This window comes from Martes martes (genome assembly GCF_963455335.1).
Source record: "Martes martes genome assembly, chromosome: 11".
NCBI lineage: Eukaryota > Metazoa > Chordata > Mammalia > Carnivora > Mustelidae > Martes > Martes martes.
This window is the reverse complement of record NC_137899.1, coordinates 71996954-72141132: the sequence shown is the minus strand read 5'-3', so window position 1 is coordinate 72141132 and position 144179 is coordinate 71996954. Positions and strand designations below refer to the sequence as shown.

General features: G+C 36.3%; 1 protein-coding gene across 1 annotated transcript; it reads left to right on the top strand.

Moving 5' to 3' along the window:
• The first annotated feature begins 30848 nt into the window (after positions 1-30848).
• Positions 30849-131301, top strand: SAMTOR (S-adenosylmethionine sensor upstream of mTORC1). The gene is made up of 5 exons (XM_080818152.1): positions 30849-31124; positions 46245-46386; positions 69680-69850; positions 111224-111338; positions 128083-131301. Exons 1-5 carry the CDS (start codon positions 30965-30967, stop codon positions 128710-128712), a joined length of 1218 nt encoding a protein of 405 aa, XP_080674278.1. The 5' UTR covers positions 30849-30964; the 3' UTR covers positions 128713-131301.
• Positions 131302-144179: the final 12878 nt, after the last annotated feature.

Genomic DNA, 144179 nt, shown 5'->3' with positions numbered 1-144179 from the left:
TAACATCTTTTATGGTAGTTTATTTCACATACGTCCACAGCTCCTTCTAGAGTGTGAGATCCTTCAAGGCAAGGTAGCTGGTACAAAATAAATGCCACAGAGGCATTTAATGAAAAAAATATATCAAACCAGTAGTACTGAGATTTGGAACACAGGCAGAGCTATAGGACCTGAAAGGAAGCAAAATACTTCTTCCTCTGAGATAGGAGGAGTGAAGTTGCACGTACATAGTATTGCTCCTTCATGAAGGTGCTTCTCCATCTCAAAGGTAAGGTAAAAAGTCTTGGGAAGAAACAGGTTCTGCCGATTATGAATCTGTGTCCAAGGCACTACACAGTTTGGCTAACCTTCAAATAGTAGAGGATAGATTTCACAAGATATTCTCCAAGAAAGCAAGAATAATCAAAAAATATGATTCAAAAAATTTGAGAATATATTAACTAATGAATTAAAATAGAAACTTTAAAAAATTAGAGAATAACTCACTGGGGTGATTAACATCCCATCCATCATCCGACTAGGCTGTCCTGAGGAAAAACATACTCTGCTTAATCCTATTTTAGGAGCAGGGTTGAGAAACAAGTCTATGAAAACGAATGTCTGCACTTCCCAAACATACAGGTATTTTTTTCTTCTTCGAGGGCACTGAGTACAGCCTTTATTTTGGCTGAAACTTGTGAGTGGGCTGGAAAGGTGTGATATGGTGATTTGTAATCAGAAACATACTTTGGTGCTCATCCCCATTTCTGGCAAGAGCTCCTGAAACCCTGGGAATTTCCTAAATGCTGAGAAACTTACAGATGTCTTTTCTTATGTTAATGAGGTGGAAAGCCCTGGGGTAACATAAGAATGTGGCTGGTTGCCCCTGGAGCCAACCCTGTGTTGGGAGGTTGGCACTTCCAGTCCACCTCCATCCTCTACCCCTGGGAAGGAAGAGGAGCTGGAGATTGAATTCAGTCACTAATGGCCAACGATTTAATCAGGCATGCCTATGTAATGAAGTCTCCATAAAAACCCAAAAGGATGGGGTTTGGAAGGCTTCCAGGTTGGTGAGCTCTGTGGAGATTCGAGGAGAGGAGCGAGCCTGGAGAGGGCAAGGAAGCTTTGTGCCTTTTCCCCACACCTTGTCCTATGCTTCGCTTCCATCCAGCCATTCCTGAGTTATATCCTTTCATAACAAATCTGTGATCTAGTAAGTAAAATGTTTTGCGAGCTGAGTTTTGCGAGCTGCTCTAGCAAATTAATAGAAACCAGGGAGGGGGTTGTGGGAACCTCTCATCTATAGCCGGTGAGTCAGAAGTACAAGTGATAAATAACCCGGGCCTGTGACCGGCATCTTCACTGAAACTGTTAGGTCCGTAATCAAAGGAGCGAGACTGATACAAAGCGAAGGTCAAGCAAAGCTTTATTTCGCGCCAAGCATCGAGAATCAAACCGACCATTCGGGGCTGCCTCTTACAGAGAGGGCAACCCCTCCCTGCCTTGCCAACTAACTTTTATAGAGCAAAGGCCATGTGGTTGAGCCTGGCCACACACAGGTGGCCAATTGAGTTACAATTCACCCCATAGAAGCTATTTGAACTAGCCTATCACCTTGGTCAGCATTGGTGCCCAAAAGGCAGGGGCCACACTCCTTGGTAGCTAGGGAGACAGTTTGCACACTTTACTGACTGGATGTCTCCACCTGGCCCCACTCATCCCTGCATCCAGGCTCTGTTACCTCCAACTGACCTGACCCGCCTTTGTATTTGGGCTCTGTTATCAGGGACTGATAGACAATATTCTATGGTTTCCCCGACTTGCTTTTAAGTAAGTTCCCCTTGGCGGGGGTGGGGGCCAGGGTCAGTTTAAGTTTTACTGCATAAACAACAAAATGGCTGTTCAATCAAGGTGGAGCCTCTCTGGCTAAATAGGCCCTTAGAGAAACCTCCAACCTGGAGCCAGTTAATCAGAACGGCAAGTAACAACCTAGCATTTGACTGGCCTCCGAAGTAAGGGGCTGGGTGGGGAGCAGTCTTGCAGGACTGAGCCCTTAAACTGCGGGATCTGTGCTGTCTCTAGGTAGCTGGTGTCAGAAATGAGTTGAACAGTAGGACACCCAGCTATGTCCTGAGCATTGCTTGCTGGTGTGGGGGAAACCACTTGCCCCCCCCAACACATATTGGTATTGGGTTAAGAAACCCAAAAGGAGAAGATTCTAGTTCTAAACTGGGTTCTAAATTACTTCTTATTCCTCAAGCTAGTGAGAAGTCCATTCTCCAATACAAGCAATTGTAAAACTGTGCAGATACTCAGATCAGAGTACACAGAGTGTGAGTAAACACACACAGACCCTTGCCCTCATTCTCCAGGTCCCTTCAGATGGATACTTCCTCTTCTGTAAATCAAACTGTCTTCAGGTATGTGTTTGTTATCATTAATTAATCTCTAGCTCCTTTCACATTTAATCACTTAATTATAGTTCTAGACCCAGGTCTAACTTGGACCAATAAAATACCCATAGATTTGCTAATTTAATCAATTGTGTGAAGGTTTTAGTAATTCTGTTCTTAGAATTCCACGCTCTTCGTCCCAGTTCTGAGATCATCTCATTCTAGCCTTTGGTACACTGCCTCTCCTTCTCAGTGAATTAAGCTCATTGTGTCTGCACACACCAAATGTTACAAAGTCTTTGCCAACACTGCAATTGTCAAAAATAAGTTCTTTAGGCCTCTATCATGACCATTACCCAAAATCAATTCCATTTTTGCTGAAAGGGAAGATTTTTGCAAAACCTGACAATGCCCAAGTTAGGCAGTTTGTTCAGCAACCCTGAAGTATAGGACACCCAGTCATCATTAACTGAGGACTCTTCCAAGATTTATTTGTTCAAATTGGATATTCTTTTTTTTTTTTTAAGATTTTATTTATTTATGTGACAGAGAGAGATCACAAGTAGGCAGAGAGGCAGGCAGAGAGAGAAAGAGAGAGGAAGAAGCAGACTCCCTGCTGAGCATGGAGCCCGATGTGGGGCTCGATTCCAGCACCCTGGGATCATAATCCAAGCCAAAGGCAGAGGTTTTAATCACTGAGCCACCCAGGCGCCCCTTATTTGTTCAACCTGGATATTCTAACCCTTGGAATTTTCTGATGCATCACAGAGACACTGTTTTCTGGGGCTCCAGAAAATAATACCTTAGCTGTAAGAGCTACCAAATATATCTTAGAAGCCTCTGTATCATTTCCCTTGGAATTATCCTTGAGCCTCTCATTCTCCCATAGCTACATTGTATCTTCAGAAAATCTTGATGGGTCTGCCCTGAAAATATATCAGAATCTGACTGCCTCTCACTCCTCCCCTGCTCCCCTGGTCGTGCTGGCACTGATCTAGGCCACCGTGGATTTTTAAACCCTGAATTACAATTTCCTCCAAAGGGCTCTGTTTCTATCCTTTCTATGTTACAGCCTCTTCTCAACACAGAAACCACGGAGATCATTTTAAAACATTTGTCTGCTCTGCTCTCCTCAAAACCCTGCAAGGGTACTCCATTTCACTCAGAGTAAAAGCCAAAGTCCTCACAGTGGCAGTAAGTACTTACATGGTCTCCTTCCCACTTTACCTCCCACCTCACCTCCCTGACCTCGTGCTCCAGCTCATTCCACCTAAACTGCATCCGGCTCCTTGCTGTTCCCCAAACATACCAGCCATTTGGTCACTTCAGGCCTCCAGGTAACCTGTGCCACCCACCTGCCATGATCCTGTACTTCCTTCAAATCTGTGTTCAGTATCACTTATTCAATCAGGCTACACCATGACACTGTTTAAAACGGCAACTTTGCCTTCTCCCCGGCACTAATGTTGCTCATCCTTCTCATAGCATGTATCATTTTGTAATGAACTAAATAATGACTGTGTTTGTTATATTTATTACTTGTGGTTTGTCCACCACATCTGTAGTGTAAGTTTTTTGGGAACAGATCTCTTCGTTTTATGTAAACATATTTGCCAACCACCTAAAACTGCATCTGGTACACAATAAATCTACAACAAATATTTGTTGAATTAAAGAATTAATGAATTGGTAACAGTGAGCACCTGGGTGGCTCAGTTGGTTGGGCGACTGCCTTCGGTTCCGGTCGTAATCCCGGAGTCCCGGGATCGAGTCCTGCATCGGGCTCCCAGCTCCATGGGGAGTCTGCTTCTCCCTCTGACCTTCTCCCCTCTCATGCTCTTTCTCTTTCTCTCAAATAAATGAATAATTATTTTTAAAAAAATGAATTGGTAACAGGAAAATATTTCTTTTACCACCTGAATCAGTTAAAGATTCAGAGTTCAGATGTATGTAATAGAAACATGACTACTGCAATTTATAAAGGAGTTAATTTTTCTCATGTAAAGTAGCCAATCCCAGTTAGTGCCTTCTTTCTTTTTCTTTTCTTTCCTTTTTTTTTTTTTTGTTGTTGTTGTCCAATACCTATGATTTTTTTTTAAATTTAAATTCAATTAGTCAGCATAGTACATTATTAGTTTCAGATGTAGGGTTCAATAATTTATCAGTTGTATATAACACCCAGGGCTCATCACATCATGCTAGTGCCTTATTTCTTATGCCTTTTTGCCTCATGACCCTGAGCACGGGGCTCCTTCCTTACAACCTTAAAACGACTGCTTTACTTTCAGTCACTGTCCACTGAGTCTGTGCCTTTTTGGATTCCTCATCCAATGACTTCTGATTATGTCTCACAAGCCAGAACTAGAGCACATGGCCATTCATAGCTGCAAAGAAAATTGAGAAGTGTCCATAGTTTCAAATGGTCACAATGTGGCCCATAACAGAAGACTGGAACCAACACGTGTAAATGCTTAGAACCATGTATGGCATCGAGTAAATGGCATGAACATATTAGCTATTACTGTCACCTTTGTCTTTTATTTTTTAAATTCCTAAAGTATTCTGTGAATACTTAGTCAATAAGGAAATCAATATATTATAATATGACTACATTGATCTAATGCAGTTAATTTATTAAAGCTTTTCATTTTTAAATAAAAGAATAGTTAAAGTAGCTAGAATGAATTTGCTTTAAAGAGCACAATTTATGATAGGATCTTAGAGTTTAATTATGCAAAATATCTACAAATTAAATGCTGTTTTGTTCTGAATCAGGCTCAAGTTCATACAGATAAAATCATACTTATGTACATTTTCCAAACACGGTCGATTCATTTATGTCTAAATGTCTATTATGGGCCAAACACCATTCTATGCACTGTTTTACACTCTTGGACAAAACAATAAATGGGCAAAAAGGTGTTTCCAGAGTTCAGATTTTAATGATCATCATCATCATCATAATAATGAGTTTATAGTATTAAAAACTCTGTCTATACTTCCATTTTCCAAATGACTTCCTAAATTAATTTATCTAATACCCGACTAACAGAAAACTAAAGTAAGCAATTATTTAAAAGTAAGTTTGTGGCTCCTGGGTGGCTCAGTCAGTTAAGCGTCTGCCTCCAGCTTAGGTCATGATCTCGAGGTCCTGGGATAGAGCCCCACATCAGGCTCCCCCTCAGCTGGCAGTCTGCTTCTCCCTCTGCCTGCCACTCCCCCTTCTTGTGCTCTCTCTCTCTCTGCCAATAAATAAAAAATCTTAAAAATAATAAGTTTTTCTATCATAAAACAAAGAAAACTATCATGCAAAGTGCATTTTCCTTCTTCACTTTTACAATAGAGCCAGGCTATATTTTTTTCCCATATTTGAATAGTGTACTTGCACATTTATACTAATTCTTAAGGAAGTTGTTTTCTTTTTTTGCTTCAGTGTACTATTCATAACATAAGTTTCTCTTATTTCATTCACATCTGTAAATGTTTTAAACATAAAGAACTTCTTGGTCTAGGCTGGGGGAAATTATTTCTGAAATTATTTCACAGTCAAAAATATTAAGTACTGTTCCTCTAAATTACCCACAGATACATAGGATGAGTTTGGCAAAATGGGGAGAAAATTGAAAAAGCTCACCACATGAAAAAAGTCATCATTTTGAACTGGTCTGAAACCATTTTCTTTCTTAGGTTAGGTCAAGTCTGAAGAATGGGAAGCAAACATTTGAGAAGGAAATATGTGATACATCTCAGAAATCCTGTGAGAAAACATTCAAGAAAATGTTTATTTCAAAATATTATCTTCCTATATTCCAGTGGGGAATGGGCCTTACAAAGGTCTACTTCCTGGTTCTGTGGGGCCTCAGAATCACCTTCTAGTCTCTACTTCTATCCTAAGCTTTCTAGGAGCCACTCCTAACTAACTAACACAACTGTCTCTACTTGGGCTAAGTCACTTCAGGCCTGAATATTTTTGCTCCCCATTATAGGTCTATTTGGTAGAGATGGTCAGAGTTGTCTCTGTCCTGTTTTCAGTTATGAGCCGGGTGCATAGTTTCTTCTCAATGTTTTTCCCTTTGCCCATGATAGAAGCAAAAAGGTTTTTTATAAAAGGCTCAATCAAATACCTAGAATGACCCAATTAAGTTATGTTATCAGACTTTAACCTTAAAGTAATATGTCAGAAAGTCTGAAAAACTGATTAACCTGTTACCTTTTCCCCAAACTGTTCACAAAATTGCAGTGTTTCAATCATAGTTATAAATCCTAAGCCTTTCAGACAGAGTTCAACCACAGTAACAATGCTGGAAATAGCCACAATTCTTTTTCTTTTTTGTCCAATACAGTCATTGCCTAAATAATGTATACATGTCTGGTCTGTCCATTCTGCTTTGTATAGAAATAAACTTTTGCAAGATACTTTACTCTTTTGGCACTGAATTTTGTAGAGAGTCAATAAATAATATATATGTCCATATCTTCACTGCCTATTTCAAATTAGGATGCGTGTGTGTGTGTGTGTGTGTGTGTGTGTGGTGGTGTGTTTAAGGGCAAGGGAAAATTATTAGAAATAATGAGAAACTCATAAGACTACAGATTATACACTTAATATTAAAAATACATCACATTTTAATATTCAAATAATAACCAGATAGAAACTATATGGGAAAGAATGATCCCATTTATAAAAACAATAAAAAGAAAGTACCTAACTATAAATTACCAGGAAATAGGCAGAACCTATATGCCTAAAGCTTTAAAACAATACTGGGGAACATATAAAAAGATTTAAAGAAATTATAAAACACACACACACCCTTGTCTACAAAGGACATAATGTTATAAAGATGTCATTTCTCCTGTAAATTACTCAATAAGTTAAATGCAATGACAAAACACCAAAATAATTTATTTTTCAACTGGACAAAATTATGCTAAAGATCATCTGAAAAACTAAATATGCAAAGACAAGTCAAACAAATTCTAAAAGGAAAGAATGAGAGAGTTTAGTCCTACTAACTCTTAAGACACAGTGTAGCTTCCATAATTAGACAGTTTGGAACCTGAGAAGAAATAGATCAATGGAAGAGAAGAAAACAAATAGAGCACAATTATGTAACAGGGTAGAAGTGTTAGCTAATGCTAAGGTGGTAATCATATCGCAATATATAAATGTATCAAATCAACACCTTATATACCCTAAATTTGCACAATGTTATGTATCAGTTACATCTCAAAAAAAAAAAAAAAAGAAAGAAAGAAAGAAAGAAAGTATGAGAGGGACATAGGTAAAGAGTTTTCCTTTATGTTAAAGTTGTGTTTCGAATCAATGTGGAAAAACTTCTGTATGGTGAAACCTAAATTATAACTATAAGCAAAGTCAAACAGTACGTAAGGAAAAAGTATTTGTAACACGTAAAAAGGGGTTCATCTCCTTAATTTATAAAGAACTCCTATAAATCAATAAGAACAAGACAGTCATTTCATGAGAAAGAGAGAAGAATATTTTCTTCCAAAACAGAGCAGGAAAATGGTGCCTACTCTGAAGTATGACCAAAAAAGCCACACCAAACCAAAACCAAACAAAACAACCCCCCTCCAAAGAAAACCCAAAAATTAAAACAAAGAAAGCCTGAGGTTGTAAGTAAAGATGTTTGGAAGGGAAATGGGAAAGTGAGGCTTTCATCTTCCAGTTTGATCTTTCTCTACAGCATGGATTTTTCTATCATCCAAGTATTTATTTACTTGACATGTCAACAGACTACCTGGGCAATGGAATTATAGATCAGTATTTATTTTCATTATTTTTTATCTATATTAAAAATAAAACCCATATTGCTATTTTAACATTTTAAAGAAATTGTTCAAAATTGTCTATAATTTATTCTAGGATTCTCCTGTGTAGATAGTCACATATATGAGTTTCAGTTTAATTCTACCCTACAAGCAGGTAATTATCATTTGAAGTGTCCTAATCAGAAACATACACTTCCTAGGTTGTGGGGTCCTTTGAGTAGCTCTATCCATAGCATACAATCCAGAGGCTATTATACAAGCCTTTCAAGTATCTTTATTTCCAATCAACACCAGAGCCTTTGTTAGATGTTAGAAGTGACTTCCCACTGGTGAAATGGTGTTCAAGATGTACACACTGGCTAGAAATATTGTACAGATGTTCCCACTTTTGAATGAATAGCTTAGTACTTAGGAAACTCAATATTCTACACCTTTTAGAATAAAGCCTTGGTTTAAGATTATGAATAAATTATTTGGCTGCCTAATGAAAGATTTTGTCACCTGGCTGTAACTAAAAGGTTAGTTACACTTGACATTAAAATATACTTACATTCATCCATATTGAAGCTTGTATGCAAGGTGTAGCAGAGTGCCAAAAATGATGCAATTTATAGAACAGTTGTATGACATTTTCTCAATAAATATTGCTGTGTACTGTTCTTATGTGTGGCAAATTTAGTCTTGCTTTCATTGTAACATATCCCCTCATGATGAAATTGTGGAGGAGAAGACCTATAAAGCTCACTTGACTTTTACTGGAGGTCACTCTACATATCTACACCAAAAATGAATTACTATAAATGATTAAATTACTTATATTAATTCACAAAAATTTATAATGGAGTGAGAAGGGTAGGAGCTTTGAGAAGGCTAAAATTTGGAAACAAACTAAGCATCATATTCTCCCTCCTAATTATCATACCTGGATCCCAGAAGTACAAATGTAGAATTTGAGATATACAACTTAATCATGGCATTGATGTGGGTCTTTATATTTCTTTAGCCAGCTTACAGAGTTTTCTACCCCACCCTTCCTGTGTCATCTGAGGTCACTATTATATTCCCAATTCTCCACCCATTAAGCCTCTTTGTCAGGTGTATTATCATATGTACATATCCTAAAAGCTGTGACACAATCTGCTGACTGCAAAATATTCTGAATTCAGTCAAAATAGAATTCTTTATAAGGTAAGTTTCTCTATTTTCATTCCACTTGTCCAAATGTAACAATATCAGCCAAACTGTATTATCTGAAATAATAGTTGCACATTTGGACAAGATTACTTTATTGCCAGTTTTACTTTTGGGGAGTCACTTTTTAATTTCCTGTACAAAAATTTAAGACATCTAATCCTTTGTATCATTTGTTAGTCGACTCTTGGAACTTCATCCCCTTTCGATTTACTTAAAAAGATTTTTTACTTAACATTCAAGGTAATGTCAAGAGTAATTCACATAAGGGCCAGTTCAGAGGTTGAGCATCTGACTCTTGGTTTTGGCTCAGGTCAGGATTTCAAGGTCATGGGATCAAACCTTGACCGCTCAGCCAGGAGTCTGCCTGAGATTCTCCTTTTTCCTCTGGCCCTCCCCCCAGCTTGCATGCATAATTTCTCTCTACAATAAATAAATAAATCTAAAAAAAAAAAAAAAAGTTCACATAAATTTGAATACCCAGTCTCTGTAAATCTAAATCTTCTGTGTATTTGATGGATGATTTTAGCCTTGGTATCATTCTAGCATTATACATTTTAAAAATATTCAGCATTTCTCAGGCTTGTATATAGTGTCCTTTAACAAAACTCTTAACTCAAAACATTAATATCATATTCTTTGATCCGCAGAAAGACACCATGCTCTCTGTTGTGAATTAACTCTTTGGCTTAGAAAAATTACCAACCATATTTAATTCTTTTCATCTGAATATAGTTCACTCTACATCTTGCCATGAATTGCACATGTGCTCCGAGATCACAGGATATCTGTAAAAACAGAAGCCTAACAATGATTAGAAATACAAAATCTGCTAAAGACCTCAGAGACATCTGATTCAACATCCTATTTTTAGAGGATTTCAGAAAAATTTAGTAAGTTGCTCAGATACCCAAAAATTAGTGTCAAAGTTGAATCCAAAACCCAGACTTCCTGACTTGAACCATTTCTCCCCAAAGACACTACACAACTTCCTCATTCAATTGTCTGATTCATTAAAGTTTTTTCTGAAACAGTCTGGAAAAACTAACATTTCAGCAGCAAAGAATGGTACATTTGAAATAAAATCTAGATGGAAATTTCAAGCTCCATTGTTCAGATCTAGCTAACTGCCCTAAGGAAGAGAAAAATTAACTCTTTGACATTTTTTAACAACAACAAAATCAACAACAAAAATCCTATCTCTTTTATACATTCTCTTTTATAGTCCTGGATTACAGTTTCTTACTTGTCTTTGATCTCTGTGAGATGACCATATAAAATTAGGAACTCTTAAGGTCTTGTGCTGATTGAGCCATTTCTGAATCATCTTTTATTTTCTTTCTTTTATTTCAAATTATAGAAATATAGTTGACGTACAATGTTCTGTTAGTTTCAGGTGTAAAACATAGTGATTCAACAATTCTATACATTACTCAATGCTTACCACAGTAAGTATAGTCATTACTTGTCACCAATGTTATTACAATACTATTGAGTAAATTTCTCATGTGGTACTTCTCATCTCCATGACTTATTTTATAACTAGAAGTTTGTATCTTTTAATGCCTTTCATCTATTTTGCACACATCCCTGTACCCACCTCTCCTCTGGCAATTTCTTCTCTGAGGTTAAAAGTCTGGTTTGTAGTTGGTTGTTCTCTTTTTAGATTCCACATATAAGTGAAATCTATGATATTTGTCTTTCTATGTGACCTATTTCATTTACTATTATGGAGCTAACATAATCCCAGAGTCCAAAATATACTGCAAAGCTATAATAATCAAAACAGTATGGTATTGGCACAAAAATAGACACATAGATGAATGGAATAGAATAAAAAAGCCCAGAAATAAGCCCACACTTATATGGTGAATCAATCTTTAACAAAGGACACAAGCATATGCAATGAGGAAAAAGAGTCTCTTCAACAAATGATGTTGGGAAAACTGGTCAACTACATGCAAAAGAATGAAACTGGACCACTTTGGCACACCATACACAGAAAGAAACTAAAATGGATTAAAGACCAATATGTGAAATCTGAAGTCATGAAACTCCCAAAGGAAACAGACAGTAAACTCAGACATCAGCTTTAGCAGCACATTTACAGATATATCTCCTTAGGCAAGGGAACAAAAGAAAAATGAACTATTGGGACTATACGAGAAACATCCTTTTCACAGGTCATTCTTTGATTAATAATTTTGCTTCTAACGCTAAAACTGTTGACTTCCTTCCCTATCCTTTTTTTCAACTTTACATGAATTGTCAATGAACACATAGGTCCATAAATAAATGAGACTGTAAAGTGGATTCTTCCATCTCAAAACCCAGATAATTTTTCAGTTTGGTACACTTAATACTTTCTGGTAATCGCCAAGAACCCGAATAGTACTGCATCCAAATGACTAGTTGACTCGATAGCATCAGAAAGTATGGTGATAGTATGATGCATGCTACCCAGCAAAAGCAAAGGTTTTATACCTGCCGAATTATGTATGAAATCTAACATCCGTTAGAGCCATGCAAGGTGCAAAGTAACTTAGTTAAGGTATACAACAACTTAGAATAGTCTAAACATTGTTGAATGTTGCTGATTAAATTTTAAAAGATTTAGCTTGGCATTTTCTTGTTTTCTTTGACATATGTTTTGTATTGAGCTTTTTAGTATCTCTCTCTAAAACTCAAGGTATTTCTGCTATCCAGTCTGCACTGTCATTGAAATCCCACTTCTCACTCTTACTTCTCATTTCTTACTCTCATAGTATAGTGTGTGTGTGTGTGTGTGTGTGTGTGTGTGTGTGTGTGTTTAGTTCAAGTACCACAAACATTAACCATTTGCAAACAGAGGGCTCCTTCTGAGTTTCTACGTACATGGGATATGATATGCTTAGAGAAATGATTTATCAAAGAGGCATGTTTACCACTGAATTGAGATATGGGGAAATAAAAGATGATTTAAAATGTTTTTTCACTTCTTTGGGGAATCTCTTTAATCAGTTTCTATGAACTTTTCTTCATCTATAAAATAGGGATGCTAGGGGCATTGGGTGGCTCAGGAAGTTAAGCATCTGCCTTCGGCTCAGGTCATGATCCCAGGGTATTGGAATCGAGTCCCATGTCAGGATCCTTGCTCAGCCGGGAGTCGTCTTCTCCCTCTATTTTCTCCCTTTCTCTCTATCTCTCTCAAATAAATAAATAAATAAATTTTAAAAAATAATAAAATAGGGATGCTAATGTATATAATCTAAAATCTAATTAGAGAAGATTTAAGTACCCATTTTGGTATTCCATGGTAATACCATGAGTTAATAATGTGGCTTAGCAAATTGTTAGCCACCAAATGCATCTCCCCTTTCACCCTGCACATCTAAACTCAGGTTTTCAATGAACATCACTTCCTATTGGCCTATAAATGTCTAGATATGAGGTTTTTCCACTATGGTGGCAGGGCTACTGAAGAAATGAACCCATGGTATCTTTAATTACAAAATCACAATGCATGTTTTACGATGGACACTGTGGTTAGCCCAATCAACTTACTAGAAAATATTTAGGATTTTTAAGATGAAATAAGGTAACCATTCCCTGAAGTTGCAGTTTCCTAATACATTCAAGTCCCTCTTTCCCCCTCTTAGATTTAAAACTATTTCCTTTGTGTTGCTAAAACTGAGTTAAAGACTGACAATAAGTCAGCATTATGCTACACCATATAATAAAGCACTGAGTAAGTACAATATCATACATTGCTATTATAGAATTCTATAAAATCAATTATAGTGTTGGGTTATAGATTCTAGTGATAAAACAGGTTTTTTGTTTTATTTTGTTTTGTTTTTTTGGCTTGTTTGGTTGCTTAGCAACATTAGTAATATACGCACAGGAACTAAACTGGAAAAACTAAAAACTTCCCCTCTTGTCAAAAGTAAACACAGGAAAAATGTGAAAGATTCCTTACTCTGTCTAGTATCTGGAGTTCAGTGATGCCTACTTTGAAGAGAAACTTGAGTGGCACATTTGACATTACATGAACCCAAAGTAAGTTTGAGGACACATTTTATTTTGTTCTGGTTTTTTTTTTTTAAAGATTTTACTTATTTATTTGACAGGGAGCAAGAAGGAAAGAGAGAGAAGCAGAGGGAGAAGGAGATGCAGACTCCCCACTGATCAGGGAGCACAATATGGGACTCGATCCCAGGACCCTGAGATCACAACCTGAAGGCAGACACTTAACTGACTGAGCCACCCAGGCGTCCTGCTGACACATTCCAAAATACAATGACTGAGATACTGCTTTTCATTCTCAGATTTTCCAAGTCTCTTGAGAATTTCTGAATCATTCAAGAAATCTTAAAAATTAGGTCCTATCTTGTTGTAAATATGAATGATCTCAAAATAGAAACAAAAGGGAAAGGAAGAGAAAATTTAAGGAAAAATAGTATTTTCTGGTCAAAGAGTTCTAAATAGCTACTAGTTATAAATCTTAGTAATTAACATCAAAGGTTGAATAATGAATAGTCAAGAAAATTTCAATTTTGATGTATTAGACTGCTCAAGCTGCCATAACAGAGCCCCACAGAAGGGATGGCTTGAACAACAGAAATTAATTTTCTCACAGAAGTCCATGATCAAGGTGTTGGCAAATTGAGTTTCTGGTAAGAGCTCTATTCCTGGCTTGCAAAGAACCACATTTTCTCTGTGTCCTTCCAAAGTCTTTCCTCTGTGTGGGTGTGCAGAGATTAAAAGAGAGAGTGATACAGTGACAGAGAGCTCTGGTGTCTCTTCCTCTTCTTATAAGGACACCAGTCCTACTAGATTACTCCACCCCTACAATCCCATTTACTTAATTACCTTCTTAAAGGCCCTATCTTCAACTACAATTGGGGGCTAGGGATTTAACACAATAATTTTGTGGGGACACAGTTCAGTCCATAATACTTGATATCCACTGTAAATCCCTCAAAATATTGGTTTCTCTACTTCAAATAATGTTAGAAATAATTGGCATAAGATGTTCATTAATTATGACAATCACAAGTTTATTTTTAATCAGCAGGAACATCTCCACAGTCTTATATCATTTTATCCTTTATCTCCAGGAAAGACAATATAGGAACATTATAATGTAACCTTTTTGGCAAATTTATACTGAAACGAGAATTTGGCCACTCCCTTTTTGAAATAATCTCAGTTCCCTCTACTATGACCATGCCTTCTATAATTCTTGTTATTTCATTTATAATCCTATAAAAAGATAGTATTGATAGGAAAATTTGTCCTTATAATAATGGTAACAGTACTATAATTTCAGAGAAGCTAGTATCAGACTAAATCTCTTATAGACATTTATCAAAAATCCTGAAAAAATACACACACACACATACACACACCATTTGAAGGCAACATATAGTGATCATGCAAGCAGGAACTAAGGAAGAATTCAACACTTGAAAGAAGAAGGAACTGGCATTTGAAGAGACCCATATTTATACATTCCCCCCGTGAGGATATGAAGCAATTAGAACATAAAAAGAAAGCCATAGTCTTACTTCCATAAGTATCAGAAGAAAGAATTTGGGGCTTCCAAAGTAACTGAAAATTTAGGGGACAAATCCGGGGGGGGGAGGCCATAGAGGGCCAAGTTCCAAAATCTTTATATAAACTACCTTCAAAGCCTTGGGGAACCCCCAAACTGCATATGTTTTGGACAGCTACAAGGAGACCAGGGGAAAGCAACAGCTAGAAGGTTAAAATAAAAAAGTGAAACAAAGTGAGCAAGGAATCCAGCTGTTGGCTACCTCACGAAAAATGGACTTTAGAGTTTGAGTCAAGTCAAAGTGAAATACTATGTAAACACCTCACGCTTTCCATTGAAATCCTAGAACAATCATGATGGTTGATATGAAGACTACTTTTAGGAATAAATTGTATATCCTAAGACTAAGGGCAAAACTAATCCCTAATATTATGGGCAAAACCTTCCCTAACAAAGTGTAAAAACCAAGCCTCCACAAGTTCATGGTGATCAGTCAGTAACTAAATTGCCTGGTCACACAAAAATAAATATTTCCTTGAGAACTATAATGAAATCAAGAGTCTTTACAATGCATCATTTGCAATATCCAGTGCCCAATCTTAAAGTACTAGACATGCCAAGAAACAAAAGAGTATAATCCCTAGTCAAAAGAAAAAAGACTTAGTAGAAAGAGATCCCAAGTTGACCTAGATGTTAAAATGACAGATAAGGGCTTAAAAGAAATAATTATGAAGATGTTCATGACTTAAGATGATCAAAATGACTAAACAAGGGTCAAATCTTATCAAAGAAAGGAAACTATATAAAAGAACAAATGAAAATTCTATTTATTTATTTTTTAATTTTTTAAAGATTGATTTATTTATTACAGAGAAAGACAGAAAGCCCGGGGGCAGGGACTACAGGGATAGAGGGAGAAGGAGAGAGAGAATCCCAAGCAGACTTTCTGATGAGTGCAGAGCCTGACATGGGTCTCCATCTCATGACCCTGAGGTCATGACCTGAGCTGAAATCAGGAGTCTGTCGCTTAACTGACCACCAGGTGCCCCTTAAAATTTTAGAACTGGAAAGTTCAATAAGCATATGAAAAAGTGCTCAGCTTTATTAGTAATCATGAAAAGGTAAATTTCAAACACAATGAAATACTATCTCATATTCTTTGAAATAGTTAAAATTTAAAAAATGACAATACCAAATGTTAGCAAGGATGTAGAGCAACTGGAACTTTCAGATATTGCCAATAGGAGTATACAATGATGCAGCCACTTTGTAAAAAAAGATTTGGCAGGTTTTTTTTTTTTTTTTTTTAAGTAAAATGTATACCTATCTTATGGCCTAGCATTTCCATTCTTCAGTATTTATTCAAGAGAAATTAAAACATATGCATACAAAAACACGTGAAAACAAATGTTAGAGACACCTGGGTGGCTCAGTTGGTTAAGTGTCTGCCTTCGGCTCAGGTCATGATCCTAAGGTCCTGGAATTAAGTCTGCATAGGGCTCCTTGCTTAGTAGGGAGCCTGCTTCTCCCTCTGCCTGGTCTCTCCATGCTTGTTCTCTCTCTCTCTCTCTCTCTCTGACAAATAAATAAATTAAGTCTTAAAAACAAAACAAAAAATTTGTTACTAGCAGAAACATCTCAAATGACCATCATTAGGTGAATAAACTAATTATGATCTATTTACACAATAGAATACTACCCAACAAGATGAAAGTAATATACGATTGTATAACATGAATAAATATGAAAGACATTATGTCACTTGAAAGAAGGCAGACACAAAAGAGCACCTATTGCATGATTCCTTTTATATGAAGCTCAAGAACAGGAAAACTATCACTATAGTGATACAGTCAAAACACCAGTTACATAGGGCTAACTGGAGACTAACAGGAAGGGGCACAATGTAGCTTTCCAGGGTGATGAAAATGTTCCTTATCTTGTTTGAATTAATGCTTCTACGAATGTATTCATCTGTTGCAACTCACCAGATTGTAAGTATATTTTACCTCAAAAAAAATGGTATCAGAAAGTATCTATATAGATCCCTTCCTTATAAAATTTATCTCAACACCATCAGAGAATATGAACCTATTGCATATATATATTCTCCATGAAAATGTATCACTCTATATAGTACTCCATGCCATAAAATATAAATACTAAATATAGAAAGCAATAAGAATACAGAAAAAAGGAACAAGAAATTTTCCAATCTTACAGAACAGTATTTACTTGGGAAAAGGAAACTACCAAAGATATTTTCTGTTCCTTGTTAAAATTCTTTTTGCCTTCAAGACTCAAATTTACATTCTAAGTGGAAGAGAATTCAAATTTGTCCACTCCTTTGGAATGGATCCTGCACCTAGTGAGGCAGAATAACTTGGCATTTTGTGCATATTTTATTGTATATTCCTTTATCCTAAAATCTGTAAGTTAAAAAGCAAATACTGTAGTGACCCACTAAGAGCTAACACACCGTAATAGGAAAAGTTGTCACTAGACATGCATGGTTAAAAAAAAAAAAGATTGTGTCATTCTAAAACAATGGTCCTCAACCCAAGCTGTACATTGGCATCAGCTAGGCAGATATTTAAATACTGTATACCAAGCCTCACTAATTAAAGCAGAATATATGAGGTATTATTCTCACTGAAATATGAACTTCACATAGGCAGGGTTTTTTTGTTTTTGTTTGTTTGTTTGTTTGTTTCCACTTTGCTCAGTCTTATATTCCCAGAGCTTGGGACATAATAATAGGCTCTTAAAATTTGATGAATGAAGGAATGAGTGATAAGTTAGTTATTACAAGTCAAGGAAAAATTTTGGTCTTATACATAATGGCAGAATTCCTCTAGATGATGCACAGCACAGCAGTGCAAAGCAGTTGTTTTACCAAAAAATGTTTGACGATTTGTATTAATTTTATTTATTTTTTTTTAAAGATTTTATTTATTTATTTGACAGAGATCACAAGTAGGCAGAGAGGCAGGCAGAGAAAGAGGGGGAAGCAGGCTCCCCGCTGAGCGGAGAGCCTGATGGGGGGCTCGATCCCAGGACCCTGGGATCATGACCTGAGCCGAAGGCAGAGGCCTAACCCACTGAGCCACCCAGGCGCCCCCGACGATTTGTATTAATTTTAGCTGAAAATATTAAGAATTTATCATGCATCTCCTATGGGTCAAGAATTATGCTCAGAGTAAGGTATATAAATGTGAATAAAACACGGCCTGCATTTGAGAAGCTCCCAGTCTATTAGGGATTAGTGGTGAAGAGAAAGTCTAGCACGTAAACATTCATTAATTTATTCATTAATTCAACATCCATTCATTAAACTCTTATTATGTGCTATGCACATATGTGCCAGGATATGTAGTAGCAAATATGGCAAATGTGATACCTGTCCTCCAGGAGCTTACTGTCTAGTGAGTTAATAAACAAAGAAATAATTTGTGATAAATATTATGAAGGAAATTGTTATAATGTGATAAAGAATTTTGGTCAGACAGAGGGCACTATTTTGTATTGAATGGACATAAAATACGTCTTTAGGCAGGAAATATTTGTGTCAAGACTTTACTGATGAGAAGACGACAAGAATGCAAAGGGCATAAAAGGTTTCTAGCAGGGGAAATAACATGTTCAAAATACTCAAGGTTGGAAAAAATTTGGCCTGGTTAAGGGCCCCAAAGAATTCAGTGGCTGAAACATAAACAGAAAGTAGAACAAGTTGAATGTGGAAAAAATAGGAATAATTCAGTAAGAGGTATTAAATTCACAGCCTGGTAGCCTATGGTAGAGAGTTTGGATTTTATAAGGGCAATATGAATCTCTTAAATGATTTTCATCAACAAAATGGCATGACACAATTTATATATATATATAATATATATAAATAGATTTCTTGGCCTGTTTATTTCATTTCCATTTTACAGTATTAAAGTATAGTGCCCACATAGCTCATAGGTATAGTTTTTATAGGAGGGAGAGTGATTGGCCCCGTTCAGGTGTCTGTTCCTATCTCAATCAAATGTTCCTGGAGAGTGGGGAGTTGTTCGGAATAAACATGGCTTCTGAAGGCTCTGTAGAGAAGCCAAAGCTGGGGTATTAAAGTAAGAATATGCGGTATGATCTGCTGAATGAGGAGGCACAAGCCACCCACACGGGGTTGGCGGGTAGCTTCCTCAGCATCCAAACCCCTACTTTGGGAAAGTGCAAAACCTGGGGTTGATTTGATTGAAAGCCCAGTTTCAATACACCCACACATAAGAAGTAAAGTCACAAGACTTGTTTTTTACAAATTCCAGAAATGGGTAGGCGTTGAGGGGAGGGGGCGGGTAGTGGGGCTGCCGTGGCTGGGGGAAAGGCAGTCCTCTGTTACAGATCATGAGTGAGAAAGAGATAGAGAGCAAGGTAGCAAACACCTGTGACTTACAAGGTGTTTGGGGTGGAGGTCACTAACTTCTGGGGGGCTTTCCTCTAAATGGTACCCCAGGAAAACAAAGCAAGAACTTTTGGCAGAAATCCTAAACTCAAATCCTATTTAAATGTCCAGACTCTGGGTGTGAGGAGGGTTGTCATTCTGTAAAATCCCAAGGCAGCCATTCAGAAAACCAAAAGTTGCTTTTCAGATGTTTCAAACACTCAGAAAATTAAAAATTTTTCTTATCACAGAGATTCACTTCTGTGGATCAGCATTCAAGCTCATAAAAGATAATTTTTTTAGAAGTCAGGCAGGCAGTTCTCAAAACATGAAGACACAGGAAGATTTTTTTAAAAAACATGGAAGTAATATTATCAAACTGCTCATTTAAAAAGTAACCCCAGCAGCAACATAAAGAATAGATAAGGAACAGAGACTAATCAGATTCAGAGAGGTAAGTGCAGTTAGGAAACTGCTAAGAAAAATTAGTAGTAAAAAATAATAAGAACCTTGTTTGGGAAGCAATATCAGCAGTAATGGAAAAGCATCGACAGATACCAGACACATTTCAGAGGTTGAATGGACCAGACTTAACATATAGGCAGTGAGGAAAGGTGAAAAAGAAAAGCTTATTCCAAGATTTCTAGCTTCAACAATAGAGCAAACAGGATTGCTGATAATAGAGACATGCAAAACAGGAAAAGAAACAAACAAAAAGGTCTGAGGGGGCAACATAGAGAATGAGGAGATACTGTAAATCCAATGAAATATTGAAAGTTCAAGAAAAAGTTGAGAGAGTGGGGCGCCTGGGTTGCTCAGTGGGTTAAAGCCTCTGGCTTCGGCTCAGGTCATGATTCCAGGGTCCTGGGATTGAGCAGTGCATCGAACCTCACATCGAGCCCCGCGGGCTCCCTGCTGAGCAGGGAGCCTGCTTCCCTTCCTCTCTCTCTGCGTGCCTCTCTGCCTACTTGGATCTCTCTCTATCAAATAAATAAAGTCTTTAAAAAAGAAAGAAAGAAAGAAAGAAAGAGTTGAGAAATCAGTATTTGAGAAGAACATAGGTAATAGAACTTTAGGATTGCACGCAGTCAATCGGGAAAATCATGTAAGGTGATTCCCTTGGAAAACTCCAGTAGCAGATACGAAACAAGGAAAAAATATAAAGAGCCATCAGAGCCATACAGGAAGAATAAGCGATAAGCATGGCTTCGAAGCCAAGAAAGAAATTTACAAGGTGGAAACAACCATCAGTATCAAATTATGCTGGGAGGGAAAACAGGCAGAGAGCTGAAAAGAGGCTAATGTACTTGACAGTCACATCATTGTTGACCTTCTCAGAGCAATTTCAGCAGAGTAGAGGTGGAGGCCAGATTGTGGTAGATCGAGAAGCCACTGAGAGAAGAGGAAGTAGAAGCAGCACTTATGACCTGCTCTTCCAGAAAGTTGTGTATAAACTCATATATATATCAGTATATAATAACTTATGCTATTAAAACATTTTATCACAGTGTTGGGTTGGACTAAAACTAAATTATTGATAAAGCTCCCAAATGAAGTGTGGTTTCCCGACCACAGATATCTAGAGATCACCTTATTTTTAGGTGGGATAATTCTGTGACCTGTTAGAGAAACAGATCCAATGATATTGTGTCTCATCTTTATTTTCATGCCATTGTCTTTAATGATTTCTTCCACCATCATTCCTTTTTACTCCATCTTGGCTCTCAGATACATGACCTTTTTGCCAATCTCATTAACGCTTTGCTCATTTTCTCAAGTTTCCCATCTATTTGGATAATTGCTTCCTACACAAAACCCAGTCTCCTATTAACTGGCTCATTACCCTAAGTTAAAAGTTCAGAAACTTCCTCAAACTGAAATCACTGCAGTGTCCCGAAAAGAAAACTACTTTTGAAGATGCTGACACATCTGTAAACTGAGACTTTTTTTTTTATTAAATACACTGTTTCACAAATCCTTTGTATTCCATGTCAAGCTTCTGTTTGCACCTGTTTTCCTCTCATTGCAATGGTACGTTTACTACTCATTGAGTCACAATAGTGGCAAAGCAGTAGAGTACAAAATGAGTTAATAGATGTGTTGCTAGAGCTAATGTAGTTGAGAAGAGGAATACCATTAAAGTTCCTCTAGTCCTCTCTTCCAGTCGAAGACAATCAGGTTTATAAACATTTATATTCATTATTTCCATGCTAACTAGTTTTATCTTTGCATTTTCTAGACTTAACTCACTGATGCTGAACATTCTAAAAAGCCTTTACTTATTTGGATCAGTGAGAAAAGACCAAGACGTATGAAGTGAAAAAAAAAAAAAAGATTTAAGAAATGTAGTAAAATAAACTCTCTGAATTCACTATGCTTAATGAGTAATTTAAATTCTTCTTTGGTAGTATAGGTAAACTCTTCTCAAATACACTTTTTTTTTTTTTTTAAGATTTTATTTGATAGATCACAAATAGGCAGAGCGGCAGGCAGAGAGAGAGAGGAGGAAGCAGGCTCCCTACTGAGCAGAGAGCCCGACGTGGGGCTCGATCCCAGGACCCTGGGATCATGACCTGAGCCGAAGGCAGAGGCTTAACCCACTGAGCCGCCCAGGCACCCCTCAAATACACTTTTAAAAGCATCTTTGTAATTTCCAGACATATATCACTTCAAATGGAATAATATCTTCTGAAAAAGAAGCCAAATGCCCTAGTGTACAACTACCTTCCCTATCAACATTTAATTAGCACACACTAGATGGTGGGCACTGACACAGAGATACAAACCTTGGTTTGTGTCCTCAAGAACCATACCATGGGTTGAGGAGATGGGACAAGCTATTCATAGGAAAATAAATGATAATATAAAATAGCACATTTTCAGTGAGAAATGAATAGTATAGGTACTAAGAGCGATCAGATTTCAAAAGGGAAGGCTACCATAACAATATAGAATAATTAGAAAAATCTCATGAAGGAAGTGCTCCTTGTGCTGGATCATGGAGGAAATATAAGAGGTTAACAAAAAGGTCTGGGGAAAGGATTAGAGGTAGAGGAGACAATTTGATGACCTAAAGGAGAAGTAGAACGGCTTAGACTTGTTAGGCAAGTCTGGCCACAAAAAGGCCAGAAGTGTCGCGTGCTCTGAGCGGAGTTAGTGAACTTTCATGCTGTGAGTGAACATACCATGTTGTAAGAAGTCCAACATATGGAGCCCATGTGGAGAGGTCAGGTAGAGAGCTGAGGCCATTTGACCCAAGCTCCCAACTGAAACAGGCAGGCACCTCGGTGCCAGCAACGTGAGTGAGACCATCTTGGAAGTGGTCTTCTAGGGTTGGTTGAGTTATCCACCTAATACCATTACTGAGCCCTGCCTTAATTTCAGAAATTTGAGCAAATAAATGATTGATACTGTTTTAAATCACAAAATTTTGGTGTGAATAACTGCCTTTTTTCTTTAGATGGGTTAAAAGTGTGACATAAGCAATGTTTATCTGTGAGGACCTCTTGCTTCACTATTATTCACATTCCCAACTTTGTTTTCTCTTCCCCTTTACCATAAGTATTTATGCTAAAAATCCATGTCATATAATGACTGGTTAATTTACTTTTTACAAAAAGTTCAAAGTGTCCCTTTTAATGTTATTTATCTTTTAACAAAGTAAGATAGGAATATATTTAAGATGCAAGTGCTGAAAAGATGAGGGGTAGGAGTGGGTATGTAATAAAGAAGAAAGAAAAAATACATAAAATCACATTTTTGTTTATTTTTGTTTTTAAGATTTTATTTTTAAGTAATCTTTACATTCAGCATGGGAGTTGAATCTACAATTTTGAGAGTGACATGTTCTACTGACTGAGCCAGCCAGGCACCCCAGATATTTTTTTTCAATTGATAAAAGTTAATTACTATCTCAAATGCCAGTTTATTATAGGCTGAGATCAACTTGGCAGATAGCTATTTCTAAATAACTAACAAAAGCTTTTCTCCATCTGTTGCTTTTCCTCAAACATATAAAGTGAATCAGAGAATAAAACAAAAAAATATATTTCTCTTCAACTAGTCTACTGCTAGTTCTCTTGAACTGGTATGAAACCTCAATGGGAAATTTTCTTTAAAAAACATAAGCTCCTATAATTAAGTACCACTTATTTTAACCTAGCACAAAAATCAAAGTAATATTTTCAGTTCCTGTAACTATCAACTATTTGGAATTAAGACACATTAAGAATTTAAAATGTTGCTTATCTTTTTCTGTTTTAGAGTCACAGGCATTGGTAAGAAACTAAAATTCAATAATTATTTGTTATCTCTTTCTTTTATTTTTACATATCTTCTCAGTTAACAGATAGTCCTTGTTATTTTCATACTAAGTTGATCACTTAGCTGATTTAGGTAGCAAAAGGGGTAACCAGTCTGTATCAAATTTCCACTTACTTTATTTTATAAATAGTAAAAAATTAGAATTTCACTGGTCTGTGTCCTATTACTAGTAACTGTCAACTTTATAAAAATATAAATAATATTGGGGTGTCTGGGTGGCTTAGGCCATTAAGCGTCCAACTTTGGCTCAGGTCGCGGTTCCAGGGTCCTGGTATTGAGCCCTGCATCCCACGGAGCGGGGAGCCTGCTTCTCCCTCTGCCTGCTCCTCCCCCTGCTTGTGCTCTCTCCTCTGCCAAATAAATAAAATAAAATCATACACACACACACACACATGCACAATGTCTTTGTTTTTCCACTGAAGCCACAATACGTGGCATATAATAGATGCTAAATTTATTATTTTTAACAGCTTTACTGAGGTATAATAAATATATAATAAAATGTATACATTTGAAGTGTACCATTTGATAAATTTTGATAAATTTAAACTCATAAAACTATTACAAAAATCAAGATATTAAAAACTTACAAAATTTTCCTCATGCCCCTTTTTAATCCCTCCTACCCACTTCTCCTTACTCCACTTCCATAACCTTCTTTTTTTTTTTTTTTAAAGATTTTATTTATTTATTTGTCAGAGAGAGAGAGTGAGCACAGGCAGACAGAGCGGCAGAGGGAGAAGCAGGCTCCCTGCGGAGCAAGGAGCCCAATGTGGGACTCGATCCCAGGACGCTGGGATCATGACCTGAGCCGAAGGCAGCCGCTTAACCAACTGAGCCACCCAGGCGTCCCATAACCTTCTTATGTACATTTTGCCACTCTAGACTAATTTGCTTTCTGAAGTTTTACATAGGTAAAAACTGTATAGTATATTATTGTTTTTTGTCTGACTCTGACATCCAGCCTTAATTATTTTGAGATTAATTCATGTTGTCATGTGAATCAACAGTTTATTTTTTGTTATTGTTGACTAGTATTCTATCGTATAGTTAGGCCACAGTTTTTCATTCATCTGTTGATAGACATTTGGGTTGTTTTCAGTTTGGGGCTGTTACAGACATAGCTACTGTAAATCTTTATATACACACACACATTTATAAAGTATATATATATACACACACTTCCATTAGTCTTGTGTAAATACTTAGGAGTGGGATGGCTGAATTGTATGGTAGGTGTATGTTTAATTTTTTTAAGAGACTGCCACACTGTTTTCCAAAGTGGTTGTGCCATTTAACATTTGCACCTGAACTGTAGGAGAGTTCCCTTACCTCTAGGTTCCAGCCAGTACTTTGTATGACCAGTCTTTTTAATTTAGACATTTAAATAGGTGTGAAGTGTGTAACTCATGTGGTTTTAATTTGTTTTTTTCCTAGTGCCTAATAATATTAAGCACTTTTTCGTGTACTTTTTGCTGTCTGTACATCATCTTTAGGGAAGTTTTTCATATCTTCTTCCCCTTTAGTGAAGGAGGAAAGTTATTTGTTTTCTTATCATTCAGTTTTGAGAGTTCTTTGTGTATTTTGGATATAAGCCTCTTATGAGACATAATAATTTCAAATGTTTTCTCCCACTCAGTGGCTTGTCTTCTGATTCCCTTAGCAGTGTCTTCTGAAGAGAGGCAAGTCTAATTTTTGTGAAGTCCAAGTTATTTTTTCTGTTGTGGGCTGTACTTTATGACATCTCTAAAAGATACATGCCTAACACAAGGTCAAAAAGGTTTTCCTCCAGGGGCGCCTGGGTGGCTCAGTGGGTTAAAGCCTCTGCCTTCGGCTCGGGTCGTGATCCCAGGGTCCTGGGATCGAGCCCCACATTGGGCTCTCTGCTCAGCAGGGAGCCTGCTTCCTCCTCTCTCTCTCTGCCTGCCTCTCTGCCTACTTGTAATCTCTGTCAAATAAATAAATAAATAAATAAATCTTTAAAAAAAAAAAAAAAAAAAAAAAAAAAAAAAGGTTTTCCTCCAGAACTTTTGGTTTTGGGTTTTATATTTAGGTCTGTGCTCCATTTTGAGTTAATTTTCATATATGGCATGAGACATGGGCTGAAGTTCCTTTTTTTTTTTTTTTTGGCATATAAATGTCCACTTGTTCCAGCACCATTTATTGAAAAAAACTATACTTTCTCTACTACTTTCTCTACTAAATGTCTTTGCAACTTTGTGAAAAAATCAGTCATCTATACACGTGTGGGTCTATTTCTGAACTTCTATTCCATTGATCTACTTTTTTATCTTCACATTTTACATTGTGGGCTCAGGACACTTAAACATATACTGTACATATATAAATATAGACACTTACATGTAATTAGGACACAAGTTCCACCAGACAATACTTACCTTCATTAAGTGCAATAATAGGTGGTGGTATTTTCAGTTCTATTTTAGTTTTTAAAACTGTTGGAGCACACTACATTGATTTTATGGTCCACTATTGAATATTGGCCTAAAATTTGGAAAACACTACCAATTTAAAAGATCTCTTTCAGCCTCCAAACCACTATAACTGTGACTCACTTTAGTTTTCTGAACACTTTGTGAGCTGTACCTTGCCATATGGCAGCTACTCAGATCCTTTTGAACACCTTTTGAACACAATTTGGGACATTTCCTCTGGCATGAATGCAAGCCTAGATAAGACTTAGACTTAGACTCTGCTAACTATAATCTCTGAAGTGAACTATCTATTCAGAGAAGTGCAAAACAATGAAGCAGAAGCTGCAGGGAATCTTTTGGTTTGTTAAGGGAGAGTGTGGAGGTGTGGGTATTTTAGTATTACAGTGACTGAAGTTTCATCATTTAATGTCCAACATTTGCCCTGTAAGCCAAGAAACAGAGTCAGTGGGGTTTGGCTGGATAGAGTAGTTGCTGGGTCTGACTTAGGTGTTGCTCCAAGCTGTGTAGTCCCCAAATATGCCTCTTTAGTCCTTCTGGAGTGTGGGGGCCACCTAATATTCTTTAATAATATTACGGTTTTTATTTTCTTTTTTTTTCTGATGATTAATGATGTTGAGCACCTTTTCATGTATCTGTTGGTCATTTGCATGTCTTTCAAGACAAACAAGTAAAATGTATTACTTAAAAAATGTGTTTCTTACTGTGTGTCATGGTAAAAAAGAATATTGAAAAACCCGAGTCAAATCTAACCTCTTTGTTTAACATATAAAGAAGAAAAAATAAACCTTAGAGAAATCAAGTGATTAATGTCCTGGTGGTTAATGAAAAGCTGAAATCAGGATGCAGAAAATCTCTTAGTCCTCTGCTCCATTATAAGAACATCATCTATCACCTGGAAGAATACTTCCCATTTTCTATGTAGATATCTTCCTATATTAGTCCGGTTTGAAAATTAAATGAATTCCATTAATATATTGCAAATATGTTGTAAATTTTATCATTGCTTAAGGCACTAATTAGTGGTTTTCACTTGTTCTAGTTAATGCTGGTCTTAACACGATTCTGCATATTAACTCTGGAAAGAGAGGTAATCTGTACTGTTTTAAAGAATGAGGATGAGAAACTAAGTTATCAGGGGTTTAGTGCAGTCATTTGAAAAAATGCCTCTTCTTCCCAGACTGGTTTATCCTGCTCAGTGAATACTGTTTTATTCTGACATCCCTTTTTCCAACAGCTATTTAAAATAATAATGAGAGGGTGCCTGGGTGGCTCAGTTGCTTAAGCATCTGCCTTTGGCTCAGGTCATGATCCCAAGGTTCTGGGATCGAGCCCTGCATTGGGCTCCCTGCTCAGGGGGAGCTTGCTTCTCCTTCTCCCTCTCCCTCTGCTGCTACCCCCCACTCTCTGTCTATCTCTCCCACTCTCAAATAAGTAAATAAAATCTCAAAATAAATAAAATAATGAGAGAATTTTAAAAAAAAAGATATTTATGGTATATGAAATCCTGTCATCACATGGGAGGCAAAGGTGTCAATATTTTCCTGCACATAGAATAAGCTTGTTGACCATGGCACCAAACATACTTCCCGCAGAGAACCCCTCTTAGCAGCAACTGGAACAAATATTTTACTTAAATGGAAAATCCCATTACAATTCTTCTGCAACTCTGGCAGATAGAAAGCTTTTTCTAATACTACTAATCATACCAGAGGAAGGTTATAAACTTCCTTTTCTACTGTGGTCTATGACCGGTTGCCATAGTCCTCCTAAGAAAAGTCAATATTGGTTGTACTGGCCTTTGCCGTATTTGAATTCATGCAAATTCAGAATAGAATCCAGCTTTTCAATTTCCTTCTCGAGTTGCTTCTCAGGAAAGTATGAAACCAAAAGGCACATTTAAATTATTGCACTCTTGGAGCGCCTGGGTGGCTTAATGAGTTAAAGCCTCTGCCTTCGGCTCAGGTCATGATCTCCGGGTCCTGGGATCTGGGATCAAGCACCACATGGGGCTCTCTGCTCAGCAGGGAGCCTGCTTCCCTTCCTCTCTCTCTGCCTGCCTCTCTGCCTACTTGTGATCTCTGTCAAATTAATAAATAAAATCTTTAAATTATTGTGCTCTTTAATTTGCTTGAAAAATGACAACTAGAGAGTCTTGAATAAGTTCCTTTTATTTGTTCTGAAATTAATACTCAATGTTAATATTATACAAGCCAGAACTGCTAGTTAAAAAACAGTGAAAATTTCCACATGTCTTTTAAAAACAAAGACCTTTAAAAAAACTCATTAATGATTTTGTCAGTTGTAATACATATATTTGATGAGGGTGCAGTGAAATAGACATTCATATATACTGCTAGAGGTGACAAAAACTGCTACCACCTTTCAAACAAGACATTTGACAATATATATTAAAAACTTTAACAAATGGGTGCCTGGGTGGCTCAGTCAGTTAAGGGTCTGCCTTTGGCTTGGGTCATGATCCCAGAGTCCTGGGATTGAGCTGTGCGTTGTTGGGCTCCCTGCTCGGTGGAGAGCCTTCTTCTCCCTCTTCCTCTCCTCTGTCTGCCATTCTGCCTACTTGTGCTCTCTATCTCTCTGTCAAATACATAAATAAAATCTTTAAAATAAAATAAAAACTTTAACATGTTTTTGTGAAAAATTTGACCCTTTGATTAAAAAATTTGACTTTCAGAAATTTAGCCTAGTGAAATGTATAATTAAATAGACAAACATTTGTGTATAAGGGTGTTCATCACAGTATTATTTGGAACATCAAAAAACTGGAAACAACATACATATACTACGTTGGGAATTGGTGACTAAAGTGAAAGGCTATTCATATAATAGATTACCTTACATCCATCAAAAATATCCCATTTGAAATAAAGATATACAAGCAAAGAAAAAAAATGTTAACAGTTGCTATCTCCCAATGGTAGGTTTTCAGGTGACTTCTACCTTCCCCCGCCCAGCTTTCCTGAGATACAACTGACACCTAACATTGTGTAAGTATAAGGTGCACAACATCTTAACTTTTTGTTAAATGTAAACTTTTGTAAAATGTAAAATGATTACCACTATCAAATTAGCTAACACCTCTATCCCATCACCTAACTACCACTTCTTCTTTGTGATGAGAACACTTAAGATCTTCTCTCTTAGCAATTTTATTTTACTCCCATCTCTATTTTCCAAATTTCCTTCAGTATACAACTCTACTTTTAGGAAGGACTTTAAAATTCATTTGCACGTAGTAGCAGGGAGAATTTGTTTTTTTTAGTACAGTTCAGTACAAATGAAATGTAATGCCTCTTTACAATGGTTGTAACTTCCAAATATTTGCACATCTTTTCACCTCCCATATATATTAAAATATGGAAAGAGCCAAAACAACTCTCATTAAAACGTCTCTTTCTTCCAAATGAAAAGCCCCCAAATAAGACCACGATAGCCTCAATTTATTACACATGTGTGTGTGTAACTTCATTATAATTAGTTCTTTTGAAGTTTATCTGTATTTGATCTGTGTGTTTACTGCGCAGGTAGGAATACATCTTCCATCTTTATATTCCACCGATCATCTCCATTTCTCCCCTCCTGTTCTTCCTATGTTCTAGAGAGTGTACAATGTTTTGTTCTTCAGGGTCTTCATTACTGAGAAGGTGGCATATAAAAGTTACATAATGCAAGCTTTATTTATACTTGTAAAATCATTGGTTAGAAAGTTTTTGCAACATTTTACAAACATGTAACCAACAACTGCAATTCGGAGGTACTCTACAACCTAATACAATCCTTTAAGAGCTCTCAGCCTTTCGAGCAGGAACTTCAAGAACTAATACAGTCGACAACTCTCTGGGGAGCAGGGATGGAAATCAACAACCACGCTCCTTAGGAATTTCCAAAGAGAAGGGCAAGGAGGGGTGCTGGTGATGGCATAGGTTGCCAAACCCACTCAGGCACACTTCACGTAGACTAACCCACCAAATTAAAGGACAGGAGAACACCCAAGCCCAACTTTAAAAGCACTCAGTTCTGATCCAAATTAAATCAGGAGGGTACATTCCCTGTGACATCTGGGCCACCACAAAAGTTCTTGAGGGCAGGTGTTGAGGGTTCTCCATCTTTCCTTTTTCTCTCCACTATTACCTTCTACCGCTTTTCTTGACCCTCTCCTTTTCCCATTTCCTATGTCCTTGGCCCAGCTCTGGCACTGAAGGCATTAAGCACTGCCGGCCGGTGAATTAAGTCACTACTTGGTAGACCGCTCCTGCCAATGAAAGCATCTCTGCTTGAGTCCCTCGAAGTGTAAAATTCCTGTGCTGTCGAGTCATCTCAAAAGCGCTTCCTCGCGCTATGCAGCTAAAGAGAACCTATAAGTGACAAAGTACAGCAGGGGTTCAGGTAGAGGACCCTAACCGCTTCGCGTTAGGACATAATCCTCAGGGGATGGAAAAGCCGGAAGACGTGAGAAGGCTGGGGGTAGAACCGAGCCCCTACTAAGCACGCAAGCGCGTCGTTCACAGCGCCTGCGCACAGAATCTGGAGAGGGGTGGGGAGCAGAAAGGAGCTTTTGGGCCCAGCGCTCCCACTGCTCAGCTCCCCCCGCCTCCTCCAGCTGCTCGCGGTCCCAAACAACCGGGTGCGCGCCGGCGCTCTCCATCCATTGGCTTTTAGCCTTTTCCGTTTCCGCCCAGCCCTCCACAGTCCGCCAATCAGCTTGAGCGTTTGGGAAAGGGGCCACCTCCGAGCCCGACGCTTTGGCTCCTCTGCCTCCCCCGGCTGCTGCCTCCGCTGCTGCCACCTCCTCCGTCAGGCAGGCGTCTGCGGGGGCCCGAGGGGCGGCGGCGGCAGCGGCGGCGGCAGCGAAATGGAGCCGGAGGCCGGCGGCCGAAGCAGTGCTCGCAGGCATGGGGCTGGGCCCCCGAGCACTCCGCCGCCTCGGGAGCAGGAGCGGAAGCTGGAGCAGGAGAAGCTGTCCGGGGTGGTGAAGAGCGTCCACCGGCGGCTCCGCAAGAAGTACCGGGAAGGTAAACAGCGAGCTTGAGCGAGGGGGGAGGGGAGGCCTCATCGCCCCCAGCCCCTTGTCACCTCTCCCCTCCCCCAAGGGGCCACCATTGCAACCTGAAGGAGCTGCACGTCAGCCCCTGCCAGCGCCGCTCTCCCAGGCCCGGACGCCCCCTTCTTGGTCGAGTCCTCAGTCGGCGTCAGACGCGCTCCTCCCGCCCCTTTTTCTTCGAGGGCCCTTCAGGAGAGTTCCAGGGCTGTGGAGGAACTGAGTCCCCACCCCTTCCAGTCCCCTGTCCCCAGTCGGGGTGCTGAGATTGTTGTCACTACACACACAAACACACGCGCCCTCCCAGAAGAGGTGGAGGTCGCTCGTCGCGAGAGAGGTGAAGGTAAAACACGAAGGCAGGTAAAAGCCATTTGGGAAAGATTGCAGGAAGCGTGAGTTGCCACTCTCTCCCTGCGCTTGACCAGGCTGCTTGATTTGCTGCCCCGACAGACCCCGTGCCTGTGGGTTTAGCCAGGCAGTGCTGGAGCTTCCTCGCATTGGTTTCCAGGGCTGCGAAGTCAGCAGGCCTTCTAGCTGACTGGACCTCACCTTGTTAGAGGGGGGAGGGGCGCCATTCATAACCCCCATCCGCCATTCTCCAAAACCTTGATTTCGGTGGGGAAGGAAAAGATCTGGGGCAGGTTCTCAAAATATTGTTTAGCTTTGAATAGTCTGTGTAACCACCGAGCCTCCTAAGGACACAGATGCCGGTGAAGCTGGGAACCTGTCCTATGGAAGATCTGAAGCAAAGGAAGAAGCCTTTAGTAGCTTTTGCTTTTGCCTGAGGAGCGTGTATAGTTGGGGTCTGCAGTTATCCTTGGTGTTTTTAAATATAGGCTTCTTTTCAGATCTATTTTGTAGGTCACTTGACATTGGAAATTCCCAGTTTTTTACACACTCAGGAGAAATTTCTTGAGTATCAAAATGAGGGCTAGCCTTCTGCTTGCTCTCACTTTAGCTTAATTGCAAACTGAAACTCAGCAGTCTTCTAGTGTTAGTTTTATGGTGAGTTAAATTTAGGATTAGACGCAAAATGTGTTACAGTGACATGTAACATCATGTTACTTTTGATTTACGAACACTTTTCAATTACTCTAGAAGATTAAAAAGAAGTATCTTTTGTTCCTTTGAATGTGGTTGCTGTGTTTCACTTCTCAAACTTTTAATTCAAAGTTTTCCTCCCTTGGCAACTCAAGCCTAGTTTTTTAAATGGCTGTTTAAATAGTCATCCTCAAAGATGGCTTATAGTTACTGTTTAATAGGTGACAATAGGAAGAGACTTATCAGGCGTGGTTAAGATGTTGTCATGTGTTTTTTAAAAGAATGCTTTAACCCCCAACCCACAATTTATTCAATAAAATGAGTAGTTGTCATGGCAACCATTGCATCATTCTTGATATTCAAAGAATGCACTTACATAATGGCATTCACTGTAGATTGGAGAAATCTACTGGAGAAATGAAGAAATAAATGTACACAATTTAATTTATCATGCTATTTTGTACAGCTCTAAGCAAGTACATCTTTTTAAAGAAAAAGCTGACTAGCATATAATTGTTTCCATTCCTACCGCTTTATAATATTATTAATTTATTTGTAAATGAAGAGGTTCCACTTAAATCAACACACTACTAATGTGTCGTCGTGTATTCAAGTGCTGTTTATACTTGATTAGTTCCCACATGTTGAAACACGTCTTTAAACTTGAACATTAACCAAGGGAACTTTTGTTTATAATGAGAATTGGTCATTGGAAGTTACCAGAGCTAGAAGAGATACATGTAGTTCATAAGTGAATGATCTAGTGTGCTTCTGAGCAGGTAAAGTCCTGGCAGTCTGTAAACATTTGAGTGAGACTGTTCTTTAGGCATTTTAATGCCATGAATTCCATCAATGATCTAGATTTCTCTAGGCTTTATTCCAGTGATACACAAAGCCCCACCAGTGAACTAGCAAAGTAAGAGATCCTAATGAGCATGCACTTCCTACTTTTATTTCTGACATATAAGTCAAATCTTAGTTGTGATTGGACAGAAATCTGTGAAAAGGCCATCTGTGGAGAAGTCTAACTATGCACATAATCCCAAGAAAATATTTTTTTAGTGTTTTCCTTTGAGGTTTTAGTATTATAATATTGGTGGTCCACAGTGTGCAAACATACAAGTTCATTTGCAAGTCACCAGTGGTCATAAAATAATGATGTAAGTGGAGCTTAGGTGCTAGGTCAGGTTATACAGGCCTATTTAAACAGTAACTGTAAGACCATCAATGATATAAACTACACACCTTTTATAAGAATATTTCTATTAGAAAATGCAGTGAAAATTCCAGCTTACAGTCTTGGAATGTTAGACTAGAAGGAACCTTAGCATTTATCATTGATTCCCAAATGTGACTGATCATCTGTGTGCCATTTAGAAAATTCTTGTCTTCTACCTTTGGTATATAGTTTCAGAATCCTTGTCAGTGGGGCCTGGAAATTTGTCAGCCAATCTTTGGAATGTGTTCCTTTTGCACATGAGTGAGCCAAATCCCAAAAATATTGAAACAACTTGCTTGAAGTTTGGATAGTTCATCATTAGTACTGTACATATTTTATGGAAATAATTTTTTCTTCCCAATTGCACACCTAATGGTAACTCCACATGTTGGTGAAATAGGAGGAAAATGGGAAGCAGGAATTTGTATTAGGTAAAATGATGTAAATTGATGAGAATGGAGTAATCCATGGGATAGGTATGATGAGCTGAGTTGGGACTATATGAAGTATGGGTTTTGGGGTGAGAAATGGCAGGAGTGAGCATTAGATAACAAGTATACAGTTAGATAATGTAGTTTTCCCTTCCCTTATATCTGGTACTGAAATTGAAAATGAATCAGGAATAACAACGAAAATAAGATTTTCCTGCTGTGTTAGAAAAAATTTCTCTCCATCCTTTCTAGTCCATTTGCCCAACTGATGCTTGTTGATGGGGATGAGCAGGCTTGGGGTTGGTGGTAGTGGATAGAATGGTAAAGACTAGCTGGTGGATTTAGTGCACCCTTTTTTTTTTTTTTTTTTACCACTTTTTTCCCTCTTTACTCCATTTACTGCCTGTTCTCTGTCACCACTTAGAGATCCTTTGCCAATTTGTATAAAGTAAGAATTGGAGATAATGGTCAGTGTTCTCGGCAGTGCTGTTATCTTAAGTAGTTATCAAGAGGAAATGGTAGGGAAATATCTAGCAGTGGTGAGAAGAAGTGTTTGTAGTATACGCCATTTATAGCTAAGGTACAGTCTTTTAGATTGAGTTTATATAAATGGAAACATGTTTGCAGATATAGGTGTTTTCTGTCTTTGCTATACAGAATTTTAAAAATAACACTGCCATGTAAGCCAGAAATATTTTAAATGTATCATAAGAGTTGTACACAGCTTTTTAATGAGAAACAGCTAATTTTGCTTTCCAAACAGGGACTTCATTGTTTAATCCGATCTGCCTGATGAGTACATATCTAATTGAGAACTGAAGTAGAGCCATGTGTATTTTCAGTTGTCCTTGTATGTTTTTTCCCATAATCCTAGTCACATAATCCTGTTCTTACAGTGATTATTATTATGCTTGGCATCTCTTTTTCCAAACTTAGAGTTTTCATGTAGAAATTGAGAAAATGTAAAGGCTGCAGTTGTTAGAAATAAAAGTATGATTTCCATTCCGTTTAGATTTGATTTTTTAACCCATTTGTGAATGTCTTTAGTAAATTTCATCAATTTATTCATTCTGAATACTCTGAATTTACTTATTCTGTAGGCCAAAACAAGTTAAAACAATTCATCACACAAACCCATGTAGCTTATAAGCGAATCAGAGAAAAGTAAAAATGCATAATAAGCTGTTAACAGTGATATTCTCAAGGTCACTGAATTATGGGTGATCTTCATTGTAGTTTCCTATATTAAAATCAGTGTTAGTAATAGCAATGATGATATCATAAAAGCAGTTAAGACAGATTACTGATACTGAAGCACAAAAGGAGAATACAGGGTATGTTGGTTCTGTAGACTATGTCCGGAAAAAATTATGTTTTGAAGATAAATAGTTGTGAGCAGCATGTTAAGAAGCAACTACTAAATAGTCTAGTTGAGATGTTTAATTTTATTGATTACTCACAATCTTCATAGTTTGAGAGAAGGGGTGAGCTAGAGTAATAGTTTAGGATAGGCTGAAAAATACTATTGTGATTGTTATTCTTTAGCAAACACATGAGAGAGAATTGGCAGGGAGGGAAAAACTTGAATTAGAAATATTTTTAAACTAACACCAAAAGGTCTAAAAATGAAAGAATGAATATAATATTAGTGGTTTTCCTGAAACAAAGTTTTGAAATTGTTTTTAATATTAGGATAACAGATTTTAATTGAAATTTCTTAATTTTTTTTTCCTTCTATGGTCTTCAACACTACTTTAAAATACTAACCAACTCCATGACCCCAAAAAACTTAGAACAGGTTTTCTTTCTTTCTTTCTTTTTTTTCCTTTTTTTAAAGTGAAGTTTTACTCTGTTTTCTTTTTTTTCCTTTTTTTTTAGTCATGCTCATTCTGATATAGAATCAGAAAGTGCTGCTTTGTGATAGAATGTTTATTTAGTTAGCAAAATAAGTAAGGTGAAGACTGTCCACAGAAGGGCTTTGTTAACTTTACACAAGGAGAGTGGGAATTGCCATTCTTGCAGGGAGAAAAAAATGAAGGGTTTAATAATAAGTAACACTAAAAGCGAACATTGACTGGTAAATAGTCATTTCAGTGAGAGGCATATAGTATATTAACTATTTGATTTTGTTATTATTGGTCATCATTGTAGTAAGGTATCTTTTTAGGGTTTTGGTTTTCTTACATTTCAAAAGGTACAGTAAAAATTAAGTAGATCCTCTTGATTGGTGTAGATCCTTTTGATTGTTTTGTGGGGGGAAAAAAAACAATAACAAATGCAGTGGATCTTAGCCTTGGTTCCACATCATTATCATCTGTGGAAATTTGTGGAACATAGGCATATGTATTTGAAAGCTCCATAGGTTATATAATGAACAGAGGAGTTAAGGAACGGTGAACTCTAAAGTACTGTAGAGTAGGAAAGAACCAGAAGAAAGGAGATCACGTAGGAGACCCTTATACTGATCTGATTTAGAGTTAATTATAGCATCAATAACAACAGTGATCATGAATACAGAGAAAGACACACCAAAGAATTTTTGAAGGTCAGAGTGAGTAGTTTCAGTGAAAGTAAATGGGAAGAGTCAGAGATGATGTCAAGGTTTGTTGTCTGGGAAAATTTAAGTACCCATTTTCCTCTGTTTTGGAAATGTGTATGGGTTGGGATGGGAGCAGGGAGAACAGAGTAAACAGGTTGGTTTGTCATAGGGTTGGTGTAATTATTTAGTTTGGAATATATCCTTTGGAAGTATAGGATTGGAAGCCCTGTCTGTGGAAATTGAAGTTTGAGGCCATATGAACTGACCCACAGAGTGATAATAATGTGTACTTGAGTATAGATCCTTGGAAGACACCAGTAGTGTCCAATTTTACATTAGTGTCCCTCTTTCTATCTTGTGCTCCCATACCACGGTTGTGCTTGCCTTTATTGTATTTATCACTTAGTTCAGTTACCTGTCTTTCCCACTAACTTTAGTTCCTTGAGTAGACTCTGCCTTTTGTTTTTGTATCCCTAGTATGTAGCATTATGCCTTATAAATTTAAGGTACACATAAAAAGAAAGATGCTTATATAGATATTTCTAGATAGTTGGGTTTAATCTTTTTATATTCATTCATATTTTTAAATTGTAAATTTGGGGTACAGTTTTTTTGTTTTTTTTTTTTGGTAAAGAATTTATGGTCATGGCTTCTTATATTGAGTAGATTAATTTTACTCTTCTAAAAATGCTTGAAATTATCAATGTAAACATATTGTTTTTCTATAGTTAAACTGTAAATAGTGGAGAATATGGATACTGTAAAATGCCTTGTTCTTAACATTTGGTGAGTGTTTGTGGAATCACGTTGCCTTATTTTTCTGTATACTGTGAATTTCTCTCCTTTGTTATTTGCTACTCCTCTTTCCCTACCTATTGGTTCCTACATACTAGTGTTAGCCAAAGATTAAAAAAAAAAATAAAAAAATAGGGCGCCTGGGTGGCTCAGTGGGTTAAAGCCTCTGCCTTCGGCTCAGGTCATGATCTCAGGGTCCTGGGATCGAGTCCCGCATCGGGCTCTCTGCTCGGCAGGGAGCCTGCTTCCTCCTCTCTCTCTGCCTACTTGTGATCTTTCTCTGTCAAATAAATAGATAAAATCTTAAAAAAATAAAAAATAAAAAGTTTTATCCAAACAGAAAAAATGAGAACTATTAAGGATATTGTATTGTGTGTCTGTGTGTGTTAGTATTAGAAGATGGTAATAATTTTGTTTGAGTGGATATTTACTTATATTTATATACTGTAACTTCAAAGATAAAAATCTTTCAACCCCAATATCAACCTCCTAAATTTTGGGGGTGAAATTTGCACTAGTTGCAAAAAGCAAACATCTGAAAACCACTGATATAAACTGTACTAATTTATTATGCTCTAAGTCTAGGTATATTGATGCCCATTGCAAGGGTTATTTTAGAATAGATGGCTAATCACCATGCATCTGATCATCCCCTTTCTCATTTATAAAGCAATTTCTCTACTTAATATAGAAATTTTTAGTCCAATTTATACAGAAATTAATTCTCAGAAGAGTGTTCATAAGTCCTTTGTTTACACTAAACAAGTAATCTCTGTGGTTGTACGTATATCAGTAAATTTGTTTTATAAGGTAATAACAGATGTTGATGCCATTGATTCTGATTTTTCTTAATTTCTTTCCATCTCATGTATAGGATATATTCAGAGTTTTACATTTTGAATTAACTATTTTTATCATAAATATGTTTATAACAAGAGAATGCTTCAAACACAAGATAGACTGTAGACTAAATTACGTTTGTAGATACTGAGTTTCATCCATTCAGTGTTTTGTTTTTTAATTAAATTTGACTCTTCGGGGTGCCCTAAGCCTCACTGATCTATATATTATTTCAAGAGGTGTTTGAGTTTACGATCTTACTTACCATAGACCTGTGGTTTTGAGCCATCACTGCACAGTGGCTTTATCTGAGGAACATTAAAATAAATAACCAGTTCGCACTCCTGATCAATTAAATGAAACTTCTGGGTGATTCCAGTGTGCAGCCAGAGTTGAAATCATTGCCAGAAATCTAACAATTAATGCAGTTGCAGAGACTAAATAATTGCATTTGACTGACAAAAGACCATTTGTTTGTAGCAAGTAGTATCAGTGCTGCTTGTTCTGGTGCAAAGCTTTGTTCATATCTGTGAACGTTCATAAATTAAAAACTGGGAAAGAGAAGCAAGGTGGTGTGATGGTTAGAAGCATGGACTTTGGCAGTTGACTGCTAGGTCTGATGTGTACCCTTGAGAAGTTTACTTAATGTCTCTGTACTTCAGTTTCCTTATCTGTAAAGTAAAAGATCTGCCTCAGTGGGTTGGTATTAGAATTAAATGAGTTAATATTTGTGAAGTACTTAAAACGGTATTTGCAACATAGGAAGCATTAAATTTGTTAACATACATGGTTTAAGAACTAAAAAGGTATATCATTAACTATACTGCCCAGGTGCATTTAAGGGCTATAACATTGAAGATTGACTGGTTCCTGGAATTTCTACCAAGACTGCTCTGTAGTTTCTGTCTTCTTCAGTATTAGAATGGCTGTAACAGGTTTTTTTTACCCTACCCGCCCCCCCTCCAAACCCCAACTGCTTTGCTTCTTACATTTCTGTTTTTATAAGAAAGGTCTGACCTTAGTACATCACAATATTGGGGTTTTTCCCTCATCAGAGAAATGACTAGTCATGACATGTTGGATATAAGATGCAGGTTTTCAGGTCTTCTATGTTTGAATCTCAGAAGCCCCTTCTACATCACACACCGTGGATGTTTTGTTCCCTTTTAGGTATGCCACTGTATCAAGTGCTCAGGAATCCTCAGAAGCCTGGTTTAACTGTGTTTGTGAGACACTCTAGACCTGAACACTTGTCTTAATGCCAGAGAGTGGCTGTTGAACTTGTTTCCACTTGGTCATGAGTTTATCTGCTTACCTCATATTAGAGAAAATGATCTTTAAAGGTTCTTGAAATGTGAATTTGGTAATCTGGTCATCTATAGGTAAAGTATCTTACTGTCCATATTTGATCATATACCGAAGTAAAAATTAAATAGATTTTTAGTTCTGAATTTCCACAAGTTCAGGATTTGTTTGTGATACTCAAAGTAAATTGGTTTTTTTAAGAGAAGTTAATGACCCTCAAATTTAATGAAATATATTTTTTTTATTTTGTAACTTTTACTGTGCTCATGGCATATAATATTTTTAAATGAAACTTATTGAGGAGCAATTTATGTACAATAAACTGAACCCATTTAAAGCGTATAATTCAATGGATTTTGGCAGATGTATACACCTGTGAAGCATTGCTACATTCAAGATACAGAACATTTCTATTGTTTCCAAATTTCCTTATGCTCCTCTGTACTCACACCTCTCTCACTCTGTACTCCATGTCCACTGATCCCTTCTGACTATACATTTGTCTTCTTTTTTTTAGAGTTTTGTGAATATGGAATCACGTGATTTGTTTTGTATTCCATGTAAGAACCACAATAGTGCAGCGTTGATCTTTGATATTATGATTCACAAGGGTAAACCACTAAGAATAATTTACATGCTATTCTTATCTAAATTTGGCCTCAGATTTGCACTTAACAAAATTTCTTATCTTCTGTGCTTTATCTTTTTAAAGTGAGAAAATTAGGAGTTACTGAGAAAATAATATTATTTGTAGCATACTTATAAACATCAAATGGTCCTAGCATGTAAAAATGCATCTATCTTTTTTTTTTAAGCATAGATAACACCATCTATCTTTTTTTTCACGTAAAAATAGCTCATCTATTTAAATAGTGTCGTTACCAATAATTTCTCTTTAGGCGTATAGCTTTTCCTAAAAGATATACGTACTGTTGGGGGTTTTTTTCTATTTCAGTAGAAAATGCCTTTTGATTTTTTTTTGTTTTTTCAAATTTTTATTTAGAAATACATACAGTTATCAAAGAACTTAATGGATACAATTGCACTTCCAGTTGCAAGTTTTTCTCTTGACAATAACACAAAGTAAAAAATACATACATAAAGCAGCATAAAACAGTGAAGTTTCCAGAAAATTGACTTTGAATCTATTGTTTTTCCAAGCCTCTTGTAACTCTTATTTTGAGAACATTATTTTGAAGTATTCAGATTTTACTTTTTCATCACTATTATCCACTGACAGTTGTCAACTCTAGTTTTAATTTTACTCTGGTACTGAATTTAATTTATAGTTTTGGTGTTTTGTGTATTTTTTGAGCATGGCAAAAACGTAAAACACTTTTCCCCCATTAATGGGGCACCATCACTAACTCCTATAGCTTATGTAAGTTTTAAATAAAAAAGTCTTTGCCTTTCAATTTATACTTTCTAATGGGAAAATTACCATCTTATGGTCTTAATAGACAATATCCATAAACAAGTGGCAAAGTACTATAAGGATTGCAGATACATATAGGAAATAATTGTAAGATGACCAAGTAAGAAGCAGATGGACCCTTTTGAATATGTGAATTCAGTTATGATTTGAAGGAAAGAAATTTGCTTGTAACAAATGGCAGGAGAGAAGTTAATTCAAAAAGGAAAAATAGTATCAACTTAAATAGGGGATTCCATTGGTTCACTTGAGTTTGGACCTGTTCTTGAGGTTATTTAGAAGAGTAAAGATAAATAACTCCTTAACTCCATTATATTTGGTTCTTCAAAGACACCAGAGGCACCAGGGTGGCTCAGTTCCTTAAGCGTCTGCCTTGTCTGCCTTCGGCCCAGGTCATGGTTCCGTCCTGGGATCAAGCCCTGAATTGGGCTCCCTGCTTGGCGGGGAGCCTGGTTCTCCCTCTCCCACTCCCCCCCACCGCTTGTGTTCCCTCTCTCAGTGTGTCTCTGTCAAATAAATAAAATCTTAAACCAAACAAAACAAAAAAGACAGTTGCACTCAAAGTAATAATATCTTTTTTTTATTTTTAAGATTTTATTTATTTATTTGACAGAGAGATCGCAAGTAGGCAGAGAGGCAAGCGGGGGGCGGGGGTAGCAGAGAGCTTGATGCGGGACTCAATCCCAGGACCCTGAGATCATGACCTGAGCTGAAGGCAGAGGTTTAACCTACTGAGCCACCCAGGTGCCCCAAAGTAATAATACCTTAAACTAATCACCAAATTATTAAAAATGGAACTTTTTTCTTTCTTTCTTTTTTTTTTTTTTTACATCCTCGTCACTTATTTATCTTATAACTGGAAGTTTGTATCTTTTGGCCCCTTCACCCATTTCTCCCACACCCCACCCCATACTTCTAGCGACCACCAATCTGTTGTCTGTATCTGTGAGGTTGTTTTTTTGTTTTTGTTTTAGATTACATGGAACTCTGTCTTTTGAATTAATGAATTAATGTGCTATTAATTTTTTCCTAGTTGTTACTGTTACCGCTTTTTATAGGAAGTATTAGCTCATATTTTTTTTCCTTTTAGTTGTCACATAAAATGTTTGTAGAGGTGAATTTAGTCAGTAATTATGATACTGTCTTGATTTTTAGGATCAATATTCAAAATAACTTGGTTTATTGATTTCCATTACTGAACTTAGTTTGACAACTTAAATTGGCATCAGTTGTGTTTTAAATTATTAACTAGTTTTTTTAAATTACTGTTTTAAAAATTTGTAAGAAGAATATAATAAATAGAAGTCATGTTAACAGTTCAGAATGTTATTAGGCAAATTGACGACTATCTTTTAGATGAAGCAGAGCTTTAACATGATCTTTAAAACTATGTACTTGAACAAATAATTACTGATTTTTTTCTTTATATTCATTTGGTTTGGCCATGAAATATTCACTAATTATTAATTTTAAGTTAGGCTGGAGGACACATATATATATATATATATATATTTTTTTTTTTAAGATTTTATTTATTTATTTATTTGACAGAGAGATTGAGATCACAAGTAGGCAGAGAGGCAGGCAGAGACAGAGGGGGAAGCAGGTTCCCTGCTGAGCAGAGAGCCCCACCTGAGGCAGGGCTGGATCCCAGGACCCTGAGATCATGACCTGAGCTAAAGGCAGAGGCTTTAACCCACTGAGCCACCCAGGCATCCCAGGAGGACATATATTTTTAATTGTGCTTTCTAAAAATAATTTTTGAATTCTCTGTATTTGGGGAAAATGAAATGTATGTATTTATTGGAGATTTAGCTCTCCCTCCCTTCCTCTTCCTCCTTTCTCTCTTTTTTTTAAAAGATACATTCATACTTCTAGAGGATGTCTAAGAAGTGGGCAAGAAAATAGATATTAATCACAATGGTTTTGAGTCATCACAAATGCCAATATCATTGTAAAATCATTATATGACTAATTACTAATTCATTGAGAGCCTCTGATTGAGCTTGAATACGTAAGCATTTCTGATTCTGTTGACTTGATCTTTGATGCAGACCTCAGGAAGTTCTTAGTTCCTAATTTGCTATTTGGTAATGAAAAAGTATTATACTTTTAAATAATTCAGTTTTTTAGATGTTGGTTGACCTAATTTCTAAAAGATAACTAAAAATTCTTAGAATCAAGTATTAACACATTTTTTGTGTAAAAATTTTGACCACGTTAGCAGAAGGATTTTGATTATGTTAGCAGAGGATTTTGATTATGGATACTGGGCACTGGTCAACCTTAACTCGTGTTGGCTTTTAGAACTCAAATCATAAGTTATTTTGAAAATACTTTGCTTAAAAGATAAATACCATTATTTTGAATACTGTCAAAACAGAGAATGGACTGTTATGGAAAAAAAACTGAATTTTCCCATTCTGTTTGTTTAACAAGCTTTCAAGGGTATTCTAGAAAGAAGAATTTTTTAATAACTGGTGGCAGTGTTTTTTCTTCAACTTTGTAACCACCATTTAACATAGTGTCTTCTTGATACATTCTTCTTGTATATGATTTAAAAGTTCTGGGTCCAGGATGCCTTACATAGGACATAGGGAACATAATCTGGTTCATATAGTGTCTACCACATCTTGTGACATTTCTTCTTCCCTTTCTTTGATGCCAGTGCTAGCTCATTAACTTTGTTATCCTGGGTAACGTTTTGACATAGAGTATTTTTTTTTTCAGCAAATCCACTGAAAGAATGAAAAATATATACAATTACATTGTTTAGTCTCAATTATATATAAGGGTGCTACACTTTACTAATCACGCATCGGTTTCAGTATCATCGTAGTTGGAGAGAGTTTGGAGACTTAAATGTTAGCAAAGACATAAAATTGAAAGTTCTCTGCAAATAGTTTGAGTTAAATAGGCTTTACAGACAAAATTTGAATCCTTCCTCAGAACTTCAGTGGAGCAGATAATAAGCTTTAAAACTGTACAAGATACTGATATTATGTACACAAAATTTTGTTGAATGTGGAAAACTGTAGGTCTTAAAAGCTGAATGGCAGTAGGTTTCTGTATATATGGAGTTGTCTTTGTATATGTACAGTTGCCTTTGCAACTCTAGTTAATTCTAGGGTAAATTGAATTTCACAGTATACAGTGATATAGAGTTGTAGTAGATGCATTTGGTGCCCCCACATAACGTACCCTTGGTCTTCAGCTGTTGTGGACAAACTCTGTGAGCTCAGAGGCACCCAGCCCTAACAAAGTTGCACTTTAACTGCGTGCTGCTTTCCACTATTCAGCACTGCTAGAGCCCACTAAGGATGCTGCCTTACTCAGTGCCTAAGTGCCAACTAGAAGTAGAGGTTCTCATCAACTCTCAGTTAATTGGGGATTGTAGCTGATGCATAAAATGTCCTAGCCTCCTATCTTTTAGGTGCAAAATTCCAGAATTCATATGCTTCTCTAGCCCACAGCAGCAGAACTCAATAGTGTACCTTTGTATTAGTATTTTTTTCCTGCCTTGGTTTATTCTCCCCATTCCCTCACTCCTGTTTCCTAGGATTCTCTCCCAAATAAACTACTTAAACCCAGGTCTTTGTCTTATATTGTATCTTCTGTAGAATCTAAGCTAAAAAGTCTTACAGAAAAGAAATCTGTATAAATATGTTAAATATAGCTTTTCCCAGATATATTTGGCCATACAGCTTTTGTTTGAATGATTCTTATTACTAACAAATGTAGTAGTTTTATGTATTTATTTTTCATATTAAATAGAGCATTGAAACTTAGAAGTTCAAACAAAAGGCCTTTTAGAATTGAAGATATCCATCTTAATAAAAGATAAAGCACCTCTAAAATGATACTATTCCGTAATGAACCATTTGATATCAAGTCTGATGAATAGTCAGGAAGAGTGTCAGGAACCATCATAGGTTTATTAATGTATCATTAATCAAAATATTTTTTTCAAAGACTTTACTTCCTGTAGTTCTATTAGAGATTTGGTAAATTACTCTATCTGAAAGATGTTGCTAAAACTGAGGAGTTTTTCTTTGAGAATTTAAAAAATATGTTTGCCTGCTTGTTTTAGTGGATGGGTATTGCAGTTCATTATATAACAAATTGAGAGCTCTGTCACTACACAAATATTACTGGTTAAGAAAATATTGTTGTGTAAATACATAACCCTCCAAAAGAGAAACCTTCATCCCTTTTGGGTTTACAGTCGGTATTCAGGCCAAGATTGAGACTGTGATATTTAGTCATTTTAACACTGTGTGTATGGGCATGTATGTACCTTTATTGCTGTTTCTCAATTTAGTCAAACTAAAGGGCTAGTATTTTGATTTTCAACTCAGTCCTTCTTGGTCTCTGTGCTTACAGTAATAAGGCTTTTGAAATTTTGAGTAAGTCAGTCTTGATGTATTTGAACTGTCTTAATTCTTTTTCTGTGTTAAAAAACAGACAAACAAACACACTTCTTAAATGCTAGAATGTAATAGTCTTAAGTGGGGAGAGAATTTGACTATCATCTTCAAATTTGGCTGTTTTATTTTATGTTTTTTATTTTATCCTGTCACCGAACAATTGCCTACATCTGAACATAAGGCAATAAAAGTTAATCTTAAGACTAAGGATGTTGAGTGAAGCCACCACAATAATTTTTGTTTCTCCTTTTGTTTATACTTTTACCCTTACAATTGTGTTAATGCTCATTTATTTGGCCATAGCATTCTCATTCCATATTTTATCAGAACACACATTGCTCTTTCAGATTTCATATTAAAAGTGGTGACTGATTTAATGTTTTTAAAAAGGTGGTGGCAAATATAGTCAGCTTATAATTTTTATTCAGAACATTTTATAAAGATTTGAAACTTTGGAGGGGCTTCCAAGATAATTTCTCTAGCAGCATTTTTGCCCAAGGATAATAATTTTTTAAAGTACTGTATGCCAAGAGCATGTCCAAGTAAGTAAATAAAAATATTTAGCTTGCTTGCTAATTTATGTTACCATCTCACCTATCAACCCTTTTTTAATATAGAAAACTGTATGTGGAGATCCAAGAAAATAACAGGCAGGAAGCAAGCTTAAGTAACTTTACTCTGTGCTGCAAGGTCATATTGCCCAAGGGTAGCACGATAATTAATGCTTGAATGCCTAGCCATAATTGTTCCCGCCCTGTGTGTTTTTGGTTTATAAACTGATAACTCATGCCTACGTCTGCTTATGTTTATTAGTTTGAGCTTCATAAATCCATCTGTTTAAAATGGTAAAATTTATTTGATTAACACATCATCATAGTTAAAATGTTGCATCTTTTGCATAAAGGACCTTTTAAAATTAAAAAGTTTAAGCTTCATGAAATTTGATTTCATGATTTTGCTTTTCTCATTTTTAAGTAATTATAGGTTATGCAGAAATAAACTCTTAAAAGCCTTAGATATTTTTAAGTGAAATTAACTTAATTCATTTTTTCCCCTTGTTTTTAGTGGGAGATTTTGATAAGATCTGGCGAGAACATTGTGAGGATGAGGAAACCCTTTGTGAATATGCTGTTGCAATGAAAAATTTGGCAGATAACCATTGGGCAAAAACTTGTGAGGGCGAAGGTCGTATTGAATGGTGTTGTAGGTGAGTGTTTTTATGAACTAACGTTTTTGGTTCTAATGTACTGTTTAAACTTTTAAATCCAAGTAATGCTTTGTATAATTCACTGTACCAAAATAGAGCTGTTTTAAAACAGATTATATCTTTTAGATAACTTTTCCCCCTTGACTCTCTTTCCCTAGGTTCATATCATTCATCTCTTTTTCATCAAAATGTTTTTTTTGGATATAACTTTTAATTTTGTTTCAACTTTTTTAAAAGTATAGCTCTAATAATAATTAAAAGTATAGTTTTAAATGCATTTAATATACTTAAACACCAATACATTTAAAATAGGAGTTTTAACACTTAACTCTTCATTAATAAGTTATAGTATAGAAATTTCTTTTCATAATTATCTATATTTGGATTCAAGTAAAAGTGAATATGTTTCTATAATATAAAGTTTGAAAACATCTTAAAAGTGTTAAAATCCTGAATTTTGGTTGTATGACTTAGAGTGTTGTAGCACTTAAATTTATTTTGGATAATGTTTATCTTATCATAGTTTAAATTCATAGTATAAATTCTAACATTTAAAATATCAGAAAGTGAAATACTTCCTGTCAGTTCTCTCAAGGTGGTAAAATGAGAAGAATAGGTATGTATATTGACTGAATTTAAAAATGAACTCCCAGGGGTGGCTGGGTGGCTCAGTCCTTTAAGCAACCAACTTTTGATTTTGGCTTACAGCATGACCTCAGGGTTGTGAGATAGAGCTCTAGGGCTCTGCACTAGGGGTGGAGTCTACTTAGGATTCTTTCTCTCTTCCTCCTTATGCCCCTCCTATCTCTCATTCTCTCTCTCTAAAAAAGTAAATAAATAAAAAATTAATAAAAAATGAAGTCCCAGAAAACAAAGTATTTCCTTTTTATGTGGACAATAAATATATGATTACTTCTGGTTTATATTTCATTGTAGTTATCCTATCCAAAATTTGTTTTAATATCATTTAAAAGTTATGTAATAATGCATATTTCATTCATTCAACAAATAATCCAGAGAAAAAATTGTATATATTTAATTATTTTGTTCATCTAATAATAATTTTTAATGATTGTCTACTGTGTACTAGTCACATCATAGGCACTGAGAGTACAATAATCCACCAAAATCCTTGCTCTCTTGCTCTCTCTTTCATGCTAATAGAGGCAAGAAACAATATATAAGTTAAATATATGCTAAGTCAGATATAGTAAGTGCCATGAGAAAAATGAAGCAAGGAAAAATAGAACGATTTTAAGTAGGATAGACAGGGTCGGCCTCACTGACGTGATATGTATAAAAAACAGGAAAAAAGTGAGAGACCAAGCCTAAGAAGTCCGAAGGCTTTGAGGTACAGACTATTGCTGGGATGTTTCTGAAACAGTGAGGAAACCAGTTTGGCTAGAGCAAAATATGAGGGGAAGAAGAGTGGTAGAGAGTAAGATAATGAACAGCTAGAGTCTGTAAGGTTTTGTAAACCATTGTACAGACATTGGCTTTTATTCTGTGTGAATGAGTCATTGGATGTTTTAAGAAGAGGATTAACAGGATTTTATTAACCTTTTATAATGTGTCTGGAATTCTTAAGAATTAATTGCTGTGTTAAGATAGACTATAGGAAGGGAAGGGTGTAACTAAGGAAATCAGGAAGCTAATGTAATAATCGAGGTATAAAGTTGTAGGGAAACAGTTTTTTTAGAGAGTGAGAAAGTGAATGGACAGAACATTAGTATAATAAGATTAATGCTCAAATGAGTATAATGACTCAAGAGAGGGGGTAGGGAAATGATGGTATATATATATATATTTTTTTTTTTTTAAGATTTATTTATTTATTTATTTATTTGACAGAGAGAGATCACAAGTAGGCAGAGAGGCAGGCAAAGAGAGAGAGAGAGGGAAGCAGGCTCCCTGCTGAGCAGAGAGCCCGATGCAGGACTCAATCCCAGGACCCTGAGATCATGACCTGAGCCAAAGGCAGCGGCTTAACCCACTGAGCCACCCAGGTGCCCCTGATGGTATATATATTGTGGTGATTATAATAATATATAAATAAGAGTTGGATGTGGAGAGTGAAAGGGTGGTATCATCTACCAATGGATTGTGGATGCCAAGAATTGTGGAGTTGGAGAACTAAAGAAAGGAACCAGAATAGTAGGAAATAAGATGCTTGGAATTAAAATGTTTTGGGGTTTTTTTGTTTGGTTGGTTGGTTCTGGAGGGAAAATGGTTATAAATCTGATTTACCCACAATACACATTTTCTCCCTCAAGCTAAGAAACACAAAATGAGATATACTGCTGAACCATGTATTTCTTTTATTACACAGAGTAATAATGTAATCCAGTCAGAAAATCAGAGCCATCACTATATAAGATCACCATTCTTGGCTTTTAGCAGCAGCACTGCTTTAAAATTAGTATTCAGATACACCAAGCAAGCTCTCAGACTTTATTTTCTTAAATGGACTTTGATAGGTGGTACTCTCATAGGAGCATTTGCTTGTACCTTCCTTGAATAATGAATCTGCCTCACACTTCACTCTGTTTTTCCTTGGATTTGTGGTTTTTATCAATAGTTATTGTATCTACATGTGTTCTGAAAGAAGTCATTTATAGGTCAAACTGCTGAAAAGGAACACTCATAAGAATTGAGGTCAAACTGAAAAAGAACAGTGGCAAAATATTGTAAACTAATCTTACTGTGGGATTTAATCCATGAGGAGTTTTATAATGTCTTTAAACTTTAAACTAGCTTGAGGGAAAAGGCTTCAAAACAGTATTGAATTTTGAAACTTGATTTATCTGCAGTTTTAACTTGTGTTATATATAATTCATTTCTCTGTTGATAATTCTAAGAAAGCAGTGGTAATTTGAAAGCTAAAGTGGGTTTTAAAAAGGGTCTAACAGAAGCTTCTTTCCAGTTAATTATACTTAAAACTTCATAGGAATTTGGTATGTGAGTTAAGCCTTACCGATATTACCTTTCTAAGATTTATTGGCTGTTTAGCTTAAAGAATTCTACATATGATTTCCTGCAAAAAAATAATAAAATTTGACTTATAGTATGAAATACTAAAAACTAGAAACAAGACACAAACGTATAGTCATTACGTTTAATAAAAGAATTTGCTTTTTCTAAGTCTTTGTACATAGAGAGAAACACATTGTTTTCTGAATCATTTGCAGGTAAATTGCAGAAAACATGACTTTCATTCCCATATACCTTCTAAGAATAAGGACATTCTTCTCCATAACCACCATACCATCATCACATTAAGATAATTAACAGTAGTTTTCTCATTTCCTAAAAATTTTAATTCAAAAATTCAGATTTTTTTAAAATTGTCCCCAAAATGTCCTTATAATTTCTTTTTCTAAATCTAATCAGGGCTCATGCATGACATTTGGTGGTTACATTTCTTTAGGTTCTTGTTTTTATTTGAGTTTTTAGAGAAATGTCAGTTTATTTGTAAAATATCCCACATTCTCTCTTCTGTGGTTTTTGGTTTCGAGATGGTTGGTAGTACTGTTCAGAATATCTATATATCCTTACCGATTTTTTTTTTTTTTTGGCTTTTTGTTCTGTTACCAAGAGAGATATTTTCAAGATACCATTTTTCTCAATTTTTGTATAATAATTATTTGGCTCATCTTTTAGAGATTTCATTTTTCTTTTGAAGTTCTAATTAGTTAACCTTTTTCTGAATTAAAAGAATTATAACAATTATTTTAAAGTCTTTGCTTATTCCAGCATGTTTTATCTGGATCTTCTTTTGGCTGTTTTTTTCTTTTGGCTGTTCCTGCTTCATTATATGTCTGGTAATTTTTAAATACACACACACACACACACACACACACACAGTGTTTTGAAGAGACTGGCATAAATATTAGTTTTCCCTAGAGAGGGCATGCTTTTTTTTCCCCTCTCTTATTGAGTGGCTGGTAGGATGGGAGACTGACACTTCGATCTATCAGGGGTTAAAATGGATTACATAGTTTCATTTCACCTCTGGCTTCAAATGCTCTGAGGGTGAGTTCTGTCTTATGTATATAACAAACACATTCCTCCGGCAAGACTCTGAGACCTTGGCCTACAGAAGAGTGCAAAGAATTTTCTCTGCTTTTTAGTCACACTCCATGCCTCTAGTGCTGCCCCACTGCCTTTTTCATATTTGAAAATCAAGATCTATGTGGGGTGGGGAGGATGCAGGAATAGAACAGGGAGAACAATCTCTGCATTTGGGTTTCTTAAAGATTCCAGTTAGTCACACTATTCTAAGCAACCATTAAAAAGTTCTGCTGGTTTCCCTTTAATCAAGCAAAATCCCTCTACTATGGAAGACTTGATCCTTTGCTGCCCATGTACCTTTTCAACAAAGGTACAAAGTGTCTGTGATCTCTTCTCATCTAGGTATTTCTTTAGTTCCTTTAGACCTTTTGTATCTTTAGCTCTCTTAATTTCTTAATACATTGTTTTTTAGATTGTATAGTTCTTTTCCCCCAGTAACAGCATAACCAGGTGCCTGAAAGCAGCTAACAGGTTTGTTTATTAAATAAACTGTTTCATTTGGGTTTGCAAAATGTTTTTTCAAATTGTATCATTTTTTGCATTTATTAGCTTCTGTAAATAAAAGCTTTTCTTTGTGAACAGGGAATGATAACCTGTTCTTCAGAAAGGCTGGGTAAAAATAAACATACACATATACCTAATTCTTTTTGTTTAATTAGCAATTTTCTCAATAAGAAATTGGTGTAATAGTTACAATTGTGATGAGTAAGTTTTTTGGTTTTGAGGGTTTTTGTAATTTTTGCAATATCACTGTAGCCTCTGATATTAGTTATTTATTCAGTCTTCTATCAGTCTTTTTTTGGGGGGGCCGGGGAGGAGATGTTCAGATTATTTCATATGTAGTTGGTGGGAGCCCCTTCCAAGTTGGATTCTATGTTCTGACATCACCTGTGAACACTTTATTAACTCTCTAGGACAATATGAACCTTTACTTTTGCTGTCTGAGGCTTTGAATCAAACTATTTCTTCACAGGGCCCTACTTTCTTTTAGTGGGAAATGGCATTTAGAAAATAAAGTAAGATCTGGGCACTAGGTCTGCTGCTGAAGGACTTAGTTCTGAATAATATTAACGCATTTGCTTTTGTCCTATAGTTCACATAAAGTGGTTTGAAAATTACAGTGCCAGTTTTACATTTAACAGTAAACTGGATGAAGTTTAAAATTTCTTTGCAGTTCTTTTGTCTTTAGAACATATTCCACTAAGGGTCAGGATCCTATGTTTAAAAGTTACTTGAAATAGTTCTTTTGTATATGGTTGTGTTCACTTTTCTTTCATTTTTATGAGTTTTCCCCTATTTTAATTTGTGGGAATACGAAACATTTATATGGTTCAAAACTCAAAACTTTATAAAAAGTTGTATTCATAAAATGCTCCCATCCTTTTTCTTCATTTTTTTTATCCTGTGTTTTTTTTTTTTTTAAGAATTAACCAAATTCACATACACACATATATCCACCTGTTCTTACCTGTATTCAAGTGGAATATGTTATATACTCTGTTTTATACCTTTCTATTTTATTTAATAATATCTCATGAAGATCACTGTTTGGTATTGTACTGCTCAGAGTTCTCCAGAGAATTGACTCCTGTGTTTATGGAGGCTGACAAATCCCAAGATATGCAGGATGAGTTGACATGCTGGAGACCCAGGAGAACCAGTGGTGTAGTTACAGTCTTAAACCTGGCAGGCTTGAAGCCTAAGAAGAGCGGATGTTTTAGTCTGAGTCTGAAGGCAGGAAAAATTCAGTGTCCCCGTGCAAAGGCAGTCAGGCTGGAGGAGGCTTTCATACTCTGGGGAGGGTTAACCTTTTGTTCTATGCAGACCTTAAAGTCACTGGATGAGGCCCGCCCCGTTATGAAGGACAGTCTGCTTTACTCAGTTTACTAATTTAAATGTTAATCTCATTCAGAAACATCCTCACAGAAACTCTTAGAATGTTTAGGCAGATATCCGGGCACCCCTTGGCCCAGTCAAGTTGACAGCATAAATTAACCAATCACAAGTATATAGATAGCTTCCTCATTTCGGTCAGTTATTTATAAGCTTTTCCTGTTACAAATACTGCTATAGTGGATACCCTAGTGCGTGTTCATTTTGAATTTTTGGCATTGTATCTTTTTAGTTTCCTGGATGTGGAATTGCAGGGTAAAAGAGTAAATGTATATGTGATTTTGTTAGATATTGTCAGATTACCTTAGATAACCTTAAATAAGGCTAAATCATTTTGCAGTTCCACCAGCAAAAAACAAGAATACCTATTTCTTCGCAGTCTCACCTACCTTTTAAAGTTTTGCCAGTTTGATAGGTGGGAACTGGTATCCGTGTGGTTTTATTTTCTGTTGTGAGTGAGGTTAGTATGTTTCATATATTTAAAAATTAATTACCCTTTTTTGTGAGTTACGTGTTTATGTTTTGGATACTTCTTTTTCCCATTCTTCTTGGTTCCTTTTATCTTGATTTTTTTTTCATAGTTTTTTATATGATTTACAGACGTGTGCCCTTTTTCGTTGACTCTTTATATCTTTTGCCATGCAGGTTTTTGTTTTGCCATGTAGAAGAATTGTTTTTACATAATCAGATACGTACCTCTTTCATTGCTTCCAGATTTCAGTTGTCTTAGAAAAGCTCTTCTGATTCCCAGACTATAAGAATTCCTAATAGTAGTTTAGTAAATACTCATTTACTCACTAGTTTTCTTCTAGTAATTGAATGATATCATTTTTTATGTTTAGATCTCTGACCTGTTTGGAATTCATTCTAGTATTTTTTTGGGAAGTGTAGCCCTAACTCCCCCGACCAAGTAATTATCCATTTCCCCAACATGATTTATGAAAAAGTCCCCCTTTTCTGCAGTGATTTGGCATGACATTTATATGCCAAATTGGCCAACTGTATGCTAGAGTTGATTCTGTCTTAGGACTTTGTTGCTTTTCATTGTCTCTATTATTTAATCCATGTTACTCTATAACATCATCCCCCTACCCACCCCACCACCAGCACTTCCTTCTCAGGGTTTTCTCGATTCTTCTCTCCTTTTCGTGGTTTCTTGAGGGGGCGGGGGCATGTATTTTAGAACCAACTCTTGTAACTCAATTTGTAAAAGTTTTTATTTTTATGGATTTACATTAAATTTCTAATAACTGCAGAAAACTGACATATTTGTAATGTTGAATCATGTCCATGAAAAAGTGATGTATCTTTCCATTTGATCCACTCTGCGTTTGAGTTGTTCAATAGTATCTTACAATTTTCTGAATATGGGTTATGTGCATTTATCATTTTATTGCTGTTGTAAATATGATTTTCCCTTCTATTATATATTAAGAAAGGCTTATATATATATATTTATAATATACATGTATATACAATGCATACAATATACATATATATTATATTTACAGATGCTTTTAATTTTTATGTTTTACATCTTGTTTTACTGAATTGTCTTACTATTGATATTGGTTTCTTATAGATTCTTTTGGGTTATCTTTGTAAATTCATCTGTGACTATAAAGAATTTTCTTTCTTTTTCTCTAGTTCTTTTTGGTTTGTTTGTTTGTTTTTTCCCTTTTTCTTTTAAATTTCTTTTTCTTACTAACATGTATTATTTGCCCCAGGGGTACAGGTCTGTGAATCATCAGGTTTACACACTTCACAGTACTCACCATATCACATATCCTCCCCAATGTCCATAACCTAACTACCCTCTCCACCGCCCCCCCCAGCAACCCTGTCTGAAGATTAAGAGTCTCTTATGGTTTGTCTCCCTCCCAATCCCATCTTGTTTCATTTTTTCCTTCCCTACCCCCGAAACCCCTCACTCTGCCTCTCAAATTCCTCATATCAGAGAGATCATACGATAATTGTCTTTCTCTGATTGACTTATCTCACTCAACACAATACCCTCTAGTTCCTTCCATATCATTGCAAATGGCAAGATTTCATTTCTTTTGATGGCTGCATAGTATTCCATTGTGTATATATACCACATCTTTTTTTTTTTTAAAGATTTTATTTATTTATTTGACAGAGAGAGATGACAAGTAGGCAGAGCAGCAGACAGAGAGAGAGGGAGAAGCAGGCTCCCCGCTGAGCAAATAGCCTGATGTGGTGCTCGATCCCAGAACCCGGAGATCCTGACCTGAGCTGAAGGCAGAGGCTTAACCCACTGAGCCACTCAGGTGCCCCAGTATACCACATCTTCTTTATCCATTCATCTGTTGATGGACATCTAGGTTCTTTCCATAGTCTGGCTGTTGTGGATATTGCTGCTATAAACATTCGGGTACACGTGCCCCCTTGGATCACTATTTTTGTATCTTTAGGATAAGTACCCAGTAGTGCGAATGCTGGGTCATAGGGTAGCTCTATTTTCAGCTTTTTGAGGAACCTCCCTGCTGTTTTGCAGAGTGGCTGCACCAGCTTGCATTCCCACCAGCAGTGTAGGAGGGTTCCCCTTTCTCTGTATCCTCGCCAACATCTGTCATTTCCTGACTTGTTAATTTTAGCCATTCTGATTGGTGTGAGGTGGTATCTCACTGTGGTTTTGATTTGTATGTCCCTGATGCCGAGTGATGTGGAGCACTTTTTCATGTGTCTGTTGGCCATCTGGATGTCTGCTTTGCAGAAATGTCTGTTCGTGTCCTCTGCCCATTTCTTGATTGGGTTATTTGTTCGTTGGGTGTTGAGTTTGGTAAGTTCTTTATAGATTTTGGATACTAGCCCTTTGTCTGATAATGTCATTTGTGAATATCTTCTCCCATTCTGTCAGTTGTCTTTTGTTTTTGTTGCCTGTTTCCTTTGCTGTGGAAAAGCTTTTGATCTCGATGAAGTCCCAGTCGTTCATTTTTGCCCTTGCTTCCCTTGCCTTTGGCGATGTTCCTAGGAAGAAGTTGCTGCGGCTCAGGTCGAAGAGGTTGCAGCCTGTGTTCTCCTCAAGGATTTTGATGGATTCCTTTCTCACATTGAGGCCCTTCATCCATTTTGAGTGTGGTGTATGGAAATGACGGTCCAGTTTCATTTTTCTGCACATGGCTGTCCAGTTTTCTCAGCACCATTTGTGGAAGAGACTGTCTTTTTTCCATTGGACATTCTTTCCTGCTTTGTGGAAGATTAGTTGTCCATAGGGTTGAGGGTCTATTTCTGGGTTCTCTATTCTGTTCCATTGATCTGTGTGTCTGTTTCTGTGCCAGTACCATACTGTGTTGATGATGACAGCTTTGTAATAGAGCTTGAAGTCTGGAATTGTGATGCCACCGACTTTGGCTTTCTTTTTCAACATTCCTCTGGCTATTCGGGGTCTTTTCTGGTTCCATATAAATTTTAGGATTATTTGTTCCATGTCTTCGAAAACATTGATGGTATTTTGATAGGGATTGCATTAAACGTGTAGATGGCTTTAGGTAGCATAGACATTTTCACAATATTTGTTCTTCCAACCCATGAGCATGGAACATTTTTCCATTTCTTTGTGTCTTCCTCAGTTTCTTTCATGAGTACTTTATATAGTTTTCTGAGTACAGATTCTTTGCCTCTTTGGTTAGGTTTATTCCTAGGTATCTTATGGTTTGGGGTGCCATTGTAAATGGGATTGACTCCTTAATTTCTCTTTCTTCTGTCTTGTTGTTGGGGTATAGAAATGCAACTGATTTCTGTGCATTGATTTTATATCCTGCCACTTTACTGAATTCCTGTATGAGTTCTAGCAGTTGTGGAGTGGAGTCTTTTGGGTTTTCCACATAAAGTATCATATCATCTGCAAAGAGTGATAGTTTCACTACTTCTTTGATGATTTGGATGCCTTTAGTTTCTTTTTGTTGTCTGATTGCTGAGGACAGGACTTCTGGTAGTACATTGAATAGCAGTGGTGATAGTGGATATCCCTGTTGTATTTCTTTTTTTTTTTTTTTTTAAAGATTTTATTTATTTATTTGACAGACAGAGATCACAAGTAGGCAGAGAGGCAGGCAGAGAGGGAGAGAGGAGGAAGCAGGCTTCCCGCTGAGCAGAGAGCCCGATGTGGGCCTCGATCCCAGTACCCTGAGATTATGACCTGAGCTGAAGGCAGAGGCTTTAACCCACTGAGCCACCCAGGCGCCCCCCTGTTGTGTTTCTGACCTTAGTGGAAAAGCTCTCAGTTTTTCCCCATTGAGAATGGTATTCACTGTAGGTTTCTCATAGATGGCTTTGACGATACTGAGTTATGTACCCTCTGTTCCTACACTTAAAGAGTTTTGATCAGGAAAGGTTGCTGTACTTTGTCAAATGCTTTTTGAGCATCTATTAAGAGTATCATATGGTTCTTGTTCTTTCTTTTATTAATGTATTGTATCACATTAATTGATTTGCAGATGTTGAACAGCAGCCCAGGAACAAATCCCACTTGGTCATGGTGAATCATCCTTTTAATGTACTGTTGGATCCTTTTGACTAGTATTTTGGTGAGAATTTTCATATCGGTGTTCATCAAGAATATTGGTCTGTAATTCTCTTTTTTGATGAGATCTTTGTCTGGTTTTGGGATCAAGGTAATGCTGGCCTCATAAAATGAGTTTGGAAGTTTTCCTTCCATTTCTATTTTTTGGAACAGTGTCAGGAGAATAGGTATTAATTCTTCTTTAAATGTTTGGGAGAATTCCCCCGGGAAGCCGTTTGGCCCTGGGCTCTTGTTTGTTGGGAGATTTTTGATGACGGCTTCAATTTCCTTACTGGTTATGGGTCTGTTCAGGTTTTCTATTTCTCCCTGGTTCAGTTTTGGTAGTTTATATGTCTCTAGGAATGCATCCATTTCTTCCAGATTGTCAGATTTGCTGGCATATAGTTGCTCATCATATGTTCTTATGATTATTTGTATTTCTTTGGTGTTGGTTGTGATCTCTCTTTCATTCATGATCTTTTTTAACTTGGGTCCTTTCTCTTTTCTTTTCTTTTTTTTTTTTTTCAAAGATTTTATTTGTTTATTTGACAGAGAGAGATCACAAGTAGGCAGAGAGGCAGGCAGAGAGAGAGAGAGGGAAGCAGGCTCCCTGCTGAGCAGAGAGCCCGATGCAGGACTCGATCCCAGGACCCTGAGATCATGTCCTGAGCCAAAGGCAGAGGCTCAACCCACTGAGCCACCCAGGCGCCCTTTCTTTTCTTTTTGATAAGTCTGGATAGGGGTTTATCAATCTTATTAATTCTTTCAAGGAATCAACTCCTAGTTTCATTGATTTGTTTTACTGTTCTTTTGGTTTCTATTTCATTGATTTGTGCTCTGATCTTTATGATTTCTCTTCTGCTGCTGGTTTTAGGCTTTCTTTGCTGTTCTTTTTCCAGCTCCTTTAGGTGTAGGGTTAGGTTGTATACTTGAGACCTTTCTTGTTTCTTGAGAAAGGCTTGTATCGCTATATACTTTACTCTCAGGACCGCCTTTGCTGTGTCCCACAGATTTTGAACAGTTCTGTTCTCATTATCATTTGTTTCCATGATTTTTTTCAATTCTTCTTTAATTTCCTGGTTGACCCATTCATTCTTTAGTAGTATGCTCTTTAGCCTCCAGGTATTTGAGTTCTTTCCAACTTTCCTCTTGTGGCTGAGTTCTAGCTTCAGAGCATTGTGGTCTGAAAATATGCGGGGAATTATCCCAATCTTTTGGTACCAGTTGAAGCCTGATGTGTGACCATGGTGTGATCTATTTTGGAGAATGTTCCATGTGTACTAGAGAAGAATGTGTAATTTTTTGCCTTGGGATGGAATGTTCTGAATATATCTGTGATGTCTGTCAGGTCCAGTGTGTCATTTAAGGCCTTTATTTCTTGTTGATCTTTTCTTTGGATGATCTGTCCATTGCAGTGAGGGGAGTGTTGAACTTTCCTACTATCATTGTCTTATTGTCCATGTATTTCTTTGATTTTGTTTTTAGTTGGTTTATATAGTCGGCTGCTCCCATGTTAGGGGTATAGATATTTAACGTTGTTAGATCTTCTTGTTGAGCAGACCCTTTGAGTATGATATAGTGTCCTTCCTCATCTCTTATTATAGTCTTTGGCTTAAAATCTAATTTATCTGATATAAGGATTGCCTTTAGCATGGTAAATTGTTTTCCACCCTGTCACTTTAAATCTGGAGATGTCTTTGGGTCTAAAATGAGTTTCTTTTAGACAGCATATTGATGGGTTTGGTTTTTTATCCATTCTGATACCCTATGTCTTTTAATTGGGGCATTTAGCCCATTTACATTCAGAGTAACTATTGAGAGAGATGAATTTAGTGCCATTGTATTGCCTGTAAGGTGACTATTACTGTATATTGTCTCTGTTCCTTTCTGGTCTGCTACTTTTAGGCTCTCTCTTTGCTTAGAGGACCCCTTTCAATATCTCCTGTAGAGCTGGTTTGGTTTTTACAAATTCTTTTAGTTTTTGTTTGTCCTGGAAGCTTTTTATCTCTCCTTTTATTTTCAATGATAGCCTAGCTGGATATCGTATTCTTGGCTGCATGTTTTTCTTATTTAGTGCTCTGAATATATCATGCCAGTTCTTTCTGGCCTGCCAAATAGGTCTCTGTGGATAGGTCTGCTGCCAGTCTAATATTTTTATCATTGTGTGTTACAGACTTCTTGTCCCAATCTGCTTTCAGGATGTTCTCTTTGTCATTAAGACTTGTAAGTTTTACTATTAGATGACGGGTTGTGGATCTATTTTTATTGATTTTGAGGGGGTTCTCTGTGCCTCCTAGATTTTATTGCTTGTTCCCTTTGCCATATTAGGGAAATTCTCCACTATAATTTGCTCCCATATACCTTCTGCCCCCTTCTCTCTTTTCTTCTTCTTCTGGAATCCCAATTATTTTAATACTGTTTCATCTTATGGTATCACTTACCTCTCAAATTCTCCCCTTGTGGTCCAGTAGTTGTTTGTCTCTCTTTTGTTCAGCTTTTTTATTCTCCATCATTTGGTCTTCTATATCACTAATTCTCTCTTCTGCCTCATTTATCCTAGCACCAAGAGCCTCCGTTTTTTATTGCACCTTATTAATAGCTTTTTTTATCCCAACTTGGTTAGATTTTAGGTTTTTTATTTCTCCAGAAAGGGCTTTTATTTCTCCAGACAGGGTTTCTCTAATGTCTTCCATGCCTTTTTTGAGCCCAGTTAGCACCTTGAGAATCGTCATTCTGAACACTAGTTCTGACATATTCTTTTTTTTTTTTAAGATTTTATTTATTTATTTGACAGACAGAGATCACAAGTAGGCAGAGAGGCAGGCAGAGAGAGAGGGAGAAGCAGGCTCCCCGCAGAGCAGAGAGCCCGATGTGGGGCTCGATCCCAGGACCTTGGGATCATGACCTGAGCCGAAGGCAGAGGCTTTAACCCACTGAGCCACCCAGGTGCCCCTAGTTCTGACATATTCTTAATGTCCATATTGATTAGGTCCCTAGCCTTCAGTACTTCCTATTGTTCTTTATTTTGTGGTGAGTTTTTCCGCATTGTCATTTTATCCAGATAAGAATATATGAACGAGAGCATAAAATACTAAAAGGGTGGCAAAGACCCCAGAGAAATGTACACTAACCAAATCAGATGAGATCCCAAATCGGGGGGAGAAAAAAGGGGTTAAAAAGAAATTTTTAAAAATTTGAAAATGTATACATATATATGTATATATAAAACATACTATATGTACATATATATAGTACATATATACACATACATACATACATACATTTATATTAGACTGATGAATAGAACACAGTCACCCACTTGATTTTGGGTTTATTTTGGTCTCTTAGAAGAAACTACCTCCCAACATTTTAAAGAAAGAAAAACATATATATATAACAAAATAAGAGTAAGCATGATGAAGGGATGGAATATGACTGTAAAGATGAAGATAAAAATAAATTCTGAGAAAGGAATTGATAAGGTAAGTTGCTTGGGCTGGGGACTAGAACAAAGCTCTGTGCTAGATTTAGGGTATATTTTGATCTGTTGGAAGAAATTGTATCCCAAAGTTTTTTATAAGAAAAAGCCCTAAATGTATACAAAAAATAAAGTTAGATACAGTGAAGGATAAAATATGTCTATGATAATGAAGGTTTATAAAAAGAGTTTTTTAAGAAAGGTATTGTTAAGGTAAAGTAGTTAAAAATGTTAAAAAAGGAAAGAGGAAAATTTAAAAATTTAGAATAAGAAAAAAATAAAATTAGGGACGCCTGGGTGGCTCAGTTGGTTAAGCAGCTGCCTTCGGCTCAGGTCATGATCCCAGCATCCTGGGATCGAGTCCCACATCGGGCTCCTTGCTCGGCAGGGAGCCTGCTTCTCCCTCTGCCTCTGCCTGCCACTCTGTCTACTTGTGCTCACTCTCGCTCCTCTCTCTCTCTGACAAATAAAAAAAAAAAAAAAGAAAAAAAAGAAAAAAATAAAATTAAAGAAATTTAATTAACTTTGAAAGACTAAAGAATCATGGGGAGAAAGCCATGAATTCCATGCTTTGCTTTCTCCTCTGAAATTCCTCTGTCCTCCATGGTCAGTGAGCTTGGTCTTGGCTGGCTGTTCTTGCTCATCTTCTTGGGGAGGTGCCTGTTGCAGTGAATTTGAAATGTCTTTGCCTGAGGCGGAATTGCGCAGCCCTTGCCAGGGAGCAGGCTAATTAATTTGCTCAGGTTCGCTCTCGGGAACTTTTGTTATCTGAATGGTTTCCATAGAGCTCTGGAGGATGGGAATGAAAATGGCGGCCTCCCAATCTCTGGCCAGCAGTAGCTGAGAGCTCGGGGCCCCACTCCTCCTTGTGCCTTCGGAGAAAGGTGGTCAAATCACTCCCGTTTCCCTGGTCTCTGGCCATGCTCCGATCTCACCCGGCCTGTGACCGAGCGTTTCTGTCTCTGACACACAGCCCGTTTGGAGTCTCCAAACTCAGCAGATTCCTGCTTCCAGAGAAGGAAGGTGAGTCTCCCCAGATCGGCCACTTGTGGTGTTCCTGCTCAGCTGTGCTGTGGATCACAGTTTAAGGTAACCCCAAGCTGAGAGCTCACTCTGTAGTCGGTTTCCCTGCTCTGATACCTCTGAGCTCTGCTTCACTCAAGACACCCCCATCCTTCTGTGACCCCGCAGGACCTGAGACCACACTCTCCCCATGAGTGCTCCACCCCCACTCTGGAGCGATGTCCCTCAGTGGAGCAGACTTCTAACAGTTCGGATTTTGTGCTCCGTTGCTCCACCGTTTGCTGGGAGCCAGCCCCACCCCCGTGGTCTACCTTCCCATAGCTTCAGATTGGCTTCTCCGCAAGTCCTACCTTTCAGAAAGTGGTCGATTTTCTGTTTCTAGAATTGTTGCTCTTCTCATTAATCTCCTGTTGGGTTTGTAGGTGTTCAGAATGGTTTGATAACTATCTAGCTGAACTCCGGTGACCTGATATGACTCCTCTGCCATCTTGACTCCTCTTTCTCTCTAGTTCTTTTGACCAGTGCTTTTTTCTGTTGTCTGTTGCATACCTGTGCCTTACTCATTTAGCAATAATGTGTTTGGTGTGTCCCCATTAAAAACATTACTGGCTTTTTGGCTGATACGTATATATAATTTTACGATTAGGAAGTATTCACCAATGCCTATTTTACTGAGTGTTTTTATTAGGAATAGGTGTTGAATTTGCTGAATGTCCTTTCAGCATCTGTGGAAATGAATATGAGTCTCTGTAAATTTATGAATGCAGTGAATTAAATTAATGGATTTAAATTTATAAGTGAAGGACTTTTTGTTTTATTTTGTTCTACTTTTATTGCATTATGATTGGATGATTTCATCTGTTTTGTTTTTTTTCTGTGACTCTTACTGTGGTTTTCTTCATGACATAATACATATGTATGGTAATTTTTATGAATATTCAGTGTGTTCTCAAAAAGAAGCTATACTTTCTATTAGAGAGCAAAGTTTGTTATGTTAATAAGATAAACTTTATTCTGCTCCTTCAGGCTTTTCTGCTCTTGCCTAATATTCATTCATTTGATTGAATTGTGTCTTAAAGTTCCCTATTGTTAGTTGTGTCTATTTCTCCATGCATCTCATGGAGTTTCTGCTTTGTGAAGATGGCTGCTATGATAAATGGCACATAAATATTCATAACTATGCATTTTCTTTGGAAATTGTGGCCTTCAGCATTATAAAGTTTCCCTTTTTTATTCATTACCAGTCTCTTCATTAACATTTCTCAATCATCTCATGGATGAAATTCATCTTCCAGTAAATCCTTTAAGAACAGCTTGCAACTATGATGTTCCCTGAGTTCTTATATGCCAAAAGCTGTCTTTCTATAGTTTTGTTACAAAGTGCACAGCTTAGCTAGATAAAAATCCTTGACTCACACCTTCTTTCCTTCAGCTTCTGAAAACAATGTTTCTCTGCTTTAGTCTTATTTTCTATCTTCTTTCCATTTTTTCCCTACTCTCTCCTCTTTTCCCCTTCATTCTCTGCTGAACTGTTTGGGAGTTAATTGTAGAAATCAGAAGACTTTCATTCCTAATACTTCAGATTGTGTCATTGCACTTAGTTGAGGCAAGTTCTCTAGCTTTCTCTCTTCCTCTTTCTTTCTCTCTCTCTCTCTTTTTTTTTTTTTTGTTTCAAGTTTTTATTTAAATCCTAGTTAGTTAACATATAGTGTAATATTAGTTGCAGGAGTAGAATTTAGTGATTCTTCACTTAAATTTAACGCCCTGTGCTCCTCACAACAGATGCCCTCCTTAATACCCGTCACCCATTTTATTTATTTATTTAGATTATAGTCATTTTTTAGAGATTTTTTTTTTTAAAGATTTTTATTTATTTATTTGATGCAGAGAGAGAGAGATCTCAAGTAGGCAGAGAGGCAGGCAGAGAGAGAGGAGGAAGCAGGCTCCCGGCTGAGCAGAGAGCCCGATGTGGGGCTCGATCCCACGACCCTGGGACTATGACGTGCGCCGAAGGCAGAGGCTTTAACCCACTGAGCCACCCAGGCGCCCCAGAGATTTATTTATTTAAAAAAAATTTTTAAAGATTTTATTTATTTACTTGAGAAAGAGCAAGAGTGAGAGTGAGTACACAGAAGGAGAGGAAGAAGCCAGCTCCCCACTGAGCAGAGAGCCTGACTCAGGACTCAGTCCCAGGACCCCCAGGATCATGACCTGAGCCAAAGGCAGATGTTTAATCAACTGAGCCACCCAAGCACCCCATAAAGATTTATTTATTTATTTGAGAGAGGGAGAGAGAGAGAATGTGTGTATGTGCTGGGGGAGGAGCAGAGAGAGAATCCTGAAGCCAACTTCCAGGTGCATTGGGCTTGATCCCAGGACTGAGCAGAAATCAAGAGTCAACTGCTTAATGGAGTGAATCATCTAGGTGCCCTTTTTTTTGTTTTTTTTTTAAAGATTTTATTTATTTGAGAGAGAGAGAGCAAGCATGAGTGGGGTGAGGGGCAGCAAGAGAAAAGCAGACTCCCCATTGAGCAGGGAGCCCACCACCTTAGCCAACTGAGCCCACCCAGGTGCCCCACCCATCAGCCATTTAGCCCATCCCTCTACCCACCTTCCCTCCAGCAACTCTCAGTTTGTTCTCTTGTTAAGCAAAATAAGTCAGAGAAAAACACCACCATATGATTTTCCTCATATGTGCAATCTTTTTTTTTCTTTTTCTTTTACAAAATTTTACAAATTTTATAGACTCTCAGTTTGGATTTGTATGGTTGTTTCTTTGTGATTAGATTTCAGCATATTAGCAGGAATATCACATAGGTGATATTGTGTCCTCAGTGTATTACATCAGGAGGCATGTGAGATCTGTTCGGAACTGAGGGTTTTTTCCTTTCAAGTAAACTTTATTTTTTAGTGCAATTTTAGGGTCACAGCAATATTGAGCAGAAAGCACAATTCCCATGTATAGCCAGCCCACACATATGCACAATATCCTCCACTATCAGCATAGTGGTACACTAGAGTGGTACATTTATTGTAATTGATGAACTACATTGACATATCATTATCATCCGGAGTCCATAGTTTGTTTACATTAGGGTTTGCTTTTGGTGTTGTATATTCTGTGGGTTTTGACAAATGTATAATGATAAGTATTCACCAGTATAGTATCACACAGAATATTTTCACTGCCCTAAAAATCCTCTCTGCTTTATCTGCATATCCCTTCTTTCTCCATACTCCTGACAACCACAGATGTTTTTACTCTTTCCATAGCTCTGCCTTTTGGAATGTCAAAAAGTTGGAATCATAATATATAGCCTTTTCATATTGACATCTTTCACTTAATAATGTGCATTTAAGTTTCTTCATTATCTTTTCATGGCTCAATAGCTCATTTCTTTTTAGCACCAAGTAATAACCCATTGTTTTGCTATACCACAAGTTCTTTCTTTATTCACCTACTAAAGGACATCTTGATTGCTTCCAAGTTTTGGCAGTTATGAATAAAATTGCTGTAAACATCCATCTGCAGGATTTTGTGTGGAAGTGAGTTTTCATTTTGGGGGGGCAAATATCAAGGAGTGTGATTGCTGTATTGTATGGTAAAAATATGTTTAGTTTTTCACTTTGTATTCCCACTAGTAATGAATAAGAGTTCTTGTTGCCCCACATCTTTATCAGCAGTTGGTGGTTTTGATAAAGTTCAGGACTTTTTCTGTGCTATTTGTGTGTAGTAGTATATTGCTATTTTAATTTGCATTTCCCTAATGACATATGACCTGGAGCATTTTTTCATATGCTTATTTCCTATCTATATATCTTCTGTGGTGAGGTATCTATTCAGGTTTTTTTTTGCTTATTTTTAAACTAGGTTGTTTTCTTATTAAGTTTTAAGAGCTCTTCGTATATTTCAGATAGGAGTCCTTCATCAGCTATGCCTTTGCAGGGATTTTCTCCCAGTCTGTGGCTTGTGTTCTCATTCTTTTCTCATTCTCTCATTCTCTTCTGCAGAGCAGTTTTTAATTCTAATGAAGTCTAATTCTCAATTCTTTCTTTCATGGATCTTGAGTTTGGTGTTGTATCAGAAAAGTCATTGCCAAGCCCAGGGTCACCCAGATTTTCTCCTAGGAAATTTGTAAAACCCTTTAAGAGTTTATAGGTTTGTGTTTTACTGTGATCCATTTTGAGTAAATTGTTGTGAAGGGTGTAATGTCTATGTTTAGGTTCATTTTTTAGTATTTAGTTGTCATCCCAGCATCATTTGGTGAAAAGACAGTCTTTACCCCATTGTATTGCTTTGCTCTTTTGTTCCATGGATCTAGTTGCCCATTCTTTCACCAACACCACACCGTTCTCATCACTGTAACTTTATAGTAAGTTATAGGAAGTCAGATAGTGGTCAGTCCTCCAACTTTGTTTTTCTCCTTCAATACTGTATTGACTATTCTGGGTCTTTTGCCTCTCCATATAAACTTTAAAATTGGTTTGTTGGTATCCACAAAATAATTTGCTGTGACTTTGATTGGGATTGTATTGAATTTGTAGATCAATTTGGGAAGGACTACTGTTGTGACTGTATTGTATCTTCCTATTCATATTTATGGAATATCTCTCCATTATTTATTCCTTTTTGCTCTCAGTTTTATTTGAAATTTGAAGGGTTCTTTCATATCTGCAGTTGCTTACTAAATTGTGTGTAATTAATATTGAAATGTTAGTATTTTTCTCTTTTATGACTTTTTGGCTCTGTGTTTTTGAGAATTTTCATTCACTGAAAAGTTTTGATTATTTTTCTCTTTCCCTCTAATAGAATCTTTTTTGGTTTCTGGGTTCATTGGGCATTTCTTTCATGTATTTGTCTATTATGTTAGAGTGTCTGTAGGTGGGTAGATAGGAGTTTGTGTGGATTACTTTGTTCTTTAAATCCAAAGAACCTTGCTTGTTTGCTACAAATACAAAAGTATGGTTCCCTTAATAAATATTGTCCTCTTTTGGTCAGATGTATGATTTTCTTACTATGTGTAGATTATAACATTTCATTATCCTTAATTGCTTCATTTTTTTCCTTTATCACCAAGTTTCCAGGGATACCTCCTTTTTTTCAAGGTGCCACTTTTCTTCCCCAGAAGCAATCTTTTCAGGGCTCTCCTTTTTGGTGACATATACTTTTTGTGTATGTCTGTGTATAATGTCCTCTTGACCTTCCAGTGGCTAATGCTCTAGTTCACATTGTCCCAAATCTTTTCTTAAAATTTCCCACTCAGAGTTGGACCCCTCCTTTGGATGGTATATCTTACTGGTGTTAATCTGGTTTTTTCCACTTTTAAGACCCCATGATATCTTACCCTCTTTTATAGAGTCCTCATCTGACTGTACTTTGGGGGACTCCAAAGCCAATTCATTTGGCCTCTAGTTTTTATTTTCCAGTTACATCTAAAATGAAGTGCTATTCTGGTTCCTAGTTATGCCATAGGCATGAACTATATGTGCTTTTATTGCTACACTGAAATATCTATATATTCTTTGGAAAGTGTATAGGGAGATTGGAATTTAGATGGCTGATATTTTATGAAAATCTGGAATTCTAGCCCTGTAAGTGTTTTGCTACGAAGTTTCTAGATAACTATGATGTTAAACCATGTAAAATTGCTATTTTTATCATTCAAGAATTCTTGAATATCAGTAGTTGTATATGGTGCTACCCAATAGAAAGGTAAGCAAGCTCTTTACTCTTGTGTTTCATGCCTTAGTGAAATGTTACATTATTGGAGAGGCATTGTTTTTAGTATTCATTCTAAGGTTATAAAGGCTACATTTTTTATCAATTTTACTGAGGTTTAATTATATAAAATAAAATGGCACCCATTTTACCATACAATTCAGTGGATATGGACAATTTTTACACTTCTATAACCACCACCACTGTCAGTATTTCCATCATATTAAAAAGCTCCATTCAGCACTTTTGCATTTTAGCCCCACCCCAGGAAATCTGTAAACTTTCTGTCATTAAATTAGATGTCTAAAGTCTACATCTTTAAGTTAGCCTTTGAGTCTTGCCGGATCTGAGGCTTGCTTATTACGCCAGTATCAACTAGTTACCCTTCCCTGCTGTATTTGTGTTGGCCTCAGGGCATTTTTACTTGTGAGTCCATCCATCCGTTTTCTACTCGGCACTTTAACATTTCACGTACCTTGAATGGGTGTCCGTCTCTGCAGGATCCATGATGCTTTTTATTTTCTGTGCTTTTACTCATGCTATTCTGTCAGCCAGGAAAGCACTTACCCCTAAACTAACATTCTTCCTTGCCTGATTTACTCACTTATATTTTTAAAGTCAGTGTATATTACTGATTGGGTTGTTTATCAATTGTATTTTATCTTTATCAATTTTGTTTTCTTTATTGTTGTATAATTGTCATCATTAGTCTGAACTCCTTGGGGACAGCAGTGACTTCTTCAATTTGTTTTCACATCACAGATGTGCCTGGCACATGGGAGCTCTCTGTTCTTAATATTTAATAAATATTTGATTTATGATGAATGGGTTTTAACTCCTGTATATAAGAATTAAAACTAAGTCTACATGGAAAAATTAAAGAAGTCTTTTTTTTCCCTAATTAGTCTTAATAGTAGTTACTAAGAAAACTAAAGTTGAACGAATAGCATCCTTTAAGTGTGAGGAGAGATGGGCATTAGACCATAGTTCTGCTTGCAGAAACCAGTTTTAAGTTAATGCTTCAATTCTTCTCTTGCTGTATATTTCTAGAAATTCACCAAGCAGTGTCTGTGGAGAAAAATAGTCTAGCTTTGTTCAAATCTGATCTCTATGTACTAATAATGTGTTTTAAAGATCTAAAAAGAAAATTTTTTAAGATTCCATTCTCCTACATTTTAAGTAGCTTTGATAATTATATCAGTTGTTTTCACAGGTGTATTTCCTATCACAGTGTAAATTCAGGGGCCAGAGCTATATTAGTCTGTTTTACCTTAAGATTCCTTTCTTTAATAGCTAATAAATATTTGATTTGATTCTGTGATTCATGTTTGTTGTCCTATTACATACCCAGGCATGGTACCCTACTATATTCACTCTAAAATTGTATTAGGTATGAAGAAAATTGTTTATAAGGTTATGTCAGTCATCAGTTTCTGATTCTGGATAGCAACCTGATGTGTTCTAAACTGTATGAGCTTAAAATGATACACCTTCAAAAACGCTTCATTTTAATAGTGAAAGAATTGGAACAAGCAGGAATGATCTCTTGTTGATGGTTAAGAATAATTTCCAGGTGTTATAGAAACCACTCTTACATTCAACCTTTTGTTCTCTGAGTGTTTACCTGTAATGACAGTACCATTTTTACCTGAACTAGATTTTTGTTCCCTTTTCTCACAGCAAATAAGATTAATGATTCTTAATATGTTGACATCCTGACTTTGTTTTCATAAACCAGCAGGGATCTAAGAAACAACTATTAGGATATCTGTCTATCACCAGCAAAGCTGGCTCAGAATTAACTGTAATGACTATTCTTTTTGTATGCTCTCACTGAATAGCAGAGTTATCTAAGCTTTTCTGGAGGAACTTATGTTTTAGTTTAGAATACAGTTCAGCAAAACGTACAGGCACATCTGTACCCTTGAAGACACTTTTTTTTTTTTTTTTTTTTTTTAAATGAGAGAGAGAGCACACAAGTGGGAGAGACAGAGGGAGAGAATCCAAAGCAGACTCTGCTGAGCACGGAGCCTGACACAGGGCCAATCTCACGACCCTGAGATTACCACCTGAGCTGAAACCAAATCAGACGTGAACCAACTGTGCCACCCAGGCGCTCCAACATACTCTTTATTTATTAAATATAATCTATGATTATGCTTTGTTGTATGGTAGTTAAAAGTGCTACAGGTGCTCAAATTTAACCTTTATGTGACATTTTCTTTCTTTCTTTTTTTTTAAAATTTATTTATTTGAAATAGAAATAGAAAGAATAGAATAGAAAGAGATCATAAGTAGGCAGAGAGGCAGGCAGAGAGAGAGAGGGAAGCAGGCTCCCTGCCGAGCAGAGAGCCCCATGTGGGGCTGATGTGGGGCTCGATCCCAGGACCCTGGGATCATGACCTAAGCCAAAGGCAGAGGCTTTAACCCACTGAGCCACCCAGATGCCCCTCTATGTGATATTTTCAAAGTAAGAATTTGTAATTGAAAGTTTCTCATTTTGATTAATAAAGGCTAATGTTTTCCCACTTTGTTTTATATTTATATTTAGTGTTTTAAAATATAATTTCATTTTGCCTTATAGTGTATGCAGAGAATATTTCCAAAATGGTGGGAAGAGAAAAGCACTTGAAAAAGATGAAAAAAGAGCTGTACTCGCCACTAAGACCACTCCAGCCTTAAATACACACGAGTCTTCTAAACTTGAAGGTCATTTAACCAACCTCAGTTTTACAAACCCTGAATTTATAACTGAGTAAGTATACTTTGTCTACTCCAGTTATTAACGTCATCCTGGATAACTGTATAAATAATGTAAAATAGTGTAATGATTTACCATAAGTAGAGGGCTGTTTGCTTGCTCCCCTGATAATAGATAAGGCTGAAAAATACATATTTGTAATATTACTAGGTAGAAAACTAGCATAAAATTTTAAGGGATATCTGGGAAACTAGTGGTTCTTTAATAGATTGTATTCAGGAAAAATGAGAAAGAATAGTTTCTTAAATATAATTACTCTTACGGGAATGCAAAGAATCAAAATAACAAAATCCATTTTAAACTGTGTTTAATTTAAAGTTGGTATCCACTAATTAAAAAATCACAAGGAATAATGGAAGATTATTAATAGAGCCAATTGCCATTGTTTTATTGTTAATAGGAAAATCTGCCTACTAGTAATACATGTATGCATAGGCACAAATTTTACTTATTTAGTAAGTAATTGGATATTCTCCAGTTTTATTGAGATAAAACATTGTATAAGTTTAAGATATACAACGTGACTTGATATATGTAAATATTGTAAAATGATTACAAGTTTGGTTACTATCCATCACCTCACAGTTACAATTTTTTTTTCTTGTGATAACTTTTAAGATCCATTCTTTCAGCGACTTTAAAATATACAATGTAGTGTTAACTATAGTCGTCATGGTATACCGTTCATCCCTTTAACTTACTTATAACTGGAAGTTTGTATCTTTCACCCAATTTCTCTACTCCATCCCTTACCACCCCCTCTGGTAACCATGGTCACATCTCTGTTTCTATGAGTTTAGTTTCTCTTAGATTCCATATATAAGTATTTGTCTTAGATTGTCTTTCTCTGACTTAATTCACTTAGCAGAATGGCCTGAAGATCCGTCCATGTTATTAAAAATGGCAGGATTTCATTCTTTTTTATGGGTGAATAGTATTTTCTTCTCTATTTATATATATAAGCACATAAGTATTATAATCTAATGAATAGTAGTATTAAAATTATTTATATACCTTAGTACCAGAATTGATTTGTAGTATCAAGTAATACATTATTAATCTCTTGAAAATGCTACACTTGAATAATTCTAGAAACATTCTTGATAGACACTGAAAGCTAACCATGAAAATAAAATGTATTAGGTTCTTAACAATTTAATTTTATAGATATCAAACATAGGGTTACCTCTGGCTACTTTGATTTTACACCATGTTGACAATACTCTCTAATCAGTTGTAAGCAGTTTCATTTGAAAACTAATTGAATACATTTGATTAGTTCAGTAGGAAAGGATTAAGGCACCTTTTTTTTACCTTTTTTCAAAGGTTACTACAAAGCTTACAAAGCATAGTGACTTACTCAACATCCTGTAACTCAGAGTGTTATGAACATTCTTGAATATTTTTAAAATGACAATATAAAAATATAGTTACACTGCTATCAAAGACAGGTACATCTAGAAAATATCAACCCTCGAATTTCTATATGATTCTTTTTTATAGTATTTTACTGTTGAGATTACCTTACTTCTTGCATCACTGTCATCATATTTTCCTTTACTTCTCTAAACATGTTTTCTTTTAATTCTTGGAACATTTTTATAATAGTTAATTTGAAGTCTTTGTTAAATTCAACGTTTGAGCTTACTCAGAGTCATTTTTTATTTACTACTGTTTTTCTTGGGTATGGGCCACACTTTACTGTTTTTGTTTGTATGTCTCATAATTATTTTGTTAAAAGTCATCCAATGTTTTTTTGATAATACATTGTGGAAACTCTCAGTTGGGGTTTTCCCCCAAAGTAGGATGGTGGTGGTGGCTTTTTAGTAATTTGCTAGGGCTTAATCTGTGGGATCTGCCTTCCTTGCAGCTTGTATGGTGTTGTCATTTTTATTTTTTAGGCTTGTTTCCTCTGAATAGCGTAGTGGTCATTGATAGCACAGGTTCTACTCGAATATCTCAAGCCAGATAGGCTTCTACCCTCTATGAGTGGGTGTGTGTTGATTAGGGAGTGCTTTAAAAACTTAGGCAGTTTTCCAGTCTCCCTAACCATATACTTTTCACCAGACCCTCTTGGAGCTCCTGTGCATGTTCACTTAGTTTCCAGGTCATTCAAGGCTATGTGGAGACCTTATGTAGCCCCTGTATGCCTTTCTCATTTTCAGGACTTTTCTGGTTAAATTTTTTAACTAATTCTCCAGTCTGCATGTGGCTCAGCCCAACTAAAGCTGCAACCTCAGGCTAGCATAGCTGCTGACTTTCTGTTTGTTTTCTACTTTTACTGATAATGCTCTGTGTGGGTTTTTTACCCTTTGCTTCAAATCAAGTTAGCCCCTTCCAGCAGTGAAGCTATTGACTTTCATAACCATCCCTGTCCTTGAAGAATTTCTATACCAACTAACCAAAGAGTGGGGGTGATAGGAGTGGCTTTAGGCAAATAGATCCTTACTGTTCTTAACTTAGGATCCGCTTGTTTGAATGAATAAACAATTCTCAAATCGTTTGCCTTTGTTTGAGTATAAAACTCAAGGAGTTTCTTAAGGAGTGGATTTGCACTTCTACCCTGCCAGAATCAAGAAAAGAGAATCTGAAGCATACTCCATGTTGAGTGCAGAGCCCGAGATGGGGCTTGATCTTGAAACCCTGAGATCATCTCCTGAGCAAAAACCAAGAGTCTGCTGCTTAATTGACTATGCCACCCAGCTGCCCCTCCAGTTTGGTTTAAAGGAGAAAAATTAGTTAGGTTTAAGTATTTTAAAGAAAGTATCCAAGTATGATTGTTGTGGGTCAAGAGTTACTTAGTATTGAAATTAAACATTGAAACAAGTTATCTAACCTAGCTAGGTTTAGATTTTCTTCATTCTAAAACCTCTGGACTCCTTCATATACCATCTGGACCCAACACATGTATGTAAACATTATTCCTCCTGCTTTTCTTGCCGTTTTTGCAGCCTTTATTCTAGTCATATGGAACTGTTTAAATTCCCCTAGTGGTACATGCTTGGTCTTACTTTCTGGCAGTTGAAAAAACAACATGTCCTCTTTCTGATGAACTATTGCTGAATTATATTAGGCTATATTTGAAATATCTTGCTTCCCAGAACTTAATTCAAACTTCCCAAAAGAAATGATACTCTTTCATACAAATATTAAACCTTTTAATAAATAGTTCTGTTATATATTGTACTAAAAGCACTATTGAATATTTTTCTTACTACAAATGAAGTAAGATCACAGTGTAAAAAATTTGCATGTAAAGAAGACTGTGGATGTAGAAAAATTACTGCTCAGTCGCAGTTAAGTTTAGGCACATTTCTTTCCAGTCTTTTTAATGGACATTGTTTTTTACACAATAGAGACCATGTAGTATAAAGAATTTTGTTAACTGCTCTTCCTATGCTAGTAAAACACTTATTCTACATTATATTTTTTTAAATTATTTTTATTAACATATAATATATTATTTGTCCTAGGGGTACAGGTCTGTGAATTGTCAGATTTACACACTTCAAAGCACTCACCATATCAAATACCCCCTATGTCCATAACCCAACCACCCTCTCCACCACCGCCCCAGCAACGCTCAGTCTGTTTTGTAAGGGGTTCTTATGGATTGTCTCCCTCCCAATACCATCTTGTTTCATTTTTTCCTTCCCTACCCCCCCAAACCCCTCACTCTGCCTCTCAAATTCCTCATATCAGAGAGATCATATGATAATTATCTTTCTCTGATTGGCTTATTTCGCTCAGCACAATAACCTCTAGTTCCATCCACATCGTTGCAAATGGCAAGATTTCATTTCTTTTGATGGCTGCATAGTATTCCATTGTGTATATATACCACATCTTTTTTTTTTTTAAAGATTTTATTTATTTATTTATTTGACAGAGAGAGATGACAAGTAGGCAGAGCAGCAGACAGAGAGAGAGGGAGAAGCAGGCTCCCCGCTGAGCAAATAGCCTGATGTGGTGCTCGATCCCAGAACCCGGAGATCCTGACCTGAGCTGAAGGCAGAGGCTTAACCCACTGAGCCACTCAGGTGCCCCAGTATACCACATCTTCTTTATCCATTCATCTGTTGATGGACATCTAGGTTCTTTCCATAGTCTGGCTGTTGTGGATATTGCTGCTATAAACATTCGGGTACACGTGCCCCCTTGGATCACTATTTTTGTATCTTTAGGATAAGTACCCAGTAGTGCGAATGCTGGGTCATAGGGTAGCTCTATTTTCAGCTTTTTGAGGAACCTCCCTGCTGTTTTGCAGAGTGGCTGCACCAGCTTGCATTCCCACCAGCAGTGTAGGAGGGTTCCCCTTTCTCTGTATCCTTGCCAACATCTGTCATTTCCTGACTTGTTAATTTTAGCCATTCTGATTGGTGTGAGGTGGTATCTCACTGTGGTTTTGATTTGTATGTCCCTGATGCCGAGTGATGTGGAGCACTTTTTCATGTGTCTGTTGGCCATCTGGATGTCTGCTTTGCAGAAATGTCTGTTCGTGTCCTCTGCCCATTTCTTGATTGGGTTATTTGTTCGTTGGGTGTTGAGTTTGGTAAGTTCTTTATAGATTTTGGATACTAGCCCTTTGTCTGATAATGTCATTTGTGAATATCTTCTCCCATTCTGTCAGTTGTCTTTTGTTTTTGTTGCCTGTTTCCTTTGCTGTGGAAAAGCTTTTGATCTCGATGAAGTCCCAGTCGTTCATTTTTGCCCTTGCTTCCCTTGCCTTTGGCGATGTTCCTAGGAAGAAGTTGCTGCGGCTCAGGTCGAAGAGGTTGCAGCCTGTGTTCTCCTCAAGGATTTTGATGGATTCCTTTCTCACATTGAGGCCCTTCATCCATTTTGAGTCTATTTTTGTGTGTGGTGTATGGAAATGACGGTCCAGTTTCATTTTTCTGCACATGGCTGTCCAGTTTTCCCAGCACCATTTGTGGAAGAGACTGTCTTTTTTCCATTGGACATTCTTTCCTGCTTTGTCGAAGATTAGTTGTCCATAGGGTTGAGGGTCTATTTCTGGGTTCTCTATTCTGTTCCATTGATCTGTGTGTCTGTTTCTGTGCCAGTACCATACTGTGTTGATGATGACAGCTTTGTAATAGAGCTTGAAGTCTGGAATTGTGATGCCACCGACTTTGGCTTTCTTTTTCAACATTCCTCTGGCTATTCGGGGTCTTTTCTGGTTCCATATAAATTTTAGGATTATTTGTTCCATGTCTTCGAAAACATTGATGGTATTTTGATAGGGATTGCATTAAACGTGTAGATGGCTTTAGGTAGCATAGACATTTTCACAATATTTGTTCTTCCAACCCATGAGCATGGAACATTTTTCCATTTCTTTGTGTCTTCCTCAGTTTCTTTCATGAGTACTTTATATAGTTTTCTGAGTACAGATTCTTTGCCTCTTTGGTTAGGTTTATTCCTAGGTATCTTATGGTTTGGGGTGCCATTGTAAATGGGATTGACTCCTTAATTTCTCTTTCTTCTGTCTTGTTGTTGGGGTATAGAAATGCAACTGATTTCTGTGCATTGATTTTATATCCTGCCACTTTACTGAATTCCTGTATGAGTTCTAGCAGTTGTGGAGTGGAGTCTTTTGGGTTTTCCACATAAAGTATCATATCATCTGCAAAGAGTGATAGTTTCACTACTTCTTTGATGATTTGGATGCCTTTAGTTTCTTTTTGTTGTCTGATTGCTGAGGACAGGACTTCTGGTAGTACATTGAATAGCAGTGGTGATAGTGGATATCCCTGCCGTGTTCCTGACCTTAGGGGAAAAGCTCTCAGTTTTTCCCCATTGAGAATGGTATTCGCTGTGGGTTTCTCATAGATGGCTTTGATGGTATAGAGGTATGTACCCTCTATCCCTACACTTTGAAGAGTTTTGATCAGGAAAGGATGCTGTACTTTGTCAAATGCTTTTTCAGCATCTATTTAGAGGATCATGTGGTTCGTGTTCTTTTATTTTGTATTGGATCACGTTGATTGATTTGCGGATGTTGAACCAACCTTGCAGCCCAGGAATAAATCCCTCTTGGTCGTGGTGAATAGTCCTTTTAATGTACTGTTGGGTCCTATTGGCTAATATTTTGGTGAGAATTTTCGCATCTCTGTTTATCAAGGATATTGGTCTGTAATTCTCCTTTTTGGCGGGGTCTTTGTCTGGTTTTGGGATCAAGGTAATGCTGGCCTCATAAAATGAGTTTGGAAGTTTTCCTTCCATTTCTATTTTTTGGAACAGTGTCAGGAGAATAGGTATTAATTCTTCTTTAAATGTTTGGGAGAATTCCCCCGGGAAGCCGTCTGGCCCTGGGCTCTTGTTTGTTGGGAGATTTTTGATGACTGCTTCAATCTCCTTACTGGTTATGGGTCTGTTCAGGTTTTCTATTTCTTCCTGGTTCAGTTTTGGTAGTTTATATGTCTCTAGGAATGCATCCATTTCTTCCAGATTGTCAAATTTGCTGGCGTATAGTTGCTCATCATATCTTCTTATAATTGTTTGTATTTCTTTGGTGTTGGTTGTGATCTCTACTCCTTCATTCATGATTTTATTTGTTTGGCTCCTTTCTCTTTTCTTTTTGATAAGTCTGGCCAAGGGTTTATCAATCTCATTAATTCTTTCAAGGAATCAACTCCTAGTTTTGTTGATTTGTTCTACTGTTCTTTTGGTTTCTATTTCATTGATTTGTGCTCTGATCTTTATTATTTCTCTTCTGCTGCTGGTTTTAGGCTTTCTTTGCTGTTCTTTCTCCAGCTCCTTTAGGTGTAGGGTTAGGTTGTTTCCATGAGACCTTTCTTATTTCTTGAGAACAGCTTGTATTGCTATATACTTTACTCTCAGGACCCCCTTTGCTGTATCCCAAAGATTTTGGACAGTTATGCTTTCATTTTCATTTGTTTCCATGAATTTTTAAAATTCTTTCATTTCCTCCTTTCTTGTTTCTTGAGAGAGGCTTGTATCGCTGAATACTTTCTCTCAGGACTGCCTTTGCTGTGTCCCACAGATTTTGAACAGTTCTGTTCTCATTATCATTTGTTTCCATGAATTTTTTCAATTCTTCTTTAATTTCCTGGTTGACCCATTCATTCTTAGTAGGATCCTCTTTATCCTCCAGGTGTTTGAGTTCTTTCCAACTTTCCTCCTGTGGCTGAGTTCTAGCTTCAGAGCATTGTGGTCTGAAAATATGCAGGGAATGATCCCAATCTTTTGGTACCAGCTGAGACCTGATTTGTGACCCAAGATGTGATCTATTCTGGAGAATGTTCCAGGTGCACTAGAGAAAAATGTGTATTCTGTTGCTTTGGGATGGAATGTTCTGAATATATCTGTCGTGTCCATCTGGTCCAGTGTGTCAATTAAGGCCTTTATTTCTTTGTTGATCCTTTGCTTGGATGATCTGTCCATTTCAATGAGGGGGTTGATAAATTCCCCTAATATTATAGTATTATTGTCGATGTGTTCCTTTGATTTTGTTATTAATTGGTTTATATAGGTGGCTGCTTCCATGTAGGGGGCATAGATATTTAAAATCGTTAGATCTTCTTGTTGAACAGATCTTTTGAGTATGATATAGTGTCCTTCCTCATCTCTTATTATAGCCTTTGGCTTAAAATCTAATTTATCTGATATAAGGATTGCCACCCCAGCTTTCTTTGGATGTCCATTAGTATGATAAAATTGTTTTCCACGCCCTCACTTTCAATCTGGAGGTGTCTTTGGGTCTAAAATGAGTTTCTTATAGACAGCATATTGATGGGTTTGGTTTTTTATCCATCCTGATATCCTGTGTCTTTTGATTGGGGCATTTAGCTCATTTACATTCAGAGTAACTATTGAGAGAGATGAATTTAGTGCCATTGTATTGCCTATAAGGTGACTATTACTCTATATTGTCTCTGTTCCTTTCTGGTCTACTACTTTTAGGCTCTCTCTTTGCTTAGAGGACCCCTTTCAATATTTCCTGTAGGGCTGGTTGATGTTTGCTAATTCTTTTAATTTTTAATTTTTGTTTGTCCTGGAAGCTTTTTATCTCTCCTTCTATTTTCAATGATAGCCTAGCTTGGGTATAGTATTCTTGGCTGCATATTTTTCTCATTTAGTGCTCTGAATATATCATGCCAGTTCCTTCTGGGCTTCCAGGTCTTTGTGGATAGGTCTGCTGCCAATCTAATATTTCTACCATTATATGTTAGAGACTTCTTGTCCTGAGGTGCTTTCAGGATTTTCTCTTTGTCACTAAGACTTTTACGCTTGTTCCCTTTGCCATATTAGGGAAATTCTCCACTATAATGTGTTCTGGTATACCTTCTGCCCCCCTCTCTCTTTCTTCTTCTTCTGAAATCCCAATTATTTTGATATTGTTTCATCTAATGGTATCTCTTGAATTTTCCCATCATGGTCCAGTAGTTGTTTGTCTCTCTTTTGCTCACCTTCTTTATTCTCCATCATTTGGTCTTCTGTATCACTAATTCTCTCTTCTGCCCTCTTTATCCTAGCTGTAAGAGCCTCTATTTTTATTGCAACTCATTAATAGCTTTTTTGATTTGAGCTTGATTAAATTTTACTTCTGTTATTTCTCCATGCTTTTTTCAAGCCCAGCTAGCACCTTGAGAATCGTCATTCTGAACTCTAGTTCTGACATATTCTCATTGTCCATATCGATTAGGTCTCTAGCCATCGGTACTGCCTCCTCTTCTTTTTTTTTTGTGGTGAGTTTTTCCGCCTTGTCATTTTATCCAGATAAGAACACATGAATGAGAGAATAAAATACTAAAACGGTGGCTATTACCCCAGAAAAATATACGCTAACCAAATCAGAAGAGATCCAAACCCCAGGGGAGAAGAAGGGGGGGGGAAGGAAATAAAAATTGGGGGGGAAAAATATATATATATATGTGTGTATATATACGTGTATATATATACATGTATATATATATACACGTAATATATATGCACATAATAAAATATATATATATGTGTATATATATTTATATATATATATTTTATTTATTTATTTATTTATTTATTTATTTATTTTAAATCGGTGAATAGAACAAAGCCACCCGCTTGATTTTGGGTGTATTTTCGTATCTTAGAAGAAATTGCCTGGCAAAATTTTAAAGAGAGAAAAAAAAATATATATATACATATATATATATATAAATGAGGGTAAACACAATGAAGGGATGGAATATGACTGTAAAGATGAAAATTTTTTAAAAATTCTAAGAAAGGAATTGGTAAGTTGGTTGGAAAGAGAAAAAAAAGGAGGGAATATGCTCAGGCTGGAGACTAGAACAAAGCCATGTGCTATATTAGGGTATATTTTGATGTATTAGAAGAAATTGTATCCCCAAAATTTTTTGGGAATCCTGTATATATACAAAAACCTATATGTATACAAAAAATAAGGTTAAATACAACAAAGTGATAAAATATGACTGTAACAATGAACGGTTAAAAAGACTTTTTTTTAGAAAGGTATTGCTTAGATAAACTATTTAAAAAACACTAAAAGAGGAAAGAGGAAAAGTTGAAAAAACAGAATGAGAAAAAAAAATTTAAAAAATTTAACTTTGAGAGACTAAAGGATCATGGAGGAAAAGCCATGAATTCTATGCATTGCTTTCCCATAGCTCTGGAGTTCCTCTGTTCTCCTTGATTAGTGATCTTGGTTTTGGCTGGATGTTCTTGCTGATCTACTGAGGGAAGGGCCTGTTGCAGTGATTCTCAAATGTCTTTGCTAGAGACAGAACTGCACTGCTCTTGCCATGGACTGGGCTACGTAATCTGCTTAGGTTCACTCTCCGAGCTTTTGTTTCCTGAATGCCTTCCATGGAGCCTTGAAGGATGGGAATGAAAATGGCGGCCTCCCAGTCTGCGGCCCCAAGGAGTCTAGAGCTCAGTGCCCCACTCCTCAGTGCGCCCTCAGAGATAAGCAATCACTCCTGTCTCTCTGGTCTCTGGCTGCACTCTGAGCTCACCTGGCCTGTGACCAAGTGTTTCTATATCTGGCGCTCAGCCCCATTTGGAGTCTCCAAACCCAGCAGATTCGTGCCGCGCTACTCCTTCGGGAGCAGGACGGTGAGTTTCCCCAGATCTGCCACTTGTGGGGTCCCTGCTCGAAGAACAGTGGTCCGACTATGCCTTGGATCATGGTTTAAGATAACCCCGACCTGAAAGCTCACTCTTTGGCTCTGTCTCTGTAGTCGCCTTCCCTTCTCAGATACCTGGCAGCTCTGCCACCCTCAGACACCCCCGATCTTTCTGAGACCCCACAGGACCTTCGACCACCCTGTCCCCGTGAGGACTCCACCCCTGCTTAGCCTCTGGAGCGATATCCCTCAGTGGAGCAGACTTCTAAAATTTCTCATTTTGTGTTCCACTGCTCCACCGCTTGCCCTTCTGCCATGGTCTATCTTCCCATCACTTCAGATTAACTTCACACGTCCTACCTTTCAGAAAGTGGTTGATTTTCTGTTCCTAGAATTGCTGCTCCTCTTCTCTTCTATCTCCTCTTGTGTTTGTACGTGTTCCGAATGGTTTGATACCTATCTAGCTGAACTCCTGGGATCTGACGTTTTTTCAGTCTGCTGCTCCTCTGCCATCTTGCTTCTCTCCTTCTGCATTATATTTCATCACAAAAACCTGCCAGTATATGTGTCTAAGTAAAGTGGTTCTGAGTACACAATAATATTCAATTTGCCCAAAGAGAATTGCAGTCTCCTCTCCTCTCAGGTAGATGAAATAATCAAGAGTCACATGTTTAGTTATAGTTATTATATGGGAAAATACATATTCCTTACCATCCAAATCTGCTTGGCTTCTGACTTCGGATAACAAGTTTAGATAGCAAGGGTTTTCTTTTTCCCAGTCTTATCTTAAAATGTGTATTCAAGTCATTCTGATTTCTGGGTACAGGTAATATGGACTCAGATGGCAAAAATACATAATTTTTTGTACTTGTATTTCATGAAAAGCAAATTTAATACCAGATGTTTGTTACTGTTAGAATCACTTTTTAAGTCATCTATATCTCAAAATTGAGATGTGATAATTTTTGGATCTAGATAGAATGTGATTAGAAATCTTAGTTCTGATTGTAACTACCCATTCTTCCTACCATTAAGATATCTGTGTCCCAACCTGCTTTTGCTACCTTTTAAAAATACTTGTGTTTTTTGAAAACATTCAAATGACCATATTCTGGGCCATAAAACAGTCAACAAATTTTAAAAGGTAGATTGAAGTATTTTTGTCAGAACATAGTAGAATAAAACTAGAAATCATTAGCAGAAAGAGACCTAGAAAATCCCAAAACATTGCTCAGCAACACATTTCTAATTAGCACACAGGTCGAAGAAGTCATCTTTAGAAATTTCAAAATATTTTGCACTAAATGAAAATGAAAATGTATCTTACCAATTTATGGAGTATAATGAAAACAGTGCTTGGAGGGAAATTTGTAGTATTGAGTGCATCTATTAAAAAAGAAGAAAGATTAAAATCAGTACTATAAGCTGCTACCTTAGGAAAGTAGCAAAACAAGAGCAAAATAGGTCCAGAGTAAGCAGAGGAAAAGAAATAATGAAAGTTACTGAAGACGTCAATGAAATTGAAAACAGGAAAAGAGTAGAGAAAATAAGTGAAACTGAAAGCTGGTTTCTTAGTACATTAATAAAATTGATAGACCTCATCTGCTCTAGCCAAGAAAAACAAGAGGGAGAAACACAAATTACTAATATCAGAAATGAAAGAGCTGCCATCAGTACTGATCTCATGGACAGTAAAAGGATACTGTAGGAATATTATGCCCACTGATTTGATAACTTAGATGAAATGGACCAATTCCCTGAAAGACAAAACTCATACAAGGGGAAACAGAAAATCAGAATCGGTCTATACATATTAAGGAAATTGACTCAATAATGAATAGCCTTCCAAAACAAAGCACAAGGCCCAGTTGGTTTCACTGATGAAATATACCAAACATTTAAGAGAAAAACTGATACCAGTTCTTGCAGTCTGTTCCAGAAGATGAAATCAGAAAGAACACTTCCTAATTGGTGCTGTGGGGCCAGCAGAATGTAGTTTAAGATGCCAAAGCAGTCTTCCCATTACCTATTTTGAAGTAACATTGAAGTGTTCCTGACTGACTGTATAAACATGATTAGATAATGACTGTATTGGGGGTTTAAGTTATGCTTTAGTTGCTTGTGATGGAAAGATATCTAAGGTGAGAAAGAGACTGGAGAATTCATCTAATGTCTCATCATGTTTCTTTTTAATATGATCTTTATTAGAAAACATCTTCCAATTAAAATTGTAAAATTATACTTTTCATATAATTACTAATTCTGTACAAAATCCGTACTAAAACCCCCTTTTTGTCAAGTTCAACAAGTGGCCTTTCAATAAGTGAGAAGCCAAGCTACATTGTGTGAAGTCATTTTGGGCTAATGATAGTTTTTCTCAGCACTTTATTGGTCAAAGTGAAGAAATTGAGAGGCCTCAATAATGTAGACTTTGTAAGGACTCAAATATAAAGCCCTCTTTTTGAAGGATAATATGGGGGAAAGGATCTTGCTTTGTGTACATTATTCTTTTAAAGTTTGGACATTTAGGTTCTTTTCTTTCTCACAGTTCTTTCATCTCACAATTAAGTATTTCTTTTTGCTTGTATTTTTGTGTTCTTGGGATGGATTTCCAGAAGTAGATTTCTAGGTTAAAGAGTTTGAGTGACTCAGAGTACTCGTACATATTACTCAATGAATTTCCAGAAAAAAAGATACTACCATTACTTCTAGCAGCATAAGTGCCCACTTTGCCCAAACTCATGAGAACTGAGTATTTTTATTTATTTATTTATTTTGCTCTTTATTAATGTGATGGTATAAAATGGCATCCTGGGTTAATAGGTACTTCTAACAGATACAAAGTAAAAGAAGGAAAAGGAAATTTATAAAATAAAAGAAAGGAAAATCATATTAAATCAGGAAGATAAAATTTATTCTATGAAGTGCTAGTACTTGACATGGCATTGAAACTTGGCATGCATTCTGTCATTATACTTTCCAAAAATAATAAAGACTATTAATTAGATGGTCCCTGCTGAACCAAGAATCTTACCATAGGCCTTATCTCCATTCGGCCTTAGAATGTAAGATAAATTGGCCATGTACAGTGTGTGATGGAAGGAATATAATACTAAAGAAGACCTAATTAAACATATTACTGCTGGTCTGGGGAGTTCAGTTTGTAACAGTGATCTTGAATACCATTTTAATATTCTCTTTTTTCCTTAAGTTTTAATTTAGTTTCTATTCAATTTTAGCATTCATTTATTTTATTTTATTGGGCTTTTTAATATTGAAGGTTATTCTAGTAACTAAAAGGTGTTACAGTGGTAAAGGAAGAAGTTAAATGTCTTTTGAACATAATTTAGTAAATTAAAATTTTTAAGTGTTTCAGTTGTGGCTTTCAATAGTGTTTTGTCTTTATTTTGAAATGTATTACATATTAATCAAAGTATATATATAAAAGCAAATTTGACCCTGAAACTAAAATTCTTCATTTATTTTACTGATATGTTAATAGAGTAAATTACAATTACACATACCAGATCTGGAGTTTTAGTAATAGTATCAAAATATTAGGTCCCATTTAAAGCCATGTATATTATTATGTTTTAAAGCTATTTCTACAGAAACCATGTATATTATCAATTTCATGTTATAAAGTTTTCCTGCATAAATTTTCTTGGTTTAACATATATATATTGAAAATTATGAATAAGCTGACTGCAAATAATCCATGCTTATTAGTTGCTCCTTTCTATAAAGTTAGAAAGATAGTTCCTTTCCTAATTTTAGCACCGGCTCAGAGAATCACCTCAGGAAAATATCTAGCATTCCTGTCTCCTTCTCCTTATAAAAGTAAAATATTACTGTGTGGGCTTATAGCTACTAAAAAAAATATGGGAAGAACAATGTGTAAAAACCCCAAAGCTCTGAGTTTTCAGGTAAATCACCCAAAGTACTGAGAATGAAAATAGTGAGGATTATAGGCATTCAAAACATAATTTGGATAACAGCTCAACTGGTGAATCATCATGACAATACCATGATCTAGAGTTTTGTAATCTTACTGTATATAAAGGAAAATGATGACTACAATATGTTTTCTACCAAAAGAAACTCTGTCTGGAGAGATTCTTTAAGTAAATGTCCTTCCATACAGCATTCACTGGGCACTTGGATGGCTCTAGTTAAGCATCTGCCTTTGGCTTAGGTCATGATCCCAGGGTCCTGGGATAAAACTTGCATGGGGCTCCCTGCTCAGCTGGGAGCCTGCTTCTCCCTCTCCCCCTGCTGCTCCCCCTGCTTGTGTTCTTCTGCTCACTCTCTCAAATAAATAAATAAAATCTTCAAAAAACAAAACAAAACATACAGCATTCAAAAAATTGTTTCTATTAATAAGTTTATAAGATTTTATAAGATTATAAGTTTATAAGATTCTTAATGTAGTTCTGTGCACTGTGTTCTCAACTATTAAATATTTAGCATTGTTTATAAACCCGGCTGTTTATTATTTTATAACTGGAATTGAATCTAATTTGATCTAAAAAATATATAAAGCTAATGAGACTTATATGGGAGATTATAGAAAGATAATTTAGGAAATGGAGTTTTCATTTTTTGCTTTAACTAACAAATTACAGTTTTCTAAATGTATTACCTAAAACCCTTCCTGAAACAAGTATCAATGAATGTTACTCATTTTGTGGGAGTGTCAGAGGCATGTGCTATCATTATCTACTATCTTATGAGTCTTAATGGTAATTTGGTGGTTATTAACAATCAGCTTCTTCCATATACTTCTCCTTATCACTGCAATGTTGTCTTTAAAAAATATCTTCATCTTAATTCATGTGCCGTAAGAATGTATCCTTTTATCACTCCATTTACTTGTGCCTTCCTAATAGCAATTCATTCCCTTTCTCTGCCTGTCTCTTAAATGCTGGTCCTGGGACTCTCTACTCTTCTCCCTTAACTTATCCTCCCATGGCAGATTCATTACTCCCATAGCTTTGGTTAACACATGTATGCCAGTGATTCCAAATCTGTATCTCCAGTTCAGATCTCTTACCTTAATTTCACATATCTAGTTGCATATTAAACATCTGTTTGTGCCTGTGAGATACCACGACTGAACTAATTTACTCCCCTTTCCTTCTCTATGAACCGCCCAAATCTGTTCCTCTTCCAGTTTTCCCTGTTCCATTAAATGTTATCTGTATGTCCAAGCCAGAAACTTGAAGACTTATTAACTCTTCCCCTATCTAACTTCCCAAATCTAGATAGTCATCAAGTCTTACTATCAGTTCTAAGTTCTCAATATGCTTCGGTCTATCTCTTATCTCCACTCTCATGTCTTACAATGGCTTTGGCAGTAGTCTCCTACTTCTAGTTTTTCTATAATCCATTCTCCACAGTACAACTTGAGAACTTTTTCTGAAACACAAACCTGATAATATCAACTCTCTCACTTAAAATTTTCAGTGATTTCTCTTGAAACAAAATCCAAACTTCTAACAAAAAAATCTAACATAAAAAAATCCTCCATGAATGATCCTCCCTCATTTCTCAGTACTTTTTAACTGTACAACTCAATAATATTGATCTCTCTTTTATTCATGTAGAGTTCCAGTTCCTGCCTGGTATTATTCCTTATGTCTAGAACATTCTCTCACAACCTGCCACCTGAAAATTTGCAGTTTATCCTTACACACTATCTTAAACATTCACCTTTCTCAGGAAGAACTTCCTTTACTCCTAGAATTACTTGGTATCAATAACAAGGCCACATACTCCTGTAACACAGCAGATCTCAAAGTGTGGTCTGTGGCTCTCTAGGAGTCTCTGGGGCCCTTTGGGAATAGCCATGAATTAAAAATATTTCCTTGTTTAGATATTGATCTTTTTTACTGTGTGGTCTTTGTACTGATAGTTCAAAAGCATTGGTGGATAAAATTGGAGCATCTTAGCACAACTTAAAGCAGTGGCACCAAAGTATGTTAATAGTCATTGTATTTTTTACCATGCACTCAAAATTTTCAGAAAAAACTGTTTCACTTAAGAATGTTATTGGGATGAAGCAGTGAAAGATACAAATTTTATTAAACTGAACTTGTAAGCAATTGTCTTTTTAACATGCTGTATGATGTGAAGTAAACAAAAAGTGCTTCCGCTGCATACTAAAGTAAAGCCATGATGTCCTGATGATTATCCAACTATTTCTATTTAGCCAAACTTCAGAAATTTTCAAGCAGACTCCCCACTGAACTTGGAGCCCTTTATAGAACTCAGTCTCACGACCCATGAGATCATGACCTTAGCTGAAATCAAGAGTTGGGAGCTCAACAGACTGAGCCAGCTGGGCACCCCTTAGCTATAATTCCCAATACAGTTAATATCAATAAGTATAACCCATATAAACAGCAGTTCTTCGGGGTTTGCAGTGATTTTTAAGAGTACAAAGGGATGCTGAGACTAAAGTTTGAAAACCCCTGCTCTAACACGTTGTATTTCCCTGATTTTGTTCATGGTTTGTCTTTCTGTGAAGATAACATCCACATTGCTTTGTGGGTAACTCAGCTTCTAGCATAGTGTCAACACATACTAGGCCCCCAATAAGTACTCATTAAATTAATGAATTCAACAAGCATATGTTGATTATTATCTTGCATATTGTTGAAAATATGAGTCTGAAGGTAAGAAAGGAATTCAAAAAATCAGAAAATAGATATAGAAATCTCGTCTGCATTTGGAGATTTTTTTTGACTGATGGAATGACATGATACTATTTGGATCTACAGCATATCACCAGAATCAGTTTGGAGAAAGACAATAGAATAAAAAGAGGAGAGAGATAAACATTAGTTAAGGAACTTAAGGGAATGCTAACATATAACAGGAACGAAAAGGAAGCTACAGTGACTGTAAGAGTACACAGGGATAATCATCAGTAGGATACAGATTAAGAGGATCATTTAATGGAAGTTTATAATGATACTCTAAAGTGTGAAAGTGGGTAGAAAGATTAAGATAGGATATGTCCTTAGGGAAATTCAGATCAGTTCTACCCAAGTGACTGTAACACACATGTTATGTTGTATTTTTAAATCTTTAAAGTTTTTTATTATCTTGAATCCCTGAAATAAGAATTTAACTGAATTTATTTGTAATGCAGGTAAAACAGCATTAACAAAATTAGGGACAGGTAAAGAGAGTAGCACTTGGCCAAAGCCAAGGAAGAGAAGGGGTGTGTGTGTGTGTACACATACATACATACAGAGTTTGGTGGGTTGAAGAATAAATCATGTTTTTAGTGCTACAACTAAAGTCATCCCTCCGTATCCTTAGGAGGATCACTTTCTTAATAAAAAATCTATTTAGTACTTCTCCAAAAGAAATACTTTACCTTAAAGCTCTGCTCTTATTTCCTGTCATTTGCAGATAGGTCTTTCTGGTCCATCATTTTTTTCTTTAATTTCTTAAAATTACTGATTATACTCAGAGAATGGATTTTCCATTAGTTCATGCTATCCTGTGTAGTTAAGTGGGATAACTTGATTTCTTGGTATTCAACCTCAGAAAACATTCACTAATTTTATGTGGGGTATTGGAGAGTGATGCTACCTATGTTTTGACCTTTTTTTCTTAAATTACTTGCATTTTGATAAATGCAACTAATTCCTTATCACAAGATTTCGATACAAAAGTGTCAAGATACTGCATGGTAACTGTCATGATTAAGGGTAGTCCTATGCAGATTTTTACTAGTGATGCCATACCTATAATACCAATTTTCAGAGATTTTAGATAAATCTGGATACATTTCATGCTGTAGTATATTGAACATAGTTGGATATGTCTAACTAAGAAAATGAAGAATCATGCTCAGTTATTAAAAGGGAAAGTCCAGACAAATTTAACCTGGTGGAATGCTTAACCATCAGTTTGTACTATAATTTTTATTTTGTTACAGTACTACCTATAAATAGGGTGACCATATGCCCTGGTTTGTCTTATACAGTGCTGCTTTATGCTTGTGATAGTGTTTACTTTTATTTTCAGAAGTGTCCAAGTTTGGACTATAAACTATATGGTGATCCTACCTATAAAACAAGGAACCGATAATATAACCATATCTTAGTTAGAAATATGCAATAAAGAGGGCATGCGATGTGGTGAACACTGGGTGTTAATATGAAGCTGATAACGTACTGAACACATCTGAAAATCATGATGTACTGTAAGTTGGCTAGTTGAATTTAAATTAAAAAAAAGAAATACACAGTAAGGAGGAATAGATTTAGAGAGCAAAGAATTAAGTAAATAAATATCATGACTTAGCTAATAGCTTCACTTCTCCCAAGCAGTAAGAACTGGGTGATTTTTTTCATGGCTTAGAAGAGCAAACAAACAGAAAAGGTAGAGACTAATGGAATTGAAAACAGACATTCAGTCTGAAAATCTATAATTAAAAGACAGAAATACCGGTGACCAGTAGAGTGAGGCATCATGTGGCCTCAGCAATCAGAACACCTGGGCAGGTATATTTTCAGTCATTCAAAAAAGTATTTGCTGAATGCTGCTGTATTTCTAGCTGTCTGTGCTACGTAACATGGAAAATAGGAAAAGAAATATAAGATTTTCTAAAAACATAGCATAATACTAAGATAAATATGTAAAAGTACTAGATGGCTTTGTTTACATTTAATTCTTCAACTGTATATTTCTGTATTTGTTACTCTTGGTTGCTTTAATAGTAAATGCAGTAGTTTACAAGTGTAAGGTATTCCTAGAGCAAAGCCATTATTCTCCATGTTTTGCTTTTAAATATTAATAATATTCAGTAGTCAGATCTAATGGACTTGTTTGCATTTTCATTTAAATGAAGTTCTCTTATGAGTGTAGGAAAAAAAGATCTTGTGCTTTTGAGAATCATTATGCCTTATTTTATAATTTATCCATGCAGGAGTATTACTCAAAAAAAAGTTTTGATACGTGCAAATCATATTACAATAGCAAAGACAAAGATGTAGAACAGATTAATTTTACTTAGACTCTAATGCACTAAGTGGCATTATGCCTGTAGACCTATAACCACTTTGTGTACATGTAATTCTTTTTCATCATGAAGAATTCCTGAAAAATGTTTAAAAAGAGTCAAATGAATTCATATAAAAGTTAGATAGTTATAAAAGGTCTTTTATTCCCATTCTCTTAAAAAATAAAATTCTTAATTACACCTTATCCTTTAAACAGAATTATTGACAATATATTTCCAGTATGTTATACCTGTTCTTTAATAATTATAAAATCAAGTAAACAGTTTAATTTTAGCTTTTCAATTATATATCAAGTGGGTGTAAAATTGAGAGGGTAGAAATTCACTGTGTTAAGCAGGCTGAGTGAATTTTATCTTTGTCTCAGTTGTGCTAAAACTGGTAACTTAGTTCCTTGTCATGTCACTGGCATTTTAATTTTGCTATCATTTACATAAAATACTGGACAGTCCAATAAATTGTGTTTAATTGGTAATGGCATATATGGGGGAAAATATGAACCCCAGTTTTTAAATACCTTCATCTGGTGTTATTTAACAATCTCTGTACTTTGCTTGACAATATCATTCTTTTGAGAAGGTGTAATTATAACATTATTTGAAAGCCATGCTTTGGAGGTAGGGGGAAAGTATGAATAAATTTGAAGGTTGCTGTTAATTGTAAAACAAAGAAGGAAATTTTAAAACTTTTCTGAGCCCTAGTACTCATGCCTGGACAGGATCTATTGTTTGAGAGCTAGAGGAAGGAATAAGGTTAGTGTCTTTGGCTTTCTAAACCTTCTACCATGAAGCTTATGGGGAAGCTGCTATTTAAAGAGATACAATTGGAGCTGAAACTCTATAATCAGCATAAGAGCCTTCTTGAGTTTCAGCCTACTCCTTCCCTGACCTCTTCTGTTTCACCAGGCAGCAGCTGTTGTAGACACAGGCAGCTGATCACTGGATCTCATTCCCTTCCTCCTCTGGCTCTCTCCATTCTCTGTGCTTCACTTGGCTGGAGGAGACTGACCTACCTTTGGATCTGCCAAAGTCGGAGCTGATTTCTTTAGATTAGCCACAGTGTTGCACAGAATTCTGAAATGGTTTCCCTGCACCAAATTTAATAGCACGTTATGTACTAAGTTTACTCTTATTATACTGACAGTGGCCAAATTCATCATATTAGATAACTGCATGGAGACCAAAATGAATACTTCATTCCTCAAGTCATATTATTTCTGATTTTTTTTGAAGTGGTATTCTTCATGTAGTACTATATATTTTTATTCTGTTGGGTATGTTTCCCATTCTTGATACATGCAAATCATATTACAGTAGCAAAGAAAAAGATGCAGAACAGATTAATTTTACTTGTAGACTCTAGTATACTAAGTGGCATTATGCCTGTAGATCTATAACCACTTTGTGTAAGGTAATTCTTTTTCACCATGAAGAATTTCTGAAAAATGTTTAAAAAGAGTCAAATGAATTCGTATAAAAATTGGATAGTTGTAAAAGGTCTTTTATTATAGTTCATTTGTCACTTACAGAAAGACGTGAGAATAATTCATAATATATTTTAATTATATAGCAATTACTACATTGTATTCTGGCTGTGTAAATTTAAGGAGAATAACTTTGACTTGATTATCACTGTATCACTGACACCCATGGAATACCTGGCACGTTAATGCACAGTATATATTTGAATAAATAAAAGAAAATACAAAAACTGTTGAGTAATCTAATATAGAATGTTGGAGCTCATTGCTTTACTTCTGAAGAATGTTTTAAAATTAAAAGCGTGGCCTTAAGAACTTGAGATAAAATGTAAACTTCAGGTGGAATCCTTCTTTGAAATATGTACATTGTCAAAGAACTTTGGATTCTTTCCCACCTTAGTTTTTCAAAGAAGTCGTTTTTAGACTTAAATATTGTTACATCCATTAATTTTTGTCTAAAGCAGCAGTGATTAAGGTCATAGCACAAAACTTTTAAGCTATATATGTAAGTGTAGAGTAGTCAAGTAGTTCAGAATGACATTGTCTACCTAATTCAATCTCTAAACCTTTAGGCAATGTTTCTTTGCTTTAAGAACCATTTAAGAGGAAAAGCCTATTACTCTCAAGATCTCTGTACTATTATGGATTAACTCTAGGTTGAATATATCTTCTCAAAGGTAGAAACAATTTTCAAAACATGGGAAAGTCTGTAGTTTGACAAAATTCACAGTATTCAAGTAAATTAATCCACTCTATCATAAAGTCACCAGAGAACCTATGTCTGGAGGCCAGGTTTTCTTAAGGCCTGAATATTAGTTGAGAACTTAAGAAAATGTTGGAAAATTCTAAAAGCATTAAGTTGTTTAGTTACTGGCCCAAGGAGCATCATAATCTTCCTCACCACTGTAATTTTACAAATCATTGTCCTAGTATATAAAACCCCATGAGCACAGATACTGCAGCTGTTTTATTCTCTGCTATAATTCTGGGGCCTAGCACAGTAGCCTTACATATAAAGGAACCTAGTAAAGGAGTGAATGAATGAATTCTCTATTAGAAGGGACTGCAGAATTCATTTTAAGCAAAATTCTCCAGTAATATTAATCTCATGATTAACATAACTCTGACTTTAGAACATAGAGATGACTTAATTGAAATGGATAATGAAAGTTAGAAATGGAGAACTAATAGTAACAGTTATCCCTTGAACATGAGTTTGAACTGCATCAGTCCAATTTACATGCAGATTTTTTTATAAGTACAGAACTATAAATGTATGTGCGCTTATGAATTTCTTAATTACATTTTCTTTTCTATAGCTTACTTTATTGTAAGAATACAGAATATAATAGATATACAAAATACATGTTAATTAACTGTGTTATCAGTAAGGCTTTTGGTCAACAGTAGGCTAATAGTAGTGAAATTTCGGGGGAATCCAAAGTTGTATGTGGATTTTCAACTTGCAGGAGGGTTGGCAACTTTAACCCCCATGTTCTTCTGGGCTCAATAGTGTTCTATTTGATTTCCTTTGTTTTCATCCCTAGAATATTTGTTTTCAGTTCTGTATATTGAGTTAGATAATGTTGGCCCAAAGTATTTTAAAGCAGTATGGATCCATAAATACATCAGATTATAGATCCCAAGAAGAAAAACAAAGAAAATGTTAGAAGTAGAGTGAGGTTTTAAAAAGAGATGCGGGGAGGGGCGCCTGGGTGGCTCAGTGGGTTGAGGCCTCTGCCTTCGGCTCAGGTCATGGTCCCGGGGTCCTGGGATCGAGCCCCGCATCGGGCTCTCTGCTCAGCAGGGAGCCTGCTTCCACCTCTCTCTCTCTCTCTGCCTGCCTCTCTGCCTACTTGTGATCTCTGTCTGTCAAATAAATAAAATCTTAAAAAAAAAAAAGAGAGATGCGGGGGTGCTGTCAGAATACATTGGTACTCTAATACCTCTGTCCTACTCGACTTCTTACCCTTGTTAATATAAGACAGTGTATCCAGTTTCAGCCAACTTATATTTAAACATCTTGAATAAAGATGAGATGAGTTCAAGTAATTGCCAGGAAACTAGGGCCTCATATACAACAGTGAAGAGGAAGAAACAAAAAGGGAAGGGGAGAATTTTTCAAAGCATAACAGATTAGAGACTTCAAATAAGAAGAAGATGGGTCAAATATATAATAACAAAATGTGAAAGAGAAAAGACCAAGTAAAAAGCAACAGATGATTCTAGAAATATAGGCATATTTATTGTAGGGACAGTCTTATACATCTATACAAATTATGATTATGATGAATGACCCTATTGTCAAGAAAAGATAGTGCTCACTAAGTCATTTTTAAGAAGCCAGGTAAGTCTGTAACAACTGTTAAAAGATTTCCATTACAGAGGCAACTGGATAGCTTAGCAGGTTAAGAGTCCCAACTCTTGATTTCGGTTTAGGTCCTAATCTCGGGGTTGTGAGATCAAGCCCTGCATTGGACTCCATGCTTAGCAGGGAGTCTGCTTAAGATTCTTTTCCTCTCCTTCTGCCCCCTTCCCGTTCCATGTGCTCACGTGTGCAGGCTCTTTCTCTCTCTAAAATAAACAATAAATCTTTTAAAAAATTTTTCTATTACATAAAAAATACATTCTCATTCAAGCACTAGATCCTTGCCCTTAAAGAATCACAAAATTGTGAGTTATTAAAAAGTACTGAAGTGAAGGATAAAGATGATGTGGTGTGTGTGTGTATAATGAAATATTACACAGCCATCAAAGAATGAAATCTTGCCGTTTGCAACAACATGGGTGGAACTAGAGGGTATTATGCTAAGCAAAATAAGTCAGAGAAAGACAGTTATCATACAATCTCACTGATACCCAGTATTTAAGAAACAAGGTAGAGGATCATAGGAGAAGAAGAAAAAATGAAACAAGATGAAATGAGAGAGGGAGACAAACCGTGAGACTCTTAATCATAGGAAACAAATTGAAGGTTGCTGGAGGGGAAAAGAGTGGAGGGATGAGGTAACTGCGTGATGGACATTGGGGAGAGTATGTGTTGTAATGAGCAGTGGGTATTAGATAAGACTGATGAATCAAAGACCTGTACCCCTGATACAAATAATACATTATATGTTAATTAATTGAATTTAAATAAAAAAATTTAAGTATTGAAATATAGGTTATCAATAAGTTGTCATAAATAATAAGACAAAGTAGTTGAAATAAACAGTATTTAGAAATATCTTATTAGTTATAGTAGCTTTCCTGTCATGTTAATTGATATCTTAAGACACAATTACTTAGGACAGGGTCATTATTAAATATAAATCTACATTTATCCAAGTTTTGCCAGATCTGATATAGTCATTTTTACTCGGAATAGAAATGTTAGATCTGTTGGGATTTTTTTTTTTTTTTTTTGTAATTCCATTGTATTTGCATTTTTCCATTATCTTCAATCTTGAATTTCTTTGCCAGGAATCTTAATAAGCTACTCTTTCATGAGGCTTAGCTTAAAAGTAATAATTCAGTACATCTGTTCACTCACCTGGGAGCAAGGAAACTTAGGATGTTGTGCTTTGCTGCTAGGGAACAAATAGTGATAAGCCAGTGTCATTCCTCCATGTTTTGGAACTCCTCCTCATCCCTCAAATAACCCTGCACAACAATTGGAAGCGTGGTCACTAAACAGAGACTCTGTGGGCTGTGTATCAGAGTTTTCCAAAAGAACAGTCTGTGTGAGTATGTATATAGAGAGACAGAGTCAGAATTTATTTTAAGGAATTGGCTCCCATCATTGTGAGGGCTGGCCAGTCCAAAATCTACAGCGTAGACCAGGAGGCTGCAGACCCAGGCAAGAGGTGTGTTGCGTCTTGAGTCTATAGGCAGTCTGGAGGAAGATTTTCATTGTTTTTTCTATTAAGGCCTTCAGTTTACATGATAGAAGATAATTTGCTTTACTCAGTCTGCCAATTTTTTTATTATTTATTTATTTATATATATTTTTTACTCTATAGAAATTCTTTATTATATAGGCGAGGGTCCTCAAGCCAGTGTCACTTGGATTTCAGTTACACTAAGGATTTTGCTGTTGGTATTTGCCAAACAGCCACAGACCCAACATGCCACTCAGTCCTGACCACCCTGTGGGTTCACATACTTTATACCTGTCTGCCACCTGATTCTTTTTTTAAAATTTTTTATTTTTTATTAATATATAATGTATTATTAGCTCCAAGGGTACAGGCCTGTGAATCATCAGGCTTACACACTTCACAGTACTCACCATAGCACATACCCTCCCCAATGTCCATAACCCAGCCACCCTCTCCCTAACCCCCTCCCCCCAGCAACCCTCAGTCTCTTTTGTGAGATTTAAGAGTCTGTTATGGTTTGTCTCCCTCCCAATCCCATCTTGTTTCATTTTTTTCCATCCCTACCCCCCAGAACCTCCATGTTGACTCTCAAATTCCTCATATCAGAGAGATCATATGATAATTGTCTTTCCCCGATAGGCTTATTTCGCTCAGCACAATACCCTCTAGTTCCATCCATGCCGTAGCAAATGGCAAGATTTCATTTCTTTTGATGGCTGCATAGTATTCCATTGTGTGTATGTGTGTGTGTGTGTGTGTGTGTGTGTGTGTATATATATATATATATATATATATATATATGACTTCTTCTTTATCCATTCATCTGTTGATGGACATCTAGGTTCTTTCCATAGTCTGGCTGTTGTGGACATTGCTGCTATAAACATTCGGGTACACGTACCCCGTTGGATCACTACATTTGTATCTTTAGGATAAATACCCAGTAGTGCGAATGCTGGGTCATAGGGTAGCTCTATTTTCAGCTTTTTGAGGAACCTCCATGCTGTTTTGCAGAGTGGCTGCACCAGCTTGCATTCCTACCAACAGTGTAGGAGGGTTCCCCTTTCTCTGTATCCTCGCCAACATCTGTCATTTCCTGACTTGTTAATTTTAGCCATTCTGACTGGTGTGAGGTGGTATCTCACTGTGGTTTTGATTTGTATGTCCCTGATGCCGAGTGATGTGGAGCACTTTTTCATGTGTCTGTTGGCCATCTGGATGTCTGCTTTGCAGAAATGTCTGTTCGTGTCCTCTGCCCATTTCTTGATTGGGTTATTTGTTCGTTGGGTGTTGAGTTTGGTAAGTTCTTTATAGATTTTGGATACTAGCTCTTTGTCTGATAATGTCATTTGTGAATATCTTCTCCCATTCTGTCAGTTGTCTTTTGTTTTTGTTGCCTGTTTCCTTTGCTGTGGAAAAGCTTTTGATCTCGATGAAGTCCCAGTCGTTCATTTTTGCCCTTGCTTCCCTTGCCTTTGGCGATGTTCCTAGGAAGAAGTTGCTGCGGCTCAGGTCGAAGAGGTTGCAGCCTGTGTTCTCCTCAAGGATTTTGATGGATTCCTTTCTCACATTGAGGCCCTTCATCCATTTTGAGTCTATTTTTGTGTGTGGTGTATGGAAATGACGGTCCAGTTTCATTTTTCTGCACATGGCTGTCCAGTTTTCCCAGCACCATTTGTGGAAGAGACTGTCTTTTTTCCATTGGACATTCTTTCCTGCTTTGTCGAAGATTAGTTGTCCATAGGGTTGAGGGTCTATTTCTGGGTTCTCTATTCTGTTCCATTGATCTGTGTGTCTGTTTCTGTGCCAGTACCATACTGTGTTGATGATGACAGCTTTGTAATAGAGCTTGAAGTCTGGAATTGTGATGCCACCGACTTTGGCTTTCTTTTTCAACATTCCTCTGGCTATTCGGGGTCTTTTCTGGTTCCATATAAATTTTAGGATTATTTGTTCCATGTCTTCGAAAACATTGATGGTATTTTGATAGGGATTGCATTAAACGTGTAGATGGCTTTAGGTAGCATAGACATTTTCACAATATTTGTTCTTCCAACCCATGAACATGGAACATTTTTCCATTTCTTTGTGTCTTCCTCAGTTTCTTTCATGAGTACTTTATATAGTTTTCTGAGTACAGATTCTTTGCCTCTTTGGTTAGGTTTATTCCTAGGTATCTTATGGTTTGGGGTGCCATTGTAAATGGGATTGACTCCTTAATTTCTCTTTCTTCTGTCTTGTTGTTGGGGTATAGAAATGCAACTGATTTCTGTGCATTGATTTTATATCCTGCCACTTTACTGAATTCCTGTATGAGTTCTAGCAGTTGTGGAGTGGAGTCTTTTGGGTTTTCCACATAAAGTATCATATCATCTGCAAAGAGTGATAGTTTCACTACTTCTTTGATGATTTGGATGCCTTTAGTTTCTTTTTGTTGTCTGATTGCTGAGGACAGGACTTCTGGTAGTACATTGAATAGCAGTGGTGATAGTGGATATCCCTGCCGTGTTCCTGACCTTAGGGGAAAAGCTCTCAGTTTTTCCCCATTGAGAATGGTATTCGCTGTGGGTTTCTCATAGATGGCTTTGATGGTATAGAGGTATGTACCCTCTATCCCTACACTTTGAAGAGTTTTGATCAGGAAAGGATGCTGTACTTTGTCAAATGCTTTTTCAGCATCTATTTAGAGGATCATGTGGTTCGTGTTCTTTTATTTTGTATTGGATCACGTTGATTGATTTGCGGATGTTGAACCAACCTTGCAGCCCAGGAATAAATCCCTCTTGGTCGTGGTGAATAGTCCTTTTAATGTACTGTTGGGTCCTATTGGCTAATATTTTGGTGAGAATTTTCGCATCTCTGTTTATCAAGGATATTGGTCTGTAATTCTCCTTTTTGGCGGGGTCTTTGTCTGGTTTTGGGATCAAGGTAATGCTGGCCTCATAAAATGAGTTTGGAAGTTTTCCTTCCATTTCTATTTTTTGGAACAGTGTCAGGAGAATAGGTATTAATTCTTCTTTAAATGTTTGGGAGAATTCCCCCGGGAAGCCGTCTGGCCCTGGGCTCTTGTTTGTTGGGAGATTTTTGATGACTGCTTCAATCTCCTTACTGGTTATGGGTCTGTTCAGGTTTTCTATTTCTTCCTGGTTCAGTTTTGGTAGTTTATATGTCTCTAGGAATGCATCCATTTCTTCCAGATTGTCAAATTTGCTGGCGTATAGTTGCTCATCATATCTTCTTATAATTGTTTGTATTTCTTTGGTGTTGGTTGTGATCTCTCCTCCTTCATCCATGATTTTATTTGTTTGCGGCCTTTCTCTCAGTCTGCCAGTTTAAATGTTACTCTCATCTTTAAAAATACCTTCACAGGGGCGCCTGGGTGGCTCATTGGGTTAAAGCCTCTGCCTTCGGCTCAGGTCATGATTTCAAGGTCCTGGGATCGAGCCCCGCATCTGGCTCTCTACTCAGCAGGGAGCCTGCTTCCCCCTCTCTCTCTGCCTGCCTCTCTGCCTACTTGTGATCTCTCTCCCTCTGTCAAATAAATAAATAAATAAATCTTTTTAAAAAAATTTATAAAAAAATAAATACCTTCACAGTGACATCCAGACTGGTGTTTGACTAAATACCTGTTTACTGTCACCTGATAGTCAAAATAACGCATAAAAATAACCATCACAGAATGTCAGTGTTAGTTCATGTGCCAATAGAGCTTAATTTCTTATTATAGAAATAAAAATCACAGGTAAATAGAAGTTCTGATATTGGCTTCCTATACTGCCAGATGATTTTTTAATTTTCTCTACTTTTAGGAACACTGTAGTGGGTGTCCTTTACAAATAACCTTAAGGGACACCTGGGTGTCTCAGTCGTTAAGCATCTGCCTTGAGCTCAGGTCATGATCCCAGGGTTCTGGGATCAAGCCCCGCATCGGGCTGCCTGCTCAGCGGGAGGCCTGCTTCTCCCTCTCCCACTCCCCTTGCTTGTGTTCCCTGTCTCTCTCTGTCAAATTAATAAATAAAATCTTTAAAAGAAATAAAATAAATAAACTTAATTGTTAACACTCACAGAAAATACTTATGTTTCATTAAGCACATGAGCTTTCAGAATTAAATCTCTGACATATAATAAAGCCTCATTAATTTGAAATTCATGATTATTAATATGTCATGAAAAATTCATCTTTGCTGTAACTGGGATTTTTAAACAAACTAAGTATTACAGTTGGGATATTTAAACATTTAAGAATGGGAACTTCAGACTTTAGAAAAAGTCATTATAGACATTTAAAAAACATTCTTTAATGATTTCACTATCTCAAAATTACTCTTACCTTTCATTTGCATATATGGTTTTACATAGGTGCTCTCAAAGTATGTGTGTGTGTGTGTCTGTATTCTGTTTTCACTGGCTGGGAAAACATAGGTGTCTGCTGTGGTCTTTGTATTTAATAGCTGTATTTTAATTCATCAAATTCATGTTTGATATGTTCTGTCATGTCCTTAAAACTTATAGTGATAATAGTACAAGTTGAAAGATATGAATATTTCGGTGTTCTTGCTGAATATTTCCATTTTGTTCTACCAAAAGTTATAAAAGGTTGCTCCAAGTAATATTCAGGTTGTGTACTATAAAACACATCACATCCCAAGAGGGAGTCATTCTCATGGTTGGCATATGCACTAAATTAAGTGAGAGTGGATGGTGTTGTAACCTCCTGTCTTACCTTGACAAAAAAGAACACTGTTGTTTATAAAATACATATATAAATACACACACACGCGCGCACATATATATATATATATATATAAAATATATACATATATATTATACATATAAATACACACATTGCCTGTTTTATCCCATCCATACCAGGCATCCCAGGGGTTACCACTCTCTCCTGCTTGCTCTCTGGAGGCCCAGTGTTTGCTCACCTACCACAGTGACACTGACAAGCTCATCTCATGAAGATGCAATAGAGGTTATAAAGGATCACTAAAAGTGTTTTTACTTCACGGTCTGGGGTGTGTTTGCATATATTTGCACAGCCTGGTTGCTTCTCTTTGGCTCTGGAAAGTCTCTCTGGGCAGAACCAGGATGGTCTGCAGCATTCAGTTGTTTAATTTGTGCGGTAATATATCTCAATATTTTTTTATTTTATGGAAGGTTACTTTTTCTGTAAATCACAAAGACACCATATAGACAAGCACAACTCAGAAATTTTATCATTTTTCATTGTCATTAGTGTGACAATCATGTATGTAAACTTCACTTTGACCTCAATAAGTACATATTATTTTATAATTTTTGCAGTCTGCAACTTTAGATGTATATTTGTATTTGTTTTTTTTTTTTTTCTTGATAGTGTGGGTTAATATTATTGGGTTTTAGTTCCTTTTAGCATTTCCCTCATTCCTTTACATCATTTTCCCATTTATATCTAAATATACCTAATCATAAGAACTTCACTGATGAATAGGAGCCATTGTTATATGCTTACAATGATCACCATGATGGCAGCTTAAAGAACGTTGTCTTTAAGAGCAAGAATCTTGTCATTCCTCTGAAAGCAGGGCTGAGATCTTTTCACTGAATTCTGTATACCCCTCTCTGATCTCTGTATATGGAGTTTCTGGGTTATTTGTTCAGTTTTTTCAGATGTTTTGCCTAGAAACTAGATCTCCATGCCACTCTCTTATCTCCAATTTTCCTGTCTTTTCCTGTCTCCGATCTCAAAAGTTATCCAGAAAAGTTCTATAAAATAGGTAATAATTGAAAGGGTAGTAATTGAAAAGGGAGTTTGTCAGCAAAATAAATTTGGGAAAACATTGAACTACAAAAATTAAATTGAATTTCTTTATTATAGAGTTATTATATACTTAAGTGCCTGTAGTTCTTTAAAAAGAGAATACATTTCCTGCACTCACTAATACATTGACAGAGGTGCATCCTTTAAGACTGTTTCAGGAAATCTACTTGGGTAGCCAACAACAGTTGTCTTCTCTTCCCTTGTTAAAGCTGACTTCCTCTACTTAGTGCAGATTATTTAGTTTATAAGCAACCATTACTCACCACACTTAATCTCCCTCCACTATATTCTTTGTGCTAAGTGCTAAGAATGTGTTGTAAAAAATGATGATCTTGATCAGAGTTAGAAGTTGTCTGTCTATTCTACCAATTTTTCTGCTGTTTCTTAAAGAAATGATTGAGACAAGGATAGTTAGAATTAATGGTTCTTATGTGATCCACACTATCTAGTAATTTTTACCTGCTTACTTGTCATCTATAAGCTCTAAAAGTTGGCTTTAGAAAGCTTTCTCATGTATATTTGACTCATGGATTCAAGAAGTGATAATACTATTTATACATATACTCTAAAAATGTATTTTGTCTTGTGTTTTTCCCTGAAAGGGATATGAGATAGAAGCCCAGTTTTCCCTTTCCCCTACTTCAAACCAGCAGGGTTAATAAGGCCTAGAGCATTGATTTTGACCATTTTAACCATAAAAACTTTTTTTTTTGAAGAAACAGTTTATGGTCTGGTCAAAGGGTGTAGAAGTTGTAGCCTCTCAGTATCTCTTATGTCTGCCTTTGTTGGCCCTTGATTGGGCTCTAGAAAATATCTACAGCTCTGTAGAAAGCACTTTGAAAAAACTACTGTTGTAAACTATACACTTGGGTAAATATTACCAGCTTCTCTTATGAAATGAGTAAAAAATTATACATAGAGAATACATCTAATACATCTCCCTCTTAATATATCCTGAGACATTTAAGATGCTGTTGTTGATACTGGCAGCATGCCAGAGGGAAAATTATATAGGAAATAAAATCCTGTATTTCCTTACTAAACTATTTAACCGTGCAGGGTGGGAATTGAGGGGAAAAGAGTAAAGAAATACGATCTTATACTATAACTTGTTGAAAAAGAGAACAAAGACAATATTGAATAAAAAACAATGTAGGAAATTTAAATAGAAGGTTATTTGAACAGGCTGTACATTTCTGCATATAAGGGTTTTTCTTAATTTTAAATTTAAATTTAAAAAATTTTAAAAATGTTTTCTAATAATGAAATTTTAAGACTCTCTGTATACGAGTCCCTATGTAAGTTTTTATAAAAAACCAAAAAATGAAAATTTACTGAGGAATTGAACATTTCAAAGAGGCATTAGGATGTAAAAGAAGCATATGGGTGCCTGGGTGGCTTACTTGGTTAAGTGACTGCCTTTGGATCAGGTCGTGGTTTGGGGTTCTGGGATTGAGTCCTGTGTTGGGCTCCCTGCTTAGTGAGGAGCCTGCTTCTCCCTCTTCCATTTCTCCCTGCTTGTGCGATCTCTCTCTGTGTCAAATAAATAAATAATCTTTAAAAAAAAAAAAAAGATATAAAAGAAGCCTAAAAGATAAATTTTTTAACCAAAAATTTTTTTAAGATTTTATTTTTTAATTTATTAGAGTATAAGCAAGTCAGGGGAAGAACAGAGGGGAAGGGAGAGAGAATCTGAAGCTGACTCCACGTTCAGCATGGAGCCCAACATGGGGCTCAATCCCACAGCCACGATATCACGACCTAGACTGAAACCAAGAGTCAGATACTTAACCAACTGAGCCACCCCAGTGCCCAACCAAATTTTGTTTTCTAATCAGTGTGTTTTATCACCTGACAGTGTAAATGAGGAGAGGTAATATTGATATGCTGAAAATAGAAACCAGTCTAACAGTATTTTCCTTGTTGAAAAAGTCCTTCAGGAAGTCATTTGCTTCCTAATAACCTCTTGACCGGTTTTCTAGTAAGAAAAAGCTAATTTTCCACAAATTTGTGTTACCATCAGTAATAAATGCAGCAAATTTTTTAGTTGTGTTTCTCTTAATGTATGGTAATAGATATTTTTTAATAGCTCAAATCTTTCCACAGTCACATTTTACATGTGGAAAAAATAGCTTTATATAGAGTACATTTAGAAAAATGTGTCCAAATACCCCCCAGAATACTATCCAGAGAACATATGCATATTTCTAAAGTACTGTCATATACCACAAAATTTATTAAGACTGTTTAATATGTTATCATACCTACTCCACATTCCTTTTGAACATTCTTAATTTTGGTCAGTTGTCTATTGTGGTTGAATTTGGTGTTAATTTTGTAGCGATGTTTCAGAAAATTATATGGCTCTGATGGGTGATAGATTGCTATGGGAAGAGTATGGAAAGTGTAACCTGAGAAAAGCCATCTGAGAGTAATAGGTGTCTTGGAAGGGAATTTAAGGAGCTCATCCTAACAGTGCTAAACATGAATTCAGAGATGGAATCACAAATACTAATATTTGTAATTAATTTGATGGGGCCACTTAATATTTCTAGTTTGTATCTTGGCTGTATGTCAATACTAAGTACTATAAACTGAAGTAAGAACTAATTATACTTTAATAATATGATCCAGGGATACAGGACTATGTCTACTTTAGTTAGTCATCAGAGTCCAGAAAATTTTTTGTAGGCAACTGAGGCAGCTTTCTGAAAGGGAGGAAGACAGAAAAGTTTCTGCTTAGTGACTCCTTCATTCTCATGAAGACCACCTGTACTTATTAAAATTGAATTCCACCAGATACCTTTTAATATTTAAATAAAGTCCTTACTTTGCTTAAGCTAGTTTAGTGGTTTTCTGTTCTTGCTGCTAAACTATAGCAGATCAAGACAATGATTCTGTAAACCCTTGTCTTCATCATCACTACCTATATGTAGAAGTTCAGGATGATGCAAGTGGGAATCTGTGAACCATTCTGAATTGTATCAAAATGTGATTTGTGTGTCATATGTGCATTGTTTCTAGGGGTGGAGAGAGCCATAGATTTCTTCAGATGCTCAGAGAAGTCTGTTACTCAGAAAGATAAAGAATACTGGTAGAATATTGTACCCCTTCCCTCCCCAGTGACAGAGTCCCTTTCTGTCTCTGTACTGATCTCACAGTGCCATAGTTAAACAAGTTTATATCCTATATATGGCATATTGAAAAGGGAGCCCCTTGGAGCTTTTCTGCTATTAGGTATATAATCTGATAGATGTTTATAGGATTTGGCCCTTAAATACACTAGGTTGTAATTTTTTTCCTAAGAAGTCTTAATTTTTGTTCATTTAATTATTTATAGCTGGAAGTTGGTATGGACAAATTTGAATCAGTCAGAGGAATGCTGTTTTATTCTCTCAAGATAGGATCTAAAACTCAGAATGGCCTTTGGAGGTCATCTACTCCAACCTTTTATTTTTTTTTGATGAGGAAACTGAGATGCAAAAAAATCACTAAAATTTCTAAAGTCACTTGTTAGTAAAGCATGAGTAAAGATGGAGTTCTGTTGATTATCTGTCTGCAGAGCCTTTTTTATTGTATCCAACTTTTGATGCTGATTTTTTTTTTTTTAATTCAGGTAAGTTAACATACAGTATTGTGTTAGTTTCAGGTGTATAATACAGTGATTCAACAATTCTGTACATTTCTCGGTGCTCATCATGATATGTACTCTTAATTTCCTTCACCTGTTTTACCCATCTTTCCATCCATCATCCCTCTGGCAACCATCAGCTTGTTTATAGTTAAGAGTCTGTTGCTTTCTCCTTTTTTGTTGTTCATTTGTTTTGTTTCTTAAAATGAGGGAAATCATATGGTTATTCGTCTTTCTCTGACTTATTTCACTTAGAATTACACTCTCTAGATGCATCCCTATTGTCAAAAATGGCAATATTTCATTTTTTTTTATACCTGAGTAATACTGCATTCTCTATAGAGCACATCTTCTTTATTCATACATCTATACTAATGGACTCTTGGGTTGCTTTCATATCTTGGCTATTATAAATTTTTTTTTAATTTATTTATTTGTTAGAGCGAGCGACCACAGGCAGACAGAGTGGCAGGCAGAGGCAGAGGGAGAAGCAGGCTCCCCGCTGAGCAAGGAGCCGGATGTGGGACTCGATCCCAGGACGCTGGGATCATGACCTGAGCCGAAGGCAGCTGCTTAACCAACTGAGCCACCCAGGCGTCCCGTATCTTGGCTATTATAAATAATGCTGCATTAAACATAGGGGTGCATATGTCTTTTTAAATTGGTGTTATCATATTCTTTGGGTAAATACCTAGTAGTAGTGGAATTATTGGATTATATGGTAGTTCTACTTTTTAATCTTTTAGGAACCTCCATACTATTTTCCACAATGGTTATGTCAGTTTGCATTCCCACCAACAGTGACAAGGGTTCCTTTTTCCTCCACATCATCTCCAAAACTTGTTTGTTTTTTAATTTTAGCCATTCTGACAGATGTGAGGTGATACCTCTTTGGTTTTTATATGCATTTTCCTGATAAGTGATGTTGAGCATCTTTGCATGTATCTGTTAATCATCTATATGTCTTCCACCAGTGTTCTTTTACTCCTGTAACATTTTATACACTCCTCTAGAATGCATTCATTGCATTGTATTCATGTTACATATTTGCATGTGTGTCTTCTTCATTGCACTGAATTCCTTGGGTATCAGGACTCTTACTGAACTTGTTATTGCACGCTCCTAACCAAAGACAGACAGGTATAGTAGATATTCATTAAATGTTTGTCATATTTTAGATATGTATACATTTGAAGCTATTTTTTAAATGATACTAAATTAGATCCTTGGATTTTTTTGTAAAAGATTATAAATCTGTTCAAATAAGTAATTTCAAATGACTTCTAAACTAATACTAAGCAGTCTTTACTATATATGATTATGGCTTTTTAATATAAACTTTAAAAAATTGCCTCCCAATTTAAAATTTACATCACCAGAGTTGTTCAAAAAAATTCAGACTATGAATTTATTTAGAGGAAAGTGGTCCTACACTGGTCATATCCTTGGTTGCCTGACAGAAGCAAAAATCAATACTTCTCAAAAATCTTCATATATAAGAAAAATAAACCACTCAGAGTAAATAATTAAGCATGTATGGGAACAAAGTGCCATGATCTAAAGCCAGTAGACAGCAAAAACAGATCTAGAAAGGCCTCAGATACTAGAATTTATAGCATATTTTATAAAATAAACTATATTTAAAAGAGAAAAGAGGGGCACCTGCGTGGCTTAGTTGGTTAAATATCTGACTCTTGATCTCTGCTCAGATCATTGTCTTGGGGTTGTGAGATCAAGCCCCATGTCAGGCTCTGCACTGCACTTGGAGCCTGCTTAGAATTCTCTCTATCCCTCTCCCCTTCCCCACTCCCTCTCTTAAAAAAAAAAAAAAGAATTACTTGAAAATTTCTACAGGGACTAGAAATGTTAAGGACTTGTTAGCCCTTTGCAAAGCTAAAATTAAAAACTAGAACTTGTAGGGGGCACCTGGGTGGCTCAGTTGTTAAGCATCTGCCTTCAGCTCAGGTTATGATCCCAGAGCCCTGGGTTTGAGCCTGTTTCAGGCTCCCTGCTCAGCAGGAAGCCTGCTTCTCCCTCTCCCTCTCCCAGGTCTTTCCCCTCCTTGGTTAAGTTTATGCCTAGGTATTTTATACTTTTGGGTGTGATGGTAAATGGGATTATTTTCTTAATTTCTTTTCTGCTACTTTTGTGGAAACACAGCCATTTTGTATATTAATTTTGTATCATGCAACTCCACTGAATTCATTTATTCTGGTAGTTTTTTGGTGTGATCTTTAGGGCTTTTTATTTATACTATCATGTCATCTGCAAATAATGAGAGTTTTATACATCTTTCTTACCAATTTGGATGCTTTTTATTTCATTTCCTCGTGTGATTGCAGTGGCTGGGATTTCCAGTACTATGGTACATAAAAGTGGTGAGAGTGGACATCCTTGTCTCCTTCCTGATCTTAAAGGAAAAGCTTTCAGTGCTTCCACCATCCAGTATGATATTAGCTGTGGGTTTTTCATATATGGTCTTTATTTTATTGAGGTTTTTCCCTCCAAACTGATTTTGAGAGTTTTTATCACAAACAGATGTTGTGTTTTGTCAGATGCGTTTCCTCCATCTGTTGAAATAAGATTTTTATCCTTTTTGTTGATGTGTTGTATCACATTAATTTGCAAATAATATAGCATCCTTGCATCCCTGAAATAGTTCTGCTTGATCGTGGTGAATGACCCTTTTTTTAAATGGATTGTTGAATGCAAGATTTGCTAATATTTTGTTGAGGATATTTGCATCTATGTTTATCATTGATGTTGGCCTATAGTTTTCTATTTTGTAGTGTTTTTGTCTGGTTTTGGGATCAGGCTAATGTTGGCCTTGTACAAAGATTTTGGGAATCTTTCTTCCTAGTCAGGTTTTTGGAATAGTTTGAAGGGTACAGGTATTAACTTTTCTTTAAATGTTGGTGGAATTCACCTGTGAGTCCATCTAGTCCTGGACTTCTGTTTGTTGGTTTGGGTTTTTTGTTTTTGTTTTTGTTTTTTAGCTGATTGAATTTTATAACTAAAAAATCAGTGTATTCAGATTTTCTATGTTTCAGTCAGTTCTGATTGTTTATATCTAGGAATTTATTTTTTTCTAGGTTTTCCAGTTTGGGGCATATAATTTTTTATAATATTGTCTTAAAATCTGTTGTTACTTCTCTTTCATTTCTGATTTTATTTATTTGAATCCTCTTTTCTTTCTTGGTAAAATTGATAAGCCTTTAGCCAGACTTGTTTATATTTTCAAAGAACCAGCTCTTGGTTTTATTGTTTTTCCTTTGTCAGGTCTCTTCAGTTTATTTTTGCTCTAATCTTTGTTATTTCCTTTCTTGTACTAACCTTGACCTTTGTTCTTTTTTCTTCTTTTTAAGTTTAAGGTAAGATTGTTTGAGCTTTTTCTTGTTTCTGGTGATAAGCCTGTATCACTATAAATTTCCCTTTTAGAACTCCAAAGATTACGTGGACCATTGTGGTTTTGTTTTCATTTTTCTCCACGTCCCTTTGATTTCTTTAGCAACGCATTGGCTGTTCAGTAGCATGTTGTTTAATCTCCACTTGTCTTTTTTCCAGTTTCTTCCTTGTGACTGATTTCTAGTTTCACAGCATTGTGGTCAGAAAAGATGCACGATATGATTTTAAACTTATTGAGACTTGTTTTGTGGACTAACGTGATATGTCCTAGAGAATGTTTCCGGTGCACTTGAAAAGATGTGTATTCTGTTTTTGGATGAAATGTTCTGTGTATATCTCTGAAGTCCATCTGGTCTGATGTGTTGCTCACAGTTTTCTTGTTGACTTTCTGCCTATATAATCTATCCATTGATGTAGGCAGGGTGTTGTTAAAGTCCTACTGTTGTATTACTCTCAAGTTTCTCCATATATGTCTTAATACTTGTTTTATGTATTTAGGTGCTTCAATGTTGAATACATAGGTGTTTACAATTGTTACATCCTTTTGTTGGATTGACCCCTTTTATCAGTATGCAGTACCCTTCTTCTTGTTTTATTAGTCTCCATTTGAAGATCTGCATTGTCTGATACAAGTATTGCCACCCTGACCTCCCCACCCCCATGCTTCCATTTGCATGGAATACTTCTTTAATCCTTTCACTTTCAGTCTGTATGTAAGTCTAAAATGAATCTCCTTATCCATTCTGCCATCCTTCACATTTCAAGTAATTATTGATAGGTATGTCCTTATTGTCATTTTAATTATTTTTTTAAATCTCAGCCACATTTTTTTAAAGATTTTACTTATTTATTTGATAGAGATCACAAGAAGGCAGAGAGGCAGGCAGAGAGAGAGGAGGAAGCAGGCTCCCTACTGAGCAGGGAGCCCAATGCAGGGTTTGATCCCCCGAGCTGAAGGGCGAGGCTTCAACCCAGGTTGAAGCTGGGTTGAAACTGAGCCACCGAGGTGCCCCATTTTGTTAATTTTTTTCCTGTATTTTGTAGTTCTTCTCTGTTGCTCTTCTCTTGCTCTCTTCACTTGTGACTAAGACTTTCTGTAGTATTATGCTTGATTTTCTTTCCCATTTTTTTCTATTGTAAGGTTTGGGTTTGTGGTTACCATGAGGTTCACATAAAGCATCTTAAGTATATCAGTCTTAAGTTGATGGCCACTTAAGTTTGAACATTTTTAAAAAACTTTTTACTACCCCCTCCCTGCCACATTATAATATGTTGTCATATTTTACTTTTTATTGATAATTTTCTACTTATGACCTTTTCTTTTCTACTTGAAGTCCCTTTAACTTGTAAGGCTGGTTTAGTGATGATAAATTCCTCTAACTTATTTGTCTGAGAAACTCAGTCCTTCAATTCTGAATGATAATCTTGCTGGCTAGAGTATTCTTGGTAGTAGGTTTTTTTTCCTTTCAGTTTTTTTAAATATATCATGCTACTGTCTTCTCTGTCTTGCAAAGTTTCTCCTGAAAAATCAGCTGATTGCCTTATGGGGTTTCCCTTGTATGTGACTTTTTACTTCTTTCTTGCTCCTTTTCTCTATCTCCAGCCTTTAACATTTTAATTACTATGTGTCACAGTATGGACCTCCTTTATGTAGCCAGCAGTGAAGCATGGTATTTTTAAAAGTAACATTTATCGGGGTGCCTGGGTGGCTCAGTGGGTTAAAGCCTCTGCCTTCGGCTCAGGTTATGATCTCAGGGTCCTGGGGTTGAGCTCTGCCTCAGGCTCTCTGCTCAGCAGGGAGCCTGCTTCCCCCCACCCTCCTCTGCCTACTTGTGATCTCTGTCAAATGAATAAATAAAATCTTAAAAAAAAAAAAAAAGTAACATTTATCCATAAGGGAAAAATGGTAATACCATCAAAAAATGAGACACCAAGGAATACAAATCCAACAAAAGATATGGAGACAATTTTTAAAAAACTAAATAGAGGGAGAACTATGTTATGTCCATGAATTAGAAGATTCTCAGTATGGTGAAGCTGTGAATTCTCCCAAAATGATCTTTACACTTAGTGTCCTTCTCAAAAATCCCAGTGGGATATAGTGTATGCAGTTACTACTATACAGCAATTAATGTTAATTAACTGGAGAAGTGCGATGACTCTTACAAACAATATGAAATGAAAGAAAAATGTCACAGAAGCAAAATACAGTATAAAACTGTATTGTTTAGGGGTGCCTGGGTGACTCAGTTGGTTAAGCATCTGCCTTGACTCAGGTCATGATCCCAGGGTCCTGGGATTAGGTCGAGTGTCAGGCTCCTGACTTAGTGGGAAGCCTGTTTCTCCATCTCCCTCTGCTCCTCCCCTTGCTCATGCTCTCTCTCTCTCTCAAATAAATAAAATCTTTAAAAAAAATTTTTAAAACTCTCTCTTCCTCTCCCTCTGTACATCCCCACTGCCCACTCTCACACTGTGTTTCAAAAAAACAAAAACTGTATTGCTTAGGCATGTGGTCATAGGTGGTAAGACTATAAAAGGAAATGCAGAGAGTGATTACCATGAAAATCAGGATAGTGGCTGCATTTACACAGAGGGATGAAGGATGTCATCAGGGAGGGTTATGCTTTCAGAGTGTGGGCATTGTTTCATTTCTTGACCTGGATGGTAATTACTTGGATGTCACTTTGTGATTATTCTTTAAACTGTAAATATGTTTGATGAAAATAAAAAATAAAGGAGCTGGACTAAACAATTTGAAATGGATTTAGGTACATACTGAGAATAAATCCATTATACTGTTATTGGTGGTTGTATCATAATGTTGAATTAACTTGAATGATTTAGAGTACTCCATCCAGATAGAAAATTTAATTTACAAGAACTTTTTAAGAGATTGCCAGGAATTTGCTAGCCAGTTTACCAGAATCTACTAGCATATAATTTAATATGAGGCAAATTCTGCTCTTACTGTGTTCAGAAAGATCATTACTGGATTAACTACAAAAAAATTCCATCTGTAACATTAACAGCTAACAATATTTACCACTTTTGAGCACTTGCCATATAGCAAATATTGGTGAAGCATTATAAATGCATTATCTATTTAATCCTAGAAACAACTCATAACTGTGGGCACCATAATGGTCCCCATTTTACACAGGTAAAGGACAGAATCAGGTTTTGATCCTCATTTCTTATTCTTAGTCCCTGTCTAAGAGTGTATATGTTATTATTGTTACAGATATTCATTTATTCTAACTGGTTATGATTTGGGTGGGTATTCAAATTTGTGTTCAGCAGCAGATGTCAGCTAAATGCCAGGCATTTCTATGGCCCCTATCTACTGGATCTTTTGCTCTGTTTAGCAGCTTGGACCCTGTGCCACATATGTTTGCTGGTGTCTTTCTGCCTTGGAACCTAGTATATTGTGATATATCAAGTATCACCAAACTTAATTCAACTTTACATATCTTTTTTTGTTATATGCATCACCCAAACTACATATTAAGCTGCTTTCTTAGGCTGCAGTACTGGAAATTACCTCTTGGAGCAGCTCTTTTCACTGGCAGAGTTGTTAGCTATCCCTTTCAAGAATGGACATTAATCTAAACCACATAGCATGTGATGTTACAACAACCTATACACAAAAGCCCGTATGAGAATTCTTGTCCTCTATTAAACCAGACATTAAAGACATTTGAAAAAATAAAACAATGCCTCACTTTTTATTATCTAGCTAATGTAGATTTTTCATATTAAGAGTATAATTTACATTTTTTAGAAAGCCTATTGCAGCATGTTAAATAAATGAATTAATGTTTTTTTGCTATTCAGTTTTAATTTCAGATATGGTATTGGTAACCTACAACCCACATGTATGAAAGGTCTTTAGGGCCCTCAGTAATTTTTAAATGTCTAAAATGTTTTAAATGTTTTAAATGTCTAAAAATTTAGCCAACGATTTATATGATCTTTTTCTCAAATACTTGAACTTTTCCTTATACTTTGTTTTATCTTATAAAAGGTGAACTGAAAATCATCTATTTTTAGGTTGCTACAGACCTCAGGAAAGATCAGATTACTTGATGTTGGCAGCTGCTTTAACCCATTTCTGAAGTTTGAAGAATTTCTAACTGTTGGCATAGACATTGTACCTGCTGTAGAGGTATGCATAGTTCTGTTTTGTTTTGAAGATCTTACCAAGGAAAAGCATTGTCTTTACAGTCCTAAAAGAGCAAGTGTATTTTCTATGAAAAAGTTGGTAAGAAATTTCTGTTCAGAAGCAAATAAATATTCTGTGAAAATTTTTGAGCATTTAGTTAACAAATACGGTACTGGTCAAATAATACTGGTTTTTATTGGTTTCCTGTTTATCTATTGTTGTAATCAGAGACTTTAGTAGATTGCAGTGATTTCCAGATAGCTGTAGGATTTGGGCTTTTTGTTTGTTTGAGGTATCTTTTTCTGAAGTGTACTGTGATGTGGAGCCATTAAGGAATAATATCAAGAGCAGGGGCTTTTGATACAGTTAAAACTTTATTAAATCCCAGCTATTTGTACTTAGTAGATGAAACTACTTAAATGTTTCCTCTGCTTTTAAATAAGATTATTTTTCTTAATGACAAATTCATGTTTGCCATTTACTTTTCATAAAGCATTAGGCACCAAAATTTTTTATAAATTGAATTTTTAATGTTACAAAGAGAATGTGTTACAGTGTAAATTTTTCACTCTGCTGCTATATTCCTAGCACCGAGAAGAGTGCCTAGTACATACTCATTAACTACATCATGAATAAAAAAATAGAATCTTATTTCAACCTGGGGTTGCAACTCTGAGGCAGTTTTCTTATCTCTGTGATGGGGTTAGTAATGGACTGTATTTCATAGGACAGTTGTAATGTCTAGTTAAGAAGTAATTAAAACAGCACAGTGTCTGTTGCATAGAGAGTGTTAAAGAAATGTTTACCATTATTATTGAAAAGTTCCAGAGATTGAACTTTCGTATGAATCCTTTGAATTTTGATGAAAAAATGGTAACAAACTATTACCACTATCTCTACTTCTGAAAGGTGGACAGATGTTTGCTTTATGGTAAAATAGCTGTTCTAAGCTTGTCACTGCAAAGAATTCCTGTGCCATCAGGACCTATACTTTAAAATGCATTTGGCTTTGTACATGGATTTTCTTCCTTCCTCAAGAAACACGTTAGAGATATCCTTTAGGGACTGCTGAAATGTGATAACCATTTGATCTAAACTTTGGGCTCAAATAAATACTAAACTTGTTTATATAGAGAGCCATGAACTTTAAAGTAATTGGGGAAGGCAAAAGAACTGCTATATATAAGTTCAGTAATAGAATCAGACTTTCACTTCCAGGCAAAATGTAGTAACAAGGATCAGATTGTTCTTTCCCCCCTACCTAAAGCAACAGAAAAGTGGACAAAATATAAGCAATTTACAAGACATTGAATATCAGATGATAAAGAACTATGATCACAAAACAAGTGAGTTGAGCCCTACTCTTGCACCAGCATTTGGCCTTCAGAGAGTTTCTAGGGTATGACACAGAGAGGGAATCCCAGGCATAGCCCAGCTGATTCTCTGAGCTGAGAGCACTAAACATAGATGACTAGGGTCCAGAGAACACAGTACCAGTTATGTGATGGCTGCACAGAGGGAAAACTCTGGAGTTTGGAGGGTAAAGATGAGGACTCAGCTGAGTACTAGTCACTACATTACATGTGTGAGAAAACGACACGAGACTCAAACTGCACTCTAAAGGAGTGGAGGTTATAGTGCCTGGCACTCAACATAGGATGAAAATAGTACCTATTCCCATCAGGCATACTGGAAACCTAAACAATCACAGTGCCTTAAGTAGAGTATACAGAAGAGTCTTACCTGAGTACTGGAAAATATTTAGCCTCAAACTAAACAGTGGTCCAGTCCCACCTAACAAATCTCAAAAGACCCAAAAAGATCAGTGTCTCCAGTCTGTCATCCAGCACAAAGGATGAAATTAGAGAAGGAAAATATACTATTTTAAGGTTTTTATATTAAAGTGGTGAAATACTTGAAGGTAGATTATTAAAGATGTATACATTAAATCCTAAACATCGGTGTCTCCCAGAACAAAGCTCAAGAATATTCATAGCAATACAATGTCATCCAGTGCCCAAAAAGGTAAAAATCGACTATGTTACACATCCAATAAGAAATAACAGGCTATGATCAACAAAGACCAACCCTGAACTGACACAGATGTTAAAATTAGGAAACAAAGACATTAAAATAGGCACAGGATGACTCTATTCTGTATGTACAAAAAGTTTAGAGACATAGAACATACTTAAAAATACCAAATCTAACTTCCAGAGAGGGATACTACCGTGTAGGACATGAAGTACATACTAGATGGAATTAAGGCATGTTAGATATTGCAGAAGAAAAATTAAATTGAAGACATGACAATAGAAACTATCCAAAATTAAATACAAAAGGAAGTAAGCTGGAAGAACATCAGTGAGCAATGAGATAATATCAAGTGGCCAAATACAGGCATAACTGTAGTCCCTCCTACAAGGCAGGGAGATTAAAGAAATAATGGCCTAAATTTTTCCAGATTTGATAAAAAGCTATAAATATACAAATCCAAGAAGCTCAACAAACCCACAGCTCAAGAAACAAGATTATACCAAGGCACATGGTAATCAACTCCCCCCCAACACATAACACAAAATCAAAACACAGTGATAAAGAGAAATTCTTAAATTAAGCAACCAGATTTTTTTAAAGGGCATGTTAAAATAGTGAAGGATAATTATTTGTTACCAAACAAAAATATCTTTAAAAAATAAAAACAAAATATTTTTCATGCATTCAAAATCTTTAGGGATTCAACATCAGCCAGTTTACATTTCAAGAAATGTTAAGGAAGAAGTGCTTCAACCAGGTGCAAATACAGAACTACACAAAATGAAGAAGAATACAGGAAGTGATAACTACAAAGTTGTTAGAAATGCAGTTTTTTTTAATTAAACTCTCTGAAAGACAGCAGACCATTATTATGGTTGAATTCTGTCCTGTTCCTCCTTGAAAAGATATGTGGAGTCCTAACTTTCGGTGTGTTACTTTATTTGGAAATATGGTCTTTACAGAGATAATCAAGTTAAAATGAGGTTATTAGGGTGGGGCCTAATTCAGTATGAATGTAATATTATAAAAAGAAATTCTGGCTTAGAAACACACATACAGGGAAAATGTCATGTGAAGGCACAGGGATGATGATTCTAGCAAGTCAAAGAACACGAAGATTGCCAACAACCAGTATCTAGAATAAAGGCATGAACAGATTTTCCTTCACAGCCCTCAAAATGACCATCCCTGTACACACCTTGATCTCAGACTTTTAGCCTTTAGAACTGTGACAAAATACATTTCTGTTTAAGCCATCCAGTTTACAGTATTGTGTTACAGCGGTCTTAGCAAACTAATACATCCATTTAAACAAGAATAATATGGAGTGTTGTTTATAAATTAAAAAAAAAAGTCTGACAAAAATAGCACAAAGGATGAAATTAGAGAAGGAAAATATACTATTTTAAGGTTTTTATATTAAAGTGGTGAAATACTTGAAGGTAGATTATTAAAGATGTATACATTAAATCCTAAAGCAATCACTGAAATAACAAAAGAGTTAAAGCTAATAAGCCAATGGGGTGATAAGATAAAATCATAAATTTAATTCAAAAGATGGAAGAAAGAGATCAAAGGCTATAATGAAGAGGGGACAAAGTAAAAAGGAATTACAGATCTAAACCTTAGTGTATCAATAATTACATTAAATAGGCTGCAAACTTGATCTCCTGGCTGTGGCCAAGGGAGCATGTATTCCTTCTGTGGCACTGTAATAGTCAGTGTCCCCAAAAAGGAGCTCATACCCCCTGTCTGGCATTTCAGTTTTTGCAACTGCTGCCAGGGTACATCTCTGCATCCCTGGTTCTGGTGGCCAGTAAGTCTTACACTTATGGGTCCCACAGAACTGTAATCAGTGAAGAAAATTCCTTAACAGCATGCCACCTAGGGCACAGCAGGAGGCATCAGACCAAGGAGCTCTGTCTTACAGTGAAGGAAAATTATTAGGTAATCATCACAACTACAGCCTGAGTGGCAGACTTCTAATTAAACACTTATCTTGGGGCTGACTGTAATCCATTCCAGAGATTTTTGTGGGTAGGTCCTATCTTTGAGCTCACTCTCTGCTGTGCTCCCAAGTGCCAGTGTCTCCTGGAGGGGAGCTGTACAGGCATCTGGTGCCCTAGTTTGTGTAGATGCCTTCAGGGAACACCCTTTGCTCACCTGGCTCTCGTGGCTGGGACAGGGAGTGGAGGGCTAGCATTCTTGGATCCCATGGGACAGTGGCACTTGGAGAGATTGTGCTGAGTAGACTAGCAGGCTACCACCCCCCAGGGCACTGCACAGACAGCAGACTGAGGCACACTGCCCAGTGTTTCTGTGAAGGAGGCATACTTGCTTTGTCTGGTTGGCTTTAGGGACCTCCTTCAGGCTTGGCACACATTTAGTGTCATACAAATCTGCTCTCAAGGCACATAGGCTGAGGACACCATCTTGCATTTTCCATCTGCCTTGCTCCATGTCATTACTATCACCCAGGAAAGACCCTATACACTTGCCTGGAGCCCTGATTGCTTTGCCACCCAGGGGATACCTCCAGATGGCCTGCTTTTCAGTGGAGGCTTACACTTGTCATTCCACAGGACTGTAATATATTTACATACTTTTAAAAGCTGAAGCCTGGAGGTCTGGCTTCCAGTCAGCCTGAGTCTAGGTGCTGACATCATCCCCTATAAGGACACTGACAGGTCTTGGCATATCCTCAACTACTGGAAGCTATTAAAAATGTAATAGGCTGCTTGGACAAGCATAAAGGTTTGAAAGACAACCAAGAACTGAGACAGAGTTGAATAACAAGTTTCATCTCCTACATGAGGCCACTCCTTCAAAACTGGAAGAGGCTGTGGTGTTATCTGCTATATAGAAACCAACACAGAGAGTCAAAATGAAGAGAGGAATATGTTCCAAACAGAAAGAAAAATAAATAAATAAAACTTCCAGGGGAAAAAAAATTAATGAAATAGAGGTAAGTAATTTACCTACTAAAGAATTCAAAGTAATGGTCATGAAGATACTTATAAAAGTGGAGAGAAGAATGAATTAAGACAGTGAAAACTTCAACAAAGAGATGGAAGATAAGAGAAGGTACCAAGTATAAGTCACAGAGCTGAAAAATATAACTATACTGAAAAATACATTAGAGGCATTCAACATGAGACTAGAAGCAGCAGAAGCATCAATGTGAAGACAACATAGCAGCAAAAAAAGGAATGGAAAATGGAGAAAATAGTAAAAGCAGCAAGGAAAAAACAACTTACTGCATACAAATGAATTCCCATAAATCTCTAGGCAGATTTCTCAGCAGAAACTTTGCAGGCCAGAAGGGTATACCACTTTATGTTCAAAAGGCTGAAAGAAAAGATACTGCCATCCAAGAATACTCTACCTGGCTAAGTTATTCAGAAGTGAAGGAGACACTATAAAACACTGATGAAAGGAAAATGAAGGTGACACAAAGAAATGGAAAGATATTCCATGCTCATGAATCAGGAGAACAAACATTGTTAAAATTCTGTACTACCTAAAGCAGTCTACAGATTTAATGCAGTCCTTATCAAAATACCAATAGCATTTTTCACAGAACTAGAACAAACCTAAAATGAGTATGGAACCACAGAAGACCCCAGATAGCCAAAGCAGTCTTGAAAAATAGAAGAGGTATCACAATTCCAGATTTCCAAGTTAAAATACAAAGCTGTGATAATCGAACAGTGGAGTACTGACATAAATATAGACACATGGATCGTTGGAATGGAATAGAAAACCTAGAAATAAACCCACAGTTATATGGTCAATCTTCAAGAAAGGAGGAATTTATATGTAATAGGAAAAAGAGACTCCTCCACAAATGGTCTTGGGAAAACTGGGCAGCTACATGCAAAAGAATCAGACTGGACCACTTTCTCACACCATCCACAAAAATAAATTCAAAACAGATTCAAGATCTAAATGTAAGACCTGAAACCATGAAAACCCTAGAAAAGAAGAGGCAGTCATTTCCCTGACATGGGCCATAACAACATTTTTCTAGGTAACTTTCCTAAGGCAGGGGGAGAAAAAAGTAAAAAATAAACTATTGGGACTATGTCAAAATAAAGTTTCTGCACAGTAAAAGAAATGATCAACAAAAAGACAAGCTACTGAATGGTAGAAGATATTTGCAACTGACATATCTATTAAAGGGTTAGTATCCAAAATATATAAAGAACTTATACAACTCAACACCAAAACCACAAATATTCTTATTTAAAAATGGGCAGAAGACATGAATAGACATTTCTCCAAAGAAGACATCAGGTGGCTAATAGGCATATGAAAAGATACTCAATATCACTCATCAGGGAAAGGCAAATCAAAACTACAATGAGATAACACCTCACACCTGTCCGAATGGCTAAAGTCAAGAAGAAAAGAAACAACAAGGGTAGGCAAGGATGTGGAGAAAAAGGAATCGTCATGCAGATGGGAATGTAAACGTGTGCAGTTACTGTGGAAGACATTATGGAGGTTCCTCAAAAAACTTAATAGAACTGCCCTACAATCCAGCAATCACACTACTGGATATTTACCCAAAAAATACACAACCACTAATTCAGACAGCTATATGCATCTCTGTTCATAGCAGCATTATTTACAATTAAACTATGGCAGCACACAAAGTGTCCATCAATAGATGAATGGATAAAGAATAAGTGATAGATAGATATGCAATGAAATACTCTTCAAGGGGTTCCTGGGTGGCTCAGTTGGTTAAGCATCTGATACTTGATCTCAGCTCAGGTCTTGATCTTAGGGTCATGAGTTCAAGCCCCATGTTGGGCTCCACAATGGGTGTGGAACCTACTTATGAGAGAGAGAGAGAGAGAGAGAGAGAGATAACCAAAGAGGGAAAGAATCTGTACACAGAAAACTATAAAATACTCATGAAAGAAACTGAGGAAGACACAAAGAAATGGAAAAATGTTCCATGCTCATGGATTGAAAGAACAAATATTGTGAAAATGTCTATGCTACCTAAAGCAATCTACACATTTAATGCAATCCCTATCCAAATACCATCAATTTTTTCAAAGAAATGGAACAAATAATCCTAAAATTTATATGAAACCAGAAAAGACCCCGAATAGCCAGAGGAATATTGAAAAAGAAAGCCAAAGTTGGTGGCATCACAATTCCAGACTTCAAACTCTAATACAAAGCTGTAATCATTAAGACAGTATGGTACTGGGACAAAAACAGACATGCAGATCAATGGAACAGAATAGAGAGCCCAGAAATTAGATCCTCAACTCTACGGTCAATTAATCTTCAACAAAGCAGGAAAGAATATCCAATGGAAAAAAGACAGTCTCTTCCACAAATGGTGCTGGGAAAATTGGACAGCCACATGCAGAAAAATGAAACTGGACCATTTCCTTACACCACACACAAAAATGGACTCAAAATGGATGAAGGGCCTCAATGTGAGAAAGGAATCTATCAAAATCCTTGAGGAGAACACAGGCAGCAACCTCTTCGACCTCAGCTGCAGCAACTTCCTAGAAGCATCACCAAAGGCAAGGGAAGCAAGGGCAAAAATGATGAACTATTGGGACTTCATCGAGATCAAAAGCTTTTCCACAGCAAAGGAAACAGTCAGCAAAACCAAAAGACAACTGACAGAATGGGAGAAGATATTCACAAATGACATTATCAGATAAGGGGCTAGTATCCAAAATCTATAAAGAACTTAACCAAACTCAACACCCAAAGAACAAATAACCCAACCAAGAAATGGGCAGAGGACATGAACAGACATTTCTGCAAAGAAGACATCCAGATGGCCAAGAGAAACATGAAAAAGTGCTCCACATCACTTAGCATCAGGGACATACAAATCAAAACCACAGTGAGATACCACCTCACACCAATCAGAATGGCTAAAATTAACAAGTCAGAAAATGACAGATGTTGGCGAGGATACAGAGAAAGGGGAACCCTCCTATACTGTTGGTGGGAGTGCACCCTGGTGTGGCCACTCTAGAAAACAGCATGGAGGTTCCTCAAAAAGTTGAAAATAGAACTACCCTATGACCCAGTAATCACACTACTGGGTATTTACCCTAAAGATACAAATGTAGTGATCTGAAGGGGCACGTGCACCCGAATGTTTATAGCAGCAATGTCCACAATAGCCAAACTATGGAAAGAAACTAGATGTCCATCAACAGATGAATGGATAAAGAAGTGACATATATATGTAATGGAATACTAACTATACAGCCATGAAAAGAAATGAAATCTTGCCATTTGCAACAACGTGGGTGGAACTAGAGGACATTATGCTAAGCAAAATAAGTCACCCAGAGAAAGACAATTATCATATGATCTCTCTGATACAAGGAATTTGGGGGGGGGGGCTTATGGGGGGCTATGTGGGGTAGGGAAGGAAAAAATTAAACAAGATGGGATCGGGAGGGAGACAAACCATAAGAGACTCTTAATCTCATGACACAAACTAAGGGTTGCTGGGAGGAGGGTGGTGTGGAGAGGATGGTTGGGTTATGGACATTGGGGAGGTTATGTGCTGTGGTGAGTGATGTGAAATGTGTAAGCCTGATGATTCACAGACCTGAACCCCTGGGGCAAATAATATATGTTAATAAGAATAATTTTAAAAAATAAAACTACACAGGGAAAATAAGAAAGAAAAGACATCTTATTCTGCCATAAAAAGAAATAAAATCTTTCCATCTGTAACAACATGGATGAAGCTGGAGAGTATAATATAATGCAAAGTGAAATAATTTAGTCAGAGAAGACAAATACTGTTTGATCTCCTACGTGTAATTTAAACAAAACAAATGAGCAAATGGGAAAAAAAGGAGAGAGAGGCAAACCAAGAAATAGACTCTTAACTATAGAGAAAAAACTGATAGTTATCAGAGGGGAGGTGGGTCAACAGTCCAAGAGACAGTGGGGATTATAGAGTGCACCTGTCATGGTAAGAAAATCATTTTGGGCATAATTGAGGAAATTTGGGTATGTATTGCTTATTTAAAATCCAGCAGTAAATGTCTTAGACATGACTTTAAAAAAAAGGTGGCGGGGGGAGGAGAGAGAGTTTCCAGACAAGCAAAAGCTAAAGGAGTTCATCACCACTTAACTGGCCATAGGAGACATGTGAAAGGAACTTCTTTAAGCTGAAAATAGAAGGCACTAGTTTAGTGTTAAGAAAAAATAGGAAAGAATACATCTCATTGGAAAGGTTTATATATGGTAAATATAGTGGATTAATCACTTTAAAGTATGAAAATTAAAAGACAAAAGTAGCAAAAATAAATGTGGTTATAATAGTTAAAAGACACAGAAAATTAAAAGATACAAAATGTGATGTAAAATATAAAAAACGTAAAATAAAAAACAAAAAATGTAAAATATGGGGATGGATAATAATGTTAAGCATTACAGTGTGAACAGTTTTAAGTTGTTATCAACTAAGAATAGAGTGTTAGAGATCTGAGTTCTTATATCTAAGCCTCATAGTGACCACAAAGCAGAAATTTATAGTAAATACACAGAAGATAAAGAGACAGGAATATAAGCATACCACTAATAAAGTCATCAAACCACTAAGGGAGAGAGCAAGAAGAAGAAAGGAACAAAGTGGAACTACAAAAACAACCAGAAAATAATTATCAAAATAGAAATAAGCATGTATCTCTCAATAATTAAATATAAATGCATTAACTTCTTTGGTAAAGAAAAAAGTTTGTTGAATGGATAAAATAAACAAGACCCATCTATAGGCTACCTGAAAGACTAAATTTAGATGTAAGGGGAAACACACAATAAATGAAGGGCTGGAAAAAGATGTTCTATGCAAATGAAATCCAAAGGAAAGCTGGAATTGCTATACTTTTATCAGACAACAGACTTTAAAGCAAAAACTAATAAGAGAGAACATTATCAAAAATGATAAATGGGTCAATGCAATGAGAAAATATAACATTTATAAATATGTGTTCAACATAAGAGCATCTATATAAGGGAAATATATATTTAGATCAAAAGGGAGAAATAGCAATACAATAATAGTAAGGGACTTTAGTACTCCACTTACATCAACAGATAGCTCACTGGCCTTAAGTAACACATTAGACCTGATGGACTTAATAGATATTTGCAGAACACTTCATTCAAAACAACAGAATGCACATTTGCTTAAGAAGACAGATAATGTGTCTTAGAAATACTTGTATTACATCATATTTAAGAGGATTAAAATCATATCAACCACCTTTTCCAACCACGGTGATATGAAAGGAAACATTAATTACACAAAACTAGAAAATTTACAAATGTGGAGATTAAACATGCTATTAAACAACTGGTAGGTCAAAGAAGAAATCAAAAGAGAAATAAAAATAATTTGAGACCAATGAAAATAGAAATGGCACACCCCAAAATTTATGGGATGCAGGAAGAGCAATTCTAAGAAGTTCATAGCCATAAATGCCTACCTCAAGAAGCAAGAAAAGTTTCAAACAACCTAACTGTACACCTCACGGAACTTGGTAAAGTACAAAAAAAGTCCAAAGATAGAAAGAGGGAAATGAACAGAGCAGACATAAATGAAATAGAGACTAAAAAGACAAATAGAAAAGATTAGTGAAAGTAAAAGCTGGCTTTTGGAAAAACTTAAAAAAAACCTTTAGGTATACTCACCAAGAAAAAAAAAAAAAGTTCAAATAAAATCCAAAATGAAACAAGATGTTACAACTGATACCGTAGAAATACAAAGGATCATAAGAGACTGTGACAAACAATCGTATGCTAACAAACTGGACAATCTTTAAGAAATGAATAAATTCCTAGAAACATAACAACCTACCAAGACTGAATTAAGATGAAATAGAACATCTGAACAGACTGGCTCCTACTAAGTGTGTTGAATCAGTAATCAAAAACCTTCCAACAGGGGCACCTGGGTGGTTCAGTGGGTTAAAGCCTCTGCCTTTGGCTCAGATCATGATCTCGGGGTCCTGGGATCGAGCCCCACATCGGGCTCTCTGCTCAGCGGGGAGCCTACCTCCCCCTCTCTCTCTGCCTGCCTTTCTGCCTACTTGTGATCTCTCTCTCTGTCAAATAAATAAATAAAATCTTTAAAAAAAAAAAAAAAAAAACTTCCAACATGAAAGACCTCAATGTGAGACAGGAATCCATCAAAATCCTAGAGGACAACATAGGCAACCTCTTTGACCTTGGCTACAGCAACTTCTTGCTACACACGTTTTCAAAGCCAAGAAACAAAAGCAAAAATGAACTATTGGTTCTTGATCAAGATAAAAATCTTTCACACAACAAAGGAAACACTCAACAGAACCAGAAGAGAACCCACAGAATGGGAGAAGATATTTGCAAATGACATATCAGATAAAGGACTAGTATCCAAAATCTATAAAGAACTTCTCAAACTCAACACCCAAAGAACAAATAATCCACCAAGAAATGGGCAGAAGACATGAACAGACATTTCTCCAAAGAAGTCATACAAACGTGAATACATGAAAATACATGAAATACATGAAAAAATACATGAAATACATGAAAAAATGCTCAACATCACTAGGCATCAGGGAAATACATATCAAAACTGTGATGAGGTACCACCTCATGCCAGTCAGAATGGCTAAAATTAACAAGTCAGGAAACAACAGATGTTGGCAAGGATGTGGAGAAAGGGGAACCTTTTATAAATGTTGGTGGGAATGCAAACTGGTGCAGCCACTCTGAAAAACAGTATGAAGTTTCCTCAAAAAGTCAGAAATAGGGCTCCCCTATGACCCAGTAATTGCTCTCCTACGTACTCTTCCAAAGGATACAAACATAGTGATTTGAAGTGTTTATAGCATCAGTGACTACAATAGCCAAACTATGAGAAGAGCTCAGATGTCCATCGACAGGTGAACGGATAAAGGAGATATGGTATAAACAATGGAATATTATTTAGCCATCAATAAGGATGAAATCTTGCCGTTTACAATGATGTGGATGGACCTAGAGGGTATTACGCTAAGTGAAATAAGTGAGAGAAAGACAAATATCATATGCTTTCACTCATGTGGAATTTAAGAAATAAAACAGATGAACATGGGGGAAGAGAAGGTAAAATAAGATGAAATCAGAGAGGGAGACAAACCATAAGAGATTTTTTTTTTTTTAAGATTTATTTATTTATTTGACAGAGAGAGAGAGATCACAAGTAGGCAGAGAGGCAGGCAGAGAGAGAGGGGGGAAGCAGGCTCCCTGCTGAGCAGAGAGCCCGTTGTGGGGCTCGATCCCAGCACCCTGGGATCATGACCTGAGCTGAAGGCAGAGGCTTTAACCCACTGAGCCACCCAGGTGCCCCCCATAAGAGACTCTTAACTGGGAAACAAACTGAGGGTTGCTGAAAGGGATGTGGTTGGGAGGATGGGGTAACTGGGTGATGGATATTGAGGACAATACTTGATATAATGAGAAGTGGGTGTTCTGTGCAACTGATGAATCACTAAATTCTACCTCTGAAACTAATAATAGTTATAACTGTATGTTAATTGATTTTAAATTTTTAAAAATGAATGCTAAAAACAAAAACCTTCCAACAAACAAAAATCCTCCTCAAACTCTTCCAAAAAATAAGAGGAGGAGGAAACTCTTCCAAACTCATTTTATAAGGAAAGCATAGATAGATTTTTTGAAGTTGAGGAATGTTCCCCTCTATCCCTATACTTTGAAGTGTTTTAGTCAGGAACGGATGCTGTATCTTGTCAAATGCTTTTTCTGCATCAGTTGAGAGGACCATGTGGTTCTTTTCTCTTCTCTTATTGATTTGTTCTATCACATTGATTGATTTGCAAATGTTGAATCACCCTTGCATCCCATGGATAAATCCCACCTGTTCATGGTGGATAATCTTTTTAATGTACTGTTGGATCCTATTAGCTAGGATCTTGTTGAGAATCTTGGCATCCATATTCATCAGGGATATTGCTCTGAAATTCTCCTTTTTGATGGGGTCTTTCCCTGGTTTGGGGATCAAGGTAATGCTGGCTTCACAGAAAGATTCTGGAAGTTTTCCTTCTGTTTCTATTTTTTGAAGCAGCTTCAGGAGAATGGGTATTATTTCTTCTTTGAATGTTTGGTAGAATTCTCCAGGGAATCTGTCAGGTCCTGGGCTCTTGTTTTTTGGGAGGTTTTTGATCACTGCTTCAATCTCGTTACTGATACCAAAACCAGACAAGGATTCCACAAGAAAAGAAAAGAAAAATCACGGGAACAGTGTCCCTAACACATAGATACAAAAATCCCCAACAAAATATAAGCAAACTGAATTCTGTAGTACATTAAAAGAATGTATCAAGTGGGATTTATTCCAAGGATGCAAGGCTGGTTTAACATCCACAAAATTAATATAACACACCTTAGTAATAAAATAAAGGATAAAAATCATTTCATTTTGATAGATGTGGAAAAGGATTTAATAAAATACAACATCACTTATGATAAAAACTCTCAACAAAGTGGTTAGGGAGAGAACGTACCTCAACATAGTAGAAAGGCTAAGTATGACCAGCCCACAGCTAACATCATGTTCAGCTGTGAAAAGCTTTTCAGTTTTTCTTCTAAGATCAGGAACAAGACAAGGATATCCACTCTTTCCACTTTTATTCAGTAGAGAGTAAGTACTGCCAAGGCAATTAAGCAAGAAAAGAAAAGAGGCATCCAAATTGGAAAGAAAGAAGTAAAGCTGGCACTATTTGGAGATAACATATACTATATATAAAAATCCTAAAGATTAAAATCTGGAAACTGTTAGAATAAAGAAATCCAGTAAAGTTGCAAGATAAAAAATCAACACATTGTATTTTTATACACTAATAGTAAAATGTTAAAAAAAAAAAAGAAATTAAGAAAACAATTCCATTTATAAATGTGTCAGATAGAATAAAGTACCAAGGAATAAATCTGACCAAGGAGGTGAAAGACTTGTATATTGAAAACTACAATAATAAAAGAAACTGAAGATATAAATAAATGGCAAGATGATCTGTGCTCATAGATTCAAAGAATGTTGTTTAATATCATACTACCCAAACCAGTTCACAGATTCAGTGCAATCCCTATCACAATTGCAGTGTCATTTTTCACAGAAACAGAACAGTTTTAAAATTTAATTGGAATCATCAGAGACCCCCAAATAGTGAAAATGGTCTTGGGAAAGAAGAAACTGGAGGCATTACACTACCGGATTTCAAACTATATTACAAAGCTATGATGATTAAATCTCTAGGATACTGGTATTAAAATCTACACATAGAACAAATAGAATAGAGGGCCTAGAAATAAACCCATGTATATATGGCCAATTAATTTATAACAAAGGAGCAGAGAATATACAGAGGGAAGAGGTCAGTCTCTTCAATAAATGGTGCTGAGAAAATTGGACATCACATGCAAAGGAATGAAATGGGACCACTACATACCAAAACTAAAAATGGATTAAGGACTTGAACATGGATCAGAAGTCATAAAACTCCTCTGAGAAAACTTGGGTGTAATCATCTTGATTATCAGTCATGGTGATATTTTAAATCTGATTACCAAAACCAAAGGCAGCAAATGCAAAAATAAACAAATGAGACTACATCAAACTATAAAGCTTCTACAAAGGAAACCAGTAACAGCATGAAAAGGCAACCTACAGAATGGAAGAAAGTATCTGCAAATCATTTTACATCAGATAAGGGACTACTATCTAAAATATATTTTAAAACTCACAATTCAATAGCAAAGAATAAATTGTCAATAGATAGATTTTATTAAACAGTTAATACCTGACTTAAAATACGTATTAAAGTCAACTTACATGATGGAAACTACTGCAATGAAGTGAATATACAGCACTGCATAATTTGCTGAATGTTACAACTTCATGGAAATGATTCAGAATATATATCCTAGCAGCACAATAGACTCAGGAAAAAGCAATACTAGGCATCAAGATTGGAAAGAATCGAAACTGTCTTTATTCATATATGACATTGATCATCCATTAGATTATTCCTTGGAATCTACAGAGAAGCTACTAGAATAAATGAGTTTAGCAGGGTTGCAAGATAAGAGATCAATATACAAGAGTCAACTGGTATAGTTGAGATATAGATATAGATGCAAAAGAGTGGATGAATCTCAAAATAATTGTATTGTGTGGAAGGAGCCAGGCAAATCAAGAAGACATTATTCTGTCTTACTCCATTCTTATAAAATTTTATGGAATACAAACTAAATCTGGTTCGCCTGGGTGGCTCAGTGGGTTAAGCCACTGCCTTCAGCTCGGGTCATGGTCTCAGGGTCCTGGGATCAAGCCCCAAGTCGGGCTCTTTGCTCCATGGGGAGCCTGCTTCTCTCTCTCTGGCTGCCTCTCTGCCTACTTGTGATCTTTCTCTGTCAAATAAATAAAATCTTTAAAAAAAAAAAAAAAGAAGACATACAAACTAAATCTGTAATGATAGAAATCACATGAACAATTGCCTGGTAGCCAGGAAGAACAAGAAGGGTACCAGGAAGGGATTATAAAGGCTCAGGGAGAAAGCTTTTGAGGGTGTTAGGTCTACTCATTAAATTGATTGTTGTTTCATGGTTTCATGAATGTTTAATGACAAAACTTATCAATGAGTACCCTTTAAATATACTTGTGTGTCAGTTATGCTTGTTTGTACATCAGTATACTGAAGTAAAGTTATCTTAAGAGGGGAAAAAAGGTGGGGGTGCCTAGGTGGCTCCAACTCTTGGTTTTGGTTCAGGTCATGGATTATAAGATCCAGCCCTGTGTTGGGCTCCCTGCTCAGGGAAAGTCTGCTTGATGATTCTCTCCCTCTGCCCCTCCTCCCATTTGGCATGCACTCTCACACCCTCCAATCATTTAAAAAAAAGAAAAAAAAAAGTGGAGGGAGGGGAAGCAATGGAAAGAAGAAAAACATTTTTCTTTTTTCGTGTTATATATTTTCTCTAATAGTCCACATAATTATGTGCTCAGCTTGTCTACCTACTAGCAAGAATGAGGGAATAAAGTATTAGTCCATATCATTGTTAGTTAATAACTATTATATTAAAAGAACCCTAATTTTTATCTAATTTTTAAACTTTTTATTCTGGATGTTTAATAGAATAAATGTAATACTAAAATTATTTTTAAGATGATTCGAGCTAACGGTTTAAAGACATTTTTCATGACTTGAAAAGTTTTGGTGCTCTGCTTTTACAAATGTATAATGCCTCTTTCATTATCCTTTTTGATTCATCTTTATGTAATAGTATTTCTTGTTTAAAGTTTTTATATTGGTCTTTGTTAACTGTAAATGTTGAAGTGAAAGTAACTATGACTAAGTTTAGATAAAGCTTTCTGGTAAACTCTTACCCAAATTAAATTTCAAATTGTTAGGCAGAAATATTTATTTTTTTAATGAGGAGTGGAAATTCTCTGGGCTTGATTATAATCTCTTTGAAATTTTATTGAGTAAAGTTTAATTTGAATGTCTATGCAAGTGGAATCACGTAGGAGGGAAAAATTAAGAATTAAAGTTTGGATAATGTAGAAATGCTGTGACACGGTGTGGTGTAAAATCTGTGTAATAGGGTGGAAGTGATCTTCAGATTCTGAATATGCCTTGTTTTTCCCTTTTTGCAGAGTGTATATAAATGTGACTTCCTGAACTTGCAGCTTCAGCAGCCACTCCAGCTTGCACAGGATGCTATAGATGCCTTTTTGAAGCAGCTGAAAAACCCTATTGATTCTCTTCCTGGAGAACTTTTCCATGTGGTGGTTTTCTCTCTCCTCCTTTCTTATTTTCCATCGCCTTACCAACGATGGATTTGCTGCAAGAAAGCCCATGAACTGTTAGTGTTAAATGGTTTATTGCTTATCATCACACCTGATTCCTCCCATCAGAACCGTCATGCTATGATGATGAAAAGCTGGAAGATTGCTATAGAATCCCTGGGCTTTAAACGTTTCAAGTATTCAAAATTTTCACATATGCATTTGATGGCATTTAGAAAAATTTCCCTAAAAACCACAAGTGACTTGGTTAGTAGGAACTACCCAGGGATGTTATATATTCCTCAAGATTTCAACAGTATAGAAGAAGAGGAATATTCTAACCCTTCCTGCTACGTTCGATCAGATATGGAAGATGAACAACTAGCATATGGTTTCACAGAGCTCCCTGATGCTCCATACGACTCAGATTCTGGAGAAAGTCAAGCCAGCTCTATTCCTTTCTATGAGCTAGAAGATCCCATATTACTTTTAAGTTAATATCAAAGCAAAAGGCCCTTTCAGTCCAGACTTCTAAACTAATTCCTTACACTAATCAGAAATACTAACATGAACTCAGTACTTAAAACCTGGTTTGCATAGAAGAAATGCAAAGGTTTACAGAGTTTGCTATTTTTTTCTACTTCTGGATTTTAAAATTTATTCTTATATAGAAAGCTTAAAGTTTCATGCAGAGTGACTCCTGTCATAGCAGAAACCACTGTTACTTTAGCATTTAGCACTAAGATACTATAGAAAGGTACCTTTTTTCTTTAGTGCTATTGTGAAAATGAAGCGTAACTTGCTATGTATTTTTCTTTTTTAATCTTTTCAGTGTTGACTTTAAACCATTGCAATGAGAAAGATATGTAGAAAGCTGTAGCTTGCACTTTGATTACTCACAAGTTAAATGTGACAGATAGATTGGTTTAGTTGTTTTGTGATGCACTTATTCTCCTTTCTAGCTAAATTGTTATCTGTTACAGAAAGCCATTTTCTGTTCATTTTGTCTGGTGATCCAGCGTTTCCTCAGCTTTCTGGAATTGACTTTTTTTTTTTCTCTTTTGCTCATTTGGCAGCATCAGACATTTGGGGAAAGATTTCCCCCAAGTATGTATTCTAATTTCATTAGTACAGTACAATAAACACCATTGCCAAAGTAGAATGTTCATATCTTTCATATTGATTTAGGCCTTGGTGTTAAGTATATTTAACTGTGAGAGTTCCCTCTTACCTTTTTTTAAATTTAGGTTTCATTTACAAAATTTTCTATTTAAGCAAGGAACAATACTCAATCCTGACCTGAAACACCTTTGTGAAAGGGTTTGCACTTGTAAGAGTTTATGTTCTGTCTAGACCAACCTTATTAGGGTTCTCACCTTTCCATTAAGGAGGTGTGCTGCACTACAAGTCTGGAATTATATAGAAAAATTTTAAATTAACCCTCTGCTAGCAATCTCATAAAACGGTTTTGACCTTTCGGTATTCTAGTTTCTAACAAAATTCTAGCAGAAAATTTTCTTTGAATATATAAACCATTAGTTGGCTGTGGGAATTTTCCCTTTCCACATTGATAAATGACTTTCTGTGTTTCTGAATCAGAAGCAAATGATTAAGGAGAAAAATATGTCCAAACAAGACAAGATTAGTTTAAATAGCTAAGAACATTTGGTCCACATTGTCTTGTCAGCCAGCAATTGTCATGTAAACTGTCGTTTTTAAGAGTGCCACTGTGTGGATTTTTTTTTTCAAGTGGTTATTACATTAAAATTACCTCATACTGAGGTTTTTGCACTGAAGTATCACAGTTTCAGAATCCATGGTTAATGTTATGTGTGCGCGTGTCCGTGTGTGTGTATGTTCAAGGAAACTTGCATTTTCAATAGTTGATCCTAAATTTCATAAACTGCACTTCTTTACTCTGGTAAAATTGATGTTTTTGTGCTTATTGTGAGTTGCTGTAGTTAACTTTGAATGTCAGACTTTATTTAGAAATACAAAATACCCTTTAAGATATCAATGTTTGGGTATATAAACCCAGTATTTCAAATTAAATTTCATGTTCTAAATTAATGAAAGTAACAGGATTGTAATTAACCTAAAAAGTCAGTTGAATGAATGCAATAAATATTGGTTGCTCAAATATGCCAAAAGTAACTAGAAATGTTTCATTTACTTTCAATAGTTTCAGAGCCCTTAATAATTAAAATTTGACTTTTCTTTCCAATTAAGCACTATAGGTCCCATCTTTATCTCCCCCAAAAGAAGGGGAAAAAACCCACTCTATTCAGGTAACACAAAACTATGTTTACTATGTTTTGGTAGTACCTCTTACCCATATTGCCCATTTCCTTTGATTTGGCTAAATATGATCTTAAGGGCAAAGAAAACAATATATCGAATTAAAGTGCTTTGAAAGTAAATGAAAACCGGGCTTTTGAGAGGCTGGTGTAAGTATGACCTTGGAGTCAGCCTTTGTGTTACAGCTAACATGTTGGTGCTATAAATTTTTCTGATTGTTTACAGATGTTGATTCTGCTTATGCTCCAAAGTGTGCATGATGTATTTTAAGTAGTACTTTAAAGAAAAGTCTCTTTATAAAACCTACTCCCACTTAGTATAAATTTGTTTGGATTTATAAATGTCATTTGTTACTGTAAATTCAGCTTCAAATTAGGTTGGTACAGGATTTAAACTAATACATATTCCACCAAAGCCAGTTTAACATTTATGTGTTAAAATATAAGCAGTCCTGTGGCTTGGTGCCAGAAGATATATGTAATGACAAGAGAAGTTAACAGAGCCTTTTAATACTGAATGGGTACTCTTGAGAATGATTTCATATAGATATAAATAAGTTTTAAGGGGTCTCCTGTCTCACAACAGGATTCTCCAAAATAATCTGGAGTTTCAGAAATAAATGATCATTTGATTAGATTCTTCAGGATCATGACTTGATAAAAAATGGTTTATATCATAGTTGCCAAATGGTGGGAGATGGCATATCTGAAAATGTATGTTTGTGTTTGTTGTATTTTTTCACATTTTGTGAACAAAGCACATTTATTAAAAATTTTAAATTTTCTAATATTCATTGTTCTATTACTTAAAACCTGAAAAGGCTATGCTCTTTGATTTCTATTCTAAGTGACTTCAAAATTGGGAAGCAGTTTAAAATTTGAATGACCTCCAGAATTTTCAAGCTAGGTTCACCTACTCAAATTCCTTAATTTCAGGAATTGATGCACAAAATACAGAGAGTTCAGGTGACTAAGATATTGTTATATATTGTCATGCTGTTTATCAAAGAACCGGGGACAACAGCCTGCATAAATTCTGGTTCATTGTAGGTCTCCTCCTTTCCTTGAAAGTTACTTTTATCAAAGATAGTTAAGTGTATTAGTTATTTTATGGCAGCAGATGGCTTTCTCATGATGCCAAACAGTTCTTAATCCACTGAACGAATGTTTGAACTTTACCATATACAGTATGCTGGGGAAACATTAGGATTGGGGTGGTCATAGTCCCCTGCTTTCATGGAGCTACGATCTAACGGAAAAGACAAGCATCCTATATAGAGTTAACGTCTCTATCTAGGAATGATTGACTACTGATCCTTAAACCTTTGCCCCTGCTCAAGTCCCTTAATTTACCAAAAATGAAACAGAATCCAAAAATTTTTAAAGACAACTGTTCAACAAATTACAAACATATTGTGGGTAAGAGGAATGTATTGTTCATCTCTCTAGAAAAGTGCAAGCTACAAACCAATTCTCTGATTGTAAAAGGTGGGTTTAAAAAAAAAGCGGGAGGAAACCAAGCTGTCACTCCATTTTCCCCACATTTTTCTGAGCACAGTGCTAGAATGGTATTCCTCTTCAAGGGTCCACACACTAACATTTGGTTCCGTTTTGGTATTACAAATTGTTAGGTAATAGCAAAAGTGGAAAACAAATTTTTCTTAACTTAAAAAAAACATTTATTACAAAGAATGTATTTTAAAAATTTGATTTTTCCGGAAAAACCTGAATTGCAGTAATCTTCATAATGGTTCACAAAAATTTCATGTCCATGATCCACTGCCAACAAAAAGTTCCCCAAGATTAGTGGTAGCCTATATTACACAATACTCAATAAACAAAGAAGGTGCAACAGCTAACAATTTCATTAAGGACCTCTAAATATTATAAAAGGAGGAAAGTATTGGGTTTTCTAAACCCTATTTTTCTTATTAAAGAAATTTATATCCCAAAATTGGAACACTTTATCTTGAACTTAGATTTAAATGTTTTATCATCCTAAATTTAAGAATGAGTTTAGTTTAGTATGCATTTTTCAACTAAGAATCTTGTTACATCTAGCACTGTTGAGTGCTAACTTTTGGTCAACTTCAGCAGTGTTCAAATTAACTTGAATTTTTTTAACCATAACACTTTTGTCCAGTTAATAGAAAGCTATTCTACTTTTTGCCATATAAAACATTTCTGATTAATGTTCCTGCATGATTTTAGTACTCAGAAATATTGACAACTACTTAATATCATAGGTTTTAACAATTTCCAAAATTGGGTCCATCAGTGGTCCAAAATTGTACCTATGTTTTTTAAATTAAAATTTAAACAATTTTAATATTTTAAAAATTTCAAAAATGTTTTTAAATTTTAAAATTTTTTTTAAAAATTTAAAAATTTAATTTAAATTTAAAAATTAAACTTTAAAAGTTTTAAATTTAAAATTTAAATTAAAATCCAAAGAATTAGGTCATAGATATTGACTGCAGAATTGTTTCTCGAATTTTTCATAAATAATGAAAAGGCTATGAAGCAAATTTGTTCATATTACTGGATTAGAATGCCCATGTAACCATAAGAATGGTACGGAGCATTGCTCAAAATATAAAACAATGCCAATAGTTTTTGAAGCTCTTTAAGGAGAAAAGTCAGGAGAATATACTTGCATCCTTTTATTGCATTTATATCTCACTTACTAAAGGCAGTCACAACCAAGTAAATCATTCAGTGGTCTCCTGATAACATTCTGTTGGTCTTTGAGCTGGCATGGGGAAAATAGATATCCAGAAGAAAATGATTTGTGGGCACAGAGATATTCTATATGAAGCTATTGTAGAATCCACATTTAAGCCCTTTGTAATTTTTCCCTACACCTATAAATCTTTCTTACAGCTAATTAATGCCAGGCTTCAGCTAGGCCTATTGCCCTGTACCTAAGAAAAAGGATACAAATATGGCCCTGGCCAGTATTAATTTAGTTCTGCAAACTCTTGTTCTGTAACACATCCTTTTTGGATGAGAGAATTTGCCAACACAGGTTAAATGTAGAGAAGATAAAGTCAACAGCAGCAACAACAACAAACCGTCTCCTAATTACCACAGGCCTTTTCACTAGGAAGCCAAGAACTAACCCATTTCCCAAAGCCAAGCATGGATGAACCAACCATTCCCTGAAAATAAGGTAGATGGGCGATTGCTGGCAAGAAGAGAGGCAGGTGGACCAAATTCCTTGAGCCTCCCTGCAAGAAGAAATGCTGAAGGAAACAGACCTAACACAGAGGGGCTATGGCTTGACTAAAAACACAGATTTGTTTTCTAAACTCACAAGCATAAGCACCGATTAATGTCCCAGAGAGGTTGCTGTGCAAACAGTAAGGACCTGGGAATTTTAAAGAAGAAAACAATGATCAAGAGGAAATATGATCACTTGGAGGTTGTATAACCAGAAGTATTACCAAGACGGGGGACCCCAGTGGCGTGGAGAATGGTGCCAGTTGGAATTAAAAGCTATGAAATGGGAGTTAGGATGTCATAAGTCATTTCTTTAGTCTTGCCTGTGACTGGACACGTATAAAAACTGCTAATATCAATTTTATACTTCAAGAAGTCAAAACAAGTCCTTTTAATGAACAAATGTTTTTCTCCCTAAAAGCTCTCAAATGTGAAGAGGCAACACCATTTTAACATCCTTGGTGTAGAAATAGTATTACAGACAAATATAGGGGGATAATAATCATCTATAGATTAAGTTCACTTTCCAAAGAATGTGAAGCACGAAATTCAGAAGAGAGCAAGCGTAGATATTTTAACGGGTCATTTTAGATTATATACAGTATTACTTAAGAAATAAACTTGGAGTTGTTTTGAGTAATGAGGAATTTTCACAACTAGCCCTTATGGTCCCTAGACAGTCATGAGGATTATTTGTGAAATAGGTAATTCAAGTTAGGAATACAGTTTGTGGCAATGTTTAAAAGCAAAGTTGTTTTGACCATTCACTCAATACTGACTCATAAGTTGAGATCTAATTACTGCACTATTTACACTGGACTAGGTCCTATAAGGAATGGATGTGTGTTGTGCTTTTCAGGGCTGACAATGTAAATTTTTTAAAAAATGCATTAGCTTTAATATGAGGCAACAAAAACTTTAAAATTGCAGAATACCACACTGCACTGCAGCATCTGGTGGTACATAACAATGAAATCTGTTCACATGACCTTTGGCATTATGTTATGTTCATCACCAATCTAGATGCAATTTACTCAAATATGGATAGCCCTTATCATCCAAGTGCCAAATGTCAACAAGCCTGTGCCCACCTGTGTACTAGCTAGTCCTTCTGCCTAGAATTTCTTCCTCTTACCTTGGATTTATAGGAGTAGTTCATTTTTGTTATCCAGGTCTTAGCTTACATGTCACCTCCTAGGGCGTGCTTCCCAGTCCACATTATCAAGTAGTCTTCACATCACCGTAAAGTCTCTGCATAACCAATTATCTTATGTTTATATTTTTCCTTATCTATATGTGTGGCCAAGGCCCTCATCTATTCTGTATCTTCAGTCTAGCAAAGTGCCTTGCAACAAAGCAGGTGATCAATAAGTATAAATAAATTCATATATTTATTATAAATAAATTCATCTTACCTTATAAAATCCAACTGAGAGGACACAGGACCATGGCTGATATTTAGTTTATGCATTTTGTGGGGTGTCCAGTTTTGTTTATTAATACATTCTCAAAATTAGGATATAGGTCAATTTATACTCTAGAAAAGTCTGAATTGGTTTGTAGAAAATGTCACTTAGATCAATATTAGGTGATTTGGAGCCACAGAATTTTTCTCTCCTCTACTTACTCCTGCCCACTTAAATTTGTTCTATCTTAATCTCAGATCATACTTTCTCACCACGTTTCTATCAATGCTATCCAGTCCCTACCTCCCTCTCATTGACAATAAAGAATTGAAGCTTGTACACAATCATTAGCTTTGCTACATCTAAGGAAGATTCAACTAGTTGACCTCTGTGGTTCCACAAGAGAAGTAGTGCTCCAGCAGCTTTTTAATTCATGTAAGGGATACATGAATGCCAACCACTTTGCAGATAGGTTTCTACCACTAAACACTGAAATTTGGGGCAAATTTCTTCATAAGACCTGTTTCTTAATCCACAAAATTCACTTACAGGGTTACTCTGATAACTTTACCAAGTTTCTGTAAAGCCAATAACACACTCTTGGCACATAGTATGATCAGCACACAGTTTCTATTATTTATTTTAGCAAATAGCCATTAATAGTCCTATTCCTCTTAGTTCTATTCTGTGCCTTCCATGCGCATTGACCATCTTATCTCCACCATCCACCACCAATTCAAAATCTAATATCCACGCCTCAGAATCTTACTGAGCAATTAAATAGTCGGCATTCAATTTTCCCATCTTCAATTTTCTCCCCTATGACATAATTTCCTCCCAGAAAATGACATAAAAGATACCCAATCCACTACAACCTACCCTGCAAGATTTCAATGGAAACTACAAAACAAACCTCAACATAAGATTTTGTCTCTTTATAAGATGAATTCACCAAGATGGGTAACCACTTCCTCAGTATGTTTGATTCAACTATCCATTAATCATCAAAGAGTTCCCATAAATATAAAGGACAGCAGTGAATATGAGGTAGTTGTTGGTTCACAACCCTCTCAAGAGCTTCCTGGAAGTAATCTGAAATAGGCCCTGAATGTTAAGGGCAGGTAGAGACCAAAGAAAGAGGCCACTCCAGTCTGGTAGGTGGCAGTTTTAATAAGCAAAGGGAACTTATTACACGAGGTTTGTCTTGGGCAGCAGCAAGACGAATGGATCCCTGCACCTGCTCACGAAATCTTGGGAGCTTATAAAAAGGCCTTAACTGGATTCAGTCATGCCTATCGTTCAGGTGTTCTCAACACAACATCATTACCTCAAGGCTATGTCCTTGGAGTAGCCTGTGGGAGTGGGAAAGGCAAGCAGAATGTTCATTCCAAGAAAAAGGGAGGGTATGAGGAGTCTCCAATCCCCCAGATCCAGCTCATAGATCAACTGGCAGTCGCATCTTTTCAATAACCTTTCCCAACAGTAGTATAACCAAGTTATGTAAGAGTAGGAAGAGATTAGGGTTATTTGATCATTAAGTGGAAAGAAAACCCTTGAAACATAGTTCAGTTTCTAAAGGACTGACTTCTCTAGGTGCACAAAAGCACATCCACTATTGCTTTTATTACATTCCAAGTGATGAATAAAACCCTATCCATGGGAATACTTGTCTGAATCCACCAACGTACGGCACTACAGAAGCCTTGAACAGATTGGAGAATTACCTAAAAGCCTAGAAAATTACAAGACCAACAGAGAAGACACATTTTTGAAAAACACTGTTCAGTTCTAAGTAAAGTCCTTTCGATAGTCATGATAATAACAAGCATCACTTATTAAGCAACTATTAGGCATTAGATATTATGCTAAGCACTCTACAAACAATGCCTCGTTTTCATTTTCTCAACAAGTCTACAAAGTACTATTATCACTATGGTACTAGTGAGGACAGTAGGTCTCGGAAATGTTTAGCAACTGTCTAAAGTTACAGAGTTAGAAAAGTAGCTCAGCCACTATGCAACTTGAGTCTGAATGCAAAGCTTCTGCTCATTCACCACATTACTGGAGTTGCCTAATCAACATGGATGCCTGAATGAGTACATGTATTTGAAACTAGTTTCATAAACAATGGGCACAACATTGAATAAAACATGCATATATTAAGTGTTTGCATTTCACTGTGCCAGGCATTCTTTTACATACTAAGTTCTGATACCCAGATAAATCAGATTATGCCTTCAAGAAGCTTCCTTCCATCTAATAAGACAAAACATATTCATGAAAAGTATAACGTAGAAAAAGGGATGTCACAAAGAAATTGAAAACGAAGTCAAATATTTTCTCCTTTAAAAAGATATGAGAGGGGTGCCTAGGGGGCTCACTTGGTTGAGCATTCAACTTATGATTTCAGCTCAGGTCATGATCTCATGGGTCGTGAGCCCCGCAGCAGGCTTCCTGCTCGTGGGGAGTTAGCTTGAGGATCCTCTCCCTCTGTGCCCCCTCAAATAAATAAATATTTTTTAAAGCATAAAAACCACAATATTACAAGTAAATTTTATCAAACTTCTGTGAGAGGTTTTTTTTTCCTAAAATCTGTTCTAAAGCATTGGAAAAAAATCATAAAAAGGACACTTTGAACTATAACTGATTCAAATTTAGAGAGCACACAGATAAAATTACAAGAGATACTAATTTTCTATTGCTGCTGTAACAAATTGCCACAGACTTATTGGCTTAAAAAAATATATTATCTTACAGTTTTGTAGGTCAGAACTCCGACATGGGTCTCACTGGAGTAAAGTCAAGGTGTTCTGTTCCCTCTGGAGGTTCCAAGGAAGAATCCATTTCCTTGCCATTTCCAGCTGGAGGCTACGTGAATTCCTGGGCTCATAGCTCTCTTCTTGCATCTTTAGAACCAGCAATATCATCAGGTCAAGTCCTGCTCATATCATAGCTCTGAACCTCCTTCCACCATCAGCATTCCTCTCTCCAAATCTAACTGCAGCTGGAAAAGGTTTTCCCCTTTTAAGGACTCGTGATTAGACTGGGCCAATGAGAATAATCCAGGATAATCACCCTATCAGAAGGTCTTCAACCTGAAACACTTGTGCAAAGTTCCTTTACCAAGTGAAGTTGTCTATTCACAGGGTTCCATTAAACAGGAAATCTTTGGAAGGCCATTTTTCCGCCGAGCTCACAGGCCATTTCAGCCATCTCTATGAATGCAAAACTAGTAAATAAAACACTGAGAAAAAAACAATTAAAAGTCATATATTATCGTATCAAATATATCAAACATATCAAATATAATTTGATATTATCATATCAAATACATCAAATATAATATCAAAGAGAACTCTTTTTCTTCCAAGAATGAATTCAGGCAAAGAATAATGTAAGTCACTCTATCCACTAATTAAAGAAAAAAAACCCATGGTCATTTGGATCCTGAGAAAAGCATTTATTAAATCCAATACCCCTTCATAAGTAAGGTTTTAGAGTAATAGAAGAAAGTCTTCTTAACATGACAAAAGAATCTACAAGAAACCTATAGGAAACCTCATAATGAAGAAATGCTAGAAACCTCTCATTAAGAGCAAAAAGAATAACAATAATGTATGCACCATGTTGCACCATGACTATTCAATGCACAGATTTGATGAAGTAAAATGTTTGCAAACTTTACAGATTCACTGAAGCATAGATATAATAACAAAAAACTGGGAAGTCTAAAAATCCTTCAAAGGAAAAAATAGTTAACATGAAACTTAGTACATTCATCCCATACAGTTGTTGAAAAAAAATTTTAGGGGCTCCTCGGTGGCTCAGTTGGTTAAGCATCTGCCCTCAGCTCCGGTTATGAATCTGGGGTCCTGGAATTGAGCCCCACCTTGGGCTCCCTGCTCAGTGGGGAGCCTGCTTCTGCCTCTGCCCCTCCTCTCCCCGCTCATGTGCTCTCTCTCTCTGCCTCTTTCTCTCTCTCTAATAAATAAAATCTTTAAAAAAATTCTTTTTAAACCAAGCCCCACAGGGATCTCTGTGCTCTATCTTGAGAACATCTCCAAGATAATTGCTAAAAACAAAAAAACAAGTTGAATTAATAGCAGAAGAAACACGACCACACCAAAAACAAAATTACAAATTTGTATGAGAACTCCTATTGACACCTGGAAAGAGGATAAAATCAATGACTCACAAAACTTACTATGATTAGGAATGACCAAATGGCAGCTTCCTAGGTGACATTTCCCTGAGACTGTGATTCAGTAGGTCTGGGCTAAGGCAAAGATACTTCCATCTTTAACAAGCTCCCACGTGATTTCAGTTAGAGAGGCTACGGCCAGCATCTTGAGAAATCCCGACTTAGAAACAGTTTATTGAAGTAATACCATTTACCTGCAGGCTCCTGAGTGACTTTGGCAAAGGACTGAAGTGGAACTTCTAAACTACACTACTCCGTACGGTCTAAGTTGTTTAGATTGTGTAAATTAGTATGGTTTGTACATTTTTTCTTAAGCTTTATTTTAGAGAGAGAAAGAGCACGAGTGGGAGGAGCAGAAGGAGAGGGAATCTTAAGCAGACTCCACACTGAATGCAGAGCCCACCGCCAGGCTACATTTCATGACCCTGAGATCACAATGAGAGCCGGAACCAAGACTGGGTTGCTCAACCAACCGTGCTACCCAGGTGCCCCAGTTTATACATTTTAAAGCAATTAAAACAACAATAAGGAAAGAAAAACACCAAAAAAGAGAGTGAGGTGTCTTTAGTCCCCTCGCATCAAATCTATGAGAAATCAAAGGAAGAAAACACTGTCACCTGGGTAATCAAGAAAGGTTCCTAGAGGACATGGCTTTTAAAATGAGCTTGGAAGGAAAAGCTAAGATGAGAACGAGTAAAACTGAGGGGGAAGTATTCTAGATAGAGGAGTGAGATAAGAACACACAAGAGAAAATAAGGACTTTGAATTAGGGAATGTTTCCGTTTCATAGAATTTAAGGCACTGAGGAGAAATTATTAGGAATTAAGAGTTTCATAGTTAAGACACTCTTTTTGGAGAATCTTGGCTAAAGGGCTAAATATTTTGACTCTACAATTAGTGAAAAATGACTGGAAGACTTCAAGCCTAAGAACCGTGTAATAGACTCATATTCTAAGAGGGTTCATTGGAGACCTGGTGCACTGAAGGGCAGAAACCGGAAGCTGGAGGCTACAGTCCTTTGCAAAAGAAATGAGCATGAACTGTGGCAGAGACATGGAGACAGGCAGAAGGAGGCCCAGCTCTGAGTAGAGAATACAGGAGGAAGAGGTAAGGACAGAGAAGTTTGCCCTGAGAGGTTCTGCATTTGGGGAAGTATAAAATGTGGCCAGATTTCAGGAGCGCCTCAAGAGAGGCTTGGGGATCGGCTGCAGAGAAGTCAAAATTAACATCAAGATCTAGCTAAGGGTGCAGAGAAATGAAAAAAGGAGCCAAATGGTGTTTAGAGAAGTATCTCTTCAGGAGGTAGTAGACCAATTTTTAAAACAATTCCAACAAAGGAAAGAAAAAGTAGTCAGAGATGTAGGATGAGAAGTAGAATACGGATCTCCGTCAAGCACACCACTACCTCTCCACCACGACCCTCATTGGCCTGAAAATTTCATTTTTCTGTTGGCTAGAAAAGTGGTTCCCAAATATCGCACTTAACCAGAATCACCTGGGAATGAGGAAGTTAAACCAAAGACTACTAGGATGGAGGGAGCAACCCTACAACTTATTATTCAGTAGGTTTTAGGCAGCATCTCAAATTCGGTGTATTTAAAAAATTCCCTTATGGTTTGGGGGCCATAATACCAGATAGAATTTGGGTTAGAGGATGAAAGGAAAGGTGGCAAAGACTGAAACTAAATTAATCCACATAAATAAAGCATAAATAACTTCCATAAAAATTGTTACCATTTCAAAGAAAACTATTATATTCTTAGGATATGTGGGAAAGTAATAATTAGAGGAGAAAGGCAAAGCTGAGCTAAATTTCTTCACTTCAAAAAGTCAAAAGTTTGTGTTTTGTCTTTGTTTTTATAATTAGATGTGACAAAGATAAAAGAAAGGGTATTATATTTTGAGTATTTGTAGCCTTCTCCCTTCCCCTTATTTCCTAACAAGGTTTCTGGCCCTGTGCTGAGCTCGGGGTATTAAGTAGCTGATCTAAAAAATTAGAGAAGGGGAAAACTAAATGAAGCCCTGAGAGGCTGTACTGATCTGTAAAAATGAAAATGGCTTAGTAATGGAGAACCTACTCAGTGTCAGGCATTGTTCCAAATACTTGACATACATTAACTCATTTAATCCTCACAGCAACCCTATGAATAAATATTACTTCCATTTTACAAATGGGGCTAGTCAGGGTTTCAAACAGAATCGAATTCAGACAGTCCAGCTCCAGAACACTCAGTCTTAACCACTACCATGTCCTGCTTCTCATAAGTTATACCAAACAGCTAAGCCAAGGAGTAAAGCCAAGAGGACAAGAAACCAGCGCAACACTTGGGACAAGATATTTTGGGAAAGTATATGTGGAACAGAAAAATGAAAGATAACCAATAAGTTCTCAAAAATTAAATTTTTTTCAAAAATTAAATTTATAAATGAAATATGTGAAGTGATAGGGCATACTTTTTTAAACTACCAACTTAGGAAATCTTGACTAAATGGTCAGTGTTCTGAAAACATATCCATTACTAAAATAAACTCAAGGAGGAATAAAAATCTGAAAGACCAGTGGTCATAGAATATGTTCTAGTAGCAAAGAGGTTACCTCTCAGAAAGATGCCTCCAAACCCACAGGCTTTAGGATTTAGTCCCTTCAAACTTAAAGATGATTTCCATACCAAATCACCTGTTGCACCAAATAGAAGAAAAGGGAAAGCTATCATATTCATTCAATAGAACAAATATACCACTTATACCAAAACCTAAAAAGATGATACTAGAAAATAAAACCAGGTACACTGGGGCACCTGGGTGGCTCAGTGGGTTAAGCCTCTGCCTTCGGCTCAGGTCATGATCTCAGGGCCTTGGGATCAGCCCCGCATGGGACTCTGTGCTCAGCGGGGAGCCTGCTTCCCCCCTCTCTTTCTGCTTGCCTCTCTGCCTACTTGTGATCTCTCTCTCTGTCAAATAAATAAATAAAATCTTAAAAACAACAACAACAACAACAACCATGTACACTTCTCACTTAAAAACTTATCAATATCAAAAATAAAATCTTGAACACTTAATTTAATAATTCCCTAAAAGACCAGTGAGGATTTATTCCAGAATTACGAAGATAGATCAATCGTAGGAGTAGTCAGTATGAGAGGTTAACCTATCAATGGATCAATGAGGGAAAACCATATGAACATCACGAAAGATCCTTAAAAAGAATTTGAATTTGGGATGGCTGGGTGGCTCAGCGTTTGCTTTGCTGAAAAGCGTTTGCCTTCAGCTCAGGTCATGATCCCAGGGCTAGGATCAAGCCTCACATCAGGCTCCTTGCTTGGTGAGGATCCTGCTTCTCCCTCTGCCTCTCTCTCTCTCTCTCTCTCTCTCTCAAATAAATAAATAAAATGTTAAAAAAAAGAAAAAAGAATTTGAATTCAAAACCAATATCTGAAACAAAACACACAATGAAAAATTTCTTAAGAATGAACAAAATGTATTCTTTAAATATTCCCTTTAAATTAACCATCAAGACTATGTTTAATGATGAAAATCCTAGAAGTGTTTCCATTCATGTCAGGAACATGCCAAGACCTGCTTTCACTGCTTATTTAAACAAAAATAATTAAATAATGCTTTAAATATGGATTTAAAAATTAAAAGGCATAATAAATGGAAAAAGAAAATAAGTGATTATTATTATTTTTAGGAATAAAAGTGCTTAATATTTAAAAACTTAGTGAGATGGTCAAATGCTTTAAAATGTAATACGTTTTCTAGAAAGTAATACTCAGAAAATAAAAAACAAAATTCGAGAAGACAATATCAGCATATGCAATAACAGTTCCTTCCTATATTGACTCCAGAGAAATAAGAGAGAATATGTTTTAAATCATTTGGTATAAATATAGCTACACTGAAAATTAGAAGGTAAGTTTCCAGAGAACTGTGAGCCCTCTTTAAGAATGGAAAGCAAACAATACTTTTTCAGTCTGAAAGACTAAAACAAAAAGACTCAGGGACCACAGCTGGGAAGGCTCAGCAGCAAAGAGAGATGAAGCTCCTAAGACCTGAAAGAAAGTCACCACCATGAAAGATGGCAAATCCAACGAACGGAAGAACTTCGAAGCTGATGAAATGGAGTAAAAGGAGCATTCAGAACACACTTAAAACAGGTATGTTTAGTATCCTTAAAGGAGGAAAATGCCATAAAATAACAAAGAGATCATTAAAAGGTAGCAGATACTTCCCCCTCTCTTTCTGTCTGCCTCTCTGCCTACTTTTCCCCTTGATACTTCAAGGGGAAAGGAGGCAGGGAAGGAAGGAAGGAAGGAAAAGAAAAAAGAAAGTAGAAGCCTAGGGAAACAATTTTTAAATAGCCTAAGAAATAAATTACTGGTCATAAGATTAAACCGAAAAATTCTTCCAGAAAAAAGCACAAGAAGTAAAGAGGTAAAAAAATAGGAAAGAAACATGAAGATTAGATACAGTTCCAACATATTTCAGAAACCAGAGTTCCAGATACTAGAGAAAAAGAGAAGGAAATACTGAAAAAAATAATGCCAACATTTTTCCAGATTTTAAGAATGTTTAAAATCCTGCAATAAAATAGGATTGCTAAATAAAAATATAGGGTTTTTCTAAACTTCCACATATGAAATTTTGGAAGATTTAGGATAAGGAGAGCTTTCTAAAAGCTAGGAAAAAAGACATACAAAGGAATGGGAATCAGATTGGCACCAGACTTTTTATCAGCATCTTTAGATTTCAAGAATCTATGCAAAGAAAATGCAATTTTTATTTTTATTTTTTTAAAGATTTATTTATTTATTTATTTGACAGAGATCAGAAGTAGGC

What these genes read in the sequence shown, in the direction of transcription:
- SAMTOR (XM_080818152.1), top strand. Translation starts at nt 30,965, where the DNA reads ATGGAGCCGGAGGCCGGCGGCCGAAGCAGTGCTCGCAGGCATGGGGCT. An exon ending in AACCCTGAATTTATAACTGA is followed by an intron (nt 69,851 to 111,223) that starts GTAAGTATACTT and finishes ATCTATTTTTAG; the next exon opens with GTTGCTACAGACCTCAGGAA. An exon ending in ACATTGTACCTGCTGTAGAG is followed by an intron (nt 111,339 to 128,082) that starts GTATGCATAGTT and finishes CCCTTTTTGCAG; the next exon opens with AGTGTATATAAATGTGACTT.